A 120,021-nucleotide genomic window follows, 5' to 3' on the forward strand; every position below is an offset into this window, starting at 1 on the left:
ACTGGGAGGGGATGAAAGGCATAAAGGGGGTCACCACTGAAAGAGCTTATCTTGACTTATCTGGATATACCAAGCAGGATATAGATATGTATGTAGGTAAAGGTCAAGGTTTCCCTTTGACATTAAGTCTAGTTGTGTCTGACTCTGGAAGGTGGTGCTCATCTCAATTTCTAAGCCAAATAGCTGGCATTGTCGGTAGACGCCTCCAAGGTCACGTGGTTGGCATGAGCATCGTTACCTTCCCACCAAAGCGGTAGCTATTGATCTACTCACATTTACATGTTTTCGAACTGCTAGGTTGGCAGAAGCTGGGGCTAACAATGGGAGCTTATGCTGCTCCCTGGGTTCAAACTGCCAACCTTTCAGTCAACAAGTTTAACCTGCTGCGCCACTGGGGGCTCCAGATATGTATGTAGCCTCTTCCTAAAACTCACTTCCCAGCTTGAAGTATGGAGGTTGGGGAATTGAGGGTCTTGCTGCAAGAAATCAAACTTACTGACTCTGATACTTTCCCCCTCTCCCTTCCTTTATTCTTTTATGGACTCCCAATCTTCCCAGGTGATTCCTGTACTTTAAATATGCCAGTTTTCCATGTAAGACAGAGGTGAGAATCATCAGCAACATTGGGAGGGATTTGAAATTGTCACCACTATTGTAAGAGTGCTGCCATATATACTCATGTATAAACGTCAATTTGTTTGGTCAAAAAGTAAACTGCAAAAAATGGATTGACGTATACACAGATCACTGTCATGCCTCCACTGGCTGTAACACTGGTTCTGGCTATTTCTAATGCCTGCTCAAAAAAAGGCAGTGGTGACCATGGTAGAGAGAGTAGAGTAAGTTATAGATATGAGAGCTAAGTCCAGGCTGGGAGATTCTGAAGGAAGCAACAGTCCCCTCAGATCTCTCTCTGGATGCTCTGTTGCAGATTTCCAGCCATGGCAGAGAAAGGAAAGGGGATGAGTGCTTCTTCCCCCATAGGTCTTTAGCCCTTGTCATTCCATGCACCGGCAGGCTTGTTCCCAGAGTGTGGCAGGCTGCATAGTTTCCCCTTGACAAATGAAGTAGTAAACAGCCCAGTTTGAATCTGCCTGTCCACATTACAATTGCTCATTTCACTAATAACCCTGTGTACACATTCTCTTGGCAGCTTCCCTCTTAATACAATTTATTAATAATAATACACTTTATTTATATCCCGCCCTTCTCCCCCAGGGGACGCAAGAGCAGATTACAGCATTTACATACATAGGCAAATGTTCAATGCCTTTTACAATAATATACAATAAGGCACACAAACACAAACAAAGACAGAGACTTTGTGTTTATAAGTGTTTATACCTATTTTATATACTTATATAGACAGGGTCATATAAAACATTATTAGGCAAAAAAGGGTCACAAATAAAATTTCTTGGGTAGAAATGAGTGGAAAAGGTTTGAGAAGCCCTGAACTAGGAATCTGGGAGATCAAGGTCCAAATACCTGTTCAGCCAAAGAAACCTCCTGGTGGACCATATACAAATCATAGTCTCTTCACCTTAGAGAAGGCAATGGCAGGACTCTTCTGAAGAAAAGGACATGGGTGGCATTCCTCCACTCCTATATTTTGACTTATAGCTGACAGTCTGTGTCTAGCCGGATTTCTTGAAATTTGCCATTTTAGTCACCTGTGTCCCAAGGTTGCAAAGATCAGTCTTATCCAGTAAGCAAATCAATAATAATAATAATAATAATAATAATAATAATAATAATACCTTTATTTTGTATCCCACCACCATCTCCCCAAAGGGACTCAGAGTGGCTTACATGGGGACCAACCCCAGTCAAACAGAGTTAGAATATAACACAATACAAATACATATACAAAACAGCATAAAAACATAAATCATCATACAACAACCAGTAACTGAGCATAGTGGCCATTTCAAAAACTAAAAGGCAAGGCAAGGACTTGTGCAATACAGCTGCAAAGACAGGCCTGACAGAAAAGCGCAAGATCCAAATGATAAGTTAGGAAGGGCCAATTCATTTAGTGAACTGATTAATCAACGGCACATTGGAACATCCACATTTTAAGGTCTTTACGGAAAGTGGATAGGGTGAGTGCTAATCTAATCTTCCTGGTGAGAGAGTTCCAGAGCTAGGGGGCCACCACTGAGAAGGCCCTCTCCCTTGTCCCCACCAACCGCACTTGTGATGGAGGTGGGAGTGAGAGAAGGGCCTCCCCAGTAGATCTTAAAGCTCATTCAGGTTCTTAGGGAAAGATGTGATTGTGAAGATAGGCTCAACCCAAACCATTTTGGGTTTTGTAGGTAATAACTTGCACCTTGAATTGGGACCAGAAACTTATCGGCAGCCAGTGGAGCTGTTTTAACAGAGATGTTGTCCACTCCCTGTAATTCACTTCAGTTAGCAAATTGGCCACTGACCTTTGTACCAATTGCAATTTCTGGGCTATCTTCAAAGGCAGCCCCATGTAGAGCATATTGCAGTAATCCGGTTTGGAGGTAACTTAGGCATGAACCATGATGGCCAAGTCAGACTTCTCAATGTATGGTCGCAGTTGGCACACAAGCTTTCACTGTGCAAAGGCCCTCCCGGCCACCACTGACACCTGAGCATCAAGTGTCAGTACTGAGTCCAGGGGGACCCCCAGACTGCGAACCTGTCTCATCAGGGGGAGTGTAATCCCATCGAGCAAAGTTTGCCATCCTATGCCCAGATTGGCTGCATGACTGACCAGGAGGACCTCTGTCTTGTCAGGATTAAGCTTAAGTTTGTAAGCCCTCATCCAGTCCATTCACAGTGGCCAAGCACTGGTCCAGGATCCAGGGAGCTTCCTTGGAATTTGGTGGAAAAGAGTAGTAGAGTTGAGTGTCATCTGCATAGAGATGGCACCGAACTCCAAAACTCCAGAGACTTCGCCCAGCGGTTTCATGTAGATGTTAAAAAGTATAAGGGATAGAATGGAGCCTTGTGGCCAGGGGTCCAAGCAGGTGTTCCCCAGCTTCACCAAGTGGATGCGACCCTCCAGGAAGGAGCAGAGCCACTGCAGAACAGTGCCTCCAAGAACCATTCTGGAGTCACCCCAGATGGTCGATGGTATTGAAAGCTGAAGAGATGTCCAAGAGAATCAACAAGGACACAGTCCTCCTGTCAAGCTCTCTGCGGAGGTCATCCACCAAGGCAACGAAAGCTGTCTCTGTACTGTGACCAGGCGTGAAACCAGACTACGATGGATCCAGATAATCAGTTTCATCCAAGAATCCTTGGAGCTGAGAAGCCACCACTTACTCCTGAACCTTGTCCAAGACTTGAACCATGGCAGTTAACATGGTTTTAAACTGCATTAACTCTACAGTAGATGTATCCTTAGATGAAGTCCCCATAGGACCAGTTGCTGGAAAACGTCACTATGTACTGTTTCTGGCTGATTACAATCAGGTGACTGCATCAGCTTGCATCAGTCATCAGATGATAGTAACCCTTTCTTACTCACACCTTTTGTTGTGTCATTCGTTTACACTACATTTGTTTTCCTTTTTCTCTTTACATTATACTGGCTCCACCACCAGAACTAGCTGCACTCTTAATAATTTTCTGTCTCCCAGACATTTTACTTTCAAGACATGTTTCCTTTTCATCTTCAATATAGAGGACTTATATTTTGGGAAATGTATAGAGAAGCCTAGCATCTAGCCCGTAACTAAATCTTGTAAAAATGCCCTAGGATGAAGCCTGTCCCAGCGGTGTCATAGAAAGGGGCAGTGAAAACCACAGGAATAATCCTTCCAATGTGGGGCAACGGGCATTAATATTGTAAATACTCTCCAAGGTTTGTTGTAACTTCAAGTCATCTCTGATTTATTGGAATTCTAAAGCAGAGGTATCATGGGATTCCCTTGGTGAGAGGTATTATTCAAAAGAGCTTTGCCCTCACCTTTCTCTTAGACTGAGAGAATTCCACTTGACCGAGGTTATCCAGTGAGTTTTCCTAGCTGAGTGGGAATTTAATCCCTGGTCCCACAAAGTCCTAATCCCATATTTAAACAACGAAGCCACTGGCTCCCCAGAGTAGACAAATGTAAAGTGGTACAATGGAATCAGGCGCTGATGGCAACTAAACAGAAAAAAAGATGTAATAGTTGAGGAAGACAGGAAATGTGGATTGAAGCTAAATCCTTCCAGGTCTTTTTAGTGCAATCCTGGATATCTCCTTGAAAGCAAGTCCCAGGTGTCCCCTGGTGGATGGTCCTTTGCTTGGAAGCAGATTTAGGAACAGATCAAGGAGTCCTTGTAGACCACAAGATGAACATGAGTCAACAATGTGATTATTATTATATTTATTTATACCCCACTTTATCTCCTATGAAGGGAACTCAAAGCAACTTAACATAAAAGCATTTGCGAAGCCATTTAAAATATACAAATATATGAACATTTTTAAATTCCCAGTTAAAAATGATTAAAACAAATTCAAAGTTAAAAACCACAGCACCCTCTGAATAGATCTCAAGAACCTTCATCTTTAAAAACTTGTCTGAATAAAAAGGTCACCACTGGGACCACCTTGACTGGCTTGTGCCACAGTCTTTGCAGTTCGATCTTTAAATCCTCATATCATGTCAGCTTTTCCAGTTGTTTCTTCTCAATCCTGCTGTCACCTAGGATTGTAACATCAACAATCCATACTTTGTTTTTAAACAGGAGGTCAGGAGTATTGTGCTCCAAAACTCTGTCTGTTCTGAATCCCTTTGGGGAGATGGTGGCAGGACACAAGATTGTTGTTGTTATTCCTGGTGACAGAATGGGGTTGAACTGGATGTCCTTTGTGGTCTCTTCCAAGTCTATAACTGTGAGACTGAGATTCCACCTTCCCACTAGGAAGAACTTATTTACCACAAAAGCTGTTCAGCAGTGGAATCCCCCAGTGGCACAATGGGCGAAATCCTTGTGCCAGCAGGACTGCTGACTGAAAGATCGGTGGTTTGAATCCAGGATAGCAGAGTGAGCTCCTGTCTATCAGTTCCAGCTTCCCATGTGGGCACATGAGAGAAGCCTCCCTAGGCAACGTCCTTGCAGACGGCCAATTCTCACACACTAGAAACAACTTGCAGTTTCTCAAGTCGCTCCTGATGCGGAAAAAAAGCGCAGTGGGATATGCTGCCTGGGAGTGTGGGGAAGTCTCCTTCTCTGGAGGCTTTTAAGTGGAAACTAGATGGCCATCTGTGAGGAGCCCTTTGATTGGGTGTTCTTGTGTGGCAGAATGGGGTTGGGTTGGATGGCCCTTGGGATCTCTCCCGACTGTGATTCTAGGGTGAGATCCTCAGCCTCTGGGCTCAAAGAGCTCTCTCTCCCTCTTCCCTTCCTGCAAGCGTCTTAGCTCCAGCATGTGGCCTGGGGCCTGAGATGTGGCCGCGACGTGACGCCTTTCTCTTTGAGAGTGGAGTTAGCCGACTTCCCTCGGAGGGGGAGAAGGAAAGGAGTCTCCGGAAGGTGCCTTCGGGGTTTTCTTTTGGAACAAGGGGAGAGAGAGAGGGAAGGCAGCTCAGTGGCCAGGTTCCCCTCTGCTTCTGTTCCGCCAGAGAGTGAACCAAAGGGGGCTTCTGGAGGGGGAGGGCAGCCCCTCGCGCCACCCGTGGGCAGGTCCCTCCCGAGCCCCCGCCTCGGCAGAGCCCAACCTCCTTCCTTCCCTCCCTCCCTCTCTCCTCCGTTGCTGGGAGCCTGGCTCCTCTCCTCCTCCTCCCCCCCTCCCTCCAAGGCGGACGCCTGTCTCTCCCCACGCATGCTCCCTGCCTGCCACACAGCACCTGCGAGAACCGCGCGGGGAAGGAGCAGGCGCCTCTTTCGCACTCGGAGCCCAGCCGCCGCCGCCGCCGCCGCCGCTTATGACTCGGGCAGGTAAAGGTGGGTTGGACGGGGTGCGTGGGGAGGGCATCCCCGCCCTGGAGGGGGCGAGTCCGTGGGTGGGGAGGGCTTCGGAGTGGGGCGCCTTTGACCCATCGGAGCGAGCCCTCTTTCTTGCGCCAACTCCTACAGGTTGTCCTCTCGGAGGCAGCGGCGGAGAAAGAGTCGATTGTCGCACTCCACGCGAGTCTATGGCAACCCCCTCGTGTTTTTAGCAGGCAGGAAAGCACCCACCCCCACCCCAACACACACACACACACCCTACCACCGCTGTGGTGTAAACGCTTGTCTGTTCGGATCTTGTGTGTACGCCTATAGAGCTGCTGTCGCGCGTGTCTGTGCGCGCGCGTGGGGTGTTCTTTTGGGGGAAGTGGGGAAGGCTCCCTTGCCCTCTTTGTTGTCTTCTTGGGCGGGAGCGCGTGGGGCCATGTGCTGCGTGTAAGTGAAAGATAGGGAGAGCGTGGCTCTGCCGCGCGTCGTCAGCACGCCTTTTTGCCACGCGTGTTTTTCTCTGCCTTTGTGTGTGTGTGTGTATACATACACACGCACACACACACACACACACACACACACACACACAACCCCCTCGTGGCGTGTCCGTACGGGCCTTTGCCCCCGCTCCCGCTGCCACCCCCTCCCCGCGCGCGCCCCTTCCGCCCGTGACCCGCGTGTTTTCGCCGCCGCCGCCCGCCACCTCCGCCGCGCGCGCTCCATTCATCCCTTCGCAGCCAGGGCGACCCTCTTCTGTTTCCGAGGCGACGGGGCTCTGCTGACAACCGCTTCCCCGCTCCCCTATGAATCATGGTTGCTATCGTGCCTCGCAAGGCATTGTGACAAGATCCTCTCCCTCCAAACAGCGGCCGCTTGGCTCTTAAAGCAACAGCCCCCCCCCCTCCCCTTCCCCTTTCCAGTCTTTCCCAGAGCTGCACATTGTGAGGGATTGGGGGAGAAGAAGGAAGCCAGCTTGACACCACTTGAGCCGCCATGGCTCAGGGGTATGGAGTCGTGGAGTTTGTCGCTTGGAGAGGGAGACACCGACACACCAAAATTGAATGCAAAGATACAGAATGGGCGACGCGTGGCTCGAGAGCAGTACGTGTGAAAAAGATCTGGGGGTCCTCGTGGACAACAAGTTAAACATGAGCCAACAATGTCATGCGGAGCCAATGGGATTTTGGCCTGCATCAATAGGAGGATAGTGTCTAGATCCAGGGAAGTCATCCTACCCCTCCATTCTGCCTTGGTTAGACCACACCTGGAATACTGTGTCCAAATTTGGGCACAACAATTGAAGGGAGATGTTGACCAGCTGGAATGTGTCCAGAGGAGGGCGACTAAAATGATCAAGGGTCTGGAGGACAAGCCTTATGTGTAGTAGCTTAAAGAGCTGGGCACGTTTAGCCTGAAGAAGAGAAGGCTGAGAGGAGACATGGTGAGGGCCATGTATAAATATGTGAGAGGAAGCCACAGGGAGGAGGGAGCAAGCTTGTTTTCTGCTACCCTGGAGACCAGGACGTGGAGCAATGGCTTCAAACTACAGGAAAGGAGATTCCACCTGAACATTAGGAAGAACTTCCTAACTGTAAGAGCTGTTCAGCAGTGGAACTCTCTGCCCCGAAGTGTGGTGGAGGCTCCTTCTTTGGAGGCTTTTAAACAGAGGCTGGATGGCCATCTGTCAGGGGTGCATTGAATGCAATTTTCCTGCTTCTTGGCAGGGAGTTGGACTGGATGGCCCATGAGGTATCTCCCAACTCTATGATTCTATGACACGCTCTTTGGCAGAGAAGGCAAAAGACCTCCTAAAACTACAATTCTCAGGATTCCCTAGCATTGAGCCACCCTCTCAAATTGCATTAATTCTATGCTGTACCTGCACCCATTGTCCTAGTTCTCAGGTTAGGGTCCAGAATTGGGGAGAAGGATTAGACGTCTCAAACCTTTTGCTCGTTTCCTTCACATGGGGGCCCTGGGATGCTTGACTTTGTGGAGTCTTGTGTGTGCCTTTGCATAGGTCCCAATGTGACAAGCTTGCACCTGCTTTGGAGTCATCAAATTGAAGAGATCCCTAGGCCTATGCCCCATTCTATTGTGGAAGGCTTTCATGGCTGTAATTACTGGGTTGTGTGGGTTTTTCAGGCTGTATGGCCGTGTTCTAGAAGCATTCTCTCCTGACGTTTCACCTTCCCTTGAAAACGGTTCGGAAATTCCAACTGGTCCAACAGTCGGTGGCCAGGTTGTTAACTGGTGATCCTTACAGAGAGAGGTCAACCCTCCTGTTTAAGGAGCTCCATTGGCTGCCGTTCATCTTCCGGTCCCAATTCAAGGTGCAGGTGCTCACCTACAAAGCCCTAAACGGTTTGGGACCCACCTACCTGCGTGACCGCATCTCCATATATGAACCCACACGATCCCTTCAATTATCTGGAGAGGCCCTGCTCACAATCCCACCTGCGTCGCAAGCGCGTTTGGTGGGGACGAGGGACAGGGCCTTCTCTGTGGTGGCCTCCTGACTCTGGAACTCTCTCCCCAAGGACATCAGACAAGCCCCAACGTTGGCAGTCTTTAGGAAGAGCCTGAAGACCTGGCTGTTCCAGTGTGCCTTTCCAGAATAGGAAACTCCTAGCATCATGTCCCATATGCACTTTGTTAGATATTTAGGATTGTCTGCACATTGCACCTACCTCCAAAAACCTCTACATTTCACCTGTCAAGTCCAGCACTTTTAAAATTTTGTCCATTACATTTGGCCCGGCATTAGGTTTTAAATGTGTCATGGTGTCATTGTTTTTAGTGTTTTATTGTTTCACTTGATGTCTTATTATTTGCCTTATGAGTTTTACTGTTGTATTCGTATACTGTTGTTTTGTTGGTGGCCTTGGCCTTTGTAAGCCGCATCGAGTCCTTCGGGAGATTTTAGAGGGGTATAAATAAAGTTAATAGTAATAATAATAATAATAATCTATGGCAGGCATCCTCAGAGGTTGTGAGGTCCTCCTGAAACATCTGGAGGGAATGCTTCTAGGACATGGCTATACAGCCCAAAAAACCTACAACAACCTAACCCCAATCTGCCATACACAATCAAAGCACCCCTGACAGATGGCCATCCAAGTCCTGCTTAAAAACCTCCAAAGATGGAGACTCCACCAGACTTCAAGACAGCCTGTCCCACTGCCAAACAGCTCACACTATCAGGAAGTTTTCCCTAAGGTTTACATGGAATCTCTTTTCCTGCAAGTGGAAACCGTTGCTGCATTGTGCCCTAGACTCCACAGCAGGAGAAAATAGGCTTACCCCTCCTCAATGGAACACCCTTTCAAATATGTAAACACTGCTATCCTGTGCCCTCTTAGAATAATAGATTCATTGAGTTGGAAGAGACCTCAAGGGCCACCCAGTCCAACCTGTAGCCAAGAAGCCTCCTTCCCTTCAGGAAATTCCACTGCTGAACAGCTATCACAGTCAGGAAGTTCTTCCTCATGTTCAGGTGGAATTTCCTCTCCTGTAGTTTGAAGCCATTGTCTCCAGGGCAGCAGAAAACAAGCCTGCTCCCTCCTCCCTATGACTTCTCTTCACATATTTATACATGGCCCTCATCATGTCTCCTCTCAGCCTTCTGTTCTTCACACTAACATGCCCAGCTCTTTGAGCTGTTCCTCATAGGGCTTTTTTTCCAGACTCTTGATCATTTTAGTCGCCCTCCCCTGGACAAATTCCAGCTTGTCAAAATCTCCCTTCAATTGCGGTGCCCAGAATTGGACACAGTATTCCAGGTGTGGTCTGCATGACTTCCCAGGACCTAGACACTAGACTCCTATTTATGCAGGCCAAAATCCCATTGGCTTTTTTGCCACTGCATAACATTATTGGCTCATGTTTCACTTGTTGTCCATGAGGACTCCAAGGTCTTTTTGACACGTACAGCTATTGCACCAGGCGTCCCCCATTCTGTATCTTTGCATTTCATTTTTTCTGCCTAAGTGGAGTATCTTGTATTTGTCCCTGTTGAACTTCTTGTTTTCTTTTCTCTAAGCTAAACATGCCAAGCTCCCTAAGCTTCGCCTCCAAACCACTGATCATTTTGGTCACCTTTCATATTCAGCAAAATAATGGGTTTTCAGTCATCCTTCAAACTCCCTTACAAGATATGATTGCCATAGATGAGAATGGGATTGGAGGCTGAGAAAGGGCCACATCAGAGTGATATATAGTGGATGTTTAGCGTAGAAACGTGGCCTGAATTGGATCCAGGGCTCCAGAATGGACTGAGAAAGATTTCTGTCTGACTCACTGGCTGGAGAGTTGTAGGTCTGAAGAAGATATGGAGCTGGACTCATGGTCTGATGAAGAGTGCTTCCTGATGCCCATTAGTGAATGGGAGTTGAACCAGGGGCTTCTTCAGCATCCTCTTCCAACATTGGTGCCTTCAGACACATATCAGACTACAATTCCAATCTTCAGTATTCTGCTATGACTGGGTTGTAAAGGCTTTTCTAGAGCTAACTTTGAATGTTCCTGCTTTGGATCAATTTGATTTTCCATTACTTTATTTCTTTGATTCTAAGACATGCTTTTCTACACATAAACAACTCTGAAATAGGGTGTGTCTTAGAATCATGAGTGCTTTTTTATATGTATAAATAAAGCTCTTTTTTGTTGGTGGTACTGAGATTAGTGTGTGTCTTACAACATGCTTACAACCCCCATTGGCACAGCAGGTTATACCACTGAACTGCTGCACTTGCTGACTGAAAGGTCGGCAGTTCGAATCTGAGAGCAGAATGAGCTCCCAAAGTTAGCCCCAGCTTTTGCCAATCTAGCAGCTCAAAAAAACATACAAATGTGAGTAGATCAATAGGTACCGCTCCGACAGGAAGATAACGGCGCTCCATGCAGTCATGCTGGCCACATGACCTTGGAGGTGTCTACGGACAACGCTTAGAAATGGAGACGAGCACCACTCCCCAGAAGCAGACACGTCTAGACTTAATGTCAAGGGGAAACCTTTACCTTACAATTGATGACATCTTAAAATCTATTTTTTTTTAAAAAAAAATGGACTGGCTGGCCCTTGGGATCTCTCCCAAATCCTTCCACATTCACTGGTGCTAGGAGCACAGGGCCACTGTAGAAATGGGAAAACAGTGGATAAAGAAGGCACTCTTTTTAACCCGATAGAACACCTCTCTAGGATGCACTAGGTCCACCAGCACAATTCTATGATCATTTTCTAATATAATCATTCTGGAGGATCTGTAAATGCCTAGAGAAGTGCTCTTGCCAGGAATCCCTAGGTTCTCCAACATGACTCAATACTTCTGTGCTGATCACAGCATTGCACAAAAGGACCTTAAAATTCCTGGAGATAATAGTCAAATCTGCAAATAGTAATATCTACAAAAGTAAAATCTAAACTGTATTCTTCCTGTAATCATTCTCACTTGACTGCAGGCTCAGCAGCCTCCATGGTGAACACAATTCAAGAGGTATTTGTGATGCTGGAAACTGCCTGTAAAATTGCTCCCAGCCCTCTGGTGTGGTTGGCCCCACATGTGCAATGAAATGGTCAGGATTTCCAGGCCCCCTTCTCAGCTTCTTCTCGCACTGCCTGCTAAGAATACTGTAGTTACCTTTTTCGGATGACCGCTCACAGAATTCAAACTCACTATGCTGAGTTTTTTTTAACTATTAAGGGATCACTGGCAGTCAAAATACAGGCTGTAAAATGTCCATGCAGAGGTTTGGAATGAGTTTTTTTCCTTTTTCTAAGCACAACTAGAAGGAAATAACTCAGCATACTTAAGGAGGTGTAGGGCCATTGCACCGGCAATTTTGGGGAGAAAGAATGAGGATAGATTTTCAACACAGATGTCAGATAAGAACTAGTACAACAGTACTCTTTATTAATTAGATACTTATTTGTAATGTTTTTGTATTGTAGTTTAAGCTCACACCAGTCACAGAGTAAAAACTTAAAATGATAAAATGTAAAATATAGTGAATTTAAAATAATTCACTGTAGGAATATTGTAAGAGATTACAGCCATTAAAAATCATCACTATATAAAAGACAGCTCAATTAGAAGCAGCTTGAAACACCCAAGTCATTAAAGCTCAGGGAGTGAGGCTTGTGTACTTCCAAGGTATGAGTTTCTGTGAAGATTGAGCCAAGATAACAAACAGTTTCTTGCTTCTTACCAAATTAGCAGATTTTATCTAACTCATGGCTCTGTCAACAGAACAGTGAAGCCACTGGATATTAGTCTAAATTTGTAAAAGGAGTTTTCTAAACTGCTGAATTCTATCCAAAAATAAGTTTAGCACTATGGACAGCTCCTTTTAAAGCCTTGGTTAAATCCAGAGAGGATTCACTACCTGAGTGACATCAGAAGGACCAGCGGCCACAGATCAAACCACAAGACAACATCCAGAGAAGATGTCCCATATGGATGCAAGTGGGCCTTTAAGTAACCTGATCACAATCCAATTAAGGATTTCGAAACTAGCAGTTATTAGGCCGAGAAATACCCTGGCAACAAGTGCAACTTGAGGATGTATGCAAAAAAAAAAAAAAAGAAGAAGATTTTGCAGAGGCTTTTTGTGTTCCTGCACAATTGCCTTGGTAACTCTGATTTATCTATAAATTGCATCAGTCACAAACGTATAGGGATGTTAGATTTTTGAAGGAAGGAATGCTGTTACATGAAGGGTTTCAGGCCCATAGTCCAATTTGCCCTATGCCTTTTCCTGTGTCTCACCAACAATCACCAAGCATTTGGTGCCCATTTAGAATAGTTCTCATTTTAGGGGTTAGTGCCCCATTTTAGTTTTTTAAGGGAGGAGCAGGTCTTTCCATAGGAGTTCCTATAACAATCCCGAGACACTCCCACCTCTTTTGCTTATCAGTAGTGTCATTTTGGCTGTATAAGAACCCATATTCGGAGACTGGGTTAAGTGTTAGTATATTAGCTGGCATCCTAGTAGTGACATATGCAAACGTAAGTCCATCTTATGCCCGGGTATGTCCTTTTTTGTCATTGCAGAGACTGATATTGTCTTCTACCCCTTGCAAAGTACCCCTGAGATTCACCATGGGGGCACAGAGGGATCAGGGAAGGGTCTGACTACACTCCAAATGCAGATGGATGACATTGTCTACTGGAACCTCATCAGATTTTGGCAGAAAGGATTAGCAGTCTGTGTCTGCCTATGGAGATATAGCTATTGGGCAGTTGCTTCTCTGGTCTCCCGTTCCAGCCATAGAATGACTGCTCAGAGTACTATCGCAGAAAAACTGAGTCCTGAGGGTGGGGACTGAGGAGCCGTAGCAGAGGTCTGCCTGCAGAACCACAGTTGCTGGGTCTAATCCCAATAAGGTCTGACTCAGACCAAACCTGGGCATACCATTCAGCTCACCAAATTGATTACCGTTGGTCAAGCTGGCTGGGGCTTTTGGGAGTTGAAATCTGACAATAACTGGAGTCTCCTTGTTTGAGAATCACTGCTAGATTCATAGGTAGCCTAAATATCTACTTTCCTCTGACTGACATATTCAGGGATTGCAGTCTTGGCAGAAAAGGGCAGGTACATTTTGGTTCTTGCCTCACTGTCATGCTCTGTGCTAATGGTAGCTGATGACAGTGGGGCTTGCATATGATCTGAATAATTTAGCATAAGCCATAGTCTTTTTGCTCGCCAGCTCTCCGCAAACATCTGGAAGGCGGGATGTGCAGGGAAGTCATTGCTTATGTGCTTCTAGATAGACAATCCAAAATGACAGTTGCTTCACATGGGAAGTGATCCAGAAAGCCTGTTTACTCTACGTGTTGACATAATTTTCCATGAAAGATGAGGGATTTGGCTGATCACAAATGTTGTGCACTAGCCATTGTCAAGACTAATAGGATCAGCAAATACAACAAATAAGATTTTGCATTCCAATAGCTGAAGATAACAGAATATGCAACTGAAGCTTTAAATAAGGGGGTGGGGTGGAACCTTCATTCATCCAGATGTTTTAGGTTTCACTTCTTTGGCATTTCTCCTGCAAGTTGGGACCTGAAGTCCAAAACATGTGGAGGGTCAAAGTTTCCCACTCACAGATGGAAAGATGTTTGTCTCCTTGTGATGTTTGTAGGTTACAGGCATGACCCTGGTTTAGCTTACTGTTTGTATTCTGTACTTCCTTATTTCCTTTTCTTGAAAGAGGGAGATGTTTTGAATCCTGCCTTTGAGAGCCACTTAGCTCTATATAGAGCAAAAACAAGACAGGAGGGGAGGCTTGGCTTGGCTTGGCTTTTATCTTTTACTTGCTTCCTAGTTGATGAGGCCAGGGCAAAGGTGACTGAGCAGCCACAAACCTTCTTTTAAGCTGACGACTGAAGTGGCAGGCGCTAGATACGCTTCGGGCCTTATTTAATGGGCAAAGGGAATTGGTTGTCAGTTCCACAAATGTATGGGTCCTCTTTGACTGCCTCAGGGTTGATTTTAGATGCAGCCCAGCAAAAGGGGTGGGGTGAGGAGTGGAGAAGGAGCGTTGGTGTTGTGCCCATTGCAGGTACTGTGTTCATCTCATGCCCTGTTTAAATGACAGCAGTCTTACCACATCCTATCACTTGCCTCCCAAGCGGAAGCTCTGTGCAGTTTTATTTGGGAATGGGAGCGTGCTGGGGTTTTTATTTTCCTCAAAGAAAAAAAATTACAGGCCGTTTAGTTTGGCTTATGATGGAATTACGTAACCCATATATTTCCATCTGCATGACAAATGTGGTTGTTGATCAAGCTTGAAAAAAAATCTGCACATAATTTATGTGCCTGTAGATCATTTTTACTAATCTGCCAGCTCATGCATACCTGTGTAAGTTGTTTGTGACTTAATAGGAGAACTAGCCATTGGTTTTGTAAAATTCCTCTTACTGCTGACTAGGGCCCCTTCCACACAGCTGAATAAAATCCCACATTATCTGCTTTGAACTGGGATATATGGTAGTGTGGACTCAGATACCCCACTTCAAAGCAGATATTGTGGGGTTTTCTGCCTTGTTATTCTGAGTTATATGGCTACCTGGAAGGGCCCTTGGAGGCAACTCTCATCATCAGTGAGCAACAGTGTACCTACTCAGAAGTAAACCCCATTTTGTTCATAGGGACTTACTTCTCGATGTGCCTAGAACTGAATTTCAAAGCTGTCCACTCTTGAAAACCAAGGAAGAGAGAAAGAAAGGGGGAAGAAGGTGCTTTGACTGCTGTTCCACTTTCAAATGTTTTGTTACAATGGAAGAAACTAATACCCAGCCAGCATTATAAAAACCTTTTCTCTACACGCTGCCTCAGACATTTTCGCCTCTCACAGCTGATTCGATTCACAAGGACAAAGGGAAGATTTTCCATCCACTTTCTGAAGGCTCTGACCAGGAATGTATTCTATTTAACTAGGCAGGGATTGTTGCAACTCAGGGGTGTACACAGAGAAGAGATGTTTTGGCACACAGTTGGGGGATGTTCCAGGCTCATGAAATATGCAGTGTTCATATCAGTTCTGCTTTCAACACCTTTCCATTTGTACAAAAACACAAGCAACACTTTTGCTTAACTGATTGGAATAACAATGCCCAGTACTTTTCAGTCCAAGACTTCTTTTTCAGTCCCACACACTTACCTGACAAAGAATGGAGGGCAACAAGTATGTGCCAGACAATTAGCCAGTAAGGCCTGGTAGTGGAATGCAGAGGAAATTAAGATTCTCAGAACCAATCCTACCATTCAACAGAGCAAGTCACTTGATAGTGTGGCCATCAACAGTAAAAACGGTCCCCAGTCTGTAATAGAAGAGGGCTACTAGATAAAATCAGAATTCCGGTTTGTTTTTAGAGCAGGGTAGCTCTAATGTGTTCCAGGTGGTGCTGAAGTACCAATTTCATTGTGCCTTACAACTGGCCAGAACACAGCTGGAAAACTGGAAGTCCAATAAATTCTGAAGGGAATTGTGTTATCCAATTCTGACAAAGGCTGAGCTTCCATACCAAAAATGTCTCTAAGTGGTTTTTTTTCATGTCAGAAATGACTTGAGAAACTGCAATTTGCTTCTGGTGTGAGAGAATTGGCCATCTGCAAGGACGTTGTCCAAGGGAAGCCCAGATGATTGATGTTTTACCATCCTGTGGAAGGCTTTTCTCATGTCCCCACATTAGAAGCTAGAGCTCATGTTCCTCGGATTTTAACCCCCAACCTGTCAGTCGACCAGTCTTGGTGACACAAGGGTTTAGCCCATTGCGCCACTGGGGGCTCCTGTGTCTCTAAGGTACTAGTGTTGCTTGAATATTGGCCCATGCCCATTCCGGCTGTTTTGTAATATTATAATAATAAAACTTTTTTTATAGACCGCCCTTCTCCTCGGGGGGACTCAGGGCAGTTTACATGCAAAGAAGGCAAACATTCAATGCCCTAAAAAGAATACAATCCTCTCAAAATAATACAAAATAATGCACATAACTGTGAACTTGCATCAAAAGAATTAACCTCAAATGAAAAAATGCAAATAAACAAATAAAACATAATTAAAATAAACATTCAAATATATACCCTGAGGAATTTCTAGGAGTTCATTCAGACTTGGGATAGGCACTTATGGTGATTATTATTTAGCATCACATGAGATGTACTTTGATGTCAAAGGGCTTAAATGCACTAAAAGAATGAGATTCTACTATTTCTTGGAAGCTAAGCAAGGACAGCCCTGGTTAACAATTGTATGGGAGACCATCAATAATACCAGGCACTGTAGGCTATATTTCAGAGGAAGGAATTGACAAGACCACCTCTGAGTATTTCTTGCCTAAGGAAACCATGTGGGATTCATGGGGTTGTCATAAGTAAATGGCTGACTTGAAGGCATATATGTATACACATACCTAAAAGATACTTTTGAAATTTGGCAATTTTTATCACTATTATGAAGGAGAATTAGGGTACTAAAGGACCTGGGGGTGGATAGGGAAAGTGGGTATTTTTGCATGCATGTATTAGGGTGAAAATTTCAGATGATTTTCAAAATCATGCAAAATTCAAAATAATAATGGGAGTTCAGTAACCACCTCTGCTCTTAAGAATTAATCTTACTGAGGACTAAGAATGCTGTGCTGTTATGTAGCACTGTTTCCTCTTTGCTCCTCCCACCCCTTGGGAGCATCTGTCAAACCTTTGGTTATCCCATCCATATTTTATTCTGTTTTCCACCTAATGAGGCTTTCTTGAAGGCAGCGTCACAACTTAATGTTTCTGGGTCCCATCAAATTCATCTGGGTGAGGAAAAGCTTCTGCTTCTGTCTCAACCCTTAAAGCAGTTTTCCCAAATATAGAGGGTCCAGCAGACATTTTAGACTACAGTTCCCATCAGCCCTACCCAGCAAGGACAAAGATCTGGTATGAGGAGAATTATAATCCAAACAACTGGAAGGCATCAGTTTGGGCGGAGATGAGTCTAGGAATTACACTGGGGCTGGGCCATAGTGGTCTCAATATCTTTTCTATGGTTTCTCAGAATTTCTCTTCTCCAAATGCTGCTGAAATTCAGTGACATGTCTCTAAAAGCTACTAAAGCAAACATTTTCCAGTTGTTTTAATGGTCTTTTGGGGTTTGCTGCCCAAATTTTCCATTGAATTGATTTACCTCTCCCTCTATTTAGATCTAATATAAAAGGTGTGCACACACACAGACACAGTCATCATTTCTAATGTTGGGACCCTGTCCTTTTATTATAGTAATCAAGGAGACAGTCTTCAGCTATGTTTATTCCTATAAGTATGTAGCTAGTGTAGCTCATAGATATGGAGGTAGGGCTCAAGTCTGATAGATTCCATGGAGATAGAGACTTAGCTGTACTTGCTGGGAATGATGGAAGTTGCAGTTTAGCACATCTGGAAGGTGCAAGGTTGGAGCAGGCTGTAATAAATGGACAGGTCTGTATTGTAGGTCACCCATGACCCGACCCCCCCACCCCCACACACACATTCTTTATGATCTGAATGCCTCCAGTGGCACCTATACAGCTTCAACAAGTAGATCTACTCAAGTCACCATTTAATACGTAGGAATAATTTTAAATGTGGAAAAAGAAGGCTGAATGAAAGGATTATACTGATCCAGATGAGGGTCTGGAAGCAACCAATGAGGATTAAGTCCTTTGCCATGCATCATGGACCAGATTTTGACCAGCAGTTCCCCCACTTACCATTTAATTTTAAATTGTTATTGTTTATTCGTTCAGTTGCTTCCAACCCTTCATGACCTCATGGGCCAGCCCATGCCAGAGCTCCCTGTCAGCTGTGACCACCCCCACCTCCTTCAAAGTCAAACCAGTCACTTCAAGGATACCATACATCTTGTCCTTGTTCAGCCCCTCTTCTTTTTTTCCTTCCATTTTCCCCAGCATCATTCTCTTCTCCAATCTTTCCTGTCTTCTCATGATGTGGCCAAAGTACTTCATCTTTGCCTCTAATATCCATTCCTCCAGTGAACAGTCGGACTTTATTTCCTGGAGTATGGACTGGTTGGATCATCTCATGGTCCAAGGCACTCTCAGAATTTTCCTCCAACACCACAGTTCAAAAGCATCTATCTTCCTTTGCTCAACCTTCCTTATGGTCAAGCTCTTGCATCCATAGGTAACTGCAGGAAATACTATTGCTTTAGCTATACGGACCTCGTTGCCAGTGTGATGTCTCTACTTTTCACTATTTTATCAAGATTGGTCATTGCTCTCCTCCCAAGAAGTAAATGTCTTCTGATTTCCTGGCTGAAGTCTGCATCTGCAGTAATCTTTGTGCCTAGAAATACAAAGTCTGTCACGGCCTCCCTCTATTTCCCAGTTATCAATCAGTCTGGTTGCCATAATCTTGGGGTTTTTTATTTATTATGATTTAATTTTAAATTAAATCATAATAAATAAAATAACTCATCATATGGTTCTAATTACATGAATTGCATTAAAGGATATCATATTTGTTTGGCTCTAAAGTGAATCTCATTTGTCTTGCCAAAAGTTCAGACTGGTTTTTTTTTTTAAAAAAATCCAGATCTAAATGCAATTATTGCCGTTAACTAGAGTAGAGCTATTAAATAATGAGAACTCAGTAACACTCATATAAATTCAGTTAATTCCGTGGGTCTGTTACCTAGGACGACCAATTGCATTTCGTTCTAGAATAATTGGGGTTTGATACATTCACGCTGGTGAATAGACTGGTCATATATGCTCAGCTGATCACTTATTAGGTGCCCTGGAGACTAGGACTTGAAGCAATGTGTTCAAATTACAGGAAAGGAGATTCCAGTTGAACGTTAGGAAGACTTTTCTGAATGTAAGAGTTGTTCAGCAGTGGAACTCACTGCCTTAGAGTATAGCAGAAGCTCCTTCTTTGGGTGCTTTTAAGCAGAGGCTGGATGGCCATCTGTCAGGGATACTTTGATTGTGTTTTTCCTGCATGGTAGGGGGTTGGACTAGATGACCCCTGTGATCTCTTCCAATTCTATGATTCATTATATGATTCTAACTAAGCGTGTTACAAGAATGCTATTGCAGCTTGAGGTATGCTTTCAAGTTGTTTCTGACTTAATGTGATCCTATCACAGGTTTTTCTGGGGTTGAGAATGTGTGACTTGCCCAGGGGTCACCCAGTGGGTTTCTATGGCATAGTGAGGGATCAACCTCTGGGTTTTCAGAATTGTAATCTAACACTCGGGTCACTGTATAATTTCTGGGTAAGTATGGAAATTGTGATAACTTGTCTACTAATTCTGTAGAAGTCAGGGATATATCTAAACAGCATAGCAAAGTATCTCTCACTAGCTACCCAATGCTTGCAGACTTCTCTAGATGGGAACACAAGGGCCTCTGTAGAGGGAGAGTAAACTGTGGAGATTCATGTTCAGGGCCTTAGCCATGAAGTTGATCTATCACATCAATCTTGGATTGATCATCTTTATATGTGCAGGTACAACTGCACCAGGAGCTCCAATTTTGTTTGCTTTGCATTTAATGTTTGTTATAGTCCCAAGTTTCAGGGACTCTGCAGATAGGTGGCTTCTTTTGGCTGCAATCATAGGGCAAGCCACCTGTCAATTATAGTTAGGTTCTCTGGTCCCGCCCCCTTTTTTGGGTTTTTGGAGGGAATAGGAGCCAGTTTGAGTTCAGTCCACACAGAGAAGCTTTCCATGCAGGACATAATACCAAGAGCTCCTGTAGAAAGCTTCATCTTCTACAGCTTGGCCGGGGTTATACAACCCACAGCTTGGCCGAGGATCATACAGCATTACAGCTCCTTTGCTGAGGGAATCCGGTCCCACAGCACTTCAGCCAGCCATCACGGAAACCTGAATTCTTTTCCCCCTGGAAGTCTACAAAGCTCTGCTTGGTAAGGGTCGCTCGCTGAAGCCAGACGCAGTTGGTACCAGGTGCAGGAGCTCCACGCCAACAGAGGCAAGTACAGACTGCCCAGATTAGAAGTTAAGGATTTCCCCATTAGTTAGTATACAATTATGAAGATAGTGCCTGTTCCCCGTGGACAAGATTGAGAGAGAGCCAATAGACCGTTAAGAAAGCTTTAAAGTACCTGTTTGTTTTCATCAATAAAGAACTTTGTTGAACCTTTAAGCAATCTAAAGACTCTGTTTTAAGGAAATCCAAGGGCCTTTAATCTGAGGCAGCCCCGGCGTCCCATTGGGCACACAGAATTTATGTCCTGTCTACAGTCTTATGCACAGGCCCAGCATGCGACAGCACATTATAGGAATCATAGAGTTGGAAAATACCTCAAGAGTCATCCAGTCCAACCCCCTTCCATGCAGAGAAACACTAGCAAAGCACCCCTGACAGATGGCCATCCAGCCTCTACTCAAAAAGTTCCAGTGAATGAGATTCCACGTTGTTGTTTGAACAAAATAAAACAGGTATATATGCTGTTTTGATATCCCTGAAAGAAGGATAGAATAAAAATGTACTAAGATGGTTTTGTTTTTGTTTTGTTTTGGGTAGTTAATATCACTGTCTCCCACTAATGGCTGCCTTGTGTGTTTTTGAGTTTGGTCCCAGATTTCTTGGTAGTGATCTTCATAATGTTTTGGCTTTAAAGAACATTTCTTTAGATTTGACTGATGCAGTGAATATCGTTGACTGATCAGATGTCTAACTTTATTAAGATTCAAGGGCTGCAATTCCCATGCCACTTAGGGTCGGTGTAAAGTCTGCTGAAATAAGAGGCTTGCCCTGGATTAATTAGCATGGCAGTGCCTGTGTGTCATGGGACAGGCTGTGGCCTCTGAAGGCAGAAGCTAATACCTTGGGAGGAATCCTGAAATTCCTGGCTTTCTTTGCCCTCCCAGCTTCCCCTCTTTTAAAATCAGAGGAATTTTAATCTCTTGTTTCAGATGCAAATCTGGAAATACTCTTCAGCATTTGCTTTCAGAAGCAGTCTCACAAGTGACACAGAATCACACACAGGGAAATGAATTGAGCTGGTAGGAGAAGTAGAACTCTCTCTGTCTTTATATATCTCCTTCACCACCTCACAGCTTTGTATGTTCTATACAAACCTTCTTAACAATGGGCTGTGGTTCATTGGAGCAGTATTTTCTATGAATTCAGCAGGTCTCGGGTTCAATCTTTGCCACCTCCAGTTAGAAGAGAAGCTCTGAAGTACTGCTCATGGACAATACAGGGCTAGATGGATCAGGTATCCCAATGCTCTGATGCAGTTAGGTTTTGTGCAGAGCATTTATTTTGTCCCCTTGAAGAGCCTTCTGAAGCAAGTATCTGGCTCTTCTCTCAGCCAGAATTGGTCCCTAAACAGCCTGCAGTTGATGTGTGCCTTCTGGTTTCCTTGGCAATGGCTCCACCCACATGGCTACACTGCCAATTGAGATGCTACTGAGTATTGCTAGCTAACATATTTTCATTCTGGCTGGGATCTACTGTACGTTGCTGGATTGCTTGGGAATTTTGTCTCACTCTGATCTGGAAAGGGAGAGTTTGCTTGGTCAGACTGAGAAGCTTGCCAGTGCTTTGCCAAAAAAGAAAACCTGAAATATTGGGTCTTAAGTGCGGGGCAGTGAGCCTCTTCAAAGTGACTCACCAGTATACTGAAGCCACCAGTTTCTTGAGAAATAAAGCCACTGGGCATAATTGGATTTACAACCCAGTAAACATATAGAGGTGTAGTGGAAGCAACGCAATAGAGAGAAGTTTACAAGGACTAAAGTTAAAAGAAAAGTTTGAAAGAATGATCATGATATGAGTGTTGGATCAGGATGCAGCATTCAAATCCCAATTTTTCCATGGAAACCCACTGGATGACCGTGGGCAAGTCACACTCTCAGCTTCAGATGAAGGTTACCATAAGTTAGAAAATGCTTGAAGGCATGCAACAACTGCAGTACAGGAACCAGCAAATGTGAACTGACATTTAATAACTGACATTACAGGCCAGATCAAATGTTTTAGTTAATAGGCATAATAGGATTGTACATTTATTTATGTCAGTGAAAGTTGAGCACAGCTAAACCCAGATCATGTAGAGGCAATAATGTGTTGTCTGAAGATAATAAATCTGACAGTAGAACTTTTGAGTCTGGATTGTCGTGAATTGAGTCCACTTGAGGATACAGAACTAAAGAAGATTATTAAGCAAAATGTGTAGAAGGGATCCATTTTATCAGGTTGTTGCAAAAAGGGAAGTAGGGAAGCAAGTTCAACTCTTTAGCTCTACTGAGAGTCCAGTTTTGGCTCTTCCTTTCCCTGAACTGTTTCTGTCTAAGCTGGTTAGTATTTTAAAACTGTAATTTGAAGAGTCAGTAGTACCTCATTTGGGTTCCCCTGCTCCTCTTCTTTTTCTCCTTTTGTGCCTTGTCTTTTGGATTGTAAACCTGGGGGGCAGAGAATGCCTTGCTTTTGGATGAAGGTAAAAGAAATGTCAAAAATGAGTAAGATACCATTGTGAACTACCCATTAGGGTAAATGTGAGATGAAGGAACCTTGTAGAGGTCAGGATAGAACTAGATAGCTATAGGAAGCATGTCTACAGTGCATCAAATTGATATTTCCGTTATGGCCCATTAAAATCAGGAAAGAGTTCTTTTCATGAGACGAGAGTATTTTAACCCGCCGCCCTTTCCACCCAGGAAATTCTGGTACTGCGTTTGTTATTATAATGGGTTCTGCTATGACAGACAAAATGATGAACCCATGTACAAGAGACATTTAGTAGATGCGTTTGTGATACTAGGATACTGATAGAAATCACATGACCCTCCAGAGATTGCTGTAGTGCAATTCCTAGCGTTAGTCACCATTGGCTACACTGGCTAAAGTTGCTGAGACTTGCAGCCCAACAGTATCTGGAAGGCGACTTGATTCAGCTGGATTTGGGTGGTTGTCATTCTTATAATACAGACATATGAGCCTTTCAGATAAGTGTGTGGAAATTGTGGCCTTCCTGACCTGCTTAGCAATGTGACCACCTTCGTTACATAGCAAAAAAGTGTCTCCCTGCCCTGACTCCTTCAATCCTCCCTTCCTGGGCACAGCTCCTTTTGAGTGACAGGGATCTATTCCTCTGTCCATTGGGAAGCAGCAGACGTTCCCACTTCCCATCACATACACAAGCTTCAGTGCACCAGCCAGAAGAAGGGTCACAGTTCCCTCTTCATACCAAAGATACTTCAGGCAAAGAGGATGGGAATGTGAATCAGGTGTTTCCCAATCAATCCTTGTCCCTCACAGAACCTGTTGCCTTGTAGGAGGGGACTGGGGGACTTTCACAATCCCTATGTATTCCCTAAACTACAGAATATATAGAGGTTGTGAATATGACCCAGGCCTGAATTGTAACTGCTTTAGTGAATCACAGTGAATAGTTCTAAAAGAATATATTCCATAATCATTTTTTCCTGGAAAAACCACTTCGTAAAAACTAGAGAAACATTTTTCCCTATTTTCTTGTCACTTTTCTGTTTCTTCACATCTCTATCCATGCTGAGTAGGCTTGTTGAAAATGCCTGCAATAGGACAGGGGCTGATACCATCAGCTATGAGCATCATTTAGTCTTGTGTTGCCAAAGATGAAATAATGTAGACTTTTGCATAAAATTGAGTGCATGGAAATGGAGATCATGGTGGAGGTGGAGACGTGGCTCCAAGTCTATTAAAAGAGACAGAGATGATAAAAATATGATGGGACACTGATGGGGAACACACGGCACAACATGTCACTGCTCAGACACAGCAGGAATGGTTGTTTGTAATAGGAGACTCTGCCTTGTCACAATGAGTTGACCTGATTTTATGACACTTTTTGTCAGTACATCTAAAAAACAGCACTAAAATTGATATATTCTGCATCCCAGGAATTATTAGATTCTGCAATATGAACATGAACATTCTTGTAAAATTCTGTAATTATTCTTTGCATTCATAAATTGGCATTTCCTTCTTAAACACATATACTTGGCAACTAAGACCCCATCTACATTGACATATAATGCAATTTGAAACTGCATTATGATGGGGCCATGGTCCCTTTTGAAAATCAAATACCTCCTGATCATTTCTTAAAATGTCCTACAAACTGTAATTTCCAGTCTCTCACCCATTGCTACCAAACCTATGTTAATTGGGAGGAAAGGTTCTTCCTCAAGGTTCTTCCCCAAAACTACAAAATTCCTAGCCTATAATTCTTCTCCCCTTCACTTGCCTTTTTTTAAAAAAAAATCACATTAGTGCATTTCAGCTCCACGCTTCAGCTACGCTTTAAAAGAAAAGTGGATGATGAGGAAAGGAACATTTATTAAAATTGTTGTCTAAATTCACTATGCTTCCTGACCCATGTCTGGAGACTCATAGTATGCACATCATAATAATCTCAGGTGGGTCCCAGAATATATGCTTTGTGACTTTGCAGTTTCCAAAGCCATGGTTGTTCTCCTGTCATAAAGGGAAATACTCTGACCTGACACTATTCTTTGGACAGCTCCCTTATCTTGTTTGCCAGTTCTATAGGTGTGCTGGAGTCCCTGCTTCCTTTGCTACAAACCCAGATTTCTCATTCTGGCCAGCTCCGGATGTATTAGTTTACAGTTCCCATCAGAGCAGTTTTTGTGTGCCTTCAAGTCACTTCCAACCTGTGGCAGCCCTAAAGTGAATTTATCACAGTGTTTTCTTGGCAAGGTTTTTTCAGAGGGAGTTTGCTTTTGCCTTCCTCTAAGGTCCAGACAGCATGACTAAGCCCAAAACTACCCAATGGCTTTCTGTGGCTTAGTGGGGATTCAAGCCCTACTCTTCAGCCATAGTTCAGTCCTCAAACTATACTACACTGGCTTCCCCATCAGAGTCCAATTCACTATGTGAGAGATTTTGTTAGGGAGAAGTTGCAATGAGCATATGCATTGTCTTAGAAAAGGACCTGAGGGTGGATGAGTGGGTGGATGCGTGCATATTAAAACCAAAGCTTTATCAAATGGTCTCTTAACTTTTGCAGTGTCAGTGGTTCTCCCTTGTATGGCTGATCATAGATTGGCTGATGAAAGCACTAGCCCTTCACAAAGGGTTTGCAGGCGAGTCCAGTTACTGCGCGATTACAGACCTGGGAAATGTAATGAAATGCAATGAAAAGCTCCAGCTGAGCTCCTTAGTGACAGCCCTCGAGGGGAAAGGCCTGAGCTGCACGTATTTAGCTCCGCTTACAATGTGACCAAAACCTAGGAAGAGGAGGAGGAGGAGGAGGAGGAGGAGGAGGAGGAGGAGGAGGAGGGAGAATACCTCTTTTAGGAGGCAGCTTGTGCTGTTTCCAATTTCTTCCTTCCCTTCTCTTGTTTTGACCCATCTCATGCTTAGCTTGCCTCTTTTGGGGCAACCTGGCCACCCATCTATGTTCACAGAGAATAGCCATCTCCCAAAGCCCTGTCATGTGGGGGGTGGGGGGAGAGAGAAAAATAGAGAGCCTGTGTGGGAGGCAATGCATTCCTCTTTCCTCAGCTGTCATGGTGTGTTCTTTACATTTCTGTTCTTTTGAAGGCTTGACAACTTATTTTTCTTTTTCTTATGCTGTATTTTAACTTACGTATTTTTGTGTATATCTAAGGATACAGCATGTTTGTCCACGCCTTTTATGTGTCCAGTACAAAAATATCTTATTGGTTTCAACTTCCAGACTGAGGCTGTATTGGGTGGCCCTTAGGCAGAGCTAAGTACCAGCATGAGCTTCTTAAACATGGGAGCTTGTGTCATAATAAAGCAGTTAAACTTGTAAAGGTGTATCTGCACTATAGAATTAATGCAGTTTGATTGCCATGGCTCAATACTATGGAATCATGGGACTTGTAGTTTTGCAAAGTCATTGCCCTCTGCCAAAGAGTGTTAGTGCCTCACCCAGGATTCCACAGCATTGAGCTATGGAAGTTAAAGCAATGTCAAACAGCATTAATTCAACAGTGTAGCCGCACCCTTAGAAACCTCTAGACTCTGTAGGTGTGTATAAATGTCACTTGAAAACAAGGTATGCAGAATACCGTATTTCATCGCATAATGGTTGCCATTGTATAATAGTCATGCCACCCCTCTTTTTGGGTCCCAGTTTTAGTTTTTTAGGATTCCATGGAGAATACCAGGGTTATCCGGAAAGTAAGGTTACAAGATATTGTCGAATGCTTTCATGGCCATAATCACTGAGTTGTAGCTTTTGCAGGCTATATGGCCATGTTCTAGAAGCATTCTCTCCTGACATTTTGCCTGCATCTATGGCAGGCATCCTCAGAGGTTGTGAGGTCAGAGAGGATGCCTGCCATAGATGCAGGTGAAATGTCAGGAGAGAATGCTTCTAGAACATAGCCATACATCCTGAAAAACCTACAACAATCCAAGGTTACAAGATTTAAAAAAATACAAAAAAAGAATATATTTTAATAAAACTTACATGGATTGTAGCATAGGTATTACATTATTTTCTCATAATCACCATTCAGTTCAATATATTTTGTCATCCTTGGGATGTGTTTTTGATGCCTGTGTCATAGAAGTTTCCCTCCACCTTTTTCAGCCAGTTCATCACTTCGATTTTCACCTCATCAGTGTCGGAAAAGTGTTTTCCACCAAGGTGTTGCTTCAATTTAGTGAACAGATGACAGTCACTGGGTGTGAGATCAGGACTGCGAGAGGGGTGGCTTAAAACACCCCAACCCGACTCTTGTGTTGCATGAGCGGTGTGCAGAGGTGCATTGTCATGAAGGAGACAGACTTCTGCTGTCAGTATCTCATGATGTTTGTTTTGGATGGCTCTACAAAGTTTCTTCGTGGTCTTACAATATATTCCATACCCATTTTGTCACATGTTGTCTTGACATTACATCCTCTCCATAAACTGAAACAATTTTATGATGAATTGCAGCAGTGTTCATGCCCTTAGCATTTAGGTAGCATATTACAGCGTGAACTTCGCACTTGGAGCAAAACGGAATGAGGATGCTCATCTCTAATCTTCACCACAATGCCAGTTGATGAGCTACTGATGACTGGCACTGCTCGTTCCCTTCCGCTTGCTTCCCGCTACGTGACAGTGGTACCAACTTCCCCCGAGAAAATTCCCCATGAGAGACACATGCCTTGTAACCTTACTTTCCGGATACCCCTTGTAGTTGCACCTTTCATTCATAGGTGTGACTATTAATCGTCTCTGTTCTCTGAGCTCCCAAGGGCTGCTTTGACCAAGGCAGCCCTTCTGAGCTCAGAAGGGAGAAGCGCATGGGCAGCTTTGCAGCTACCGGGTTTCCCTCAACTACCAGCTGAGGAAAGCCCTGTGCTGCAAAAATGTGTCCTTATGTAATAATTGCACCCCCCTCCCCTGCTAAAAGGGGATGAAAAAATGTTGTTATTATGCAATGAAATACAGTATCTCTGCTGCATCGTGACATACTTATTTCCATTAAATATTGTTGATATTTTTAATAGTAATCATTCAGTCATGGACTCAGTCATTGTCTCCTATCTTTCCTTGTGTTTCAAACTGTCAGCCTATCATTTTAGTGGTTAAAGGGCCAAATGTACATTTGCTCTGATGAACATATAACTGTCCTGTAATTCCTTAATTTTTAAGCACATCTCTGCTACAAAATACATAGAACTATTTTTCTCAGAGCTCAGTCAAGCAACACTAACTGTTCATTTGAACAAAACACAGCACAGTGGCTCAACAGCTCAACCAGTGTATGTTTGCATACAGCTCTTGACAGCCTTTGGGGAAATTACTTTTTGTGGGGAGAAGAACTCCAAGAACCTGTTCAACTAACATGACCACAGTTCACCTTAAAAGCGCTGCTACAGTCCTGCTTTTATGCCCTTCCACTCCCTTCCTTTTTTTTTAATCCAAAAAGTAACTTTGTCAAGTTTTGGTCCTTGTCTTTCAGGCTGTCTGTTTACCTACACAAAGCGTGTATTAAGGACTGTACTGCTTGCAGATTGACATGATGTTAGATAAAGAGAAATACAAGTAGCTAACAACTAGCCAGGCTGCTTTTTATGATGGTATATTAGTATACTATACGTGCCATGTGTATATGTGCTGGAGAAAAATTAAGCAGTCATTTTGACTACTTAATATTCTGATACTCCCTCTCACCTGCTTTCCTTTCCTTTCAAGCTTCTAGTTGTCCATGGTTTGAAAGCTGGCTTGTAAGTGTATGGGCAATGGTTAGTAGAAACCATTTTGAATTTCCGAGGAATTTCCAGTGAGCAAGATGCAGGGTTTCAGTATCCTACATGGTCACTTGTTCCTTCTTATATGGCAAGTGAAGCAAATATAAAGCAGAAACTAGACTTCAATTAGCCATTATTGTGCAAAGAAATTTCAAAGATGGGTTTCAGAGAGAAACCATGGAATTACATTTATTCAGAAATTCCATTCTATTGCCAGAGGTTTGACCCAGCATGATATCACAGTGTGGCTCACATGATATTGGTTGGTCTGAGCTAAAGAGCAGTAAATCAACATGTAGGTAAAACTTACTGGTTCAATGAGTCTACACTAGGTGGAAGTAAAACGGAATTTAGGGCTGCTTGTGTTATTAGCACTATTTTGTGAGTGAACAGTGTTAATAATATAACTGTCAATACTTTCCACATTTTATTTCTTTCTGACCCTATTTCCTACAGTCACCTTGCACCAGACATGTTTAATTATTTATATGTTTTATATCCTCCCTTTTCTCCAAGAATGAAACTCAAGCCAGTTTACCATTAAATAAAAACCATGCAGTCAAACTACAAACCCAAACAAAGAATTTAAAACTCACAAATAAAAGAAAATTTACTACCCACCCCACAAAATGGGCAAACCCAGTCTATTACTAAAGAGTTAACTTGGTCGAAAAATCTTGTGGAAAAACAATGGAAGGGAAACAAGTTTAGCTTCCCTTGATATGGAGTCCAATACCAGCAAGGTAGCCATGTGTATTGTATATCTCCATGAAAATTTGGATAACCTGCATTTGATGAAGTGGGCCATAAAGCGACACACCTTATGCTAGAATACATATGCTGGGTTTTATGGCATCAGAAGACTCGTTGCTGTGAAAAAGTGCCTAAGAATTGTGTAGATTATGCAAAGCAATATATTTGGATTACATAACTTCCATGCTTTCTATAGGCAATTTAGGTTGGATCTACACTGCTATATAACACAGTTTCTGAATCCAGATTATCTGTTTTGAACTGGATTATATGAGTCACTACACTGTCATATAATCCAGTTCAAAGCAGGTAATCTGGGTGCAGAAACTGGAATATATGGCAGTGTAGATGGGGCCTTAGTGAAAAGGAGGCTTTTGCAATGAGATGTAATGGTCCATTTGAAAGGGAAGGAGGAAGTAACATTAGGGTTTTGTGGGGGTGGGGAGATATCTTCAAACAGAGCCTTGCCAGATCTGTTGGCCTACTGCTCCTCATCCTCAACCCACATGGGTTGGAGTAATTGTATCTGTAGTGCAACACATCTGGAGGGGTGTGTGTGCTGGGATAGAGGTACAGATGGGTGATGTGTTGTACGTGCAAGCTTCCTCCTCAAGGGAATAGAGTTTCCCAGAGTGTACAGTAGGAAGGTGACGTTAATAAAGTTATGAGAGAAGTGGGCTAATTCATTGAGCTGGAGACAAGCCTTCCAGCTGTAGAGAACTGCTGGATGGCAGAAAAGGCCCAGAAACCTGCCCCACGGGAGTCCCCAGTCAGACGCTGCTTTAAATGAAATAATGTTTAGAGTAGAGATCTGTGTTGTCTCTCAGTGCATTGGTTATGAGTGTTAAGAACCTGTTTTGCTATGTTTGTCTACTCTTCTTGTACAAGCAAGACATTCAGCTGTAGGCAACATGCCTGCCATCTGACCTTTTCAAAACTCTTGGTCTTTTCCACCAACTCCTTTTTTTCTAGTAGGAATAATACTGGTGCTAATATTCTCAGATGAAGTTAATTCAGTAGTAGGTAAACTTCTGGCTTGCAGGATCTACTTCCCTGCTCTTGGGAGTTAATGACCCACTGGCTATAGCTGATGAAGAAATAAATGGATAATTAAAGCAACCTTTGATTTTGCCATTTTCATGAAAAACACCACTTTATTACATGGGCACTTGAATATCCATGGCTTTGAAATGACTCTTTGGCAGTGGTTCTCAACTTTCCTAATGCTGTGACCCCTTAATACAGTTCCTCATGTTGTGGTGACTCCCAACCATAAAATTATTTTCGTTGCTGCTTCATAACTGTAATTTTGCTACTGTTATGAATTGTAATGTAAATATCTGATATGTGCAATTCACTGGACCAAATTTAGCACAAATACCAGATGCACCCAAATTTGAGTACTGGGAGGATTAAGGAGGGATTGATTTTGTCATTTGGGAGTTGTAGTTGCTGGGATTTATAGTTAGCCTACAATCAAAAAGCATTCTGAACTCCACCAACAATGGAATTGAACCAAACTTGCCACAATGAAGCCCCATGACCAACGGAAAATACTGGAAGGGTTTGGTGGACATTGACCTTGGGTTTTGGGGTTGTAGTTCACCTAAATTCAGAGAGCACTATGGACTCAAACAATGATGGATCTGGACCAAACTTGGCACGAATACTCAATATGCCCAAATGTGAACATTGGTGGAGTTTGGGAAAAATACACTTGACATTTGAGAGTTGTAGTTGCTGGGATTTATAGTTCACATACAATCAAAGAGCATTCTGAACCCCACCAAGGATAGAATTGGGCCAAACATCCCACACAGGAACCCCGTGTCTTGAAGGGACTTGCTGGTGCAAGCCTCCCTCCCACCTCATATGCTTTCTCTTGACCACACTTGTGCACCACGGTGCCATGCACTGAGCACGCCTGCTCTCCCCTCCCTGCTTGGAGTCTCAGAAACAGCCCTCCCCTTGGCTGAGAGGCCAGCTGAGGGGCCAATCACAACAGAAGAAGGCTTTTGGTGGGAAGATTCACCATCTGTTTCCAAAGAGGAAGTGAAGGACAGGTGGAGAGATCTTCAGCCTTCTCTGCCAAAGGGGTTCTTTAGACCATTCCTGATGGTCTTTGGCAACCCCTCTGAAACCTCCTCATGATCCCTCAAGGGTACCGACTCCCAGGCTTAGAAACACTGCTCTTTGGGAAGTAGGAAATGTATGGCAGAGGGATACTTTCCCCTATCAATTTTTTTGCCCTCCAGAGCTTCCAGTGCTAGACAGGAAAGGGCTTTCAAATCTCACAGGGGGGAATCTGCTTTGAGGTGGTCCTTTTGGAGAAAATAAATGTCCTTTCACTTCTCTGCCACTTATTCAGTCAAAACTCCTCCCGACTCCAGGTGCTTTTAATTATTTTTAAGAACTGACCTTGTAGTTGAAGTCAAGCCATATTTGCACACAAGAAGTAATAATTAGCTTTAAGGTGGGGAACAGTCTCCCAAAACCTTGTACCCTGAGACTCAGTTCAAAAAGGATCGGTGCCCTGCTTCCACCCACTCCATTGAGGCAGTGTTTTATTTCTTGTGCTATAGAAATTGTGCTGAGTAATAACTGCCTACATGAAGACAGACTCCATATTGAACAATTTATAATGACCTTTTCAGAAATGACTGTAATGTGGACATTGGCTCTTAGTCCTAGAATAATAATCTTCTTAGATTAAATAAATACTGGCAACTATGAATAGAGAATATAGCCAGAATAGAGAAGGCTGTGTGCATTTTGTACCTGCCACTCCGGTGCATGAGTTCAAAATTTGATACTCATAATAGATATTGCCCTAGCTCCCACTTCCCCATTTTCTTTTAAAAAATATGTTTCTGCATAACATAGCAGTTCCCAACCTGTATTTCATGGACCACCAGTGGTCCACAAAAACTAAAATGTGGTCTGTGGCCTCACCATTACTACATCATTGCAACGAGAGCGACTGATCTCGCGAAACCCTCTTATAGTGCCAAGGCTTATTGAATATGGCTTTCTGTGGGTGAGCAGATGGTGACTACTGGATGGCATATGTTCTGTATCTGAAACTAGAGCTGATGTGGTCTATCCAATGCATTTTTCTGAATCAGCACCCCAAATAACTAACCTAAATCTAAAGTTGACCAAAAACTGATTCGTAACCCCTGATAGCACAGTGGGTTAAACCGCTGAACTTCTAAACTTGTTGATCAAAAGGTCACAGGTTCAAATCTGGGGAGCAGCGTGAGCTCCTGCTGTCATTGCCAGCTTCTTCCAACCTAGCAGTTCAAAAACATGCAAATGTGAGTAGATCAATAGGTACCACTCCAGCGGGAAGGTAACGGTGCTCCATGCAGTCATGCTGGCCACATGACCTTGGAGGTGTCTACGGCTTAGAAATGAAGGTGAGAGTCGGACACAACTGGACTTAATGTCAGGGGAAAACTTTTACCTTTACCTTTTAACCCTTTTAGTGTTAAGTTTGGAGAGTGGCCCCTGGTCAAAGTGGTCCCTCGTCAAATAAGATTGGGAACCACTGGCATAACATAACCCTCCAACTGTCCCAATTTGACAGGGTCAGTTCCAATTGATTTCCTGCCACCTCATTTTATCAGCAGCTCCTACAATGTCCCAGTTTTCCTCTCCTCTTCTCACTTCCCCCATTGTTCTCAAACTACTTCAATTGCTGCAGATTTTGAAGTCAAAAGTGCAAAAATAGTCTGTACCTAATTAATTTAGCAGGAGCAGAGGAGAGGGCAGAAGCTTTCCCTTCCCAATAGGCTCACATAAAAGGAAACCGCTGTATCTTCTCCTGTCTTGGGTTGTTGTAGGTTTTTTCGGGCTATATGGCCATATTCTAGAGGCATTCTCTCCTGACGTTTAACCTGCATCTATGGCAGGCATCCTCAGAGGTTGTGAGGTCTGTTGGAACTAGGAAAATTGGGTTTATATATCTGTTGAATGACCAGATATATAAACCCAATTTTCCTAGTTCCAACAGACCACAGTACCTCTGAGGATGCTTGCCATCGATGCAGGTGAAACGTCAGGAGAGAATGCCTCTAGAACATGGCCATGTAGCCTGAAAAAAACCTACATCAACCTAGTGATTCTGGCCATGAAAGCCTTTGACAATACATTCTCCTGTCTTGTGTGTTTTTCCTTATTGTTCACTTTTGCCATCTGGACCACACCCTGATCTTTCCCATCTGTGTACAGCATAATTCTTTCCATCTTCCTAAGCAAGGCAGAATAGGTTATGTAAAATTTATCATGTATCTGCAATGTGCAAGGCATTGCATAATTTATACAGTTACACATTTGAGCCTTTCTAGATGTGGAATTTAGGCTTCACTTGGTGTGGTTTTTTAAATTATAAAAATCATATTCAAAATATTCTCCATTGTCACCAATGGTTATGTTTTCCATTGCAAAATTAATGAAGGAGAATTAGGTATATGGCCAAATTTCACAGAGTCTTTGTCCTTTACAAAATAAATTGCTTGAGGCGAATGTTGTTCCGGGTTGATTCTCCTTGAGTCTCCTTGTGGAGAGAAAAATTGGAGTATAAGCATAATAATAATAATAATAATAATAATAATAATAATGGATTGGCATTGGAGCCTTTTGGAGTAAAAGTCCTGTGATTCATTTCACAATCTTCTGTTTTGTGTGATCTGGTATCACCCCTTCACCTTGCTCCAGTCTGTATGAGTGTTACAAAATACCTGGCTTGAGAATCACCAATGAATAGCTACAACTGCATTTGTTTTTCTTTTCTAGTTTCTAGATACAGCCATTATCGTCCCCAGAAAATTGCTGTGGGTCAAGTTAAATGTTTCAAATGTACACAAACACTGCACTTATTCTAAAATATGACAGAACTGGAGGTGAAGCTTTTTAACTGCCATGCACAACAAAGGGAAATGTTTATCCCTCCACCACATCCATGTCTGTTTTGCACAATGAATGCACAGATAGACCTATAATGTAGATCATTGTTCAGTATTGTCATCTGCCTAATGGTCCGTGCCTGGTGTAGTATTGTCATCTCCCCAAACCTCAGCCATTCTCCATGTACACTGTGCGAACAAATCTGTTGTTTTCCCACTGGGACACCCTTTTTGGCAGAGTTCTAGCCAATGTATTGTACTGGACAAACATGACCCATGATGTAGTGTTTCGTTTTGAGGGTTTTTTTCCAAACTGTAATGTAATGAAACTGAAGTGGTATCTTCTCATTCTCAGCCAGTTGGCCCCATTTGTGGGAAACTGTAATTTCTTCCATTGCAATGGATTCAGATCTAGGTTTACAAGGTCAGCTGCATCCCATTCATTGAGATTTTGGGGCCAAAACGTGAGACAAAAAGACAGATCCTTGTGATATCATGGGGAGGAGGCAGGAAACTGTTCTGTAGGAAACTGGCATGAAGTGAATTTGGGTAAATGGGACCAGCAACTGATAAAAGCCATATAGCCAGATAACAAAGCAATCTAGATGCAAAGGAGCGAAACCATTTTTGTGATAGCTAGGCAGATGGCGAAATGCAAGGGTTGGTGCCGTTCTTGCTTGAGGTGGGTCTCCCTACTTCAAGCTTCAAAGAAGCACCACAGTTCTCTGAGATTTCAGCCCTTTGAGGTTAGGAAACATCCCATAATATGAGTATATGCTTGTTCAACGTAATTCTGCCTGGTTTTCCTGGTTGTGAGTGTTTAAAAGGAACACCCAGTTTTGCATTGGACATTTTATGCCTTGCATTCTATGACTTCTCATTGAGGTCATTGAGGTCAGAAAAAACACCATAACTAACCCAATGCAAGTTTGTTCACCCTAGTGTGCATGGTTTCAGTCAAAGTGAATTCCTTTTTAGAATTTAAGTTTGATCCAGGCTTTATCTAAATTTAGGTGATCTGACTGAGGGCCCTCCCAGACAGGTCCTATATCCCAGGATCTAATCCCAGGTTTTCTGTTTATCCCAAATTATCTTGCAGTGGGGACTCACATAATCCAGGTTAAAGCAGAAATCCTGGGATCAGATCCCAGTATGTAGGACCTGTCTGGAAAGGCCCCGGGGCTGATTTCTTAATCCCCTGCTCCTGTCTCCCAGAAATTATCTGCAATAGATTACGGATCTATATAAATAAGATGGATGGTAGTATGGTGGAAAGAAAAGTGATAATCTCCCTCACCATGAGTAGAGAGGTCCAATTTCCACACAATGGGCGTTCCTTATCATTTTAAATCAGAGCTGTGAGAGATTGAACGTGGGACCTTTTATGTTCAAAACACTGATCTTCAATCTCCTCCTAAAGTTTGTTTGAATTCACTTCCTCTCTCCATTCCTAGTCATTTACTATCAACTCCCACAATTCCTAACAGCCTACCAGCTGGAAGTCTGAAATTTGCCCACTCCTGGTCTACACTGTAGAATGAATGCAGTTTGACATCACTAACTTCCTTGGTTCAATGGCATGGAATCATGGGACCTGTGATTTTACAAGGTCTTTAGCCTCTGCACAGAGTGATGGTGCCTCAGAAAACTACAACAGGATTCCATAGCAATAAGCCATGGGAGTTAAAGCAGTACCAAACTGCATTAATTCTACAATGTAGGTGCACCCTAAGACTGCTCTGGCCTCAGTACTACTTCAAACACAAAAGGGCAAGCAAAACCGAGCAGCTGAGCAGTTAAAGTTTTTTTTAAAAGCATGTTTTCCGACTGCATAGATGTGCCATAAGTTATTCCACAGTAGTAGTAGTAGTAATAATAATAATAATAATAATAATAATAAATAGTAAATTTTATTTATAGCCCACCACCATCTCCCTGAAGGGACTCGGGATTTCTTACGAAAGCACTCCAGAGTGCCGCACATAAAATAAACAATACATAAGCATAAAAACAATAACAACATAAAATTACAACAGCAAACAGTGAAAAAACCATAAAACATAACATAATAAAATGATAAAATTCCGTATAAAAAGAAAACTCAGGATAGTGTATCTTCAGATGGAAATTAGTACATCAGTCCATATAATAAGTAACCTGAACCAGTGGAGTGTAATAAACACATTGAGAAACAGTTGGGCCATAATGTCTCTTCCCTCCCATGTCTTCTGTGAGTAACCATTTCTTAGCTGTGTTATTGCTACTCTGGGAGTTTGCAACCTCCTTCTTGAAAATCATTATTATTACAATTACATTGATTTTCCTTTTTGTTAGGTAGTTTTTTTTCCCTTAGAATAGTTGTATTGGCGTACTTAGATCCAGAGATGGCATCTATATTCCTGTAGCCAAATTGGGGGGTTGTTTTCTGATTAAATAAGATTAAATTCAATGACTATAGTGCAGGATTCATCTTTAGATTCAGGATATCTCAATATGGGGAAACTCCAAGCACTACAAATCAGATGGTGTTGTATATCTGTTCCATCTTTCCTTGCAGTTTTCCTGTGGCTTTGTGGTACAGGAGGAACTCCAGTGACCTTCTGCACTATTGCAAATGTCTGCAGATGCTGTCAATGGTGGAAAATTCTGAATAGTAGTACAGACCTGCAAAAGATTCTGGGTAGTGGGAAATTGGTCGAAAATGAGAAGTTGCCCTTGTCTGATGAATAAGAAAATATTGATATCTATCAGGGGGCAACATGGTCAGGGAACCATCTTTCTTGTAAACAGTACACCAATCCTACCTACATTACTCCTTACTTCATCCTGAAATGCTAACACTTTGCAGTTGATGCTCAATTATTAGATGCATCCAGCTTGCAGGTTTGCTTTCAACCTGCTCTATGAGATTGTGAGGTTATTCCTCTTTTATTAATCTGAAAAGGCTTTGGAATGGGCATTGTTGCCTTATAAAATGCATGTCTCATCTCCTCTTTGGCCAGATGTGTTCAATATTGAGAGTCTTTGTTGGGTTTCATCCCTGACTGCTCAAGTCTCCAGCTCTCAATGAGCAGTTAGCTTAGATAGATTAGAGTGAGGTATTCCTTCCCCGATTTCCTATAGCAAGCTTATCTTAAGAAGGGGCTTAGAAGCGGGGTTGTCTTACTCATCTTTGCATGCCACTGTCTCCTCCCCCATTGAATACTTAGCAATGTGATTTCTTTAGGGAAAACATAACTTCCTCTTTAAAGGTATTTTTACTGCCCTGGCGAAGCCATGTTGTCAGAGTTCACAATATTGGCCTGTCCTCTTCTTCCTTTGTCTTCTCAAGAGTGAGGAGGCATCTTGCCATTGTCCAGGCAAGATGTAGTAGATGTAGCTACTTTTATTATTTTTCCTTTTCCTTTCCTTAGAAAATAGCTCAGTGAAGCTAGTTAGCTCTAAGAACTTTTCCTATCTAGAATGGATGCATTATTTTGATGGCATAGACAAGCCACCAGGTTTTTTTATCTATCTTCTTAAGTAGATTTTTTTAAAAAACTAATTTTGGTTCTACCAGGTGAGAATTGTTTTGTGATGTGCACTGCAATTTTATAATAATAGATTTATAACAATATAAATTGCAACATAAAGGAAATAATACATTTAATGTGGTATATTTATATAGTCTAGTTGTTGTGTCTCTTTCTCTCCTCATTGCCCCAGCCTATGGCTTTGAACAAATATAAAAAGTATTCGTAAAGAGTTTGTGTCATTGTCACATGCAAACATGCTGTGAGTTTGATATGGTGTTACAGTGGGATTTCTGCTATCCGTTCATTGCTAACACACCACCTCCAGACCAAATGCTTTTTCTCTGTCGTCACAGCATTTGGCACCAAAAGACACGCTGACAAACTGTGTTGCCAGCTTGTGTGTGCAAATTTTATGAGAGTTTATTGTAGCAGCCAGATATGCAGTCAAGGGTATGCTGTTTGCTTTGGACACTGGAACTACCAGCCAGGCTCTGTTTGTTCATTCACAGGCCCAATTTCAAATAAATCAGATTCTTTAAATTATGGTACACTTGGGCAGATACCAGAACTTCTTGCGCTTATATGGACTTCCTGCCTCAACTTCAGCACTGGTTTTCCAGATCTCCCAGTTACCTAATCGATCAAGTTGATACCGCTTTTAGAAGTTATTCTAAATGTGCAGCACATTTCATGTACCATTCAGGTAAATATGGCTGTTATGTAAGACCAGGTTTGGATAATGTTTAGCCCATGGGTCACATGAAGTTCCCCATTGGGGGTGGGGATTTTTTTCTAATTAATTTTTATTACATTTTCAAAAATGTAACTTAAACCATCAAATTTGAAATAAAATAATAATACAGGCACTAAAATAGAAAAACAAAAATTATCCCATAATATTTCTACCCCATAACTTGGTTTTGTTTTTGTTTGTGTTTTGTTTTGGGGTTTTTACTGCAGTCCAGAAGGCATGTTATGGCATGTTTAAAAGCCAGATGAACATCTTTTCCCCCAAAATCATTTCCCCCACAGAACACTCTCGATTTTCAATGGGATGCATTCCCACCATATTTTGCAGGCCCTCTGAAATGCTTGCGACTAGAAATGTTGTTTTGTTTTTATTTTGAAATCCTGTATTTGTTGATATGTACATAATGAGATATTCAGGAAATAATATCCAGGTCTAAACACAAAATTCGGTTATGTTTCATGTGAAACTTATATACATAACCTACAGGTCATCTTAATAACTTTGCACTGTTACAAACTGTGTGTACAGGAAACCACCAGAAAGTAAAGTTGTTATTATCACAGCCACCCTTGTGGACAATTTCGGATTTTGGAGTGTTTAGGAATTTTGGATAAGGAATGCTTAACGTGTTTCAAATAGGTTTTTCTGTTACTTGTTTTAAATAAACACTATGTCCTGCCTGGACACAATTATGTAGTTACAAAGAATAAGAAAGCAAAGGAGGGAGGGAGGGAGGAAGAAAGGGGTGTGGACAACAGTAGTTACAAAGAACAGGATTAAAAGATGGCAGGAGGGAGGGAGGGATACAGAGAATGATGACAGGTAAAATCTCTGGACAGAAAACAGTGACCATAGGCTATGGCAGAGAGGGGTAATTCCATGTTCCATGATTTAACCAATAGAAAGCACTGCCCAACTACCTTCTAATTTCTGGATTTTTAAAATGGCAACATGTTCTCCAAGCATTTATCTGCAAATATGGAGACTGAGTTAGAGTAACTTTTGATGATGCCACGCTCCACTTCAGCTATTACATTCAGTGCTTGGGTGGCAGGACTGCAAACTGTAGAAATCACTTATGCATCATTGCTACAGAAGTATGCCTGTAGAAAGAAATTACTCAGAATGCATTGGGCCTGCACTAAACACTTCTCTCCTCTTACACTTGGATTTTCTTCAAAGTCTGCAAATGTGTTGAATGCACTCTGGTAGGACTGTGGAGGCACAGACCTGGGAGGCCTCAAATGCAGATAGATTTGCATTACTGTTTTTTCCATGTAATATCAAGCACAGGTATGACTTACCACTTTTTCTCCCCCACCCTTTCTGTCTCTATTTAGAGTCCTCCAAGAGAGGCGCATGGAGTAGTATGGCAGAAGTCCCATCTAGACATGGGCAGTGCTAAGGAACCAGAGACATTGCAGTTCTTGAAGCAAGAGGTTGTTTCAGAAGATGCTCATCAGCCCAGCTCACACTGTAGTCCACAGAAAGACAGGTGCCTCCAGAACCTCCAGTGTGACGGAGGGCATCTTGCCATGAGGAACTGCTGTATACATGATCTCTCCACCAAAGAGAGCAGCCAAGACAACACCATGGTGGACAACCCATATCAAAAGGATAAGTCTCCAGCTGCAAACCTGAAGCCTTCTGATGATCAACACGCCACCACAGATACCATAGTTCTTAAAGACATAAGTCCTGGTGGAACCCCATTGGGAGTGGAAGGAGAACAATCAGCCAGCCATGAGTTGTGCCACAACAACCAGCAGGGATTGAGCCTGACAGAACCTCCTGGTAACCCAGCCAATACATGCAGCCCTTTGGAAACAAAAGTAAGTCCTGTGACTGGGGAGGCGTGCAGACATCCCCTGCCAGAATCCAGCCTCAAGGAAGACCATAAGGACTCAGCCAGCACTCCATCCTCCTCGAAGCATGTTGGATTTGTTGAATCAAGCAAGGACAAAGATGAGACAGATAGCTTCACAGCAGGAACAGGACATTCTAAGGAAAGTCCAGCACTTCGTGCATGTCTGAAAAACACATGCCAAGGACAGCTTCATGACTCCTCGGGAGATTTACCTAACTCCAGCCATGACATCTGTGGAACAGCAGGACCTTTCAGCGAAGGACACAGAGATCCTTTGGTATTGGGAACTACCAAGGAATCTGTTACAGAACCCTTTGAAACTGAAGGCACACCAGGAGAGTCAAACAAGCCAGTTACAGAAAGTCACCAGTTGGGTCAGAGTGGGGAAATAAAATCTGTGGCTCTGGATAGTAAGACAGGTAGGGACTCCGGTATAGCTTTGGGGGTCCCCATTGCTATCATTCCTTGTGATGTCCAAACCCAGGACCTAACCCCAGGTGAGTTGCAAGCAACTCCAGATAAAGCTACCAAGGAGCCAGAAAGGCTCAGAGAAGCAGCACCTGATGATGCCAAGGGTCAAAACCAAGCTCAGGAACAGCAGAGACCAGAAGCAGGCTGCACGGCTACACGTAAGGAACACACAACAGCTGTAGAGACAAGACATGAAGAGCCTCTTGTCAAATCCTGCTTAATAGAGGTCACTCCTTCCCAGCATGATGCTGGGACCCAAGCTGGCAACCGCGTGTCTTTGGTGTCAGTTGCCATCAGCCCCATCAACCCGCCCGATGGATCTGCAGCCTTCACTTTCCATGGCAGGGGTTTGGGGGCCCCTTCTTTGATGAGCCCCGGCCCAGAACAGAAACCTGCCAAGAAAGATGTGGAGATGCAGGTATCCATCCCAGTGGAGACTAGGTCAGTGGCCACTGGGCCCATGACCCCTATTACCAAATCTCCCCAAGCCTCCTATCCTGAGGTGCATGTGAAAGGGGCACAGGAGGAGACACCTGAGCCTGTGAAGGAAGTCAGCTGGGATGAGAAGGGGATGACATGGGAAGTGTATGGTGCCTCCATGGAGGTGGAGGTGTTGGGCATGGCTATCCAGAAGCACCTGGAGAAGCAGATTGAAGAGCATGGCCGGCAGGTAGTGATGACTCCTCAGAGCACCCGCTCCAGCTCCATCAAAGGGGCCCCACAGAAGGCAGAGATCAAGAGGCAGCCCAGTGTGTTCAGGTCACTCCTACAGAATGTGCGGCGACCCCGCTGCTGCTCCCGAGGGGGCCCAGCTGTAGAATGAAGCAGGTCCTTTGCAACTTCTTGGGTTTTATAGCAGCTGTAGGGAGGGGAACACAAATGTGAAGTAGTTTCTCAGGCAATATGTGGGACCATCTCCATCTGTATTTCTCAGTCTCTCGTATCTCAAAACTGTAAGTTTTCTGCCACATCTGTTAACTGCATTTTAGAAGATGAGTTAACATCTCCTGAAGAACCCAAGGATGATACAAACAAATCTTTGCAGAGTTCTGCCAGACATGTTTGTTCCTGTGAGAAACATGAATGTCTGAGAAGGCAAGACTCACACCTTTTGGTGCTGCATTGCCTGCTCAGACATGTTTTTACAATGCCAAATTTACATCACAACATGCCAGGTACCCATGTGTTTGCTATAAGCTGGAGAGCACCTGTAGGCTTGTATGTACTGCTGGCATGGTCCTCTCACAGACAATATTTGTCATTTACTGAATACCATAAAGGTCGCAATCCTCAGTGACTGTGATAAGGAACCTAAGACATTGAAGGGAGGCCATGGAAACTGCCAGGGAGTAGAATGTGCCATCCTTTAGCCAATTTCTGTTTAAAAGGCATATTTGGTATGAAAACGTTTTCAGTACTTTGTGATGAGTTAATGTATATACTATCTATGTTGGAAACATATCAAAAATCTACTCTATAGGATCTTTGTTACAAAACCTAACTGCATAAGGACTGGAGCAAATGTGATGGATACTGCAGGTTAAATATTTGCTTGCATGAGGTCTGTCACAGATAAATCCGCTTACCACATGAATTGGCCCATTTAATCACACACATGGCGTGTCTCCCCAGGCCAGAATTGCTGAAATCTGAGCCCTACCTGTGAACAATGGTTCCAGCTCATGTGGCAAGTGCCTTGATGCACGACAGAGTATGTTTAAACACACAGCTGGACACACACTTTGCCATTAGTGACTATCACATCTGTTTTTATCATTGTATTTTAAGAATTGAATCTGGAGCGTTGTAGCGTGAAACCAAAATTCTGAGCTATCATCGCCTACAATATTTTCTGCATCTTATTGCATACAAAAGAAATGTCCCACTTTTAACATCTTCACCTTTAGAAGAATACATTTGCCCCAGTTCCCAGTGATTAAGATTCTTTTACCAGAAACAGCAGCAGCAACAAAGCCTCCTCTAGTTTTTAATTACTCTGGCGTGGAAGTATATTTCTTTAATATTGTGTGGCTTTTCCATCATTCATAAAAACACAATGGCAAAAGAAATTACTTCCTTACCAGTTTCTAGACCCATTTCATTTTAAAAAACACAGTGGATAATTCTGCTACTGTATATACTCACATACAGGTTTGGGGGGATAAAATTATGGATTTTGATGTGACCTGTGGATACATTTAGGGTCATTCTAAGCAGAGGGGGGAAAAAGAATGCTGCCTTGGAGGGCCAGTCACTGTGACCATTATTTACCTGCCTAAACATTTAAAAAGCCCTTTGCAACTCTACTCAGAGAAGGAAATGGTTCTCTTTTCATAAAATTTAAGGTAAAGTAATAATTGTTATCAGAAAAAGGAACCCACCGCTTTTCTGTGTGGAGTGACGAAAGGTAAGAGCTTAGTTCTTTCCAGGATAACATAAAAGAAGAATTGAACCCCCATTCATTTTCTCATTGCCCCTTTCATGAAAAGCCCCAAAGACACTCAAAAGCCTGAAGTGGTGCCATAGCAGAGAAAGTAGAAGGGCTTGGCATGTCTTTTCATCTCTCACTTTTTGCCAGTCTACTCAAGAGAAAGATGGAGCTCTTTTTATTAGAGTTAAAGTACAGTACTAACATTGACCTCTGAATATTTCAGCCCAATTTTTTGGAATCAACATATACTGAAATGTCTAGATATACAAAATAATATACAGCATCACAAATCATGAATTTGAAAGCCACTGTCCTGGTTTCCTTCATTGACTTCCTGTGGTAAAACCAGCTCTTGCTCTAATTCCAGCTCATGGGTAGCATGTTCCTCAGTTATGTCTTGGGCTTAATCCAGACACAGCACTGCTAACCCCCTTTTTCTCATGTGGGTGCAACTTTCAAGTCCCATAAACCACCTGCAGCCCTCCCAATCTGTATGGACTACAGCTTCTAGTATATCTGCTTATGAAGAAGAATGAAACAGCTAGTCTGCAGCTGTCTGTACTCATGCCACAAGATCCCTCCTACTTTTTTTCTTTAGAAGCCTTGAAGAAGGCCTTTCCCATCAAAATGCTGCTCAAAACAAGTTTAACTGAATATAAAACTGAAACAGTTAAATTAATAACACCCAATTGTATTGGCCCAAATAGCTCTTGAGATGTAGACATCAGCAGCCATTGACTTCATTCTAAAATTGCCAAAGACCCTGAGTTCCCAAGGCTAGATCAGGGAGCCTCTTCCTTTCTCTTTACGTAGGCACTGTCAACCTCAAGATTTGGTTGAGATTTTCTGGATTTGGCATAAAACACTGTCAAATATGTGTAAACAAAAATTATGGTAAGCATGCTGATTGGGTTCTGTAATAGGTCGGTGTCAGGTTTTTCAAGCTACCAGTGTGTATATAACGGACCCAGGGAAGAAACAACAGCAGTCACTGCAGTCAGCAGTCAAATTCCCCTTTCTGTCCAAAAGTAGCTGATAACCCTTTAGCACCACTGAATGCATCAACAGTCACACTGGGTAAGGCAAAAATCCAAATTAGTCAAGCATGGTTTTTTTCTGCTCAATAGGTGAATCAGGGGTCAGAAGAGTTATTGCTTTTGAATGAAACTCTCAAAATAGTAACAATGTTGACTTGGGGATTCTGGGAATTGTAGTCCAAAAATCACTTTTCTGACCTCTGAACCAGACAAATTCTTCTAGTGAGCTGGCAGGCAGAATGAAAAGGCTGTCATCTTGTCTCATGTTATCTCCATGCCAACTGATCTTCACTGTTATGCTGCCTTCCAGCATGGAGATCTTCATTTGCCATAGACTTGCCCTTCATGAATTTATCTTAGTTGGTTTTAAATCTGTCTGACTTAGTGACCGTCACTGTCTCATACTGCCATGATTTCACACAAGTTTAGTCTGCAATTTGGTCATTCTTTCTTGGCCATAAGTCATGTTGTACTGGAGAATATGGAACTTGAGCTTTTCTGTGCTGAAGCCGACTTCTGGAGATAAAGACTTACCTACAAAATGCATGTCACACTATGTTCCAAAAGCTGTGCCGACTTTGCTGCAACAGGATTACATAGCTACACTTCTGCCAGGTTATTGCTTTAAGGCTCAGGAGCCAAGCTTTAGTGGAACAGTGTCAGAATTGCAATTCTGTACCTGATACGTTTTCCATGAAATGTAGTCCCGAGTGTGGAGTTTCTAAGATATTTAAAGAACTTGAAAGTCCCTATCTTTTATTGCTGTGAAGGAATACATGGGAAACATAAAGCTTTATCTGTGGATATCTGCAGTATTTCTGGAGAGAGTCTGTATAGTTTGAAAATGCAACAGTCAATGCCTTTAGATTGTGATCTGACAAGCTAAGCTGTCAGCTAGGAGTGGGGATGGTACAGCCTTCAGCTGTTGTTCTCACCATTGTGTATCTTGAGTAGCCAGAATCATGGAGTTGGAAGGGGTCCCAAAGGCCATCAAGTCTAACCCCTCTGCAAAATGCAGATTCTCCAAGTAGAGCATTATTCCCAGCAACTAGCTTTCCAGGCTCTTTTTGTTGGGATATGTAGTCCACCCACATGTGGAGAGCTGCACCACTCCTAGCTCTACTCCACCCAGTTCCAGCTCCAAGTCAAAATGCTGTTGGTACACTTGTTTCTGGCACACAATAAATACACAGAACAGCCTCTGCCATGGCTAGTTGACCTGTGATGTGCCATGTATAGTTGAATTCCACATCTCATTATAGCTGGCCATCCTGACTAATGAAGAGGTACAGTGGAGTACTGGTTCATGAAATTCTAATAGGTAACCTCCAATTTTTGCCCTCATGTAACACTTTAGGTTCACAAGTTTTCTGGCCGTCTTGACAGCGGCATCCCACACACTACAGGAATCTCATTTATGAGTTCTAGAATGGTTCATTTAGTTGAATCAACTCAAAATTAAACAGTAATAGTAAGTAATAGTAATAGTATCCTGAGTAATAGTATTCAGAAGCATCATTTCAGCAAGTACACAGAGCCCTGCCATTATTCTGAACAGTATTGGCAGTCTGTAAATCCATACAATGTTGACTTCTGCAGGTTTGTCAGCGGTGGACCAGAAGTGCAAGACTCAATCAGACTGGGAGTTTTGCCGAGTTTCAGAGGTAGCATCTTGAATCCTAGGTCACAAGGCTGGTGCCACATGACAAGCAACTTGCCTGAGAAACTAGTAGTTTGGAAATATCTTGTATGTGAGTTTGTGGCTCAAGGCATGCCCTTGTTTGTGGGCATGCGGGTGTGTGTTTCCCTCTTTGCAGTGTTCCCCCCCTGCCTTGAGAGCATGAAGGTCCATTGCCATTGGAAATATGGCTAGTTTTTATGTCCTTTTTTTCTCAGAGGGTCTGGGTGGGCTGGGATATTTTAGTCATATGTGTTGTAATATGGGGCCTTTTTTAAAAAAACACAGTTTTCTCTGTTGTGTTTATTCTGACTCAAGTTCTTGTTTTTATGAAAGTGTCTTGAAAATGCTCTTTCTTTTCCTCCCACCTCTCGACCCCCCCCCCAATATTTTATGCATTGGGGGTTTGGCAATTTGTGGCTTTCCTCTAAATAGCCAAGTACGGGGGGGGGGGGGGGGGGGGGAATGGAACAAATTAGTTGAAGGAGAGGAGATAATGGTTAAAGACCTTTTTTCAATACCAAACTCTTTGTTTTCTTAATCCAGAGTAGTTGCATCTATTATCCTTTTATTGAAGGTGCTTCCAGTTGAGGAACATCATGCTGATCTTAGAAATGTTGCTTTTATGTGCTACATTCCCACAGTCTACCAATAGCACTGGCCATGCCATCTGAGAGATTGTGCAACTGTAGCACAAAAAAGGTAACATTTCCAAACTTTTGACTATTAGAGTGCCAAAAATTGACACGCATAGCCCTTGACATCTCTGCTGTTTATAGTATCATCTTAATTTTTTACCACACATTTTAGTTTATGGTTCCTCCTGGCTTTATATGAATTTATGGTTGCCAGCCTGTTTTTCCAGTTGCTCAAAAGAAGAAATAGAGCAGGTGTAGTGTTTCCCAGCTTGCCAATCACATGAGAAGGAGTAATAGGGTGGCTGGCTGAATTTCCTCTTGTTGTAAAAATCTGCCAGAAAAGGAAAACAGATTAGCAATCCTACTTGGAACACTGAGCAAAGTCCATTATGCTTGGTGATGTGGGCTTTATTCCAAAAGGAGACAGAGACTTCATCCCTTTGAGAATTGGGAAGATGGACACCATTTAGCAGGTGCATCTCCAGCTGTCTCTGCAATGCTTGTGAGGGGAGCAAATGAACTTGAAGAATCTCTCTCTTTCTTAGAAGGATCTCAGATGGACCAAAGCCCAGTACCTCTTATCACATACTAATCCTACCAAGAGAGGCAGAAGAGCCTTCCTTTGATCTGAAGGTTACTTTCCTGTTGGAAAGCACAAGTAATACTGTCAGTGGATTCAGTAGTAGCCCTCTGGGATATACACAATTTATGGCAGATTATGGTGGTGCGTGGCTGTGTAAAGTAATCTGCTTGTTGGTATTGTGATTTGGATTAGCTGGCTGGTGCACTAGGCAATTTTGATGATGACAAGGAAGGGTTTCTAAAACTAATCTATCCCCTTCAACTGCAGAGGGCTTGCCACAAAAGTTGGATTGGCCCTGAGTAGCATTGATAAGGTTAACAGTACCAAGCCCAGATCTTGGGAGAAAGAAGGAACATTGGTGAATCTGAGCAAATCCTTAGTAACTGCAGCAAAATAGAATTTAAAATGGCAAATAAAACAAGAGCCTGAAGATCTGTGAAATAATGGGAGGACATAGTAGGGTATTCCTGCACCTCAGTGTAGTGTTTGATATAAGACAAAATCAAAAGTTGTCTTTTTGGATGTTTTTCCTAAATATGTTCATGCTGTAGTTGATTGAATCTGTGGATGTAGAATCCATGGATACCTGGCTGTCGTAAAGACTTGTGTGCACCCATATTATACAGCATAGAAGGCATCGGTCTGAAACTAACAGCAGAGGTAGGATTCATCTATCTACTCACCAAGGATGTGCTTTTCACTGGCACTGAATTGTCAAAAGTTCTGCTTAGCTAGCTAGTGCTGTATCTCACTACAGGTTTCTCAGCATAGAATGCATCTACACACCTGAATTAATGCAGTTTGTCACCACTTGAACTGTCATGGCTCAGTGCTATGGAATCCTGAGAGTTCCAGTTTTACAATGTCTTTAGTCTTCTATGGCAGAGTGCTGGTGCCTCACCAAAGAGCCATGACAATTAAAGTTGTGTCAAACTGCATTCATTCTACAGTGTAGATGTACTCCAGCAATAATTAAACCTGTGCAGATGCTGAAGCAAGGTATTTATTGCCGAAAACATGGATTTATGAGTGTCTATTACATCTAAATGCATTGTGTTGTTTGCAAGGCCTAATAATCTTCCATTTGTGTAAGATAGAAAGTGAGGGAGACTGCCTCTCCATCAAGAGTTAAGTCCTGTACAGTTTGTTGAGCATACTAACAACTTGTATCCATAAACAGTTTCCTTCTCCGTGGGCCTTGTCTTGCTATGTAGAATTAGGTTGCAGGAGATATCTCCAAACATACATATGGGAAGAGTGGGACAAAGAAAACATAATGTGTAGATTTCTATTCCCAAATCTCCCAACAATTGATAGCATCACTGGCATACAAGATTGCAGGGGGCATAACTAGTGCCAAATACCATTTTACTTACTGGAGAAACCTACAGAACTGCGGAGTACCCTTCCCATCCCCACACCCTGCCTTGTGTGCTGTTCTCAGTATGGTGTTCATGTGCCATATGGATCTATAGTACCAAGCAATGACGAGTTGTTAACAGTAACCTTGCCTTTTGGTTTTGTTTTTCTTTCCTTCTTTATATCCTTAGTCTATAAACTTGTAAACCTGGCTGTTGGATAATAAAATTTTCTCCAAAAATCAATCAAATGTAAACACCTCTAACATTCTTCAGCTTATAAGGGTTTTCCTTGGTTTCATCAAAGGTTTGAAAGGAACAAGGGGAGATTGCCTGGTACTGGCTCAAAAGAGGTCCTCTTTACTGAGGATATTGGGAAAATTGGGCTTCAAGGCAATAGGAAAGTCGGTTAATTTCAAGAGTGTATGCATCACAAAGGGTGAAACCCTATAATTTCTCTTGGCCTAGCCTCTCATAGTCACCCACTCCATCCCAGAAAAAGAAAAAGTCAAAATCCTAGAGTTAAAAGAGCCTACAAGGGGCATCTCATTCAACCTCCTGCCATACAGGAACACACAAAGCACACCCAAGAGAGGGCCATCTGGGCTCTGTTGTCTCAGATTAAAGCAACAACTCATTCTTGGATCCCTGGAATTCCACACAAAGGGAGCCGAAAGCGTGGTCTGGCAACCATTAATGCAGAGTACTACAAAGGATATGAGGCCTTGTATTTGGCAGTGAATAGTGTTGAACTGCACCATTCAGACTCCATATTCAGCAGATAGTACCATAGCTTTATTCTGAAACCCCATTCCACTCTCTATCCACTGGGAGGTGGTATCTTGCACTCTACCTTTGGAAAACACGGTCACAACATTTTGCTGTCACTATTAATTAGAAAACCTGTGATAGTTTCTTGTTAGGGTAACCATAACTCAGAAATGACTTTTAGGCACATGATGATGATGATGAGGACGATGACGATGACGATGACGATGATGATGATGACGACGACGGCAAACAACAACAACAACAACAAGCAGCTCGGTACATATGGGTAACTTCCATGTTTGTACCATAATTTTTCACCTGGCAAGTCTGTTGTTCCATAGGATGCAAATCTGAGACATAAGACAACCACAAATCAGATGGTTTTTTAAAAAAATATTCTCTGCCAGTTTATTTTTATTTATGGTAAGTGCTACCGAAACGCCATCTCCAGGGCAAAGTTGCAAAGTACTACTGTGAAGCTGCTGTTTCCTCCTCTGCCAGGAAGAAACAACTAACAGTCACACATCTGTAGTGTCCAGGATTGCCTTGTTGTCTATGCCGTTGAGATTTTCTGGCTTTGGCTTGGCTTCTTTGTGGCTTTCTAAGGCGGCTTTTAAAAGCTCCTCTCTGTCATTTGCTTGCCATTGAGCATTTTCTTTGGGCTGCTGGAAGAGAAGAGAGAAAAACACCGTACTGAATGAATACTTAGAGCATTTTTGAAGGGGTAATTGTGTTAGTCTCTTGCTACAAAGCAACAAGGGGGTGCATGACTCCTTTAAGACTAACAGATTTATTATTGAATGACATTAAGGCTGGCCCCATCCCTCACCTCCTTCCGTAAGAACTTGAAGACTTGGTGGTTTCATCAGGTCTTTGATAATGACTAGTCTCAAGTTTCAAGCCCTTGGTCCAACAGTTAGGACTTGGTCTTGTACCCCATCCATTCCCTAGTTCCCTGTCATCTGAGGGCACCTTTTCTTCTGGCCCAGACATTTTTTTATAGTCCTTTAATTGGCCCTGGAATTGAGTGGTCCCGGTCCCCTAGTAGGGCCATTGCTGAGACCGATCTTTGCACTGTAGCATTCAGCCAGCCCCATTTTCCCCTTCTCCTTGCACTAGCCTTGGCCCAGCCCATTCCAAATAGTCCAGGCCCCTTATTGAAATCTTTGCCCCTGGCAGCTTATCTTGCATGAAGAAGAGAGCGGAACTGGTTTTAAATTGATTTTAATGTATATGTTGTGTTAACTGTTTATGTCTATGTTTTTGTTTTATATTGTATGTTTTTTGTATTATTTTGCATATGTGGAAACCACTCTGAGTCCCCTGGGGGAGATAGGGCAGTATATAAATAAAAGTTTTATTTTATTTATTATTTAAGTAGATTGCAGGCACTTCATGATGTAAGGAGCATGATCTCACAAACATCCATGTATATTGTACATATATTCCTGGATCTCTGAAATCAGATTATATCGTATTGTACTATGATTGTACGATTGTGTGGTGGCACAGTGGGTTAAACTGCAAAGCTGCAGAACTTGCTGACCAGAAGATTAGCAGTTCAAATCCATGGGTCGGGGTGAGCTCCTGCTGTTAGCCCCAGCTTCTGCCAACCTAGCAGTTCAAGAGTGCAAATGTGAGTAGATCAATAGATACCGCTTTGGCAGGAAAGTAACATCACTCCATGCAGTCATGCCAGCCACGTCACCTAGGAGGCGTCTACAGACAATGTCAACTCTTTGGCTTAGAAATGGAGATGACCACCACCCTCCAGACTCGGACTCAACTGGACTTCATGTCAAGGGGAAACTTTTACCTTTACTTTACTATGACTGAGGATTATGATAAATAAATCATGGTATAGTAAATCTGAAAAGGCAATAATATAGGCAATAGGGAAGAAAAAAACACATTCCAGATGGATAGACTAAATCAAGGATGTCATGGTCTTGAATGTGTATGTCCAGAGCAAGGCTGTTGATGCAGTTCAAAGCAAATATGGTGGGGTGTCCTGCCTTGATATTCTGGGTTATATGGCTGTGTGGAAGGGCCCTTAGTCTACAATGCTTTATAATCCAGTTCAAAGCATATAATCTGGATTTGATTTGGCAGTGTAGAAGGGGCCTAAGGGCCCTTCCACACAACCCAATAACCCAGAATATCAAGGCTGAAAATTCCACAATATCTGCTTTGAACTGAGTTATCTGAGTTCACACTCAGATAATGTGGGATTTTCTGCCTTGATATTCTGGGTTATAGTGCTGTGTGGAAGAGCCCTAAGAGACAAGTTTGAAGAGTAAAGCTTACATCCTTCTTACTGTTATTCATGAAAAGCAACAAAGGCCTTACACAAATAAGGGCATGACTCACTCATGCACATCAATGTCATGATCAAACTTTCACTGCCACCCCATGTGAGGAAATTATACTCTCTGTTTCTTCCCCAGCAATGCAACTGAATATTTAGTGCTACACGTATCTTGACTTTGCCTGACTATCTGCTAACAGCTGCAGCCATTAGCAGTAGCTCCCCACTACAGTTTCCTCCTGTTTCTATCTACTTCACAGCATGGCAGGAAATCTCATGACATGAATGCATACCCAGGAAAAGAGCCATCTCAACATGCCTGTCAGTTTTCAGGAGAGGAAACTGTCACATCTTGTCTATCAAAGACCTGTAAGTTAAGGTCGAATACTACTATTACTATGTGTATGCATTTACCATCATGTCACCTGTCAATATAATATAACTCCATGAATTTCATTGTGTTTTCCTATGCATAGACTGCTTAAAATGGCTTGCCATCACCTAACACTGAAGGATAGCCTATAGCAACTGTATCCTTGGGGATACCCATCCAGGTGCTACCTGGGCCTGATATCATATCATGTACAACAACAGATCTGGGACTGCTATCAGTACTGTTATATGATAATAATCAAGTGGCAGGAATGCACAATGGCCGGGAGGATTGGCAATGGATTAGTGGCAGGTGGAGATCTTCTCACCTTCACTGCAGGTGTGGCTGGATCACTCTCAGAAGCATCAACCATGTTCTCGTCCAGAGAGTTCAGGCTGGAAAAAGAGAAAGCCGCTCAGCTGATGAGGGGGTTCTTGCTGCCCCTCCTTGCAGCAACCAAGACTGTTGAGAAGGGACTTGTTGCAAGGGGCCATTGTTCTGCCGCAGGGGTGGGCAACTGGGTCAAGCCCAGAGGACAGTGAGCCACACTGATGGCCATGAAAGAACCCAGGAGTGCATTTTTGGATTTGAAATAAGCCATTTGTACATTAGGCGGTGTAGTGAGAGTGTTTCTGGAAACATTCTCTTCACCACCACCACCACCACCACAGCTTTGGACAGAAAAGGGGGAATCTGCAGGGGCTGAATTCCAGAAAACTAGTTTTGGGGAGCCATAGCCACATTTTATCTCCCTCTGCCCTCAAAATTGTAAATATTGCAATGGGTGAGTGGAAAATTCAGTTATTTAGCAACCCATTCTCACAACCACTATGTGGATGTAACATCCCAGAGGCTGGAAATACTGCATATGAGATACAGTCTCTGGAAAGAAAACCAATTACTTTAGTTTAATGAGATCTTTGCGGGAGAGAAGCTGAAAGGTGGAACGCATAGCTGTACCTGGCCACTTCGAAGCTGGGGTTTTCCTCAAAGGCCAGGTCCATTGTCGGGTCCAAGGTGAAACCAAGAACAGGATTAGCCCTGCAAAATAACAACCCACAGTTGAGAGTCTTGAATACAACATATCCAATCCACCAATCCATATTGTACCACAGAATGGCATCACTCAATATCTGAGGACTCTAACACCATAGTGTTTTACTGAATGCCACAGATGTGGGACCTATGTCTCTTTTGTAGTCATTTGTAACACAGTGTACTGTTTGCAGCAACTGCCCTCTGACTGTTATGGGTCACCTTTAGCAAAGGTAATCTACATTAGTTTGCTCTCCCACATATAGGGGAACTTGGAGTATCGAGGAAATGTTAAACTGTGCTCCCCTACAATCAAAGTAAAAGTCCAAATACTCCATGGGATCTGGACCATATCCTCTCAACTGCCTTTCTTTATTGTTATTTCCCAGTGTCTCCACTCCTGCTATCTCCAACCATTTCCAGATTTGCCTCAAGACGGTGGCCAGAATCCTACTGGGGATATGTGTCAAAATAATTGTACTACGCATATGGATTAATTTTTTTGGATAATGTTGATATTAGCAGAAGTCGGTTTCAGCATCCAAAACCATTTCAGATGCACAATAAAGCCCCTAACATAGTGTGGAAACGTGCATTGCTCATTGTGCAATGAATGGCATCTACTATTTCTCATTTGCTGCAGTATAGTGGTACTCAGTTATGAATTATGTTGTGCTAACTTAATACAACTCTGTCAATGGATATTAATATGTACTGAGATACTGTAGGTTCTAGCTGCCATGTGAACTTCCATTACCCCAGAAGTCCAGCACAGAAACAGTTGAACAGATAGTTTTTTGACAAAGTCAGCCATGCAAAGCAGGTGAGCATCTGCTTCACCTTGCTCCAAGAATCAGAGTTGGAAGAGGCCACAAAAGCCACCCAGTCCTTCACAGGGCAATACAATAGAAACCTCCCCACTCCCTAATTTCTGGATGACAATTGTTCCTCCCTGCCTACTTCCCAAATCATACCCTTCTTTGTTGTACTGGTTGGTACCAGGGATAGCAGGCCCCTGCTGCATAGGACTTGCTGAGAATGTGGAAGCCACCTTCAGAGATTTGAGTGCTTTCATCTTCCTTGTATAACTGCAAAAATCAAAGAAAAAAAGTGGGGCTGGGTACAAGAATGATGCAGAATACACCAGAGAAAGTGCTATCTTCCTATGAGAATGCCACTGAGTTGGAAGCATGCTGCAAGCGGACTTCCTTGTACAGTAGTGGCTGCTATGTACATGATGTTTTTTCAGAAGTTAGCAACATTCAGCTCTGGAGAGTTTGCAAGAATTAATAGAAAGAGAGGAGTACTGGAGAAGGTATGTAAAATTTCTTTCAAAATAAAACTTAACAAATTTGGAGAAAGGCAAATGAGGCTTTTGTACCTTTTCTTCATGCCAATTACTGTCAAGATTATGATGAGGAAAAGGAGAAGCACACACCCAGCCAGTCCTGCAATGACACCAAGCAACATGTTCTCCTGGCTGGGTTCAGTCACGTCCACAGGACCCTGGGATAGACAAATATATCACTGCAAGTATCAGTATCTATGTTTGGTATATGCCATAGTCACCATTGAGGTGTGAGATATAGGGATATAGTTCCCACTTGGCTATATCTCATTGCTCCTTGCAAAGGAGAACCAAAGTTTAGACAACTTACTTTTCAGGAATAATTTCTGGACCACAACTCCTAGAATCTCTCACCCAGCATGGGCAGTAGCCATGCTGGCTGGGGGATTCTGAAATCTGTAGTCCAAACTTTTATGAATTCTGGGCAGAACACTGTAGTTCTTTTTGAGGCATATGCCTTCTCACAAAAATATGTGTTACCCAATAGCTAAGAGAGGATTTGTTGCCAGAGGTTGTTGCACTGCAACTCCGGCATCCATTACCACTGGCTATGTTGTCCGAGACTGCTAGAACTGTTGGAGGGCCATAGATCTTGCCCATGCGAGCTTTGGCAGCACTCTCCCTCAGAGAGACTCCTAGAGATGGTTCTTTGAGTTTAGGGATACTAACAGGACACATGTACTTACAATGAGTAACAGGCCCATGCTCAGCAGCTGTTTCAATTGCTCAGAGCTATTCTGGATGAGCCTGGAATGAAGAGTGTTAAGGTATTTTTCAGAAAGATTTTGACAGGCCCCCATTCTGTTGGAAATACAGTTGTTTAAACAGGCACACTTCTCACAACTATGACTTGTCCACAGATGATTCAGATTATGTGGACAGGGAAAACCTGCAGTTTTACCTTTTGTATCATCTATCTTAGCTACTATTTCAAAGATGCATTTGGCCAAAAAGGAGAGTGGGGTACGTTAGATGAGGTTTGCAGATTTAATTTGTTTACCCCAATCTCTTGCTTCTCTTAATTTGCCAGTCCCACCTATTCTGTCATATAAGACATCTGCAAGATTATGTTGTTCAACCCGACCTTTGTGCCTGGCATCACTGAAATCTGTCACTTACTTGGTTACAAGTTCATCTCCTAGAGCTGTGCCATTCTTGTAGACGAAATAGGCCTCCATCACCGTTTCCCCTGAAGCTCTAAAGGACATGAGATAAAGGCATGTCAGATGGAAATGTTGGAGGTAGAAGGTGAGTTATTGCCTGGTGTGTCTTCCAGGCAATGACTTGACCACCCAAGTGGTCACTTTTCTCTGCAAAGACAGATCCCAATGAATCGGCATAGCAGAACCACTAACATCATCTGCCATGCTGTGATTGCCTACAAGCATTCTCCAGATACCAGCTTTCATGTCTTTTATCGAATCTTCACTCTTCAAGCAAGCTGCCAGCCAGCAGTGTAAAACACTGCTGACACTAGTGCTACATGGCTTGGAAAATTTACCTTTTTGGACTACAAATCTAAGAATCCCACAAGTAATTGTGGCCATGGTGGCAAGAGGATCAGAAAAAAATAACTTTTCAGGCACTGGCCTGCCTGCCTTCCTTCCTTCCTTCCTTCCTTCCTTCCTTCCTTCCTTCCTTCCTTTCTTTCATTCACAGTATGGAAGACCTCATGGCAGTGTATAATAAAATACGTTTAAGACAAAAAACAAATTTTGAAAGACTAAACTATATTAAATGCATATTTAAAATACTTTATCATTTGTCACTTAAAAGAAGATAATTTAAAATAATGCTTATCACAGCACATGTGCAAACTGAATCAAATCATTTAGGCCCCAAAGGCTTTAATAAAAAGGCATGTTTGTACATGCCAACAGAGTTACACCAGCATTGTTGCCAATTGGGCCCCAGAAGGGAAAGTATTCCATAACCAAAGTCTGTGACATTGCAAGTGGGATGCATGGGGTGCATACTGCACTGGAGACACCGTTAGAGGAGGTGATACAAACCATGTGGATGGGGAGAGTTCAATGAGAACATTCACTGCAGAGAAAGACTGGAGGAGGACAGTGGGACCCTCAAAGCTCTCAGTAGCATGGATGGCAGGCCTCAGTTGACCAGTAACCACCCTGCTCTTTCCTGCTGCCACGGGCCACCCTAAGCTCTGCTGCTCCTGCTGCTGTGATAGCTGTGATCGCTGAGAGGTGTCAGAAATAAAATGGTGAGGGAGGAACTGAGCACTCAAGCAAGGATGAATATATTAGATGTATGTGCACACAATCTCAGAATGCAGGAGGAGCAGGGATGCAGTTGGAATGTCTCCCGTTAAATATACCTCCTTGAGAACTGCAGGTGGGCACAGCTCATCTGTGTCTGGTCAGATACAGGAGGAGGTCTACCAGGGTGACAGCATGAGTACTGCACTGGATGACACCAACATACTGACCAGGATGCCACAGCCAAGAAGGCCCTCTGTCCTCCACTCTTTCCCACTTCCCATTTCCTGCCACCAACCCTGTTGTCATGGTCACCTTTCTCACCTGAAGTTTGATGATACCTCTTTGATTGATGATATGTAGACCGCTGAGTTGGTTGCTGTACGCAGAGCTCTGGAAGCAACCCAGGAAAAGAGACAAATTATCAACATATTCTAGCCCAGATAACCCACAAGATCCAGGCTGCATGCTTTCATCTCAGCTGGAGGTTATCCTAAAAACAGCTCTACTGCCACCACATGCTCTTTTCTTCTGTAACATATAGGTCACTCCTCACTCTCAGACAAAGAGATGACAGTGAGTGAGAATCCCTCTGTAGGTGTGATAAAGATAGAGAAGAGAAGAAATGGGAACCAGTGGCACAGGAAATGGACATGGGAAGAAGCTACTTTTAGCCTCTAACCTTTGGAAAACTGAATCTACCTCATAAGGGAACAAAAACAAAATAAGTACTAAATTCTGAAGAGAGATTTGGTCAAGACCAGCTGCGTTGCACAGGGAAGGAGGGGCAGAATACATTGCTCTAAACAGACTCAACTTGATGTAACAGAATGCATTCCCTGCCTTTCCATGTAATATAAATCCTTCCAGAAAATATACACCCAGAGTGTCTAAGAGCATGTTAATAATAATAATAATAATAATAATAATAATAATAATAATAATAATAACAATAACAATAACAATAATAATCATCCTTTATTTGTACCCCGCTACCATCTCCCGAAGGGCTCGGTGCGGCTTACAAGAGTACAATGACTTTGTATCTAGAAAATCATCTGTACTTCACCCAACATGGAGACTAAACGAAAGACAAATATATGTGAATGAATGTGGTTTTAAAAAAAAACATTGCAGGGGATTTGACTCAGGTCTGCTCAAAGTAACTTCACCAAAGTCATTGGGGCATCTACTGGTTCTGTCCATTTGGCCTACTCAAGATATTCCTAGCTGATAATAAGTAGTCTTGAAGGTCTCTCATTGCTAGAGATATCATAAGTCAAAGATAACAATTATAATGCACATGACTGTGTCCATATTCAGAAGAATTAACTGACAATAAGAGCTGTTTGATAGTAGCATATGCTGCATATGCTGTTTTTAAACAGAGAACTGATGGCCATCTGTCAGGAGTGTTTGGTTATGTGTTCCCTTATGGTCTTTTGCAATTCTCCATTCTTACTCATGCCATGGCTAACTCTTCCAATCTGAAAGAACAATGCTATGTAAGTGCAAGATACATTGCAATCTCTTCAATATGAAAATGGCTTAGAATGTAACACCAACCAGCCCAAAAGCTGGCTTACTAAGAATGACAAAGTTGGAAGGGGTTACAAAGACCATGTAGTTCAATTCCCAACCACACAGGAATATGCAGTTACAGCATTTCTGAAAGATGTTTCACCAATATCTGCTTAAAGGCTTCCATAGAATTATAAACAGAAGGCATGCTTCTTGACTTGGGTGATACAAAATATCTATATATATATATTTTTGGACTACAACTTCCAGAATACTGGTTGTGGATTTGGGAGCAGACATCTATGCTCTACCTCTCTATGCATTTCACCACTCCAACAGTAACAGAGTTATTCCCTTCCTGGTCCAGATTAATCCACTGAAAGAGAAGGAAAGGATACCATACATTTCAATTGCATTTGAGTTATCTTGCACTTCCTTCAACGTTGCCGAAAATTCTAGCTTGACACGGTAGGTCTGATCCACAGTAAAAATCTGGAAAGGAGAGATGATAGTGCTCAGAATCAAGTCATAATATACGTCTGCATTGTGGAAAGAAACTAGATAAACAAGAAAACAGTCATACATCAAGTGATTCTGAGGAAATTAGTGGAGGAATCCCATGGTCTTTGGCTTCCACAGTCACCTGGTATCGCCCTTTCAGTGAACCGTCAAGGTTGCTTGCAACTCTGAAGGAAAAGAGGCATTAGTGTCATATGGACTCTGTATCAACATAAAACAGACCTCATTCTCACTTTGGAGTATTCCTACAGATGTGGATTTACTGACTCACTTCAACTGGGAAGTAGGTTATAGGGAGGTATGATGAATACTCCAATACTCTCTATTGGAGTATGTTAGTCTAACTGTTGGAAGTTACCCAATAATAACAGCAACTATATAATGGGTGTGTAAGGCTCCATATAGGACAGTTCTGTGGAAAGTATTATATCCATCCTCTCTGATCACTTATTGGACTTGACTAGAAAACAAGTTTGGGGGTCAGAGGAGAAACCCCAATAGGCAATAGACTGTGGATCAGAGGTTCCCTATCCTTCACGTTGAGTAAGTAATAGGATTGTACAGACTATGATTTAATGTTTTATGCTGTGACTCTTGCACCTCCAACCCCAATTTTTTTAAAAAAATGCCCCCAAAATTCTCACATGTTTAAGGCAAAAACAGGGATAAATGGGCAAAGTTGGGGATATCAACTGTTCTTCTACAATCTGATACAGAAAAAAAACATCCCTTGGAAAGTGAGCAGAAGCTGCTTTTGCCTGTTTAACAAAGTGGTCCTCAAACTTTGGCCCTCAGGGGGTTTTGGACTTCAGCATCCAGAAGTCCCAGGCAGCTTGGCCACTGGCCAAATATTCTGGGAGATGAAGTCCAAAATGTCTAGGAGCCCAAAAACTGAGATCCGCTGGTCTAAAATACCACTTCTGTTTTTCACCAGGTTCACTGGAACAGCTCGAGGTTCCAGGGGACCCAAAATAACCCTTGAGGCAGGCCCACCCTGGCATGAAACATGTCAGTATATGCGCCCTCTTAAGTTTAAAGGTGGTCTTCATAAGACAATCACAGAAAATCAAACCCTTCAATTACTGGATGCTTCCAATGTAGAAGTCTTTTTCCGCTGTTGTCAGAACTTTGAAAAGATTTTCATAGACTCGCTCAGGTCCTGTGTCTGAGATGAAAACTACTCTGGAGAGTTCAAAGGTGATCACACTGTTCACACCTGAATCATCATCCTTAGCCTGGAGGAAGAAAGGAAACTATTCATGTTTGTCCATACATTTGTGAAATTCCAACTCCACCCTGCCACATTCTGAGAAGCAACTGCCATTTTTGAACACAGATGGGTTGCCAAATGAATACATGCACATATACATGCAACACTGCACTATCTTACCATGACCACAGCCACTTGGAAGCCTATTGGATAATCTGGGATTGCCACTGCAATGAAACATCAAACAAACAAGAGATGAGTGTACGTGAAAGGGTGGAGTGGGATGACAATATTACCCATAGGACCAACTTCAAACAGCAGGCTATCTGGCTATGTTGAAATAATGGTTCTCTGGATGGGCATTTAGTAGCTTTGGCTAAGGGATGTTGGACAGAAACCTAATTATGCCTTTATTTGCAATGAAAAGGGAGGAAATATGGTATCATGAAAGAGAATATACCTTTCTCATCTGACTACTACTACAACTACTCACATTTTGAGAACTGCAATGAGTTAGGATTTATTAAAGATGCACTTGGATGCATCCATCTGCTTCAGATCCCAAAGAAATTGGCCTCTACCATTGAACAAAAGGAGTACTGTAGTTGAAACGGAAGAGACAAACTACAGAATCCTGGAAGCAAAATTAAATACTACTACCCCTGTCTATCCATCAAAGTGCAGTAATGCCACACCCTGACAACTGTGATCCTATTCTACACATTGCTCTCACCAAAGGTGCCCGTGCTATTCAGGAATACTGGTGGGTTGTCATTCACATCAACAATGAAAATCTTCAAGGTCTCTGGGGAGAAAAAGGAAGAGATTTAATTCATTTCCAGAGTTCTTCAGGCCTTCCTGTAGCCCCACAGTCAAACACCACACCTGTGCTCCCAATGAATAGGGCTAGCACTTGGAAAAGTTGCCTTCCTCAGCCACAAATCCTAGAATTTCCCAGCTACTGTAGTCACCAATTATGCCAGTGGGGAGTCCTGAGGTGGTGGTGGTGGTGATGATGATGATGATGATGTTTTACTGACACAAAAACACAGTATGTTACAGCAAGTGAGATATATATGCTGGATTTTGTATCACAAAACTACAAGTCAAACATTTCCCAAGCGTCTAGGACTGTGTGATGTATTTTTGAATGATGTGCGCAGATCCAAGTAAGGTGGCCTTTTGCAGCTGTCAGATCATGATTTTGTCAATGTTTATTGTTTCCAAATGCCAGCTGAGATCTTTTAGCATGGCACTCAGTGTGTCAGTTACCACTGGGACCACCTGTACTAGTTTATGCCAGAGCTTTTGCAGTTCGATTTTGAGGTCTTGATAACAGTGAGTTTTTCCTGTGTTTTTCTTCAGTGTGACTGTCACCTGGTACAGCGATATAAATAATCTAAACGTTTTTCTTTTCCACAATCGTGATGTCTGGTGTATTGTGTTCCAAAACTTTGTCAGTCTGGATTCGAAAGTCCCACAGTATTTTTACGTGTTCATTTTCCATTACCTTTGCAAGTTTATAATCCCACCAGTTCTTTTTTTTTTTTGTATAATAATTTTTATTAAGGTATTTCAAATACAACGAAAGAGGGGGAACATTCAAAGAAGATAGAACAGTAGGAAAAAAGAAAAGAAAAATAAAAAGAGAAGAAAAAAGAAAAAAAATCTATAAAAATCCATATAAAAAGATAATAAAAAAAGGTTGACTTCCATCTCCTCATCAGGTGTTGTGTCTCCCAAAATGTTACTGTTGCTTTTCATTCCATTGTCTCGTATTTACTTTTTCCTTTCCTTCTCGTAATTATCAAAAAGTGTCCAATCAGTCTTTTTTATAGGGTTTCCGGTATTTTTCTTCAATAAAAAAGTCAGTTCGTCCATCTCCCTTATTTCTCTGATTTTCCCTAACCATTCCTCCTTATTAGGGGTAGTTTCTTGTTTCCAAACCTTTGCTAAAACTATTCTCGCTGCCGTCGTCATATAGGTAAAAAGTTTGTCCTCATTTTCTTGTAATTGTAATTCCAAATCCGTGAAGCCCAGTAAGTAGTATTCTGGTTTCTTCTTAAAAACTCTTTTCAAAATTTTTTGCAATTCTTCGTGTATCATGGACCAATACTTCATTACTTCTTTACACGTCCACCACATATGGTAAAAGGTCCCTATCTGTTGACAATTTCTCCAACATTTATCAGAGGAATTTTTATTTATTAAAGATAATTTCTTAGGGGTGGTATACCATCTGTGGAACATTTTTATCCAGTTTTCCTTTAAATCTGTTGCATATACATATTTTAATTTCTTGTTCCACATCTGTTCCCACTCTCTGAATTGAATTGGTCTTCTTATATTTTCCGCCCATTTTATCATACATGGTTTCACTTGTTCACCTTCCGTTAGCCACGTCAAGAGGATATTGTAAATAACTGTAATAACTTTTTTCCTTGCCTTCAAAACTTTGTCCCAGGTTGAGCCTTCCCAAGCAAAACCTATTTTGTTATCTTGCTTAATATAATCTTTCATTTGTAGATAATGCAACCATGTCATATTTAAATTTTTCTCCTTTAATTGGTCATAAGTCTTAATCTCTCCTGTATTTTCTTTTAAAATATCCTTATATGTTGGCCACGCTCTCCAGCCTAATAGTCTTCTTTGATGTGCCTCCATTGGGGAAACCCAAAGGGGCGTTTTAGTATAAAAATAATTTTTATATTTCCCCCATACTCTCAATAAAGATGCTCTAACAAAGTGATTTCCAAAATTTTTTTCTTTTTTCTCCCTATCATACCACGTGTAGGCGTGCCAGCCCACACGTAGATCGTGTCCTTCTAAATTCAATCCTTTTTCATTTTCTAGTAACATCCAGTCTCTGATCCATAAAAGAGCACTTGCGTCATGATACGCTTTCAGATCTGGGAGACCAAGACCTCCTCTCGTTTTTTTATCTATTAAGTTTATGTATTTAATTCTGGGCCTTTTACCATCCCAGATAAATTTCAGCAATTCTTTATTCCAATTTTTGAAAATTGTTTGATTTCTGATTACGGGTATGTTTTGAAACAAAAATAGTAATCTCGGTAACACATTCATTTTTATTAATGCTATTCTTCCTAATAAAGATAATTTCAGTGTTTTCCAATTCTTAATATCCTTCTGTATCTTACTCCAGACCGCTTCATAATTATTCTTCAACAATTGGCCATTCTTAACAGATATCCAGATTCCTAAATATTTTAGTTTTTTAACAATTTCCATTCCTGTAATAGATGTAATCTTCTCCTGGTTTTCTTTCTTTACATTTTTGGTTAAAATTTTTGTTTTTCCTTTATTCAGTTTGAAGCCTGCCACTCTTCCATATTCTTCAATTTTCTCTATCCACTTCTGAAGATTATTTATAGGATCCTCAACGATCCCTAACAGATCATCCGCAAAGGCTTTGATCTTGTATTCATATTTCCCGATTTTAACTCCCTTGATATTTGTATCTTCTCTTATTTTCTTCATCAATGGCTCCAAAGCCATAATAAAAATCAAGGGGGACAACGGGCAGCCTTGTCTTGTTCCTTTCGTAATTATAAACTCTTCAGATTCTTGGCCATTTATTCGAATTTTTGCTCTTTGTACATCATAAATAGCATTGATTGCATTTGTAAATTGTGCTCCCAAGTCCAATTCCTGGATCAACATCTTAAAAAAATCCCAATTTAAATTATCAAATGCTTTCTCTGCATCAATTGATAAAATGGCAGCTTCCTTCTGATGATTCACTTCAAAATATTCAATCAAATCAAGAACAGTTCGTATATTATCTTTCATGTACCTTCCTGGGAGAAATCCTGTCTGGTCCTCCCCTATCCAATCCAACAGAAATTCTTTTAATCTAGTCGCCAAAATATTCGTAAATATTTTGTAGTCTACATTCAGTAAGGAAATGGGTCTGTAATTCTTGATATCTTCCATTAATGAGCCTTCTTTATGTATCATCACTATTTCGGCCTGGTTCCAAGATTCCGGATTTTTTTGATACAATAATGCCTCGTTTAAGATCTTTTTTAACATTGGTAGAACAGCCTTCTTTGTTGATTTGTAAAACCCCGCCGTGAATCCATCAGGGCCTGGGGCCTTATCTGCATCCATTTTATTCAACGCTTTTTCAATTTCTTCTTCCGTAATCTCTTTATTCAACTTTTCTCGTATCTCCTCTGAGATTTTTTGCAGTTTCAATTGACTTATATATTCAGTAATTTCCTCTTTTCTTATTCCATCACTTGTATATAATTTGCTGAAATATTTTCTAAATTCATCCATAATTTCCTTATCAGTCGTATATACCTTGTTTCTTTCAATTATTTTCGTTATTTGTGTAGCTTGTTTCTTCTTGCGGACCTGTCTTGCTAACCATTTCCCAGATCTATTCGCATTTTCAAACTTTTGTTGTTTCAGAAATTTTAGCTCTCTTGCTTGTTTTTCCACCTCTAGGCGAGACTTTTCTTGTTTAAGACTCGCTAATTCCTTATTCAATTTTTTACTATCTGGTTTCTTTTTTAATTCTAACTCTTTCTCTCCAATTTTGTTCATCACTTCCTTCATTTGTCTATTTCTTTCTCTGTTTTTTCTGGCTCCATGTTGTATGAAGCGTCCTCTTAAAACGGCTTTCAGCGCGTCCCATGTTACTTGTATTTTTGTCTCTTCAATATCATTAATTTCGAAATAGTCCTTAATAATTTTATTATAATGTACTTTGTCTTCCTCAGTCTTAATCAAATTTTCATTCAGTCTCCACTTTCTTTGGTAGTTTTTATCGTTTATTTCTATTTCCAATGGGCAATGGTCTGAGATATCTCTGGGTAGTATTTCCATTTGTACTACCTTAGTAGCTAATTTTTTTGATATCCACGCCAGATCTATCCTTGTCCATGTTTGATGTCGATGGGAATAAAAAGTATAATCCTGTTTCTTCTCATTTCTTACTCTCCAAGTATCTTCCAAATCAAATTCCTTTTGAAGATCAAAAAATTTTTGTGGGAGTAACCCCCCCTCCATCTCCATTCCTTTTTGGTTTATTCTTATCTTTTTGTTTGTCCATCACTCCATTAAAATCTCCAATCAACAAGAGCTCATCAAATTCTGTTTCTCTTAGTTTTGTAGATAAAAATTGAATAAATTTAGTCTTTGGGCCATTTGGTGCATATATATTACATATTAAGATTTTCAAAGATCCCATTAAGATTGTAACTGCCACACATCTTCCTTCCTCATCCTTAAACGCCAATTCCGGGGTCAAATTTTCTTTTATATATGTTACAACTCCTCTTTTTTTCTTTTCGTATGATGAATAAAACGTCTTACCTAGTCTTTTATTTTCTAAATGTGCTACATGTTTGTGGTAGATATGCGTTTCTTGTAATAAGATGATGTCTGGGTTTGCCTTTTGTAGTTTACGAAATAATTTTTTGCGTTTCTGGGGGGAGTTCATACCATTAATATTATTTGAGAAACATTTAATTTGTCTTTCTGCCATTTTATCCAAGTAGGTCTGTGTCTTGTCCCAAGTCGCCTAGGTTCAGTTCCGAAATTCCTTGCGCTGTTATATCCGGGCCATAAGCTCCTTCTCCAAGGTCTTCTGATGTTAATGCACTACTCCCTTGACTTTTACTAAATCGCCTATATTCCTCTGGGGTTTCAATTCTTGGTTTTTTCTTCTCTTTACCATTTCCATTTCCATTACTTGGTGTCAATGCCTTTTTATCTCCTTTCCTTCCTTCAGATTTCTCCGCTTCAGATTCCTTCATTAAATTCTCGTAGAAGGACTTAGCCTTCTGTTCTGATGTTAACCAATACCTTTCTTCTTTGTAGGTTACCATGATACCCTCAATTCTCTCCCAACGGAATCGGATTGATCTTTTCTTTAACTCATCAGTAAGGAAGTAGTATTTTCTTCTTCTGCTTAAGGTCGATTGTGGGAATTCTTTCAGAACTGCAATCTTGGTTTCTTTATAGTAAATTGGGTTTTTGTTACTTCTGTATAACACTTCATCTCTAGTTTTTTTCCGTGTAAATTGTACTATAATATCTCGTGGCGTCTTATTTTTCCTTGAGTAGAATGAAGAAACCCGGTAAGTTTGGTCTAACTCCATCTCCAATTCGTCTTCTTCACATTCCAGACATTTTGCTATCAAATTTGTTATCAACTGACTAATATCTTCCTCTTTATCTTCTTGAATATTTCTGAATCGTAGGTAGTAATCCATTTGCTTTTGTAGTATCTTTTCTTGCTCTATTTCCATCTTTTCTTTTTGTCTATCTATTCCTTTAATTCTCTTCAACATATGAGATTGTGTTTCCTCCATCTTCTCCTTACTAGATTTCAACTCCTTTACTTCTCCATATAAATGGGATATATCTTTTTTTATTTGCCCAAATTCCTCTTCCATCTTCTTTTTCATTCCCTGAAACTCCTCCGTCATTTTTTTGTAATTCTTTTCTTGCTTATTGAAGAACTCTTCTTGTTTATCCGCCATATCCTTTTTTAGTGAGTCTTGTTTTTCTGACAGTTTTTTAATTTCCTTCAAAATATTCTCCATATTGAGACTAGTATCCAAGGAACCTCTTCTTAACTGAATCTTCTCCTTCTCTTGCTTCCCTTTTAATGACATCTATTCTTTATTAATTTCAACAACAATTTCCAATCAGTGTATCTATTTTAATTCATTAAATTATGATTCTTATATATGTTCTTATATATATTCGTATATAAAACTATAATTTATTTCTTTTCTTCAATTTAAGGCAATTTCCTTTGTTATATTACTTATTACTTATTACTTATTTGAATTAATTTGCAATTTATTAAATTTACTATAATTAATTAATTAATTATTATTATTAACTTATTTTATTTAAATTTAATTATATTTAATTCATCAAATTATCTTATCTTCTCCATTAATCTCCCAATCTTCTTCAATCATCAATCTTCTTTAAACAATTAATTCTCTTCCCCTAATTCGTCTGCTTCTCTTCCTGGATAGCGTCTACTTCTCGTCCTGGTCCTCGTCGTTTTCGTCTACTTCTCTTCCTCGTGGCTCGTCTTCTTCTCGTCCTCGCTCCTCCCGTCTGCTTCTCGTCCTCGAATGGCCCTTGAACGTTGCTTATTTCCAAAAAATATATCAATTTCTGCCCGTTTTGCCGCTTTCCGCCGTTCCGCCGCTCCGTAACGATCTTTCTCTATGATCTTCTTGTTTCTCTATAGTTCCGCTCTTCTTCCGCCCTTCTTCTAGGTTCTCTTCCGCCCTTTTTCTTGTTTGCCCCTCCTCTTCCTTCTGACTTCACTTCCCTTTCCTCTTTCCTCTTCGTCACTTCCTGTTTTCCTCTTTCAGACTTTGTTTATGAAGAAGGGACCCTGTAGCCACAACAATATGGCGCTCAAGGTCAGAGTACAACTCCTCTTCTTTACTCAATCGGGGGAAGTGGGAAACTGGGATAGAAAATAGGGTAGGCGGGCGGCTGCTTATTCTTCGAATCCCACTCTGGGCTTAAATTTTCTTGTCACTCCGAACTTTTCCTCCCACGCGGCAGTCAATTATATAATTCAATAGTTCAATAATTCAATAATTAATTTCCCAAGTTAATCAAATTCTCTTCCTTCCCGGATCCCTTTCGGGCCAGCATTCATGCTCTTTCGTTAGTATTCCTTGCCTTTCTCTTGCTTTCCCAGTATTGTTCTGTATATTTCTTTAACTCTTTATATCTCCAATCTTCACCCTCCTGCTCTATTCATTTCTCTGAGATTAACTCTCACGTTACCTGATGGTGAGATCTTCTTATTTTTCTCCTTTGAGGTTCTTATTTCTTTCTTCTTTTCTTTGTGCGGGCTGGCTGCGGTTGAAATGGGCTTTCGCCCGATCCCAGCGGGGTGCTTGCTTCCCACCGACCCGGATCCCCTCGCCCCCCCTCCTTGAGGGAAAGGGGTTCTCGGGGCTCTACAGGTCTCTGCGGGTTCGCTGCACCTTTGCCTTCAATCCAGCAAAGGTGGGGGAGCAATTTGCTCACCCTAAAGCGCCACTACGCTGGTCCCTCGTCGGAGCTCCCTCTCAACGAGGTTTGCCCGTCGCCATCACCCACCGGAAGTGATCCCACCAGTTCTTTACTACTGGCTGGTGATACTTGTGACATAAGTTCCAATGAATCATTTCAGCCACAGAGTTGTGCCTTTTTTTGTAGCCTGTCTGTGCAATTTTCTTGTAGCAACTGAGGATATGATCTATGGTTTCATCAGCTTCCTTGCATAGTCTGCATTTTGAGTCATCAGCTGATGTTTCAATCCTGGCCTTAATGGCATTTGTTCTGATGGCTTGCTCCTGGGCTGCAAGAATCAGACCTTCCATCTCCTTCTTCAGTGTTCCATTCGTGAGCCACAACCAGGTCTTCTCCTTATCAACTTTTCCCTCAGTTTTGTCAAGGAACTGCCCATGCAATGCTTTGTTGTGTCAGCTGTCAGCTCTGATTTGGAGTGCAGTTTTCTTATACTGATTCTTTGTCTGCTGTGCTTTGAGAAGTTTCCAATTACTGATTTCAATTAAAGCAGGCTTTTGGCTTTCCTTGACATATTCTGCCAGGGCGTGTTTTTCCTCTTCAACTGCTTGTTTGACTTGTAAAAGTCCTCTGTCCCCAGACCTTCTAGGCAGATCACTGCGAGGATGTAGTGAATTATGAATGGTCATGAGTTTTCTTGTTTTTCTGTCCAAATTGTCCAGTTCTGCGTGCGCCCAGTTTATGATGCCAGCAGTATATCTTATGACAGGTATGGCCCAGGTAATTATGCCTTGATAGTATTGCCTCCATTGAGCTTGCTTTTGAGAATGCTTCTGATTATTATTATTATAATTTTTCTGATGAGGATAATGATTATTATTATTATCATCTTTATTTACATCTCACCTTTCTCCCCATCAGAACTCAAGGCAGCTAACAATCACACAATCTAATAAAATTTTAAACAGAACAAATACAAAAAAACCAAACTATCAACTATTAATGCATGGACAAGAAATTAAAATATAATTAAAATGCAATACATACAGTTGCAATTACATTTAAAAGTCACCATTCCCCCCAAAATCCCACCCACAAACTCCCCCTCATCAGCAGCATGCCCCTCATCATCCCCCAAATGCCTGGCAGTAGAGATATATCTTGACCTGCCTTGCAAAAGGCAAACAGAGATGGGGCCATCCTGGTCTCTCTTGGGGAGGAGTCACAAAGTCTGGGAACAGCCATCCACCAAATGCACTTGAGCAGGTGGTGGGACAGAGAGAAGGCCCTCCCCAGATGATCACAAATTTTGTAGAGAAAGATATAGTTCTTCACATAGGTTTAGTCTGAAATAATATTCTACAGTGGGATAACATTGCTTTGCCTGCACACTCTCAGCCAATGGTACAGGCAGGTGTCCTCCAGCATTAGCTAAAAGGAATTGTGTGTGGCTCTTTCAATGACTGCAGTGAGGGAAACTCTGTTTGAAAAAGGTAATGGCCTGGCAGCTGGAAACAGAACTCCAATGGTTGCATTCCTTCTAGTCTACTTTCTGGGTTAGTGAAACTAGTAGAGTAGTACAGCCATACAAAAAGAAAATAACACCATTGCACTCAAGCTTATTGGTATACTGATGTGGCCACTCCAAACATCACAAAGTTCAAATGGGGATTTAAGGCAGATAGCAATTTGAGTGTATAGACTGGTCAAGCTAAACCTTTCATTTATCCCCTAAATCAACTTCTTGGCCACTGAGTTTTGGTTGATGGGTCTCCACCTCTTCTGGGGGGGGGGGGAGGGGCAGCAGATTAATAATTTGGAGAGTAGGGAAAGGAGAGATAAGGAATGTTCACTTCCTCCTTCTATAATGTATTTCTCCACTCATCCTTACATTATAATTAGCTCAACAAAGCATGAGTTATGGAACTGCTACAGATAGCCACACCGTCATCTCAACTGTAGCAACAACTGTTTTGGTCAACTATGTTCCCAGGGGATGAGGCTTAATTTTTCAGCAGCTTTTCTATGCAATTTGCATTGCAATTCAACTGGAATGCATGGCAACAACAGTAAGCATGGCTCCCTCAAGCACAGCCTGCTAGTATAGAAAGTATGTGCTAACAGGAGAGATATAATAGGAAAGAGGGAATTTCAGTGGTCAGAGGAAGTAGAAGAGCAAATTTACATTTAGTTACTTTACCGTTTTTACTGTAGGGGTCTCCCATCTCAGTGAATTCATCCTTGACACGCAGGACAAGTTCTACAAGATCACAGACCTCATAGTCTATTTCTGTACTATTCACAAGAAGTGAGCCGTTCGACTCCAGGTGGAACCACTTTTGGCATATGTTGCTTGCACTGGCTGAGCCCTTAGAGCATGTGACAGATAACTCCTGGAATAGCAGTGAGTGGTTGGTATCCACATCAGTGGCCTCCAGTACAGCTACAACTTCATTCAGAGTGGCATTTTCCAACACTTCAATGCTTTGTGGGGGAGATGGCACCAAGGATGGGGACTCATCATTGACATCCAGCACATTCACTATCACCACAGCAGTGTCGACATCAACATACCCCCCAAAGTCTGAGTTTTCAGCCTGCACAGTCAGATTGAAGAATTTTGGCTGCATCCGGTCATAGTCAAACTCAACGCCTGGACCTAAACGCAAATTTCCCTGGCACCAGCCAAATGTTTGGCAAATGGAGTTGATGAGAAAATTGTTGGAACCAACACTGCTTTCCACAATGAGGAAGGAGATACGGTTGTTAATATCTGTTTGATCAGCATCTGTGGCCTCCACACTTCCCACAAAGACACCTGGGAATGATGTACAGTTAATTAGAATAAATAAGCTTTCAGACGTATTGATCTCCCTTCCCACCCCCAAGATCATATAAAGGAATGCAGCCTTTATTTTTTGGTTTCTCATGAAAGAGAATATCTGAAACCAGGAAATGTAGCCATAGGACATTTGCGTCCTAGTTTTACCATCTCTTTTTGTTCCAAATCTTCAAAACATTCTCAGTCACCTGCTACTTCAGCCTGACATTCTGGGCTTAATTCAGTGTACAGGTAATAACCTTATAAATGTAAGTAGCTAGGCCCAACATATTGGGAAAAAAGCATTCATGTTCCCATATGAATCATCTTGTTCCTTAATATGTGAGGCACGAAGTCTGTTCTGCGAGCCTTACATCCCAACTTTGTATCTGTGTGAAAGAGAACCTTTATAGGAGTGGCCTCTTTATCCTGGAAGTCTCCTCCTACTAAGAGTCTTGTCAAAAGAGGTCTGGTTGCTTTTACGAAGACCTGTAAGATGCTTCTATTCTAGAAGGCTTTATCTAATCTAGATTACTGTCTATTTTGAGCTGTTATTGATTGTTATTGTTTAGTTCTGCGGGTTAAGTTCTTTTCTTTTTAAGACTCAACATGCATAGCTATCTCCCATTATGCTTCCATCCCCAATACATTAGTCCAATACATCCTGGTTTCCTTGAAATCTAAACCAACAATAAGGAGAGCGCAGTACCTGACAATCCTTCTTGGACAGAGAACTCATAAAAGGAACTGTTGAATTTGGGTGCATTGTCGTTTACATCCTAGAGAGAAACAAAGAACTGTTTGCAGAGCAATGTTTTGTCCAACTGTTTATATCCAAGAGTCTGGGGAATATCAGCAAAATTGGTGAATGATGGGAAGGTAAGATGCAGGTTGTGGCATTCTAGAGATAGGCGATATAGAGCATGAGACCCCAATATCATGGCTAACCTGGTGCCACAAAAGGAGTGCCATGTCTAGGGTCAGGATTAGTCCAAGACATTTTCCTTCTCAAGGTGGAGCAGTAGTTGACACTCTAGTAAAGGTAAAGGTTTTCCTCTGACATTAAGTCTAGTTGTATCCAACTCTGGGGGTTGGTGCTCATCTCCCTTTTTAAAGAGCTGGCATTGTCCATAGACACCTCCAAGATCATGTGGCATGGAGCGCCGTTACCTTCCTGCCGGAACGGTACCTATTGATCTACTCACATTTGCATGTTTTTGAACTGCTAGGTTGACAGAAGCTGAGTCTGACAGCGGAAGTTCCCCGAATTCAAACTTGCAACCTTTCAGTCAACAAGTTTAGCAGCTCAGCAGTTTAACCCACTGTGCCACTAGGAGCTTCATAGTTGACACTCCAACACATCTCAAATCAAGGCACATAGTTCTTAATGTTAACCAAATCATTGAGGTAATGAGCCAGAACCTCCCACAAGTGCCTCTCTTTATTCCCTACCTGTGTGTTTTGCACATTTTCCCATAATTACCATCTTTGCCAGAATCCTGTTGTGGCTTAACACTGTAAAAATGTCAAAAAGTAAGCAGTTGCACTTTCACAGTTTGTGTCAGGCTGGCATCTTATTCAAGGCTGTGCATGGACTGTGACATACCATAAACTGTTATGTGAGCATTTGGATTGCCTTGGAGGTTCTGCAAGAGTAGTTTTTAGCAGTAGCAAGGACGTGGATCAGCTATTCTACAATATGAAGGTGGATAGCCATATCACCTTTTGGGCATTTGCTTGTGTAATGCAGTTAGCTCCAGTATATTTATACTGGTGATGAGTTGCCTTTGTCATCTGAACAGGGCTAAAATCTCTGTTTCAGCCCAAGCATCTCTTTTATGCATCCCTTTCCCAGGCAGCTCTTTTAAGCTTTCCCCAACACCCTGATGTAGGGAACCATTACCTCTACTAGGAAAGTGACATTGACAGTGGTGTTCAATTGAGGGATGCCCAAATCATGGACAAGTATCGTCACCACCACCTTGCCATTGAGCTCCAGAGGAATGGCCTCTCGGTCAAAAGGCCCCTTGCTTCTCAGGACCCCTGTATCTGGGTTAATAGTGAAATTGCTGCTGAATTCGCCTGGCAGAATCTCAAACTGCAAACGGCTATTATCCGTGTCTGGGTCATCCTTGTCAGTAGCCTGGGAAGAGAGGTGAAGGACTTGTTAGAAGATTGCTTCCCTGAGCTCCTAAATTCTGCTGTCTTGGAAAGAGATAATCTGAAGCATGGTGAAGAAATAGCATATTTTAGTCTTTAAGAAGGACAGAAACATAGATTATATGTAGGTGGTTTCTCAATGCTGCTATGAGTTTTCATTTGCATGGATGGATTTTTATCTCCCCTCGCCCCCCAAGGCTATGGACTCTAGGATTATTGAGGCAAGGATCGCTGAAACCCTGGTATCCAGTGGGTTTGGTTCCAGGAACCTCCATGATTACTCAAGGCCCTTATATAAAATGGCAAAATGATGGTTTGCTTTTGGGACTCTTTTCCAATAATTTCAAGCTGTGGATGGTTAAATCCATGGATACAGAATCCATGGATATGGAGGGCCAGCTGTATGTAACCACAGAGGAAACAGAGAAGTACACAGAGAATCCAGACCCTCCTTTTCTCTGTTCCACCAGGCATGGCCAAGGCATTTTCTCACTCCTTATTGTAACTTATTGGTGTGGAAATGTGGTTCACCTAAAACCCACCACTGGCCATGATATGCTGATATGAATTCTCAGAAACTTAGAGCTTCACATCACATCAGAGATACTACATTCTCTTCATCCAAGTGGAATGGGATGTTTTTGCCTTACCTGGATCTCAACAGTGATATTGTCCTGACCCTCACTGACAATGACATTATAGGAGCCTGTAACAACTGGAGCATTGTTGTTGATATCAATCACTGAGATTTCCAGTTGTGTAGTGCCAGTCAAGTTGCCCCCATCTGTTGCTTGTAGGGTGGCATAGTAGACAGAGCGTATTCCCCAGTCCAGTTTACTGCCATTTGCCACTAGGATCGTCCCACTGATTTCATTAACTGTGAAAGTGGACAAACTGCACAACAGAAACACAGATGGAGTCTTAGGCTTCATATATTTGTTGTCTCAAGCGCTGAATGGAGTGAACTGAAAATTTATTTATTTACTTATTTATTTACAGTATTTATATTTCACCCTTCTCACCCCACAGGGGACTTAGGGAGGATTACAATGTACATAAACATGGCAAACATTCAATGCCATAGACACACCACATATATAGACAGACACAGAGGCAATTTAACATTCCAATTTTTTCATGAGGGTATTCTGGCCACCAGGGGAGCTGTTGCTTCACCGTCCATTTATGAGACTGATGAAGTACTTCCTCATTCTTTGCAGGCTTGCTGGAGATTTTTATGGCATCATAAATTAGTTAAATTAGCCTCCCCGCGTAGGTGGTACCTAAATTTCCTACTTGACAGATGCAACTGTCTTTCAGGCTGCAAAGCTCGACAGCAAGCTACACAAATTGGTCGGACACTCACTCCAAACCGGGCTGGCTTCGAACTCATGACCTTTCGGTCAGTAGTGATCTTAATGCAGCTGACTCCCAGCCAGCTGCGCCACAGTCCCATCATGCTGATCATGTGGGCTGGGTAACTGGAGTTTAGTCCAATATGTCCAGAAGATAACAGACTGAGGGAAAATTCTCTTATGGCAATCCCCTCCCAGCAAAAGAGGGCCTACACAATTACCCTCCTCCTGCTCTTATAGCATCTGGAGATACATACATGCTTGCCGGCAACAATTGGTAGGTGATTTCTCCATAGAGTCCACTGTCTGGATCAGTGGCCTGTAGAGAGAGAGAAAGCCAATCCTACTCACTGTTCATTTGCAGAGCTAATTCTGAGAAGGTTCTGCAGCTTCTCTAAAAATACTGCAAAATTTACCATTTTGGACTACAATGCCCAGAATCCTCCAGTCAGCACTGAATTGATAGTTGTGAAATTGAGGTATAGAGGACACCCATGATGAGTGCTCCAAAAAGTGGTCTTAAAGTACTTGATCCTATGATCCCACCCAAAAACAACTCTGTATCTCCACCCTGACATCCACTCATGGCCCAAAGGGAGCTATGGAGTTTTCTTTCTTACGGTGATGTTTGAAGAAACAACAGTGCCTGGTGGGCTCTCCTCTAGCACAGAAAGCTTGTAGTCACTCTTCTTGAACTCAGGCCTGTGGTCATTGATGTCAGCAAGATGGATGGTGACCGTGGCAAAAGAGCAGCAATCAGTTGCCCTTCCAGTGTCATTTGCAACTATCTGCCAAGATCAGAACGATTAACCAAGTCATTAAGTTGCACCCCAAGCAAATTCACCCATGTACATCAACAGAGCAGACTCCACCACACTCAGACCCATCGTGAGTGCCATTGGATCCCCCACATAAGATTTACCAAAAAAATTTGGCTGCACAGTTACAAACCCATATTGGGCTCACTGCGCACTACATCAAGGACTCGGCCCATTTCATAGAAAAAATCAGCAACCTCAAGCTCAATACCAATGACAAACTGATCAGCTTCAATGTGGTGTCTCTATTTACCATGGTCCTGGTAGCAGACAACATTGCACTAATCAACCAGAAGTTCCCAGAAGACATCACAGCTCTGTTTCACCATTGCCTCACCACCAGCTACTTTCAGTGGGACAATGAATTCCATGAACAGAAAGATGGAGTAGCTATGGGGAGCCCTCTCAGCCCAGTCATAGCAAATTTCTACATGGAACACTTTGAAAAACAAGCCCTGGAAACAGCAACAAAAAAAACCCACTATATGGTTCAGATATGTGGATGACACCGTCACCATTTGGAGCCATGGGGACGAAAAGCTAAACAGGTTACTAAACCACCTTAACAGCATCCACCCAAACATCCAATTCACCATGGAAAAAGAAAATGAAGGAAAACTGCCTTTTCTAGATGTCCTTGTCATCCGCAAACCAGATCGACAACTGGGTCGAACAGTTTACAGAAAACCTACACACACAGATAGATAGATACTTACATAAAAACTCCAACCATCACCCAGGTTAATTTAAAAAAAAAAAAGCATTATCAAAGCCTTGGCAGACGATGCAAAAAGAATCTGCGAACCCCACCTCCTCCAAGATGAACTGAACTACCTAAACTGGGCTTTACAGGCCAATGGATACTCCACCTCAGACATCAGAAGAGCTGCAAGACCGAGAACAAGCCATGAGAGTAGCTCCAACCAGAGGAAAAGTGTGCTTGCCATACATCAAGGGAACCACTGACCGCATAGGGAAGCTGATGAGGAAACATAACCTACAAACTATCTACAGACCCACTAAGAAAATCCAACAAATGCTATGTTCAGCAAAGGACAAGAGGGATCCTCTCACCTCTGCAGACACCTACCATATACCATACAGCTGTGGACAAGTCTACATAGGGACCACCAAATGCAGCATTGCCCAAACATGAATCAAAGAAGATGAAAGGCACCTGCATCCTTGGAAAGACTACATCAACTCTCAATTATTGGTTCTTTGTGGGTGAGTAGATGGCAACTACTGGATGGCATATGTTTGGTATTAGAAACTAGAGCTGATGTGGTCTATCCAATGCAAGAATTAAAATATGGACCGTGGCCTCACTGTTACTACACCATTGCAACAAGAGCGACTGGTCTTGCAAAACCCTCTTATAGTGCCAAGGCTTATTGAATATGTTTTTCTGTGGGTGAGCAAATGGCGACTACAGGATGGCATATGTTGGGTATCAGAAACTAGAGCTGATGTGGTCAATCCAATGTAATTTTCTGAATCAGCACCCCAAATATCCAAACCGAATTTAAAGTTGACCAAAAACTGATTAGTAACCCATTTGCTACTGATGTTGGAGAGTGGTCCCTGGTCAAGTGGTCCCTGGTCAAAGCAGTTCCTGGTCAAAGTAGTCCCTGGTCAAAGCAGTCCCTGGTCAAAAAAAGGTTGGGAAATACTGTTTTAGAGAGAAAGCTGCCTGCAAAGGCAAAGGGTCTACCTTTTTGTTTCTCTCACCTCCACAGTCATAGTTGGTTTCTTCTCATAATCCACAAGACTTGGTTGCCTGACTAGAACCTGCACAGCACCTTCATTCACAATCTTCTGTGGTGACACTGAAAAAGCCAAGGCATCCGGGCCCTGCAAAGACAGCTGGAAGGTGCCATTGGAACCCTGGTTGGAGAAAAAGGCAGAGGGACACTGAAGCAGGAAGCTTTTCACATAGTTTGTGAGCCAGAAGGAATCATGTTTTACCACCTAGGAGAATGAAGACTCAGTGTGGGGTTTTTAAAGCTCAGGATCTCCCTCTGTTTTGTTTATTATTTGCTTGTTTGTTTGGTCTGCAAGCTTTGGAAATGGCAGACAGGTTACACCACTGCACACCTTCTGTTTGCTTCCTTGGTGTTTGCACTGCATTTTTAATCATAATGCTTCATTTGTAAAGTAAGGTCTCAAGCTCCTATCAAAAGAGCATCTGAACAACTTTCCAGACTGTGTGTCGTGACACATTACTGTGTCAATTGCAGTGTATAGGAGTGTTGCATGAACATAAGGAAGAAATGTCAAAAATCTTGGAAATGTATGTTATTATCTTCCAAATCATATATTTTTAAAATATAAGTAAAAGGTTTTTATGAGATATGTTTTGTCCCCATACATTTTGTTATTACAATTTATGAATGTGTCCATATTGTTTCTAAGGGATTGGTTTAACCTCCGGTTTGCTAGAAAAATGAATCCCTGTGCCATGAAATGATGAATGTCTAAAAACATGTCACTAACATGAAATGTTTGGAAATCTTAGATGAACCCCTAAATTAAGGGTAGGGATCGTGTCCCTTTACTGCAAATCCCATTAGCCCTAGTCAATGCAGAACAATGCTAGGAGTTGGAGTCTAACAATTTCTGGAGGGCCACGTGATTCCCACTGTGGCCCTAAATCAATATACAAATGCACCAGAAAAGTATGATGAAACAAGCTGAGATATGTGTTGTCGAAGGCTTTCAGGGCCGAAATCACTGGGTTGCTGTGAGTTTTCTGGGCTGTATAGCCATGTTCCAGAAGCATTCTCTCCTGATGTTTCACCCACATCTATGGCAGGCATCCTCAGCGGTTGAGGGATCTGTTGGGAGCTAGGCAAGTGAAGTTTATATATCTTTGGAATAATGTCCAGGGTGGGAGAAAGAACTCTTGTCTGCTTGAGGCAGGTGTGAATGTCCTTTCTCCCATCCTGGACATTCCACAGATATATAAATCCCACTTGCCTAGTTTCCAAAAGATCCCTCAACCTCTGAGGATGCCTGCCATAGATATGGGGGAAACGTCAGGAGAGAATGGTTCTGGAACATGACCATACAGCCTGGAAAACTCACAGCAAACAAGCTGAGATACTTTCATTAATTTTTAGATGAGCATTCAGAAAAAGTAATTAAGACCAGTTGGAACAAAGATGTTCCAGGTGGCAAATCGGTTAAGCGGGCAGAAACTCCCTGGGCCATTAGCAAACGAAACTGCTAATGTCTATCCCAGCATTTAATATGAATGTCCTGATTTGATCAATGACGCAAGAGATTAAGAATAAGGTCCCTGCAGCATACTTGAAGAATTGAGCAAATGAGCAACTGATAAATCCAAAGATATGCTTTAAAATGTAATGAGAATACAGAGAAAATACATTTTGGGGCTGTTAACAACAAATTTCGCTCTGTAAATCTTGCAAGCTCACAAGATGGTGTCGATAGTTCAAATAAAAGTTACTTTTTGACTTTAGGTCCCAGACAACATGGCCAATAAAAAATAATGTATCCAAGCTCTGGGTATCAGTGAGAAGCAATAGGGACAGCTGTTCCTTGGAAGACATCAACTATTCTTTTTATCTTTTATAGAACTACATTGTAATATGTATGTTTATAGAATTCTTGCAATGTTTGTGTGTTTTGACTGTGCTGTGACCTGCCTCAAGCCATGAGGAGAGGCGGGTAAGAAATACAATGATTATGATTATGATTATTTGGAACACAACAAGATTAGTACACAGCAAACAAGGTCACTATGCTGGCTGTTGTATCAGATCACAGGTCGGACTCTTCCCAAGTGTCTAGGACTGTGTGATGTATCAGTGAATAATGCATGCAGATCCCAGTGGGGTGGCCTTTTGCAGTTGATAGATGGTAATTTTGTCAAAGTCGATTGTGTTTAAGTGCAGGTCAAGGTCTTTAGGCACTGCACCCAGTGTGCCGATCACCACTGGGACCATCTTTACTGACTTGTGCCAGAGTCTTTGCAGTTTGATCTTAAAATTCTCATATCATGTCAGCTTTTACAGTTGTTTCAATCCTGCTGCTGCTGTTGTTGTTAGGTTAGGTTAAGGTTTCCTCTGACATTAAGTCTAGTCATATCCAACACTTGTGGGGTGGTACTCATCTCCATTTCTAAGCTGAAGAGTCGGTGTTGTCTGTAGACACCTCAAGGTCATGTAGCAAGCATGACTGCATGGAGTGTTGTTACCTTCCCGCCAAAGTGGTACCTATTGGTCTACTTGCATTCGCATGTTTTCAAACTGCTAGGGTGGCAGAAGCTTGGGCTAACAGCGGGAGCTCACCCCGCTCCCTGGATTCGAACTGGCAACCTTTTGGTCAGCAAGTTCAGCAGCAGCTCATCATCAGGGGTTAAATTATTATTATTATTATTATTATTATTATTATTATTATTATTTTAAAACGTATTTCCTTGTAATTCTGCCTTGGCATTGACCCCATCCACAGGATGTTCAACTATGATGATGTTGGTGATGATGTTTATTATTATTTATAGCCTGTTTTTTCTCCTTACAACAGAGACTCAAAGAGGCTCACAATAAAACCAGTGAGAGACCATTTAAAACCTCACCTCCTGCTCACCTTGTCAGGATCATAGGCTGCGATGTTGAGCTCAGCCACTGGTGTTCTGGCAGAAGCATGCTCCTCAATATTCCCAGTGAAGTTGTCCTCTGGAGGCCCTGTGAAGTTGCAAGCAGGGTAATCACACCAGTAGAACTGAGGTGTATTGTCGTTGATGTCCATGACCTGGATAGTGACAATGGTGCTGACTTGTGCCACCTGGTGGTAAATGTTGAGGTTTCTTTCTCGAGCCTGAATATTGGAGCAAGAGAAACAAATGAAGGCCTTGTGGAAGACTATGCGCCTGTGGATGGGGGAGGCTCCCGCTTACCAGGATTAGCCTGCTACTCACCACAACCTGGAGCTGCAACTCCTCGCCTGGAACACCCTCTCGGTCCAGGTTGCCACTCACAGAAATGACCCCTGTGGTATTGCTGATAGTAAACAAGCTAGTTGTATCTAGAAAAGAGGGGGAAGAGGAAAATATCTCCTGAGCCATGTAAGAGCAGACAGTAGATTTCTTAAGAAGGAGAGGAAGACAAAAGTGTAACATTTAATAATCATCATCATCATCATCATCATCTTTATTTATATCCCACCTCCTCTCCATAAGGACTCGGGGCTACTCACAACAGAATCAAGTCACAATATATATATATATATATATATATATATATATATATATATTGGGAGGGATAGCCAATACTCCAGAGGACAGGAGCAGGATTCAAAATGATCTTGACAGATTAGAGAGATGGGCCAAAACTAACAAAATGAAGTTCAACAGTGACAAATGCAAGATATTCCACTTTGGCAGGAAAAACGAAATGCAAAGATACATAATGGGTGACGCCTGGCTCGAGAGCAGTAAGTGTGAAAAAGATCTTGGAATCCTCGTGGACAACAAGTTAAACATGAGCCAACAATGTGATGTGGTGGCAAAAAAGCCATTGGGATTTTGGCCTGCATCAACAGGAGCATAGCGTCTAGATCTAGGGAAGTAATGCTACCCCTCTATTCTGCTTTGGTTAGATCACACCTGGAATATTGTGTCCAATTCTGGGCACCACAATTCAAGAGAGATATTGACAAGCTGGAATGTGTCCAGAGGAGGGCAACTAAAATGATAAAGGGTCTGGAGAACAAGCCCTATGAGGAGCGGCTTAAGGAGCTGGGCATGTTTAGCCTGAAGAAGAGAAGGCTGAGAGGAGATATGATAGCCATGTATAAATATGTGAGAGGAAGTCTCTTCCCTGGAGACTAGGACATGAAACAATGGCTGCAAACTACAAGAAAGGAGATTCCATTTGAACATGAGGAAGAACTTCCTGACTGTGAAAGCTGTTCAGCAGTGGAGCTCTCTGCCCCGGAGTGTGGTGGAGGCTCCTTCTTTTTAAACAGAGGCTGGATGGCCATCTGTCAAGGGTGATTTAAATGCAATATTCCTGCTTCTTGGCAGGGAGTTGGACTGGATGTCTCTTCCAAGTCTTTGATTCTATGATTCTATGATACGCTGTGAGCCGATCTGAGTTTGCTGTTAGCTGTTCTGAGTCCCTCTATGGAGGTAGAGAAGAACGGTATAAATAAATATAATAAATAACCATAAGGACAAGACAGAATATATAACAAAAAATCATAAACACAAATTTAAAACAATATCACAATAAATAAATACATTGCTTAAAATTGCACTGGATTTAAACAACATATTGCACCGCAGAGGCAAAAGCACTTTAAAACCAACAGTTTAAAACATTTCCATTCTCCAGACAGTTCCTATTAACTGCTTTCCCTTTAGACTTCAGAAACAAAGGAGCTCCTTCAAGGCAACCTTCCTAAAGCGCCTTCAATGCTTTCAAATTGGGCTTCTGCCCTCCCTTCTTTCCTTAGAATCATAGAATTCTAAGAGACCTCGTGGGCCATCCAGCCCAACCCCCTGCCAAGAAGCAAGACAATTATGTTCAAAGCACCCCCGACAGATGGCCATCCAGCCTCTGTATCAAAGCCTCCAAAGAAGGAGCCTCCACAGCACTTTGGGGTAGAGAGTTCCACTGCTGAACAGCTCTCACAGTCAGAAAGTTCTTCCTAATGTTCAGGTGGAATCTCCTTTCCTGTAGTTTGAAGCCATTGTTCCACGTCCTAGTCTCCAGGGCAGCAGAAAACAAGCTTTCTCCTTCCCCCCTATGACTTCCCCTCACATATTTACCCATGGCTATCATATCTCTCTCAGCCTTCTCTTCTGCAGGCTAAACATACCCAGCTCTTTAAGCCTCTCCTCATAGGGCTTGTTCTCCAGACCCTTGATCATTTTAGTCACCCTCCTCTGGACACATTCCTTCCTTCCTGATGGCAGTGGGGGTGTAATCTGCCTGGTACTTTCAGCATGCTTTCCAAGATGTGAAACTCTATCCCTTCAAGTGGGTTCAGCATCTTGAATAGTTCCCTTACATTTCAGACTAAAACCTAGAGTGGATTCACTGAACCACCTCCTCTGCTCTGGTGACAATTCTGGAAGTATCCATAGTCTGTCACAGGGACATACACAAACAACTGGAGAAGAAGTATCCTGGCAGAAGATAAGATGGCATCTTGAAGGAAATTGATAGAGCAAGCCTTATGTGGCCTTGCAGCAGTCATACAAAACATGTAGGCAAGGATGTCCTATTCAGCAAAGGAGATGTTGGCTACAGTATCTGTAGAAGGCATGGTTGAGTAAAGTGTTCTCTGCAGACAAAGAATCAATGCTTTGTACAGGAAGGGTGGCTTGGAGAACCATAACAATAAATAATATGATTTTTTTTAAAAAAAAACTTTATTTGTGTTCTGCCCTATCTCTCCAAGGGGACTCAAGGCAGATTCCAACAAACAAAAAGGCAAACATTCAATGCTGTAACAGGACCATAAATACAAATACAAAATACAATAACAACCCTACCAAGTCCCAAAGTGAGCCGACATCTATAGTCAAATTAAACTTGCAACCTCAAATTAAATAGTAGCATAGCCGATCAAGTAACTTAACTCAACATAAAAAACATCAACGTAGAAATCAATTTACAGATTGAATTCTATGGGTGAACCAGAATGGGTGAGATGGACAGTGATGCTATTTTCTACATGGACACCACATTTGGTCACAAGGCACAACATGATGTGTACAAATCCACCAAAGTGTGCTTGGTTGGAATAGGATGTTTATGTTACATGTTATGGCTAATTATATGCCAGCAATCGCAATGAGAAGGACCAGAGACCCACTAAGATTTAGGAGGGACAGAAACCGAAACCGATTTCCCCAGCTACACTTCTGTCAAGATGTCCACACCCATTTATGCAAAGACATGATACTCCAGCCCTAGACTACAGGAATCCTAACCATGGTCTTGCTTGATAGCTCATTCCCCATCTCTCTGCAATCCCCTTGCCCTCCCATTACTCACTAGTGATGCTGTAATAGATAATATCATTCACATCCTTGTCTCCATCAATGGCAGTCACCTGGACCACAGATGTACCCTAGAATAAAGAAAGTCACAAGTAAAAGAAATGCCTATTTTGTGCTACCCATATCAAGTTGGGGGGGGGGGGGGAGCCATCTCCACTATAATTAAATTCAAATTAAACAGTGGGTTCTTAATCAATGGAGCTAGTAAGAAAACAGACCAGACAGAAGAATTGTGAACTAGTGGTGGTGTGCTAATAGCTTTCAAGAGCTCTCACAGTACAGCAGGTTGTATCCCATAGTTTGTACTGGGAACTGAGTTAAACCTGTCTACAATAAGATGTGGTTTATTCTCACAGTATGAGTCACATCAGATATCACATTGTTTCTTTTCTCACACTCCTTGGTTGCAAGATAGACTTTCTAAGAACTGCTGACTTAAAATACATGGTTTCCTGTTTAGGTAATGGAGGGCTATTAAATACCATATACTTGCTACACATATAACTCCAAATCCTACTGTTGCTCCAGGTATAGTAGATTAATTGAATCAATTTATTTCAGTTTCTTTAAGTGTTAACATAGTAAATTACCACTGATTCAGTGCGGCTCTTCTACCTGAGACTAACGATAGTATTCAGGACATATATTAACACATGTTGACAACTGCACACATACACTCTAAGTTTTAATGCAATGCCCATCCTACAAAGGGTATTGCATTGCAACTTTTCTATAACAGAAACTTCAATTTTTTTCTTTTGAGGGGTGACCCCCCACCCCAAGAAACCCAAAAGTGATCCTTACCAAGGGGCTGTTCTCTGGTACTGAGCCTATGTATGGCTCTCCCAAAAACTGGGGGTCCAGGTCAGGCACATCAACAACCGTCACAGATAGGTAGGCTGTATTGTTCTGATAGATAAATGCACCATTCAGCAATCCCCCACCATCCTGGAGATTAAAAACAAAAACAAACAAGGATAACTTGAGTATCTTGTCATGCTTCACCTATTCCAGGGCTGGCCATATTGTGGGAATCTAAAAGACATTTTTCAGAACCCTCCAAGGGAAGTCCCACCCCCAGAAAACAAAACAAGTTTCATATCACTACCCCCTTTGGAGAGGTGAAAAAAAGCATGGGAGGCCTTTCTTATTTTTCTGGGGATTAGTGATTCTGGAGGCCCCCAGAAGTGACACATCTGTGTGTGAGAGAGAGAGAGACAAAGAGAAAGGGAAGTCAATGACATATCTAGGGACATAGAGAATATATAGGAGTGCATGCCATCATAGGCAATCACTTGTGACCCAGCATGATTGTCTTCCAAAGTTAAAGTCTTGGTGATAGATCCATCAGTGATAGTGAAGACCTGTTCTGGATCCACATGGTCTTTCACAATGAGGATATATATTTCCAGATGTAAGGCAGTCACAACAAGGGTTTGCTTGAGGCACCTTCTTCTTGGCATGTTTTCCCCTTTGCCCTCTATTCATACCTCTTCAACGGACCTTATCCCATTTGGGGGGGGGGGGGGTTAGCATCATCTAAGTGTGGTGTTTAGTAGTGGAGCATTGCAAATCACTATGTTCTGTTATTTATAACTTATCACAAGTCGTTTGAATTTGCTGCTTTACTTGTTTTCATCCCTATCCCCTGAGAGTGTGGATTCTCTGGCCTCTCCCCTTTTTTAAAAAAAATGAATGTGTCTAACTTCAACATTGCGAAGGATCAAACTCAAATATTAAAGGCAAAGAAAACTAGCAACCTCCTAAAGTAGTGCTATTTCTTACTTTTATTAATTGCCATGCAAGGATTGGGCAGCTGCATTAGTACCAGGGACTGTTTCTGATTTTTACAGTGGGTACTCACAGGAAGGTTTTTTAACTGGGAGAAGGGGGGGAGGGGCAAGGGATAAAGTCTAAAGTTCTTGGTACTGTTGGTAACAGTTGACCTCCAGTTAGAACGCTCAAGGGCCAGGGCTTCCCAGTTCTCGGTGTTTATTTCACATTTTTAAAGGTTAGCTTTAAACCCACTTTTAAATCTCTTTTGCTGTCCATCAACATTACATTTTACATTCTTTAGCTGAGAGTAAAGTGACTGCTTTGGAGATGGTGATCAGGCATTCAGATAATATGGCTGGTCCAGTGAAGTTGATGGTGGAGGATCATCATTTCAGCGCTGGTGGTCTTTGCTTCTCCAGAATGCTGGCATTTGCCTGCCTGTCTTCCCAAGAGATTTGCAGGATTTTTCAAGGCAACAATGATGGAATTTTTCTAGAAGTCATGTTTGTAGATGGTCCATGTTTTGCAGGCGTTCAACAGTCAGGAGAACAATAGCTTTATAAACAAGCATCTTGGTGTCCCTACAAATGTCTCGATCCTTGAACACTCTGTTTTTACTGGCTTTAACCTCCCACAAACCTTTGAAAATTCATCTTCAGTTTGCTTTTTGGAACCACCTAAATTAACAGTCTAAATATGTTCTATCTTAAACCTCTTTCTCCATAAACGAACTAGGCACAGATTCTGAAACAAATCATCTGAATTTTAATTGGAATTCTGGGTCTATTGTTATCTTCCTTTGTTTTCCTTATTCTCTCTGTATTAAAAAAATTCCTCTAGTTTCTTTAATTTAAATATATACCTGGGTATTTGGAGACATTGATTTAAAAGGGGATTTCTAATGGAGGTCTTCCCATATTTAGGGACTACATATTTACTAAGTTTCTCATTTCAGTGCTTGTTGAATTCTGTGTTAAGTTTTAGAAAAAGTAACAGTGATACTGCTTTGAGTCTCCTTATGGAGAGAAAAAGAGGGGTATAAATAAACATAATAATAAAGTAATGATAATAATAACAATAAAATAATAATAATAATAATAATAATAATAATAATAGGGTTGTTGTGGGTTTTCCGGGCTGTATGGCCATATTCCAGATGCACAACCTCTGAGGATGCCTGCCATAGATGCAGGCGAAACATCAGGAGACAATGCATTTGGAATATGGCCATACAACCTGGAAAACTCACAACAACCTAGTGATTCCGGCCAACAACCTAGTGATTCCTGATGTTTCACCTTTGACAATAAATAATAATAATAATAATAATAATAATAATAATAATAATAATAATAAAAACAACAATAACAATTATTATTATTATTATTATTATTATTATTATTATTATATCTTATTATTTTGTTGTTGTCATTGTTTGCTTTCTGCTAGAACTGGGCTATAGAAAGGGAAGTTTGGCAACAGGATTTAAAACAGGCCTAAATTTGATTGCAAATACCTTCTAGAGAAGTTCCATTAAATCAATGACTTAATTGTAAAGTATAATGCATATAAATCCCATTGATTCAGTGGATCACCTGTAGGCGCAACTAGCAAATGTATTTAGCCCCAAATTGCCTTCTTCATTTGAACACAGGATCAGCCTGTGGTATCATTCATTCTCTTTGGGAAAGCCCTTAATTTTGAAAAGGGTCTGGCAGTTCCTTCTACCCCGAATTACAATTTGTCCTACCCATAGAGACCCTTCCTTGTAGAACAATGCCTGCACATTAAATAAAAAATCCTTCCTGGTAGGAAGCCACTTTCTTTTGACTTTTAGAAATGAAATTGTCAGTTGTGTTAAATGTAATCATATATGAATCATCTAATGCAACTATAAAGGTAGAAAACCAAAAAGCAAGGGCATGAAAGCACTGCTAAAAATAGGCACTGATGTAGGAGAGGCTACTTACCATGTAAATCTCATTCCCTTAAAAGACAGTTTGGTTAATTCAGTGCTTGAATTATGAGAGAGATTTTAGGGAAGCCATTTATGAAGTACACCAGTCACAACCCCAGGTCCATCTAGCTTCGGCTAAATCATATTCCAATAGTTTTCAAAAAATATTATTGAAGGGACCATCAGAAAAGGTAAGAAAGGACTGAAAAGCCCTTGCCCTCATCTAATCTGAATAAGTGATTACTGGGTGCATCTAGAAGCCACGGTCTTGCAAGATCTTCTTTTTCTGGTATACACTGCACAAATAGGAAGAACCAAGCTTCCCTTCCCTCTAAATCATTTACTTCCTGATTGTTATTGGCTGAGCCTCACCTTGGCGAGGATCTCGATACGGTAAAAGGTGCTCTTGTTATTATAGCTGAGTGAACCATTCAGCACCACAGTGCCGTTGTAGAGGATGTTGAAGAGCTGGTGATTTTCCGCATTGTTGGGGTTGACCTGTGGATGGCATACAAGGAATACATGTGAAAGAACACAATTCTGAGGCAAGGTCCTAAGGGGTGTTCTAAGTCCACTGCTGGTCATGCTTATTGATTTCTCACATATATCCATGCCTAGGGAAAATACCTCTTTCTCAAATCCAGGTTGGCTAAGACACATTCTAGATCAGAAATCATCAACTTTTTTTAGGCCAGTGGGGACATTGGAAATCTTGATAGAGTGCTTTGGATACTTTCATAGGATGGGCTCACATCACACTTTCACCCTATGGGCAATCTCACAAGATGGTTGCATATGACATTCCTAACGTGATTGCCACGGAAGGCAAAAAGCACTTTTTCCAAAAGGCAAACTGATTAGTCCAAGAGAAAGGTAACTTCCCCAAGATTGAAAATGCAAGGCAGAGATGTGTTTTGACCTCCAAAACACAAAACCATTCTTTAGAACCCATAGTGTACATATTTCATTGAGGCAAAATGCCACATATGAAAGAGAAATAACCTGGCTAAAAACCTGGATCTAAGGCTGAGATAGAATCAGAGCCTCAAATTGAAATAATAGATTTACTACTATAAATTGGCAAAATATTTGTTCTCTACTAAGAAGGAGCAGAGAAGTGACACACGCACACAGAAATCACATGTAATATCACAGCATGCAAAGAGGCCTCTTAATATACATCAAACACATTTACATGTGGACACAGAAATACCTCAGAGAAAGAACGTATTGTATATGCAGGAAAAACATTCAATTTGCTCCCTCCTATGTACTTTCTTGGGTATTCAGTATTCTTCCCTTCACCTTCTTCCTTCCTTCCTTCCTTCCTTCCTTCCTTCCTTCCTTCCTTCCTTCCTTCCTTCCTTCCTTCCTGGGATACTGTACTCACAATATTAATTTAGTAACATTTATTGAAATAGTTATATCCCCCCCCCCCCCCCCATATCTGAAAATCTCAGAATGAAGTACTGGGTTCCAGCCTTCCACGATCTTTCTCTAGTGTTCCTCCATGGCTCATGTGTGGCACAAAGGCTTTGTTGGAAACCAAGATGACATCTGAGGCCAGCATCTGTTTTGAGAGGCAAGAAGTGTAGAGCAGTGGTTCTCAACCTGTGGCTCCCCAGGTGTTTTGGCCTACAACTCCCATAAATCTGCGCCAGTTTCCCAGCTGTTAGGATTTCTGGGAGTTGAAGGCCAAAACATCTGGGGACCCAAAGGTTGAGAACCAATAGCCTAGAGGTTGTCATAGTAATCCATAATAACAATACAGGTTGGTGCATTTGGTATAAAGCAGCTATTATTGTGTTCATCGTTGAACTCCCCCCTTTACTCTGCAATACTTACTTTTTCAATGGAATAATAAACTCGACCAGCATTTGCACTGTCATCATCTACTGCCAAAACATTAAAGATTGGGGAGCCAATCGGTGTATTCTGAAACATAGAGGAAAGGTCAAAACTGTTTCAAGAGCAGTTTGGGGAGATAGGGAGATTCCATGAAATTGTACCATGGCAGTAAAAGTGGTGTCCAACTGATTAATTCTACAATGTAGATGCATCCCAGGATACCAGTGTCCACCAAGAGAAGCCACAAACAAAATGGTAGATAAGGGAACATAGCCAATACACACCAAAGACATGATCCATAAACTGGTACAATCTGCCAACACAAACTAGTCTATACCCAACTTACTAATGAAAAGGGATTCTAATAGTCTGATATAGACCTTTAAAATGTCTATTCTGAACTATATGGAAATTGGAGAACCTTTCTAATCAATTGCAAGATTCTAATTCTCCTTCTGTCCATCCCTGCCTTAACTAAGTATGACATGGATATTTGTATGAACTGGGTGCAATATCTTGAAAAAATCTGTAGAAGTTCTCTCATGAGGTTAGGTGGGTTCAGATACCTCAGGGACATCTGTGAAATAGGGTTCATCTTGGAAGATTGGCTTGTTGTCGTTCCGGTCTGTTACAATGATGGTGAGCTTTTTATAAACCTGTTGAGGAAAGAGATTACTGTTGTAAGACGCTAGGCAGGTGGGTTTGAGGGTACCAGACCTGCACCAAAGAACAGAGAAGATCTGAGTTAAGAGAACATGGGAACCAGATACTAAGTATATGTTAACAGTTATGTAGAAAGAAGAAAAATCAGCTTGGACAGAACATAGTTGAGAAGTGAGGAAAGGAGCATAAACACAAATCCCCTCAGCTAAACAACAACTGGAAGCACAAGAGCTATATCCAATTTTGCATCTGATTTGCATCTATATTTCCAAGGAAGGAACTAACAGAACTACCTGAGTATTCCTTGCCTAAGAACACTATGTGAATTTCATGAGGTTGCCATAAGTTGACAGAAGATACCCTGCATAAGCTGAACACTTAGGACCCGATAACATTCAGCAATAGTCCTTTTCTGGGCTCATTTGCATACAGATCGTGACAGGTCCTATCAAATGACATTTGTCCCCTGTCATCGTCAACTTGTCGGAAACCGTTGCAAAAGGTGGCAGAAATCGAGTATCTGGACATGGGTTTCATATCATGTTTCTTAATATAAAATGCATTAAATTCACTGCTTTTATGTGTGATCACTGAAACAGTAAGCATCCCCCATGCGTGATGTCTTTTGGGGGGGGGCATGTCTGTAAGTGGTCCCTGTGGACCCTGGGATTTGACATGAAGGGAGCCGTCACCATTTGTCTCTGACTACATTAAGAGAGAAGACCTTCGTAACAGCTACTTTGGAGTCTTCTATCCCCTTTTTAATGTGTTTTCAAAATAATTTGACAGTAAAATACCTCAGAATACCTTCGTATAGCACAATAGTAATTGCTATTTGCCAGTTCGCACCCAACAATTTTTGGATTATGTGATTTTAATGTTTATATTAATATGTTTTTAACTCCACGTTTTAATGTACAAATGTTGTTATGTTTTAATGATCTAATTGATAGTTATATGCTATTGTTGTTTTATGTGAGGCATTAAATTTTGCCATAAATATATTAGAAACTGCTTTGAGTCTCTGTCCTGACTCCTCACCCCCGGGAGAAAAACGGTATACAAGTAAAGTAAGTAAGTAAATAAATAAATAAATAAATAAATGGCAGTGAAAGTGGCTTTCTACTGTATTGATGCAAGATCTACATTATGTGTGACATACACAGAAATTACAACAAATTGGGAGGGGCAAAGTTTTTGTGCTGTGATGAATCAAACTGGATTACTTTAAACAGTAAGAAAGTCATGTGATGGGGGGGCATTAATGCAGCTAGTCAGGATCCTGTATGCATTCTGTTGGGAAAAAATAATGCTGGATACACACGGATTAAGCGTCTTAAAGTTTAGATGTGATGAAGTCCTCAGCTTATCCAAATTTTATGAATGCAGCCTGAACTTTAAAGGATAGCAAATATCAGTTAGACCAGTGTTTCTCAAACTGTGCTCCTCCAGGTGTTTTGGACTTAAGCTCCCAGAAATCTAAGCCCGCTTACCAGCTGTTAGGAAGCTGATGTCCGTAACATCCGGAGGAGTACAATTTGAGAAACTCCGAGTTAGACTAAGCAAGAGAGTGATTTGTTCAATTCTGGCTTGGTCCAACTGTTGCTGCTTTTATTCACTTGAAAATTGGGATAATTGCTCATTCCCCCCTCAATTGAGGGACAAGGCTCCTAAATGGAATTCTGCCCCAGACTTACCACTACATTCTTCTTGTCTGTCACTCCAGCATCAACAGGGAAAGTTTTTCTTTCCTGGAATAAAAAAAATGCAAGTCAACTGCACTTTGATGAAGTGCCATGGCAATATCTTTCCACCTATCAGTGTATCTTGTCTTAATAATCAGTTTGGATTGAGATCTCCCCCCCCCCCCAATTCTTTTTTACAGATAGGGAATTCTTACTTATCTTCTTAAGTAAGAAGATAAGTAACCCCCAGGTGTTTTGGCCTACAACTCTCAGAATTCCCAGCCAGTTTACCAGCTGTTAGGATTTCTGGGAATTGAAGGCCAAAACATCTGGGGACCCACTGGTTGAGAACCACAGTCTTAGGCAATCAACTAAACTATGAGATGGTGTCAATGATCAAAGAATTTTCCATAACTCTTAGGTCTGATTATAATAAAAGTAACATCCCGCATTGACCCAGACAGGCACAACTGTTGTGTCTGTTATGCTGCTTCATAAGTCATAAGTAAATTGACAGCATAACTTAAGTGTGCATCTGTACTGTAAAATTAATGCAGTTTAACACCACTTTAACTTTCTTTGTTCAGTGTTATAGAATCATGGACCCTGTCACTTTAGAAGATCTTTAGCCTCCCTTGCCAAAGAGTGCTGGTGCCTCACTAAATGACAACTCCCAAGATTCCATAGCACTGAGTCATGACAGTTAAAGTGCTGTCAAACTGCATTACTTGCACAGTGTAGATACACACTAAGCAACACTGTGGTTATAGCTTTTTGAATGATACTACTCTTTTTCTGGTGTAACTGTAACTTTTTAGTGACTTTAATCATTATAGAAGGTGTGGTAGCCTTAATAAAATTGGGAAAATGGATGTCATAATTCAACTGTTGGCATATGCTGTACGTCATAATGATAAGAGGAAAGTTTGTTGTGTATCAAAGAGCAATACCTTGTAGAAGCATGACAGCAAAACTAATTTTCCAAAGTGCAGATTTGATGATAACTAAACATCATGGTAATTATGTTAAGGGTTTTGATTATTTGAAGCAGCAACTTAACTAATGTTTTAAAACATATTTCTGAGCTCTGCCCAGTCCTACCCACTGGCAGAATACAGAAGGTATAAAACAATCATCCCAAGAATGGGAAAGGAAATGGTTGGGCTGTATCAATATTAGAAAAAGGAACAGGAGGTTTAACACAATGCAGTTTATCGGCTGACACAACAAATGGGAATCTCTTTATAAAGCTCTGTTATAAACTGTTCTAATGGAAGGAACCTTCCTGGTTCACCCATACTTGGAGCCTTTCCTTCATCCTCCTAGTTATCCTTACCTCATAATTCAGTTTTCGACTCAAAGTCACATTGCCTGTACTGTGGTCGACAGCAAAGTAGTTGGCGTTCTCACCCTCAATGGTATAGTACAATTCATCCCCATCAGCATCCACAGCCACCAGCTGAAAAACCCAGGCTCCTGCAATACGAAAGCAAGAAATGCAAGTCCTGCTTCTATTTAAAAACAGAATGATTTTAGGGTATCACAGGCAGCAAAATGCCTTGTGTGACCCTGATGACATGCCATTTCTAAAAGGTCACAAGTTTCATAGGGAAAAATCTCAAGAGACTTTGAGATTCCTTCACACACACCTTCGCTTTTCATTGTAGCCCTTTCTTTAGCTTGAGTGTGGGTATTAAAAATAAGATCTGGAAGCCTTTCTGTTCCCATAGGAACATGCAAGAAGAGAACATATTAATAACCTTCTCAGAGTCAAGCACAAACTGATGGCCATCATATATGTCGGATGACATGTTCTATCGTTCCCAACAGGATACTATTGTAAAGACTCTATTGGTCGCCGGTTTAGGGAACACTGTCCAGACATCATTCCAGAAAATATTTTTGTTTGTTTGCCTTTTCCCTCTTGTAATCCGAGGCAACGCTCTCTCTTCCACTCACCCAAAGGCATGTCTTCTGGCAAGGTAAAGGAGCTGTTCATGTTAAACCGTGGTGCTGTGTTCCCTGATGCTGCAAGGAAAACAGTTGAGTGTGTTTATCATTTCTTCATGGAGCTAAATTCCCTGCTCTGTCTTCTGCTTTTTGTGTTGTTTCCATCACAACTTCCATAAGCTATCAATTGCAATGGTCATCATTGATTTTTCCAACATTATGAAGTAACTAGTAGTGGGTAGTTTCCACAGCAATTTTGTTCCCATTCCAGCTAGCAAAGGACTGTCAGCCCTGCACATTTGTGGATTTGTTTAACCTGTTCTCTCTATGAATCTCCAGGTTATCCAGTGCAACTTCATAGTCAATGTTGAGCAAAAGTCAACCATACAGCCATATTCGAGGACCTAGGCTGGATCTACACTGCCATATAATCCAGATTATCAAACAAATAATCCACATTATCTACTTTGAACTAAATTATATGAGTCTACACTGCCATATAATACAGTTCTAAGCAGATAATATGGATTTCATATGGCAGTGCGGAAGGGGGCCTAAATATTCCTAGAGAGGTTATGTTAAAAAATACTGTTTTTACTCATGTTAAAAAATACTGTTTTTTCAAATTTCTCACCTTTGTCCTATAATCATAACCCCAGCAAACGTGGAGGGCTGGTTATATTTGAAAATATATAGCTTCATCCTTCTAGAGCTCTTGTTTCTGTCAATACTAGGTTTCAAACATTTGCAACCATGTAACTTTATGAAATGCAAAGAAGAGTTAAAACTTCCTGGGCTTTAAAAAGTCTCTTATCTCAGATCACAAACTGGAGACAAAATATGATGCTTGCCAGATCCACAGGAAGCCTATGTGGCCACATTTTGACCCTAAGGATCCCTCAAATCCACTGTACAGTTCCCATACAAATAGCAAAAGCAAACATTGTCCTCATTGTGGAAATTCTTACCTCTTGACAGACATATGCAGAGAAGTATCCCTGTGAACCAAAGCATCCTGCTAAGGCAAAAGGGCCTGTGCATAGAAAAGAAAAAAAGAGTTAGGAGTCAACCTGTGAAAATTTACTTGCCCTCCCACCCATTCAGAGCAATTGCTTGTGGTCTTTAGGATCCCTTACAGCAGGGTTGTCAAACTCATTTTCATCCAAGGCTATATCAGCCTTATGATTGTCCTAAAAGTGCTGTTGAATCCATAGATGGAGAATCAGTGGATACAGAGGGACAACTACAATTTTTCTACATAGTGGTGGTCAGTGCTCTTTGGTTTTTACCCAATTTGGGTCCCCGGATATTCATGAATGACAACTCCCATCACTTTTGATTACCTGCCATGTGAGGTGGGGATATTTGCAACCCAACAGCACTTGTGGCTCTGAGGTTGGGGAAAGGTTGAAGGACCTTTTAAAGTCAGACATCATATCCACAAGGCTTGTATCTTAATCCAAATTCCACTATCTGGACTATACAGAAGACATGGCAGACTTCCAGATGTTACTGTATCACAACTCCTATCAGCTCTAGTGATGGGGAATACAGCTGTAGTCTAGCATCTGGAAAGCCACATAAAATGACGTGGCAGACCAAATTCAGCCTGGCAGTCTAGAGTTTCATACATGTGGCCTATAGGATGCACAATCCTTGCAATATTGTTTATATGCTTATATGTTTTATATTTTAATGCTATGTTGTTTATTTTATTGCAATTTGTATCTTATTTTATTGTAATTTGTTGTTTGGGCTTGGCCTCATGTAAGCCGCCCTGAGTCCCCGTTGGGGGAGATGGTGGCGGGCTATAAGTAAAGATGATGATGATGATGATGATGATGATGATGATTATTATTATTATTATTATTGCAATAGGTTCCCACTTATTTATTATTTATTTATTTATATATTTACTTACTTTATTTGTATACCGCACTCTCTCAGCCCGTAGGCGACTCAGTGCGGTTTACAGTCAGGTCAATATACAAAGTGCACAACATTAGCATTTAAAACTAAGGCAACTACATCAATATAACAATACATCAATACATCAATATAACATCAATACATCCATATAACTAATCCATCACGTCTCATTAAACTGCCATGGCTCAATGCTATGGAATCCTGGGATTTGTAGTTTGGTGAGGCACCTTATTTTACAACTTATTTTATTTTTCTGGTTATTTAATATTTAATGTTTATTTTACTTAGGTGATATTTGTCTTTACTGTTCTAATGTAGCACAAATCCTATGTAAAATCATACTATGTATTTTTGACATTAATATTGAAATCTGAAATATATACAGAAAGTTTTTACTTTGCAGAGAAGGCTAAGGATCTTGTAAAAATACAACTTCCAGAATTCCATAGGAAGCAGGAACCATGGAAGGAGGATAGGGTACAACCCACTTGTTATTACATGAGGAAACAATGATGAAGATAGGAGTTTTTCCTCACCTCTTAATGCAAATATAGTCTGTATACAATCAACACACTCAGGACCAGAAGGAAACAACGCTGTAAAATTAGTGTAGTTGAACACCACTTAAACTGCACTAATTTTACAGTGTTGTTTCCCTCTGGTCCTGAGTGTGTTGATTGTATACAGGCTATATTTGCATTAAGAGGTGAGGAAAAACTCTTATCTCCATAATTGTTTCATCATGTCATAACAGGAGGGTTGCACCCTATCCCCCTTCCATGGTTCCTGCTTCCTTTTATCATCTTGAACAACACACCCAGGGAGCACGAATGACAAACTTACAGGAAGCAGAAGAGAAGGCCAATGTACAGACCTAAGTACGCAGATACCCTGGCAATGGGAGGGACAGGCATCATATACTGATGCAAAACAACAAAAACAAAATAGAAACAAAAGCTGGAGAATTGTACTTCTCTACAGCTATTGTTTTAAAAAAATAATAGTACTTTTTGTCGGTTGAAATTTTCACAGAATTTTAATAGACTTTGCTAAGTGCCTTGTTTGCATTTATCAGCCTCAACAGCAGAAACTATAAGCAAAATTATATTTGTTACCAAGCAGCTGGGCAAGTCACGGAAGTGCACAATACAGAAATAATGAGGCTTGGGATAAACTCTTTTATTACCCTGAATACTCACCTTTAAAGTCACTAAATAAGAATTTAGGTATTTTGGGCAAAATAAAAGCAGTCAAAATGTTCCTAATCCCAAAATTAATTATTTATTCCAAATCCTTTCAGACAAAATTAACCAAAAATTATTTAATAATTGATCAAAACTTTAAAATATGGATTTTTGGAGAGAGAAAAAATTAAGAATACCAAAAAAAAATTATACCCCAGGGGGTACTAGGATGGAGGATTCCAAACCTGGAGCTATGTTATGAAGTATTCAAATTAAAATCATTATTGGAAATTACGTAAGAGTGAGAAGAGAGAAAGATGGATTAGGATAGAGAATGAATCCAATAAGGGTGAAGGAAGAAACAGGGTGTTTACAAGTAACCTAACAACAGAAATTAGAAAAACAAACGGGGCCAGAAAAATTGCACTAAAAATATTGGAAAAATGGCAGCCAAAGTGGATGCCAGAAATATCTAAGTGGCCACCATTGGAGTTTTTATATGAGAAAAAGTTTGATCCTAATTGGTGGAAGGAAATAAGGGGTAAAGGCTATTATAAAATGATTGATATGTACGACGTAAATGGTCAGCTAATTCCCATAGACAGGATTATAGAAAAGGTCAGAAATAGAAATTGGTTAAAACTATTAGGCTTATATAATCAGCTCAAAATTGGGAAATATGGCAGAAAAATAGAGGAAGAGGACAATATGGAGGAAATATTATTATGTTACACTCATATGTGGTGGGAATGCCCAAAGCCTTTGGGGGGGGGGGGGGAATAGGGAAGAGAATTGAAAAATTATTCAAAATACCACTCCAAGTGAATATAGATTTGATTTGATGGGTGTATTAGGCAATAACAAGATTAACATAAAAGAACAAGAATTGTTTAAAATCATGATTCTAGCAGAACAGGAAGTGATAGTATGAGGTGGAAAGAGGGGGAAATGGACTATGGAAAATGGGAATAACTACCTTTATGATCAGGTCCAATCGGAAATTATAGTATGTTTAAGTTGAGAGCATGTCCAGGAGGATAAAATAGGAAAAAATAAATAAATAGATGACTTATATGGCATGGATAAAAAATGGAGAAGCCAATATGAATATTGTACAGAAACTAAGAAAACTGGGTTTATGGTTAATGATAGAGATATAGAGAAAATATGTGGTCTGGGTGATGAGTGATGGGAGGTGGGAATAGGAGGTTTTTAACAACAGAAATTAATAAAATATTATTAAGAAAAATAAAAGGATAAGGTGAAGTCAAAAGAGTTATAAGCATTATATGTTATACCAGTATTCAAGAACATGGATATGAGATGCTTGTGTGTATATGCACCAAATGAAATCAAGTGGAAATAATGTTATGAAAAGCTTAAATAAGAAAAAATATATATTTAAAAAATATATATTTAAAAGAGTCTGGCAACTCTTTCTGCCATACTGGCCAGGTGTAGGCGATGTTCTACAAGCGGATGTCATGGGATCCCTGGTTGGCCACAAGCTGCTTAAATGCAGCTATTGCTTTCAGATGGGGGGCCTACAGACGAGAAAGACTGCTTCCTTCCTGTGGTTGTAGTAGAGATGCCTAATAGGGCCTCGTTCATCTTGTCCACTATGCCCTGCCTCATGTACAGAGGAAAAATTGTTGGAGGCTACAGACAATGTCATTGCTGTTGCCCGTTTTTGGTCAAAAGATATTTAGCTGCCTGCGTTCCTTCTATTTTTATTAGTTTTATACTAATTTGTGGAATGCTTTTGATACAAAATAAATACATAAATAAATAAATCCCATGGTTCATTCCCTCCCTCCCTCTCTCCCTCCTTCCCTCCCTTGGTCATCACAGCACAACATGGATAGAGACAGCTGAGTTTACCCCTTACCTCATCTCGTACGGGATCATGGAAATGCCACTTGAGTCTGTGATAGACACTGGAGGTCTGAATACTTCCTTCAGACTTTGGCTCCTGTCTTGAATAAGCTGATCAATTATTAACTGAAATTAGAGGGTGAGGACTTTGGCCCAACCTCCTTGAACAGGACTCTTCCTCTTTTTCTTTTTCCTGCCTGAGGTTGCTTGGGCAGGTGTCAGTTCCAAAACAGGTCTTTGCAGGTGTCCTGGAAGGGAATCTCCAAACCGCTGGCACCATTCAGCCTCCATTCCCAATGGCTTTTCACATCTCAGGTCCTTCTCAGCTCTATCTCTCATCTTAAACAGCAGTCCAGTTGTCAGATTGTGGACCTGTAGCCAACCCAGCCTATGTGACAAACATGAATCAATAGTTATATTGGTTGCTTTGGTAACATTCTGTCTCAATTTAAGAGAAATATGGACAGATCTACTGAAAGCAATTAGGATCATGGTTAGAGGTGCTATCCTTAGCCAGCTGCACTGGCTGGGAATTACGGGATTGGTAGTGCAATAAACATGACAGATTGCTGTGCCAGGTTACTAAACTTAAGAGGATCTACATGGGTTGTGGACTATGGAGAAGAGAGGTACATCTACACTGTCAAAATAATGCAGTTTTACAACACTTTAACTGTGATGGCTCAATGCTATGGAAGCATGGGAACTATAGTTTGGTATTTATTTATCGTGTCAGGCAACCAAACAGTTGTATTAAATTTTTGACAGAACAAACAAACAAACATACAAAAGACAAGCTTGGTGTTGATTAAATGTCCTTTGACCAGTATCTGGCCATTTGGAGTGCTTCTGGTGTTGCCGCAAGAAGGTCCTCCACTGTGCATGTAGCAGGGCTCAGGTTGCATTGCAGCAGGTGGTCAGTGGTTTGCTCCTTTCCACATTCACATGTCGAGGATTCCACTTTTGTAGCCCCATTTCTTAAGGTTGGCTCTGCATCTCGTGGTGCCAGAGTGCAATCTGTTCAGCGCCTTCCAAGTCGCCCAGTCTTCTGTGTGCCCAGGAGGGAGTCTCTTATTGGGTATCAGCCATTGATTGAGGCTCTGGGTTTGAGCCTGCCACTTTTGGGCTCTCACTTGCTGGGGTGTTTCAGCGAGTGTCTCTGTAGATCTTAGAAAACTATTTCTTGATTTAAGTCGTTGACATGCTGGCTGATTCCCAAACAAGGGATGAGCTGGAGATGTCTCTGCCTTGGTCCTTTCACTATTGGCTGCTACTTCCCGGTGGATGTCAAGTGGTGCAATACTGGCTAAGCAGTGTAATTTCTCCAGTGGTGTAGGGTTCAGACACTCCGTGATAATGCGGCATGTCTCATTAAGAGCCACATCCAATATTTTAGTGTGGTGAGATGTGTTCCACACTGGGCATGCATACTCAGCAGCAGAGTAGCATAGCACAAGGGTGGATGTCTTCACTGTGTTTGGTTGTGATCCCCAGGTTGTGCCAGTCAGCTTTCGTATGATATTGTTTCTAGCACCCACTTTTTGCTTGACGTTCAGGCAGTGCTTCTTATAGGTCAGAGCATGGTCCAGAGTGACTCCCAGGTATTTGGGTGCGCTGCAATTGGTGAGGCATCAGAACTATTTGGCAGAAAAGGCCAAAAACCTTGCCTTTTGCATGATTCCCATGAGCCATGGCAGTTAAAAGTAGTGTCAAACTGCATTTGAAAGTGTAGATGCACCCAATGTGAATTATTTCACCCTACATACCATTTCAACCACATGCAATCAACTATAGAGGATCATAAAGTGCCCCTTCAATGGAAACACCAATTTAGGCAGGACTTTCTGCAGAGATTCCTTTTCTGTATCCTGCAACTATTTCAATTTGGAAAACAGACCCCTGATTAATCCTCTGTCATCCTTTCAGCTGTTCTTAAAGCATGCCAGTCCCGCTCTCCTTCTCCCACTTCTTTCCTTTGTCCTCAGCTTTCTTCAGTTGAGGTAAACTGAGTTCAAAGTACAAAGATAGTAATTAACTGACTCGGGCAGAAAGGTGTAATTTCACCCTTCCCAGCAGGTTCAGGCAAAGGAAAAGTGCTGCAGCATCTTCCTATCTTGTGTGCTTTACTAACTGATACATTTTGCATCTTGACCACACTCTGATGTTGCTTGGCAAGATGTGTTCTGGTTTTTATCTGTGAAATATTGGAGGGTATGCTTTCCCCCCTGAGCTGCCTTTGTATCCCTCTTATTGCTCTCTCCTCAACCTGCCACTTTGTATCCCAGATCTCCCAGCCAAGGAATGTGAGTAAAAGCCCAAGGTAGCCATTTAAAACAGGGGTGGAAATCAGGTAGCCCTTCAGATATTATTGAAATGTATTTTCTGTCTAACCTTTCCAAAGCTATGGTCCAAATATCTGGAAAGCAGCACCTTCCCCCACCCTACTTTAAACCCTCATTCACATCCTGTAACATTTCTGAACAAAGGTAGGAGTTATTCCATATGTTGACACTATCTTGGTTTGTCAACTGGTTTGCTTCTATGTGCCTTTCCACCACTGCTTGGCATGCAGATATTCATAAGAGAGCCCTTTCTACTTGGTTGTACTTCCACATAAACATTGCATCTCTTGAATTTCTGGTTGCCAAGATGACAGCTTTACCATGAGACCGGCAGGAGGAAAAGCTATCTTACCCCAGGTTCCTGCGTTTGATTCTCCTGCCTCATGGTCCCTTTCATGCCCAGGCCTTGTTTTGGGGGAAAATCTGGTGAGGCCAGGGAGGGCTGCCTGTAGCCTGGAAGGGCGGATGAGGCCTTTTGCTTGCGCTGCCGGTTTGTGCCTTTGACTTTGCACTGAAGTAATTGACAAGTAAAAGGATTCATCAGACAGGATCTCAGTATGTGTGTATGTATGTGTGTGTTTGGGGGAAGGAAAGTGGCTGCAGCCTCCCCAATGACCTACTTACAGTAACAAATGAGGATTGTGCTGTCTCCACTGAGGCAGAAGATGAGTTAGGCCAGAGAAAGGGAGAGAGGTTGTGCCAGCTCAATGATGTGTTGTTTGGGCCAGAAAATGTATTGTCACTCCTCTCACTGTGACCAGCAATAACAAGGCAGGAGCATCCCTACCAATGGAGGAAGTATGCTAGGATTCAAGAGAGACATTTTGCAGTGATCGCATGGCAAATATTCTTCTTGCTGCCTTTGTTGATGTTTAGAGTTCATTCCAGATTATCCTAAATGTTATTATATATTTTCCAAAATTCACATATGAAAAATAGGACATGCAAGACAAAGCAACATAAGGGTGTAGTCAAGAAAGCAAAAGTTATTAACAAGCAAGTGTTATCAAAATAATCAGATCCCCCCCCCTCCCAAAAAAAATATTAATTATGAGGCTCAGTACCATGGAGATATACAGCATGCCCACTTTATCTTTTCCATTTCGCCCTGCAATAGCCCTTCATACATTTCTTTGGAAAGTTGCTTCACCACACCACAGACTCCAGTAAACAATGCCCCAAATTACCATAATCCTTTTACAGTAAACTGGAAGGTTTTGGGGGTGGGACTCACAATGGGTTTGCATCACAGCTACTGGATCCTTTTCCTGTTTCCTGATACAATCTGGGCTATTACTGGGAATGGTTCCTCTCCCATGCCCCCAGCCAGACTCACCCTTGTGACACCCACTGAGATGTTCATCAACCTAAAGCACCCATTGTTTACCTTAGACTAATTCTATTGTACCTATCAGAGCTAAGGCATTATTGACTGCAAAATGGCTTTTTTTCCAATCACTCCTATCTCAGAGGTAAATCAATAAATGGACAGACTCTTCAAAATAATCCAGTGACAATTTGAGTTTCCCAACACAATGAAGATGAACCAGCAATGACGTCTAAGGGAATCCCAGACTAATTATGAAGTGTATCCTAGTTGGACAGTTTTTGAGCCAAATAGGAGTTTGTACAGGTATCTTAAATAGTTGTCAAATGAAATACATGTGCTCTGTGTTCGCAATTATGGGATGTCAGTGTTTTCTCTGCTGACAACCTCTCTGGCCATTGAGAATAAATCTTTGATCTTGCCTTCATCCCATCTATGTCTCATTCAGCCTTCTGGGAAGCTAGACACTCTGGACTCTGAAGCTGTGGTTCTTGCAGATGCTGACATCACATAACAGAAGAGCATACAACCTAGGAAAAGCTGCAACAGTTTGCTTTTCCCTAAAACTACAGGGTTGGCTGTGATTCCATCCCTTCCTTGCTAGAAAAGAAAGATGGCAAGACATATCAGTTATGAAGGCACCATAGTCCCTTGAAACATTAAACAAGGCTGGTTTACAACAGAGGTAGAAACCATATGGCTGGGCAGGTTTGCAACTGCTAGCATGGGTCACAAGTAGCTATGCTGGCGAATGCATCTCAAAGTTGCAGTTCAAATATGTCCAGAGGGCTATAATGTTCTCACCTTTGGTTACGTTACTAGGAAATATGATTGTAAATGAGATTGCTTTACCTAACAACTCATTGCATCAACTAACAGGAATCATGGTGACTAGAGGATTCTGAACATTAGAGTCCAAAAAGTAAATTTACCAAGCTCTGTTAGGCGTAAGTGAGATACTTAAGGTTCTGTGTACTATGTCTTCCACATTTAAAATGCAGTATACCACTTTATTGGCCCCTGTGAATAACTATTCACTTCTATTCTTATAACCACTGTGTACCATGGCCAACATTTTGCTACCTGGAGCAAATATATTTATTTATTTATTTATTTATTTATTTATTTCAAGCATTTATATCCCGTACTTCTCACCTCCAAAGAGGGACTCAGGACAGTTTACAACAGGCAGCCATTAGATGCCAAAAACAATATATTAAAAATCACAGTTACAATTAACACAATTAAAACAATTATAAGAATTCAATTAAAAATGGTTTGACGGTTCAAAACATCATGGTTCCTACAGCCATGCAAGGCGTATATTACCCCAAGCAAACCATGTTATTATGACATATGAGACAGAAGATCACACAAACTCTCATCACATTGGCAGTAAAACAGACTAATGGCAATTTAATTTGCTAACAATTTGCTGACCTTTTATGACATCCAAAATTTGCTGCCTCGGGTTGCCCTTTCACTCTGCCTAATGATAGGGCCAGCTTTATCCATACATGAAGATCCCACAGTTACCAGTAGCAATTTCCTCAAGTTTCATTTATTTATTAAAATATACGTACCCAAAGAATTGGAGAAATGTTCCTCTTTCCCTTTTTTGTCTCTCTCTTCTGTGCAGCAGGTGCTACTTTGGAGCCACCTGAGTATAATAAGTTTGTGACACATTTGAGTCACCTGCATGTGTGCATAACCAAGATATAACATATGCTTTTATGTATGTTAATGCTGTTATTTCTCTCCAGTATTCTGCAATTGTTTTGTATGTATGTAGGTTCAGAGGGGTGCTCCTCACATCTATGGTTGGTTGACTACCAGGTTCTCAAAGAGCTTACTACTGAATTCTCATGCTGCAACATCTTCACACTTATCATTCCTGTGATTAAGGCTGGATCTACATTGTAGAATTAATACAGTCGAACACTTCTTTCACTACCATGGTTCAATATCTTGGAATCCTGGAATCCATAGTTTGGTGAGCCACCTACACGCTCTGGCAGGGCAAGCTAAAGAACTTCTAAAACTACAACTCCCATAATTCCATAGCGCTGAACCATGGCAGTTAAAGTGAGGTCAAATTGCATTAATTCTATAGTGGAGATGTACCCTTAAATGAATTAAAGATTTGCATAAATTTGCCGTCACTCCTGCTGCTGTAGAAAGTGTCAGCAAAACAACAAGAAAACAATTCTACATAAACAGGATGGATCAGAGCTTTAAAAAGGTAACATCCCCCCCCCCCCCCTCCCAACTACAGCTGGTCACACTGATTGTGAATATGTGGCATTCCGGGATCTATAGCCCCAAAAAGAAACTTTTCCAAGCTCTATGATGACTGTAACCAAGCCAATGTTTTCCCCTAGAGAGTGTTCTGTGACATTGAAATGCCAACAGCAACAATGCACATATTAACTTTAGAGCAAATGGGTCATCATTGATTATTCCAACTGGTATGCAGGCTGACAAGGAAGAAAGCCGTTGGGAAATGTCAATGTTATGTAAAAGTCAGAACCTTTGGCCTCAGAGTGAAATAGGAGGGAAAACCCAATGCATGCAATTATATTAAGATTTTTTTTCCATTTAGGTTACACCCTAAGACTATTTATTTGGAAATAACACATGATATGGTTTCTATTTGAGTTTAATTTTTAATTTGATTTTTAAAAATGATTGTGAAGAGGAGAAACAGAAAAAATGAGAGAGAGGAAAATAAAACTATAAAAGAAAGAAGAAGCAAATAGAATATGAATGAGTTCTTGTTGACTACTTTGATATAAGGTAACCATATTCTCCAAAATGACAGATAAAGAATGCTTGTTTTTCTATTTCCTGCTTGGGTTAGCTAGAATCTTTACTTCTTCTTATATGCCTTCATGCCAACCCTGATCTGTGGTGACCTTCTCCTAGGGTTTGTCTTGGCAATATTTATCTAGTCCTCTCAGGCAGGAAGAGTATGACTTACCCAAAATCACCTAGTGGAATTCCAACTACCTAAACAGAAATGTGCAACAACATTTTTGTTACATCCTAAGGAAGGTACATGTATGACTACTGCTTGGACAAGAGCTGTCCTTGTACTTCAAAGAGCACAGCGCAGTGCATGTCAGTGGGGTGTTGACATTATTTTGGGTTTGAGTCTAAACTGTAGAAGCCATCTAACATAATTGAAACTGTTTCTGGGGAAAGATTTCAGCACAATGGATAGCTCCTTTAACGGTCAGGCTGAAACCCACAGCACGCTTACTTCTCCTGTGGCAAAGAAGCTACCAGCTCCCACTGTTCTCAAGAACTAGAAAGAGCTTGGAGAAATGTCTGAACTACATTTTCACTGATCTATACACGTCAAAATACTGAATTCAGAAGTTTTCATTTTTGAGCTTTTCATGCAGCACCATGTCCAATTAAATTGTCTTGGTAGAATTCAGTTGCTGTTGCATCCCAGATCAGGAAACGAGACCATAAGATTAAATCCACCACACTTGAATGTAGGAAAAACAATCCTTTTTTATTGATGAAAAATTGGTTACAAAAGAAAGGTAAATGCAAAGTCAAAAAGCCACAATAGAAACACAGCAGTCAGGAAAATCTCTGAACTTGAGCAAAATTCCAAAAACCACAATTACAAAAGCCAGGAACCTGTTAGCATCTCACTAACCGTGTACTTGAAAACTAGAAGCCTCTGGGATTACCGGCCATGGAACACAGGAATTCTGCCAAGGCACAGCTGCAGTCCAGAACGTTGCTTGATCTAACAAGACAACCGGGGGAAGGCCCCTTAAACCAAAGAAACTATTCCTTGAAACGCCACTTGACTTTGAAGCCTGGGCCTGTCTCTCCTGTAATCTATTTGACCTTCATAGAAACTGTGAATCACTCCTGTTTCTAGCTATCTGTTCCCTTCGGTCCTCATTAAAAAAAACCCAGGTGTGATTTCCTCTGGAGAGCTAACACAGCTGGATTCCAAAACATTTTCATCCGGCTGTTTAGTTTCACTTTCCTCGCCACTGACCTCAGCATCAACATCAGTTTCAACACTATCAGGGAGAGATACATATTTTTTTTGTAATAAGTTTTTATTAGTTTTGCAGTTTAACAACGTTACAAGAGGGGGGGTGTAAGAGAGGGAGTAGGAAAAGTGGTCTGGGGTGAGGGTAAAAGGGTAAGATAGAAGGGGGGGAGAAACGGGGGGGAAACGGGGGGGGGGGGGAAACACACAGAAAAACACCATCACCACCATTTTCATCTGTGTTGTGACTTCCCAGGGTCTTCCAAGAGTCTTGATCTTCAATAAAAAAGTCCATTTCTTCGTTTTCCCGTGTGTTGACAATGTTTCTTATTATATCTTCCTTTTAAAAATTAGTCAGGTCTATTATTATTGAAATTTCTTTTGTTTTTAGAAAATCCTTAAAGCCTGTCCAATCTGTTTTTTTAATCACTCCATTTATTCTCTGGGATAGATTATCCATTTGTATGATATCAAACGCTTTGATAATCCAGTCTTCTTGGGTTGGTGTTTCTTTTTGCTTCCACTTTTTGGCTACAACTATTCTGGCCACTGTACTCAGTAAGAATAAGATTTTGTCTTGTTTTTTATTCATTTTGGTATCTTTTTGTATCCCTAATAAATATGTTTCTGGTGCTTGTGGAAAATTTATTTTTAATATTTTTTGGGTGGCCTGATGGACTTTTCCCCAGAATTTTTTAATTTTCCCACACGTCCACCATTGATGAAAGAATGTGCCTACCTTCCTTTCACATTTCCAGCATTTATCCGAAGTGTTTTGGTTTTTTTTTTTAATTTTGCTATTTTCTCTGGTGTGTAATGTCAGCGATAAAACATTTTGAACCAGTTTTCCTTAATGTCACTGGCTGCAGTATATCTAATTTTAGTAGTCCAAATTTCTTCCCATTGGCTCATCATGATGTTGTGACCTAAATCCTTTGCCCATTTTATTTGGCATTCTTTGACTTGTTCTTCCTCCGTATTCCACATTTGTAATTGTTTGTATAACAGTTTTATTAATTTTTTATTTTTTTTCCATGATGGTATCCCATATCCCCTTTTCTTGTTCAAAACCTAATTTTTCATCCTCCCTAAAGCCCTCTCGCATTTGGAAGTAATTTAGCCACGTAATTTTCGGATTTGCCTTCTGGAGTTCTTCATAAGATTTTAGTGCCATATTTCCCTCTTCGTTTTCCTTTAGTAGCTGGTGGTAGGTTGGCCAATTTTCTACACCTAGTTCTTTTTTATGTTTTGCTTCCATTAACGAAATCCAGAGCGGGGTGTTCCTGAAAAATCTGGTTTTATATTTCTCCCACGTTTTGATTAAGGCTGCCCTTATATAGTGATTTGTGTCTAACATCAACATCAAATGTACTGTGCCAGAAGGAGTGTATGGTCTGGCTCAGTAGGAGTCAACCCCCTTGTTTGGGCCACTGGTTCTTCTAGCTCAGTACTACACCCTGGCAGTACTTCTCATGTGATTCTTATGTGGCAGAAGGATATTTTCTATGTGGTGGATGTGCTTTTCTCCTTTTAATGATATTTTAATTGTGCTTTAAAAAATTAACACAGAGACTTTATAAAACAAAAATCCAGTGGTGAAAGGACATTAATTAGTACAATTGTTGTCACTTTTCTCTAGTCACACCAGGAGGTGGGGTGGCAAACGTTATACTGCTGCTCTGGGCCAGAGTGAAGAGAGCGGGGGCCAGGGGATAGTTCCACCTTGTCTCCTGCATATGTTATCAGTTGGGGACCCCTCTCCCCAGCACCAACTGCTGTTCTGGGCCAGAGTGCAGAGAGAGGGGGCCAGAAGACAGTTCCACTTTGTCTCCTGTGCTATGCTAATAATGTAATGTAATGTATATACATATCTATATAAATAAAAATCTAATGTTCGTTTGTGGAATTGACATAACTCAAAAACCACTGGATGAATTGACATGAAAATTTGGACACTATACTCCTAACAGACCACTGAGTGACCATCACTCATAACCACCACTCCCTATAAAAAAAACATGGCCAGGACTTAAAAACCCAAAAAAAGCTAAATGATAAATAACTAAATGAAAAAAAAAGGGAAGCAAGGGGGAAGGAAGAGGAGAAAGAAAGAAAGAAAGAAGGAGGGAAAGAAAGAAGGAAAGAGAGAAGGAAGCATGGAAGCAAAGAGCGAAGGAAGGAAGGAAAGAGGTAGAGAAGAAAGAAAGGAGAGAAAGAAGAAGGAAAAGAAAAGGGGGAGGAAAGAAAGAGGTAGAGAAGGAAGGAAGGAGAGAAGGAAAGAAAAAAGGAAAGGAAGGAAAGAGGGAGCGAAGGAAGGAGGGAAAGAAGGAGAGAAAGCGGGAGGGAAGGAAAGAAGGAAGGAGAGAAGGAAGGATGGAAGCAAAAAGCAAAGGAGGATGGAACAAGGTAGAGAAGGAAGAAAGGAGAGAAGGAAAGAAGAAGAGAAAAAAGGAAGGGAAGGTTGGCCACAGCAACGCATGGCAGGTACAGCTAGTCATATTTATAATATTATAATGTAATACAATATAATACTACTAATAATAATGTGATATTATAATTATATATTTTATATTACATGTAATATTACTAATAATATTACAATATAATGGTACAGTACAATATAGTAATATATAATACTGATATTGTACTATGCTAATAATATAATATATTGTATGTATATATATCTTGTAAGCCATTCTGAGCTCCCTTTGGGGTGAGAAGGGCGACATGTAAATGTCGTAAATAAATAAATAATTCCCACTGAATTCAGTAGGAATGACTTCATCTGCCTCTGGACTGGTGTAGCTTTGGGCTCATTTTGGCAGCACAAGGCAGCTTGGAATCCTGCAGATTTTTTACCCCTCACTGCTATTATGATTTTCCATAGGTGTATCAGTCTCTGCTAGCAGCATAAATGATTTTAAACAGGCCTTAATTTGAATTTAAATTTAGACTGCTTTTGATTTAATTTAGACTAGTGAATCAGCACTTACATAACTTCTCTTAGGCAGTCATCGCCAAGTTGCAGGACTGTGCTCATAGCCATTGGGTTCCAAAGGTCCCTCCCCGTGGCAATGGAAGGGAGCTTCCTGGAACAGCCACTTTGAAGGGTGTTCTCACCCTCACTCCCTCTTTCTCTCTTTCTCTTCGAAAAGGGCTTAGCATTAACTGTGCAGGTCAAGGTGAGATGGAATTCATTCAACAGAATTGGGACGGAAACAGCAGGTCCCTGCCCCCTTTCTTAAATTTAGTGGACCCCAAAGCTCTCCAAAACAGCATCCACCATGTCAATTCATTGCAGCAGGAATGCCAAAAACTAATTTTAAAAAATGAAAAGTAAGCAAGAAGTATCTCAGGGACCATCCACACAGCCATATAACCCTTAATATCAAGGCAGATAATCCACAGTATCTGCTTTGAACTGGGTTATCTGAGTCCACACTGCCATATAATCCAGTTCAATGTGGTTTTTATACAGCTGTGTGGAAGGGGCCTTATATTCTAACCAATGGTTCTGTGTTGCTAATGTATTTATAATATTTATAATATTATAATGTAATACAATATAATACTACTAATAATAATAATATGATATTATAATTATATCTTTTATATTACATGTAATATTACTAACAATATTACAATATAATAGTATAGTACAATACAGTAATATCTAATACTGATATTGTACTATGCTAATAATATAATATATTGTATGTATATATATCTTGTAAGCTGCTCTGAGTCCTCTTCGGGGTGAGAAGGGCAGCATATAAATGTCGTAAATAAATAAATAAATGTTTTTGTTGTTGCTGCTGCTGTTGTTGCTATGGGTGCAACAATTTCATGGTAAATTTGGTCATGTCAGTTTATACTTCCATTTGAGTTTTGGAGGGGTATTTGGCCTTTTGACTTGAGGATGCTGTAAACTCCTGAAAAGGATCAGAAAGAGAATAGCCTGCAATTTAAGCACACTGGTGTTAAGGATAAGCTGCAAGAATCACAGAGGGGACCATTTAATGAAACATCAAGTGTTTATTGTGATTCTGTACAGATTTTATTATTTCCTCCTCTCTTTTTTGCAAATTGTGTTGGAATCATTTCACTGGACAGACAGCCCCATTCAGACAGCAGGAACACTTTGGCCGCAGACATTTATATTGCTCAATGACAGAGAATGTGGATTGAATGCAGATGGCCTGAAGTTCTATATATGGCATTTCCACAGAAAATTAGAAGCCATCCTGTGACTCTTCAGATCCTGTTGGACTGCAACTCCCATTGACTTTGCTTTCTCGGGTTGCATTTCAACAATATCTGAAGGCCTGTAAGTTTCTTCACAGCAAACTGAAATGCCACTACCAAATTCATTTTGTTTCTATTTCGCTTGGTTCCCAGCACAGGGTCAAAAGTGGCTTACAACAATTTAAAACAATGTCCAGCTAAAAATGTATTTTGCAAAACTATAAAACTTCAATTCTCCACACTTTTCCAGGAATACAGTTTCTTCACACTTTCTTGGAAATATGTCCCACTGAACTCAACAGGAACTGGTTATAAGCAAGTATTCATAGAACTAATATTTTCATGAAGAATATTCTATTTATTCCAATGATATAGTATATGTTGTTGTGTGCTTTCCTGTCATTTCTGACCCTAAGGTGACCCTACCACAGAGTTTTCTTGCAAGGTTTGTTCCGGGGAGGGGGTGTCTTTGTCTTCCTCTAAAGTTAAGAAAGTGTGGCCTGCAAAGGGTCACATAGTGGGTTTTCATGGCTGAATGAGAATTCAAGCCCTAGTCTCCTATAGTCATGGTCAAGCTCAAGCCACTACACCAGTGGTTCTCAACCTTCCTAATGCTGCAACCCTTTTATACAGTTCCTCATGTTGTGGTGACCCCCCAACCATAACATTATTTTCATTACTACTTCATAACTGTTATTTTGCTACCGTTATGAATCGTAATGTAAATATCTGATATGCTGGATGCCCATGTAAAGCGCCCTGAGTCCCTTTGGGGAGATGGGTGCGAAACAGAAGAATATAGTTGTTGTTGTTGTTGTTGTTAACATTCACTGGGCCAAATTTGGCACAAATACCTGATATACCCAAATTTGAATACTGGTGCGGTTGGGGAGGGATTGATTGTATCATCTGGAAGTTGTAGTTGCTGGAATTTATAGTTCACCTATAATCAAAGAGCATTCTGAACTCCACCAAAGATGGAATTGAACCAAACTTGGCACACAGAAGTCCTATTACCATCAGAAAATACTGGAAGGGTTTGGTGGGAGTTGACCTTGAGTTTTGGAGTTGTAGTTCACCTACATCCAGAGAGCACTATGGACTCAGACAATGATGGGTCTGGACCAAACTTGGCACAAATACTCAATACCCAAATATGAACACTGGTGGAGTTTGAGGGAAATAGACCTTGACATTTGGGAGTTGTAGTTGCTGGGATTTATCGTTTACTTACAATCAAAGAGCATTCTGAACTCCACCAATGGTAGAATTGGGCCAAACTTCTCACACACAACCCCAATGAACAACAGAAAATACTGTTTTCTAATGGTCTTTGTTGACCCCGCTGAGACCCCCTCAGCGGGGTCAACCCCAGGTTGAGAAACACTGCACTACACCATGCTGCTTTTGATACAGTATATTTTTGAAATGCATTGCTATTGCGGATTTTGGTCCTGAAATTCCCTCTCTTGCCCTTTAGCACCAATTGCCAGCCACCTCTTTATCCCATTTATAATAATACCACATTGTTAAATAAGCCACTGCTGAATTAAGGGTTTTTTATCATTATATTTTAGTTACAATTCCAAACCAGAAAGAAAAATGCCACGTTCCATTTAAATCTAAAAGTAAACCATCTCATAAAGTATTACTTTCCCCAGGTGACATTTTTGCACCTCCTCTACAGTCCTGTACTTTGTGACAAATTATAGCCACTCACTTTTCACTACTCATATAATCAGACCATCAGTGAAGGATTTGATGAAATATGCCTTTATGCTACCCTTTTCGATATAGTAGGCTTCAGATGGCTACTCTTCTGTAATAAAAATCCATTTGGACTCAGCAACAGTCATTTCTATCTAATTGTTGTCACATTCAGAGGTTTAGAAAGGAAATATGGTACTAGTTTAACGTGTCCCTCAGAAGTAATTTGCTGGGCAGAAGAAGGCACTTCTGCTGTGAACATGTTCTCAGGTGGCAACATATATTGGTTTCATTTTTATCTCTAAAGCATTTCAGCAGGATTTAGTTTGCAGTTCTATATACACTTACCTGGGAATATGCCTTCCAGAGGGGCTTACTTCTAATCAGACATGCATAGAATGGCAGCGCTAGCTAACATTGCAATATCTTTGGGATTTGCTAGGTTCAGAGAGAGAAGGGGTTGAACAGTACCACTGAAGTCACGGGTACTGGAAATCCACCACTACATCATCCCTGATAAAGGGGCATTTGAATGTTATTTACAGGCCAAATCTGAAGGAAAGTACAACATTTTCTAAGGCAATCTGTTCTGTCACCAGATTTTAGTGATTTCAGCTAGTTGGCCCAAAAGCTGTGAAGGTATCTGCCTGGTGAATGAACGCTAAGTTTCCAATCCGAGCCGCAATGAAGAATTGAAGGCAGGCAACAGGAGTTTTATTCAAACTGCTGTAGGGACATGAGCATGGACAGAGAGGCTCCAAATGCACAAGTGTAAAGAATCAGTGAAAAACAGACTTTTTTATACAGTAAAACTCTTATAGTTATTCAAATTTTCCTGCCCCATGCCCCATTGGCTAAAGTTGGAGAAGCTGGCTGGCCTCTGATTGGTTCGGAGGTGGGACCTGAACGGTTTCCTCATTGATTAGTGGTTGAGTTCCCAGCTAGGCTGGACATCTTGAAGTCTCCAATGGGCAGGGGAACGACAGGAGGGCATGAGTCCACTCTCCAGATTATGATAAGGTGGTGAGTCAATACAATAAGATCTTGGAAATGCAAAAAGGTGGGTAATACTGGTATTGAGTCCAACTGTCAGGAACAAAGGAGGTTTTGGCAGCAAGTACTGTCCCATGGTTGAGACAATAGACAGTCCAGGGATGTCCAGGAGAGGCTTAATTGGATCATGGAAATCCAAGTGTGTCCAACAAAAGTTGTCTTTGAGAAAGACTTAGGTACCATCCTGATGGCTTTCCAGAAAGGGTCTTTGTCTTTATGTTGATGCCCAGGAACTGTCCTGAGGCTAGAATGGTTCCCTGGATCAGGTCACCGGGGTCACTTGAGTTCATCTGCTGCCTTCAGAGTTTTATATATATACATTTTATAATTTTTATATAAAGAAAGTAAGATTAATAAAGGAAAGCCAAAGAAAAAGGGTGTCATCTAATGTACTTTTATTCATTTCATAAAGAAGGGAAAGAAGGATGGTTTGGGGTGATGGAGAATGATTTGCCTTGTATTTCATAAGTGCAAATTTCATAAGTGTAAGGTACACACATTCACAAGTCTAACAGGAAAAAATAAAAAATAAAAAAGGATTCCAAAAAGGGTAACTGTTGCAACTTGTCAGCAAGTCTTGGAGCAAGACTGGAAACATAGTATATAGTGGAGTCATGTTGGTAGACACGACGTATCTACCTCTGGCTGCCACTGCAGGTCCCAGGTGGCTCCATTCAGTAAGGACAGTGGGCCGAAGATACCGGGGTTCTTGGGAGAGACTTACTTACTAACTTACTTACTTACTTACTTACTTAGGCGATCCCTCGTTGGACGAGTAAGATGGTCTTCCATCATGGGTTTCCTTGTGGGTCCGTATGTGGCTGTGGAGCCCTATTCTTGCTCTGCATCTTCTTCCGCAGTGAGGGCATTGGTTTCCAGGTGGGAGGCGGTCCCGGTTGGGGTTGGCTTGACGCGCCTTCCTCCTGGCACACTTCTCTCTTTCACCCTCCACTCGTGCCTCCTTGAATTCTGCAGCACTGCTGGTCATAGCTGACCTCCAGCTGGAGCGCTCATGGGGCAGGGCTTCCCAGTTCTCAGTGTCTATGCCAGAGTTTTTAAGGTTGGCTTTGAGCCCATCTTTAAATCTCTTTTCATGTCCACCAATGTTCCGTTTTCTGTTCTTAAGTTCAGAGTAGAGCAACTGCTTTGGGAGACGGTGGTCAGGCATCCGGACAATGTGGCCGGCCCAGCGAAGTTGATGTTGGAGGACCATCGCTTCAATGCTGGTGGTCTTTGCTTCTTCCAGCACACTGACATTTGGGAGAGAATGGGGTTTGTGGATGTATGGGAACAGCAGTGTCCAGGGAGGCAAGGCCAGGGTAATCTGGGTTGGCCGCCCACTCCCAGGGTCAGGGTGATGGGGAGAGGGAAAAAGGGAAGCTATCAGATCTACTCAGCCGGGGACTATTTTCCTGCTTCTGAAGCTGAACAAGATAACTAGAGGTAATTTCTGAACTTCAACCTTTTGTGAGCCCTGGCTTCAGCCAACATCAGCATCATCATGCATACAAAAATCCATTGACACTCAAGTCCCCATTATATATAATGCTGTAGTAAAGTAGTGTCCTTTATATAGAATGGCAAAATCAGTTTGCTTTTTGAATTTTAAAAAGCTATGAATTAAGCCCTTGTACCGGCAGGACAGGTCGGAGGTTCAAATACGGGGAGAGTGCAGATGAGCTCCCTCTATCAGCTCCGGCTCCCCATGCGGGGACATAAGAGAAGCCTCCCACAAGGATAGTAAAACATAAAAACATCCTTGCAGGCGGACAATTCTCTCACACCACAAGTGATGTGCAGTTTTTCAAGTCACTCCTGACACACACAAAAAAAGATGGTGAAACCTGTGGATGTACAATCCGTTTTGCAGTTTTATGAAGCTGAAGTTTTGATGACGATAGCTGCTAATGTACTCCTGTATAACCTTGGAAATTAACTCTGTCTAGTTATGCTTTGAAACATATATGCTCTTTTTACCCTGACTTTCTGAGATGAATGTTTATGTACACGAAATGAGATTTACTAGTCTCGTTAATCCTTATATAGATGTTATCTCATAAAATAGTATATTTTATTTGTATAGTACACTAGATACTGCACATAATCCATGTGGAGTTAGTTTTTGCTTCTTTTATATTTATTCTGATAAAAGTATATGCTTGGTGTTAAAAGGAGCAATAAAACATCCTCATAAACAACATTCAGGAATACTTTTTCTAGCAGTCCAAATCTATGCAAGTCTATGCAAAAGTAAGACTATGCACATGTGTGCCAGTTGCACCCATACCTTGAGAACTCAGACTTGGCCATGGTAGTCCATGCTCTTATTACATTCCATATAGAGTACTGAAATGTGTTCTATGTGGGGTTGCCTTTGAAGACTGTTCAGAAATTTCAAGTGGTCCAACGGGCGGCAGTCAGACTGCTCACTGGAGCAGCATACAAAGAGAGGACATCCCTCCTGTTACTCTAGCTCCACTGGCTGCCCATCTGCTACTGAGCACAATTCAAAGTGCTGGCTTTGGCCTATAAAGCCCTAAATGGTTCTGGCCCAGCTTTTCTGTCTTAATGTATCTCCCTCTATGAACCATCTCGAGATTAAGATCATCTAGGGAGATCCAGATCACAGTCCCACTTCCTTTGCAGGTGTGGTTGGTGGGGACAAAGAACAGGGCCTTCTCAGTGGTGGCCCCTTGGCTGTATAACTCTCTCCCCAGGGAAATCAGGTCAGCCCCCTCCCCAAAGACCTTCAGGAAGCAAGTTAAAACATGGCTTTGGGACCAAGCTTTTGACCAATAGTGCTTTGCAATAAGTAAAGTAGACATATGTGCAATAATGACCAAAATGGCCTTTGACTATGTCCTCAGATTACATGATTTTAAAATTGTATTTAATGTTATATTGTTTTTAATTTGTTTTAATGCACATATCTATTTTCTATTGTTTGTTGACAGCATTGAATTGCTACCGATTGTAAGGCCGCTCTGAGTCCCCTTCAGGGTTGAGAAGGGTGGGATATAAATAGTTAAAGCATAGTTAAAGCAATGGTATTCCCCGTAGTAACCTATGGATGCGAGAGCTGGACCATAAGGAAGGCTGAGTGAAGGAAAATAGATACTTTTGAACTGTGGTGATGGAGGAAAATTCTGAGAGTGCCTTGGACCACAGAGAAGATCAAACCAGTCCATAAAGCATGACTGCTCACTGGAGGGAATGATATTAGGGGCAAAAATGAAGTACTTTGGCCACATCATGAGAAGGCAGGAAAGCTTAGAGAAAACAATGATGCTGGGGAAAATGGAAGGAAAAAGGAAGAGGGGATGACCAAGGGCAAGATGGATGGATGGTATCCTTGAAGTGACTGGCTCTCTCTACCTTGAAGGAGTTGGGGTGGCCATGGCTGACAGGGTGCTCTGGTGTGGGCTGAGGTCACAAAGAGTCGGAAGCAACTGAACGAATAAACAACAAGAAATAAAAATAAATAAGCCTGTCTGAGTTTGACAGGGCTTATTCTAAGGACAGCAAGAACAGGACTGCAGCCCAAGCCTATTGTTCAGAAATTAAAATAGCCTTCCTCCATGCCAATTGTTACTGTTGTAGCCTGAGGGAGAGAATAACAGGCAAAATCACCTTTCTTTCCTTGAGTGTCCATTCTATTTAAGGCTGAGGGCAGGGAGCTGTCAAATGAACCATTTGCAAACCACTCTGGGAGATTTAGTGGCTGAACAGCAGGACATATAAACAAATTTATTATTGATTTATCATTTTCACATTACGTTTCCTGATTGAGAAGCAATACATCAGAGGCCCCATAGATCATTTTACCTGTGTTACCCTAATGAGAGTTATTGATCCAGCGATGAGAAAATTACTTTTAAGAAAAATAAAGACATGCTGAAAACATCCATAACCAGGCAAGTGGTAAGTAGGATGATGCTCTGGGCCCAGGGGCACCATCCTACTTACTATTGCTTCATCACAGATGTCTTCAGCATGTCACTGTATTCATTCTTATTAAAAACAACTTCCCATGGTCTGGATTGCCCTCATTGTTGTTTATTTGTTCAGTCACTTCCAACTCTTTATGATCTCATGGACCAGCCCACGGCAGAGCTCCCTGTCATCTGTGGCCACCCCCAGATCCTTCAAAGTCAAGCTAGTCACTTCAAGGATACCATCTGTCCAGCTTGCCCTTGGTCGGCCCCTCTTCCTTTTTCCTTCCATTTTCCCCAGCATCATTATCTTCTCTACGCTTTCCTGTCTTCTTATTATGTGGCCAAAGTACTTCATCTTTGCCTCTAATATCCTTGAGCCTCAGCATGTGAAAATTTCTCCTCTCCAGAAAACACTCCTTGGGGTTGGAAAACCTGTGGTGCAATGCATCCTTATTAACACAAGGTGGCAGCAGATGGCACCCTGCTTAGTAGTCCATTACTGTATATCCGGTGAGAGCCTCAGAGTCGGTTCTTTGAGTCAGCCGCAGCTGGATCTCTTCTTGCCAGGAAGCACATTGCATCCAGCGCCACAATAAACAAACCACTGAGATGGCTGCAGGCAATGGTGATTTGACAGCGAGTATGCCTTTCCTGCAGGTGGCCCAAACTTGCAACCCTAAAGAAAAGATGTTAAAATTACCTTTTAAAGGCACACACTTCCATTTACACATACACATACCAAGTCCCTTGAAAAGAGAGGGCAGGATATAAAGTATTATTATTGTTATCATCATCATCATCATCATCATCATCATTGCAGCGGAAAGAAGAGCCTTTACTTATCCCACAAGCAATGAATGTGTGACCTCTCCGATGTTGCTGAAGGTCATGCTCGCGCTGGGTACAATGGACTGTACTGGCAATATAATCTGGAGGGCCACGTGTTCCCAAAAGGCCTAAATACTCTGAAGGCACCAAATCCATCCGAATCTTGGAAACTAAGCAGGCTCAGGCCAGGTTGGTGCTTCTGTGGGGAACCACCAAGGAAGATCCAGTCTTGAAGGCTATATTAGAAGAAGGCAATGGCAAACCACCTGAGTATACCTTGACTAAGAAAACTATATGAAATTCATGGCATTGCTGTAGTTCAGCTGATGACGATCAGGAGGTGACCATGCAGGCTCCTTGGCTTGAAAATAGAGAAAAGCATCTCCTCAGAGCCAGAGATGAGCACCACCTCCAGAATCCAGAAATGAAAGGAGAAGCCTCTGCCTTTGTTTGTTTTTGTTTCTCATTGTATGATTGTAAAGGCATTGAATGCTTGCCTATGTATGTAAATGCTGTAATCTGCTCTGAGTACCCTAGGGGAGAAGGGCGGAATATAAATAAAGTGTATTATTATTATTATTATTATTATTATTAGCCATCCCCTGCCATGCGTTGCAGTGGCCCAGTCTGTGTATACGTGTTTTGTGTGTGTATATATGTGTATATTTGTATATATGTGGTTTTGTGCATGCATTGTAATGTAATTTTTATTTTTTTGGCTTTTAAAATCTTCTCCACTAAGTTTTTCAGTGTTTTTATGAGTGATGGTCACTCGTTGGCCTGATAGGTGTATTGTGTCCAAATTTGGTGTCAATTCGCCTAGTGGTTTTTGGTTTATGTTAATCCCACAAACGAACATTACATTCACCCTCTGAGGAAGCTTGCCATAGATGCAGGCGAAACGTCAGGAGAAATGCCTCTAGAACATGGCCATATAGCCCGAAAAAACCCACAAGAACTGAACATTACATTTTTATTTATATAGATTACTAGCCGTCCCCTGCCACGCATTGCTGTGTCCCAGTCTGGTGATCTGGAAAATAAAGTAATGAGAAAGTGTTGGTTTCTAATATATGTAATTCTTTATGCTTGTGGGTAAACAGTATTTGAACACGTTTTCTTGCCCTGGTGGAGGGAGTTGGACTGAATGGTCTTAAGTATTTTCTATTGGTCATAGGGGTTCTGTGTGGAAAGTTTGCCCGAATTCTATCATTCGTGGGGTTCAGAATGCTCTTTGATTGTAGGTGAACTATAAATCCCAGTAACTACAACTCCCAAATGTCAAGGTCTATTTCCCCCAAGCTACATCTGTGTTCCTAGTTAGGCATATGGAATATGTGTGCCAAGTTTGGTCCAGATCCATCATTGTTTGAGTCCACAGTGCTCTCTGGATGTAGGTGTATTACAACTCCCAAACTCAACATCAATGCCCACCAAACCCTTCTGGTGTTTTCTGTTGGTCATGGGTGTCCTGTGTGCCATGTTTGGTTCAATTCCATTACTGGTGGAGGTCTGAATACTCTCTAATTGTAGGTGAACTATAAATCCCAGCAACTATAACTCCCAAATGACAAACTCAATTTTTTTGAGTGATGGTCACTCCTTGGGTTAGTAGGTATCTTGTGGCCAAATTTGGCGTCAATTCGTCCAGTGTGTTTTTGAGTTCTGTTAATCCCACAAACGAACATTACATTTTTATTTATATAGATTATTATTATTTGTAAGTATCAGAGAGTTGGAAGGGATCTGCAGGGCCACCTACCTCACCTCTCTGCTGTGCAGGAATTATACGACTAAAGCACACAAGGCAGGTGGGTATTCAACCAATGTTCAAAGACACATTCAGAAGGAAAGTCAACTTTTCTTTGGGGCACTCCATACCACTGTTGAGCAGCTCTAACCATCAGAAAGTTTTTCCTTATATTTAGGTGAAATTGCTTTCCTTATACAGTGGGTCCTTGGTATCCGCTGAGGTTTGTTCCAGGCCACCCTTCCCCCATGGATAGCAAAATGCTCAAGTCCTTGTACAATGGCATGGCAAAATGGTATCCTTTATGCAAAATGGCAAAAACAAAGAATCCGTGGTCACAGAATCTGTGGATGAGGAGAGCCAACTGTAATTTGCACATAGCTATTAGTACTCTAGTCTTTGAAACAACAGAAAACAACTCTAAATGATGTTCCATTGGATATAGAAAGATGTCCATGATTTCCAGGTTTTCTTTTTGCCACACAAAAGCCAGTCCTTCCACATAAGGCTTGGTCTCCAGGCTTCTGACTATCTCAGTTCCCCTTCTTTGAACATACAGTAGAATCTTGCTTATCCAACCTTTGCTCATCCAATGTTCTGTATTATCCAACACAGTCTGCCTCCCACCTGGATCCACAACTGTTTCAATACATTGCGATGTTTTGGTGCTAAATTCGTAATTACAGTAATTACTACATACAGACTCTACTGTACTCCTGTGTATCACTATCCTTCCTGAATGGTGGTGGTTGGAACTGGTCACAGTATTCCAGATGAG

The 120,021-nt window shown here is 41.5% G+C and overlaps 2 protein-coding genes across 5 annotated transcripts; one reads left to right on the forward strand and one right to left on the reverse strand.

Annotated features, from left to right (window-relative positions):
• Positions 1-5,394: 5,394 nt before the first annotated feature.
• On the forward strand, positions 5,395-48,889 carry GPRIN1 (G protein regulated inducer of neurite outgrowth 1). Of its 3 annotated transcripts, none has more exons than XM_060765603.2 (2): positions 5,395-5,502; positions 39,916-48,889. In XM_060765603.2, exons 1-2 carry the CDS (start codon positions 5,416-5,418, stop codon positions 41,734-41,736), a joined length of 1,908 nt encoding a protein of 635 aa, XP_060621586.2. In that variant the 5' UTR covers positions 5,395-5,415; the 3' UTR covers positions 41,737-48,889. The 3 variants fall into 3 exon arrangements, with proteins under 3 accessions (XP_060621586.2, XP_060621588.2, XP_060621587.2); XM_060765605.2 differs by lacking the exon at positions 5,395-5,502 and adding an exon at positions 5,714-5,913; XM_060765604.2 differs by lacking the exon at positions 5,395-5,502 and adding an exon at positions 5,714-5,907.
• An 898-nt stretch (positions 48,890-49,787) lies between these two features.
• On the reverse strand, positions 49,788-100,944 carry CDHR2 (cadherin related family member 2). 2 transcript variants are annotated; one of them, XM_060765601.2, is made up of 33 exons: positions 100,727-100,944; positions 98,046-98,420; positions 94,013-94,077; positions 93,054-93,122; positions 92,431-92,570; positions 91,107-91,160; positions 89,313-89,402; positions 88,744-88,833; positions 87,271-87,396; positions 83,970-84,113; positions 83,161-83,236; positions 80,073-80,179; positions 79,742-79,972; positions 76,859-77,014; positions 74,930-75,097; positions 74,567-74,628; positions 73,605-73,848; positions 72,698-72,937; positions 71,504-71,573; positions 70,174-70,791; positions 60,676-60,747; positions 60,123-60,169; positions 59,816-59,967; positions 58,797-58,899; positions 58,617-58,705; positions 57,017-57,085; positions 55,593-55,670; positions 55,160-55,220; positions 54,507-54,631; positions 54,100-54,213; positions 53,051-53,131; positions 52,419-52,485; positions 49,788-50,071 (listed from the first exon to the last, which is right to left on the reverse strand). In XM_060765601.2, the coding sequence occupies exons 2-33, from the start codon at positions 98,063-98,065 to the stop codon at positions 49,928-49,930; spliced, it is 3,972 nt and encodes a 1,323-aa protein (XP_060621584.2). In that variant the 5' UTR covers positions 98,066-98,420; positions 100,727-100,944; the 3' UTR covers positions 49,788-49,927. The 2 variants fall into 2 exon arrangements, with proteins under 2 accessions (XP_060621584.2, XP_060621583.2); XM_060765600.2 differs by having other exon boundaries at positions 49,788-50,074.
• Positions 100,945-120,021: the final 19,077 nt, after the last annotated feature.

Source organism: Anolis sagrei, chromosome 2 (assembly GCF_037176765.1).
Source record: "Anolis sagrei isolate rAnoSag1 chromosome 2, rAnoSag1.mat, whole genome shotgun sequence".
Lineage (NCBI taxonomy): Eukaryota > Metazoa > Chordata > Lepidosauria > Squamata > Dactyloidae > Anolis > Anolis sagrei.

Excerpts from the sequence above, each read along its gene's own strand:
- GPRIN1 (XM_060765603.2), top strand. The coding sequence starts at position 5,416 with ATGTGGCCGCGACGTGACGCCTTTCTCTTTGAGAGTGGAGTTAGCCGA. Across the intron at positions 5,503-39,915 it reads AGGAAAGGAGTCTCCGGAAG|AGTCCTCCAAGAGAGGCGCA; the intron begins GTGCCTTCGGGG and ends GTCTCTATTTAG.
- CDHR2 (XM_060765600.2), bottom strand. The coding sequence starts at position 98,065 with ATGATCCCGTACGAGATGAG. Across the intron at positions 89,403-91,106 it reads CAGACAAGAAGAATGTAGTG|GTTTATAAAAAGCTCACCAT; the intron begins GTAAGTCTGGGG and ends TTTCCTCAACAG. Across the intron at positions 59,968-60,122 it reads TCCAAGTGGCTGTGGTCATG|GCTAAGGATGATGATTCAGG; the intron begins GTAAGATAGTGC and ends TTCTTCCTCCAG.